This window comes from Brachypodium distachyon, chromosome 2 (genome assembly GCF_000005505.3).
Source record: "Brachypodium distachyon strain Bd21 chromosome 2, Brachypodium_distachyon_v3.0, whole genome shotgun sequence".
Classification (NCBI taxonomy): Eukaryota; Viridiplantae; Streptophyta; class Magnoliopsida; order Poales; family Poaceae; genus Brachypodium; species Brachypodium distachyon.
The window spans coordinates 14,610,541-14,711,483 of record NC_016132.3 but is presented as its reverse complement, the minus strand read 5'-3'; the positions used below and the strand labels follow the sequence as shown (position 1 = coordinate 14,711,483).

The following is a 100,943-nucleotide window of genomic DNA, read 5'->3' as shown; positions in this document are numbered from 1 at the left end:
GATGAAGACGACGGCCGTCGCCGCCTGTTGGCCACCGTTGAGGCCGCGCTTGGCGGGGGCGGCACCATGCTGCCGACAGTCATCGGCGTCCCTTGCGCAGGCGCCCTCCGCCGTTCCTCTTCCTCACACATGAAGCAGCGGCGGATGATGAAGACGATGGCCGCCGCCGCCTGTTGGCCACCGTTGAGGCTGCGCTTGGCGGGGGCAGCACCATGCTGCTGACAGTCATCGGCGTCCCTTGCGCAGGCGATCTCCATCGCCGGATACTCTCCCCTGGCCCTCATGGACCACTCGTTCGGCATCCAGCACCTCAAGGTAACTAACCCTATCCATACCTCTCTCCGTCTTACTCCTCAATGTGCCCCTGTATTGATTGAGATTTCCTTCCATCGATGGGCACTTAGGAGTAGTTTAGACTTTTGCCAAGAGTAGACACTTCTTTCTTACTCATGGTCTTCTGGCAATCTGGCGCGGTATTTTGAAACAAAATAAATTCATGTGGTGATTTATAATTTTGTAGTCCGTAAAATGTGCGGAAATCTTTGGGTCATGACTTGATTACTGCAATATTTTGGTAAAAGAGCGTCAAGTAAAATGCATGATCTTTTAATATAAATGAAGGTTGTTGTAGGAAATTTTTATGTTGATGCTTATCTGAGATAGCATAATTGGACATAATTTCGATAAATCATAGGCGGTTCGTCAATCACTTGCTAACGAATTTGATCGTGATTCCATTTGGCTCATTGGTACCTGGAACTCACTCAGAAGACTCAGAATATAATTCATGTAAGTAGTAAGTAGGAATAAATAAGTTTTGGATGCACATGTTTTGTTGTTTTGCTCATTCTTTGTTTACAAATTTCATATGTTTCATATTCCCTTGTTTCTTATTTTTGAAATGCTTTGTTCTTAACTTCAATTATGTACAACTGTAAGTCTGGCAATATATCTGAATTTTAACCCATTCTCTCTGTCAAATAGATTTTGATAGAGGAGAAAGTCAATTATTTGGGGAACATGTGTGTAACAAGTTTGATCCCCTTTTTTCTTTTAGAATGTTCAAAGAATATATGTCAATTATATGGGGAACACCACTGACGACACAATGTAACAGGGAAGAAAATTATATGTTTTTTTAAGACTAAGGTACTGTATACTTGCTGCTTATGCTATCATGAAGCATGAGAATGAAACCCACCTGAAGTGGGGTTAAAGGTGAACAACAAATAGACTGAAATATGAAGCTGAGTTTGTGAGAACTGAACTTTGATTTCTGCAGAGCTGCTCATAATACCGGTAACACATTGTCACTTAGTACTCTAGAATCTGTGTTTATTTATTTTTCCAAGTGACCAATATTTTCTAAAAGCATTATGGTTTTCTGGTTGCACTAATAAGCTGACATATGAGCAAAGTTTCACTGTCATGCTTTGCATCTGTAGGTTTGTTGTGTTATCCCAAATCTATAAGGGCCATGTTTCGGCCTTCCGGGGAGGATGTTGGTGATATTGTTGCTCCTCTTGGGACTATTCACACTAATCTAGGAATTCCCATAAACATGATATTTCATACGTTTTGTTTGGATGTAATAAGGTAATATCTGCATTTTGAACGTATCCCTTTACTGAGTTTGGTTGCTTAATTTCAGTGGTGTAATTTTGGGGCTTACTAAAATTTGAAAAAGGCAATGCTGCAAATGCGTTGGAAACTCAAACCATCCGGTTACGGTCTTCTGAACCCTGAACAAATTCATTAGCCATAAGTAGCTGAGTCCTTCAACTTCCATTTCTTGTATATCACTAATATAAAAATGTATATGTTACAAGTTGTCTATATTAATCTACCATAACCTCCAGGATACATATAATCTACCTTATGTGATTCTATCCTACTGTACAAAAGAGGTACCAAACTGTGCCAGTTGTTAATATCAACTCAAGTCCTTGTAGGAATGAGAGGCTTGAAAATATCTGGGAGGCTGTAGAGAATGGCGACATCGTTCTTGTATGCTGTTAGTGAAGGTTTGCTCCTACCATTTCATCAGCTAATAGATGTGGTAAGTGTTTTTGTTGTCACTAATCATGATCTTTGTTTCCAATTTGCCTTCCAGGCATATTTTTATTGTAATATACTTGAACAAGCTTGCCCTATTATAGGTTGGTTCCAGTTTACCTTTCTTTGATGTTATTTAATGTGGTACTTTAGATAGATCTGTTTGTACCGCATCCTATGTATGAACCAAGTTCTGTATTCTTGAGTTCTCATATTATTTATCGTCGTTTTTCAATGTTTTGGTATTGTCGAATTTTGTTATCATAGCAATTGGGTATGGCCGATATGTATTCCGTGCAAACGATATGCACCTTCTTTTCAATATTCGTTTCCATTATATGTTGAACATCAGCCGTCACGAAGCACGGACATTCCACTAGTTGGTTTAGTAAAACGGATTGTAACTAGGGGTGGGCGTGGCTCGTACCGGCTCTGAACCGCACCAAACTTCACGTACCTAGGGTGCAAGGGAGTAAAAAGGTTCGATCCATTGGAGCAGCATCCGTGATCCACACGATCCAATGGATCTTTTGGTTCGAACCTAAATTGCCTGCGCATACTGCATACCGAAAAGAACAGCATGCTTCGTCTTGCCAGAGGGCTCTCGTCGGCTGCTCTGCTGCAGGCCGGAAAAGCCGAATAGCTCAAAGCTCGAAGAAGGTTGCCGACAGCAGGGTAATGGAGGAGTTATTTTCGTCGCCTGCTCGGCTGCAGTGCGCGCCTGGGACGGAGGTAGAAAAACTTCAATCTCGCTGAATCGACAGCAGGGTAATGGTGGAGGTTGGCGGGGAGTTGGGGGCGCCGGCGCGATGGAGACGAATCCACCCGGTGGCGGCGTGGGATGCGGAGGCGGCCGCCGATGGTCTTAGCGGCGGAGTCGTCTTGGCTTCGGCTTTGAAGGCGGCGAGCCGCTGAGGGGGTGGGGAGGGAGCGGATTTGCAGGCGGTGCGAACTGTGATCACTTGCACTGAAGGAGACGGCGGCGGCGACCACGGTGGGGCTTAGCGGCGGCGGCGGCAGCAGCAGCAAATCGAGGAATTGGAGAGATCAATCGCTGCCTCGGCCTGAGGAACAGGAAGGTTCGAACCGGTGAATCAATGGTTCAATTGGATAGGATTTAGTTGTTCCGATTTTTTTTGTAAACCGAACATCCGATCCGTAGATACCACGTTTCTCTTGGATCAGCTCGAACCGTACCACGCACAGCACTAATCTTCCATATCTAAGGAGAAGAACATGCTACTGCTACTTGATTTCTCTCAACATGCAAGCATGCCACATCATCACACTATTAATTTGTTCATATCTATTTAGTGAAACACTCATATTTTTTGCACATGCATGCATGCTATTTTTCATCAAGCTATTTTTACTAAGTGAATGATCTATAATTTATCATACAATTCCATTATACATTTCACTGAATACTCTTTTGTTGCTATTTTTCATTCATGTATGTTCTCAACAACGTGGGCTCACGTATGTTAACTAAAAATTTCCACGACAACGTACGGGGCTCGTCTAGTTGTAACAAGCGGACGTGAGCTGTTACCGAGCACGGCTCGAGCCCTGTCGTCTGATCTGAACCTTGATGTCTTGATGATGCATCGGGGGTTGGCACCGTGTAGAATCTAAACTGAACTGTTTCCTTCTTCCTCTGAAGTACTTAACTTCTTATACGGCACAAAAGGCCCCAAAGAAGCGAAGAGGGGGGCTTTTTTACAACGTTGTCACTTAGTACTCCAGTTAACTTGTACTCTAGAAGTAAGTAACACACAAAGACAATCGGAACAATAGGGCCGTTAATTTACAGTACACCAGGCAGCATATAGCGTGCGATTCAAGCTGTTAAACTGCCGGTGACAAAAGGGTGCAGCACACTTGCAGGCTTGCAGCTACGAGCCTACTACTACTACTAGCGGAAGTTACAAATGTTTTCCCAGAAAGGACAAACTGAAACCGGGACGAAGCAGAGCATGCGGGAGAGGCATTTTCGCAGGCGCATGCCAATTTTGGGCTGGGAAAGCAGGCAGGCACACGTACAGCTAGCTTTAGTTACCACATCTGGATTACACATCAAACGACCGACCAACGATCGACAGTAGCCGCCGGCCGGACATCAGCTAGCTTAGCTAGTGCACTTGTGCTACGTGCGGCGGCTGGACGACGACGCAGGCGGCGCTGCTGCTGCTGCTGTTGCTGCAGCAGTGATCGGCGGCTGTGGGTTCCTTGGAGGCGGTGATCAGAGCCGTCGGATTAGTATCTGCGACGTTGCGCAGCTCGTAGGGGCCGAGGCGGTTGTCGCCGAGGCGGGTCTTGTAGGCAGCCGCCTTGTACTCCCCCCAGGTGAAGTCCCTGTAGAGGCTCTGCTCGCCCTCCCTCATCAGCTCCGGCAGCGGCGCGATCCTCTGCGCCGGCGCCGGCCCGCCGAAGTAGATCACCGACAGCCTCGACGCCTGCGCCCCTTCCGGCGCCACCACCCTGTGCTTCACGCTCCTGAACCGCCCGTTCGTCAGCACCTGCAAGCAGTCGCCGACGTTGACGAAGAGGGAATCCGGGTCGGGAGCCACGTTGACCCATGGCGCGTCGGGTCCTTGGAGCTTAATCTGGAGCCCGGCCGTGCGGTTGGACCGGAGCAGGGAGATGATCTGCGGGTCCGTGTGCTCCCCGAACCCCGTCATCCCCGCCACGCAGTCTTCTTCCTTGGTCGGCGGGTAATGGTTCACCCTGACAAGCTCTTCCTCGCTTCCATCCACCATCCTTCTCAGCGCACATCTCTCCTGCATCCCCAGCCCCTCCGCCATTAGCTCCAGCACCTTCCCGCTCGCGTTCCTCACCGCTCCCGTGTACTCCTCCAGCGCCGCCCGGAGCGATGGCGGGAGGGAGGAAGCTCCTGGGATGGAGCTGGAGTTTGAGTTTGAGCCGAGGGAGAGGAGGAGGTACTCGAGCCAGCCGACGTCGCCGTTGGAGCCGATGCTCCTGCTGCCGTACCCGAAGGGCCTCCGGGCGGCCGCGGCAATGGTGGCGTCCACCTTGTCTTCGTGCGGGAGCGCGAAGAAGGCCATGGCGCGGGCCTCGAGCGCTGCGGCGAGCGAGCTGGGGATGCCGTGGTTGGTGGCCCGGAAGAAGCCCACGCCGCGGCAGGCATCCGCCACGGCCCTCGCCGCGCCCGGGGACGACAGGTCCACCGTCGGGATCGCTGCTGCTGCTGCTGCTGCGGCCTTGGGGGACTTGGTCAGCGGGTTCGCGTGGTCGATGGAGCTCGGCGCCTTGATCGCCACCATGGCCGGGTCCCGAGCAAAGCCTCGCGTTCCACTAGGAACTCTCGAGTGAGTCAGTGAGTGAGGGAAACAGAGTAGGAACAGGGGAGAGGAGCTGGCTTCGCGGGCTGAGGCAGAGGATGTTTTGCTCTGTTTTTCACGCTTTGCACAGATGCACTTGTGGTGGTGATCTTGATGCTGTGATGAAGGAGCTACTGGCTCGTATATATAGGCGACAGGAGCATCAATTTAACTTTGAGCTCCTGCAGCAAGCCCGCAACCAGGTGCTCTCGCTATTTTTTTTTTTATTTTTTTAAACTTTGAAGTGTTCGTTAGTCAGTTTAGCGCGAAACTGCAAATGACCGCAGAAGAGACCAGAGACACAACCTGCGTGTGCATGCTTATGCAGTATGTGCTCGACGGACAAGAGATACTCCCTCAGTTTAATAATTTTTGTCGAAATATTACATGAATCTAAACATTTCTTATAAATAAATACATTATTTTGGGGGCAAATTTTGAGATAAAAATTATGAAACGGAAAGAGTATCTTTTTTTTAAGGCAATTATACGACGCGGCGACGGCGCTTCCCTCCAAGATATGTTACTTTAGTGTTACTTAAACCAGTTAAATGGATATGCGTACCGGATTTACAAAAAAAATGCATAAGCTATGTTTTCCTGATATTTCCCTTTTTTGCATTAATTAAAGAACTAGCAAGGTGTCCCGTGCAAAACATCTTTATTAAAGATATTTATTATTGTATTTGTATTATTTTTAAAGCACAAAAAAATGACAAAGGCATGTCACTGGTATGTGCTATTAGACCAGTATGAAAATAGGAAATTAAAAGTTCCTTCACGAACCATGTTCACGATTGATTTTTTCGAAATGCAAAATTAATAAACCTCACTACACATATACACTCAAATAAAATTTGAAGAATAGTAGTAAAATAAACCCTTATATGGGCCGAGCCGTAAATCCTATGTGATGGCGACCAAGTCAACATTCCGCAAGCACGAGTCAAAGACACCTACGTGGCGCGGTCAATCCTACGTGGCAGAGGAAAACTAGTCAACAAGTCAAGCCTCTCATGCCATGGTCAAGGGGTCAAATGAGTTAGAGTGGGGAGCAAGAAAAGTGAGAGGAGGGCCCTTGGTCCATGGTGGACCATGGACCAAACCCTACTTTTCTCTCATGGTGCACACAAAAGCTATGGACCAAAGGACCTACTTTTATCCTTTTGCCTCCACTTTTCTCTCTCCCTCAAGGGTAGCCATGGTCATTTGTCATGGACCCCTAGGCTTTAAATACCCCACATGAGGGCATGTATCATTCACTCTCACTTGAATAAACTCAAGGGAGAGGGCTAGAGTCTCTTGCAAAGAGCTCTAGTTTCGAGATCCGGGAAGACGCGTTCGGCCCGGACTCGAAGGAGAAGGGGTTGGGTTAGAGTTCCGAGGGAATCCTAACCTCGATACTTGGAAATACGCGTTCGGTCCAAGTACGAGCGGCCCCGACGGACCTCTCGCCTAAAGGTGTCTTGGGAAGATCCGCTCGGCCCAAACCCTCGGCTAACAACCCCCTCGAAGCTTTTCCTAACATAGGATTAAGTCGCACCTGCAGGGTCGACCGAACATATTCAAAAAATATTGACGTGTCAACTTGTCCAAGTGTACGACAACCTTCGCTATAAGGCCGGCGTACACGCCCTACATTTACACCCGCACTTGTGCCATCGAGCATTGGCACCCCTTACTCTAATTGTTGTCGAGAACAACAACAATAGCTATAAAGGCAGATCAACTAACAAAACCTACATCTAGGAAAGCACATTTAACTAATCACACTACTCTTAGAAGTATGAAATTATTGTGTTTTGAATATGACGCAACGTTTTATTTTTATGTGGCTTTAGATCGTAATTCACAATTTTAAGTTTACAATGTGAGCCTGATTGGTTGATCAATGTGTGCGTTAAACTAATTGATTGTTGTGAGATGATGGTCGCACCTGAGATGACTGATCATGAGACGACTGATTGTGTATATTATTATTTACAAAAGTTTAAACTTCACAAGCTGGATTAGTCAATCACTTGTTTGCACTGACGTGTTGTGTGTATGCCAAGCTATATAAGTAGATTTTTTTAATAATAAATCCTTATGTGAGGTCTTTTACATGATTATTTTATCTATACTTGATCAAAGTTTAGATCGTGAGCTAGTCATTTGCCTTTTGGCTTTGTAGTGATATTTGATTAGTAATTGTTTTTTATTCGATATCTAGTTAGTCGCTCATATATGATGTTAATTAGTATCCATAGTTAACTTTAGGATCACATGTTAGCATGTAGAGTTGTAATTCTTTAAATGACCGTTAATAACTCACCTTTGCAAAAATATAGACGTAGATTATAATGAATAGAGGTGAGCTTACTACTTTATATTCTCTTATCTGTCGAAAACATTGAAAAAATGGTCATGTCATAACCATTGGTGGAGCTAGCCTAAGTCTATAGCCTATGTGCTCGGGCTTAAGCTTCACAATTCTGCCACGTGACACCATTAGAGTCGTTGCTTCCCTTTTGGATACACAACCCAGAAACCTGGGCACGTGTCCATGGTGCCCCCAAGGTGGATCTGCCCATGGTCGTAACTTTTTTTAATCATTAATGCAATATGTTCTGTTTACGTGTTAGGATGTACAATTATAATTCTTTAAATGCTTGTTAATAAATAATCCTTTCATAAATATTGATTATGACGGATTGAGAGGAGGTTACTACTTCATATTCTCGTAATCCTAAAAAATGTTTTTTTAATTCTTTAAACGCTCGTTGATAATTAATCCTCTTGCATAAATATAGATTATGATGAATGGAGCTAGGTTTACTACCTAATATTCTCATGATTCAGAAGACATATAAGGGAAATAAAGTTGAGAGGTCTTAACATATTGATCGTGCAACGGTCTTTGCATATTGTTTTTGACACCATACAAATCAAGATCTAATAGTTTCAATAATTCAGATTATGTGGATCAACGCTAGTGCCCTATACTGTGCTTTATTATATAACGGTTTAAACAATTCAGATGATGCAAATCAAACTGATTGGTCATTTGTGCGTTTGGAATCATGTAAAGAACTATTTGGCCTATCTAGCATATTGGGCCTATGTTGGTCTCAAATCACTTTGATGTTTAGTCTTTGACCCATCAGATATATCCACCTAATTAAATCGTAGTCATCAAATATGAGATTTAACGGTTAAAATAATTTAGATTATGTGGATCAGCATGGTGCCTCCCCTCATAGCCCTCCTCGTGCTTTCATAATATAGATAAAAGATAATGAATAGTTTACTACTTAATATTCTCGCGATCCATTACAAAAAATAATGAAAAAAAGTTGTGATATCATACATATTTGTCGTAGAACGTAGTATGTTACGTTTGGCACAATACAAATAGACTTTTGGCTTATATGGAATATTAGGCCTATGTGGGCCTTGAATGATGTTTTGTCCAACCCATTAGATATATCCTACTCCCTAAATGTTAACCATCGAATATCAGTTCTAACGGACCAGATAATTAGGATGAGGTGGATGAGTGCGGTGCCTCTCCTCGGTGCTGCTCATATTGCTTTTTATATTTACTTATTCCGATCCATAATAAGTGTTGTTAATTTAGTATTTTGTACAAATTCAGTGACACTCAAATCGAAGGAGTAACGATAGAATAGATAAAACAGAACTAACGCTCGCAGTTCAGCTAGTTTGCCTCCGTGCGCGACGCCGTCTGCATGGTGCTGCACTGGACCTAGAGATGCATGCATCCTCTCTTTTTTTTCTTGCGTAAGACTGCATTGCAAGCACAACAGGAGCTGCTCAGCTGGGCGTCGTGCGCGCATCGTCGTGCCGCGGCATGGTTTCCTAGATAAAAATAGATAACATAATAGATTGACAGATACTGCTGTTGAACGCGCATAGAAAGATATGGACTGGTGGGAACTGGTGTTAGATCTGCCGAGAATTTATCGTACGTGTTAATTTTTTTTTTTGAAAGGAAGTTTTAATTGCTCTGCTGTTAATCGATCTTCTGTACCGTCCGTGCAAAGCGCGTATAAAACCAAGAGTCCGGTTCTTTGTTTTTAATGGAAATCGTGAGGGGCGGGATTTAGTGCGATAACGTGACATGTTTTAATGTGACATATTTTTTTAACGGAAATCGTGTGGGACTCTAGAGGATTTAGCAACGTAACATATGTTTGGACAAACAATTTATGATCCTCGGATCTTCTATCCAACGGTCAAACTAATTGAGGTGACGTGAATCAACGTGAAACCTCTCCTCAATACTCTTCATATTGCTTTTACTATATAACAGAGGACTGGAATTTAACTCCAGATGGATGTCGAGATGTCATGCCGCATCTGTATGGTCCATAGCAACGATTAGACGACGCATCCGTCGATAGCACATAGCAGCATAGGAAACCATTTTATTCTTCCTTACGACCTTTTTTTCATTTTACAAATACATTATTTTAGTTCAGGCTACAAGATCATACTATCAACGATGAGCTTGATTTTTGGCAAAGCCTTGCGTTAATAAGTCTCCGCTGCTCGATCCATGAGAACCAAAATCAATTATCCATATAGCATGGGCTAAAGGCTAAAGCTCATCGTAGGTTCCCAATCCATGTCTTGGTAGGCCGTGCGTGTATCGGCCTTGCTGGAATCACGCATGGCTGGCTGACCCAAGGTTGCAAAAGGCATCCCACAAGAGATACTACACAGGTACCAAGAAAATTAGTGGTCAATGTAAATGAGAGAAGAATGACACAACCAAATAATGGTCGTTTGAAAAATAACATGTACTACACGGATATCAAGACAACAAAGAAGATGACACGTGGGTCTATCAAAAAAAGAAATAAATAAGAAAAAAATTGAAACACATTGAAAAAAGGAGAGAAATTTTTTAGTACTGGTACTAACTAGTACCTTGTTGGAGATGACACGAGTGAATATAGAAATAGGCCCAATTAATTTTTCGCTTGAAAATTATTACTTACTCCGTCCAATGTGAAGTGCCTAAATATTACATGTATCTAGAAGTATTTTAGTATATATGGTGTGGCTATTTCTAAGTCGTTAAAATATTACATGTAACTAAACGTTTTTTAGGAATGGATACATTCATTTTTAGGCAAATTTGAGACAAGAGTTATGAAACGGAGGAAGTATTATATATTGGATTACGATCCGATGGCTCACATGTCAATTGATCGCGACTTATCAATAGCAAAACCGTTTAGTATATAGATACGTTTATTTTTAGACAAATTTAAGTCGTTTGAAGAGAGGTGGCCAGAGCGAGTAGATAAAGTCATAAAGAGATGGAGATGGATGTTGCTGCAGCCCAAAAGCTACATAGACGTGCATGTCTCCTACCTGGGAACGTGACATTCACCTGTGGCGCGCAAGCTACAAATACCGTACAAAAACTGTCCGTACGTATTGCGCCCATACACAACTACTCCCTGGTGTAGGTGTGTCCGTGCCGTGGTCCACCGATGTCGCTGTTGCATCCGTACGTACGGGTGTTGTCTCTTCGCGTTTATTAGAAGGAGAAACATACCAGTGCAGTTGTGCAAAGACAATTAAGTTGTTCGGATAGAATTAAGCGTTGCCGGTTTTGGTATAAGAAACTTGTACATTTTTTAGTCAGCGAACAGTCGATTTGCTTGACGATCACATCTTAATACAACGACAGAACGTGGGAGAGGGAGGATAGGACAACTGCGGATAGACCGTATTTCAATGGATGTGGCTATATCTTAGTTGCCCAATTTTTAAGAAAAATAGTGAAATCTCAGTTGATGTATCACAACCGTTCAATTATTATTTGGAAGCCATCCCACTCTTTTCCTTTCATCGTTCGTTCTGAATGTTAAAGCGTAAAAACATATCCAATGGTTGAGGAATCATCTGATCTCTAGCTAAAAATCAGACAATTCAGATATAGCAAAACCGTATTTCAATGGCTTTGATGTCATGATGTGTCAACTTAGATTTAAGCGTTTTTTGCTTAAACTAAAAATCAAGCGATTGAGTCAGCTGCGACATAGTCACATCTACACTACTACAAAATGGTCTATATGCAACGGCACATCAGTAACGGGTCCGGCGTGACCGTTACTGATGAATAACATCAGTGTCGGTCGCGGCCGCGACCGTTACTGATGAACACAACGGGCTTTGCCCGTCCCCGCCCAGCCGTACATCAGTGGCGGTCGCGCAAGGGGACCGCCACTGATGAACCACGCATCAGTAACGGTCGACCCAACGCGACCGTTACTGATGTGTCCACGATTATCAGTAACGGTCGCCCGTTTCCCGATCGCCACTGATGCGTCGCGATTTAAATTCGTTGGGCAGAGCCGCAGCTCGTCGCGCTGCGCGTCGTAACGGACGAGCTGTGGCTCCTTCACTTCCGGCGACAGCGAGGCGCTGCCCGACGACGCCATGGCCGCCGGCGAGCCCCCCAGGTAGCCCCTCCTCCCTCCCCCTTCCTCCTCTCTCCCCCTCGCGTCGGCGGCGCCGTCTCCATGGCTGGCGGGCGGCCATGGCTGCCGATCTCCATTTTTGGAGCTCCGACGGCCAGCGAGCTCTGATTCTCGACCCCGAAGCTTCCCTCTCTCTCCCGATCTATCTCTCCCTCCCGATCTCTCTCCCGATCTATCTCTCCCTCCCGATCTCTCTCGCCGGCCTCCAATTTCTCTCCGAAGTTCCCCAATTTCAAATTTTTGAGCTCCGCGGCCGCCGGCCAAAATGCAGCCTCCTCGTCGTCGCCCGGAGCTTTCCTGTCGCTTGCGAGCTCTCTCTCCCTCTCGATCTTTCTCGCCGGCCTCCAATTTCTCTCCGAATGTCTCTAATTTCAAATTTTTAGTTAGCTCCGGTTAATTAACACCTTAATTCCCTTGTCAATGATTATGCCAACTATTTTGCTTTGTTTGTTTTCTTGTGTATTGTGTTGTAGATCGAAAGACCGTTTTTGGATGTACGCCAAGGAAAGAATCAATGCTCAATGGATAACCGAATGGACGGTCTTTTTTGGAGTCGCGAAAGGTGATATGGAACAAAAATGACTTTTGATGATGCATTGTCCATGTCGCAAATGTGGAAACACATGCATGATGAAGCCTGAAGATGTTCAGATGCACGTGATGGCATCGGGTTTTGTGGAAGATTATTCTCGCCGGACTTGTCACGGGGAGGATGTGGTTGATGTCGGTAGCGGTAGCGAAGATGATGATGTCCTGCGGTATGATCTGGCGAATGATTCCGAGGAAGAAACAAGGGTCGATGAGGAGGCTAATGTGGAAGGTGAAGGAGCTCCACGAGACAGGATTACCGAAATGCTAGATGACCCGTACCTACGGGAGCAGCTGGAGGACCCCGAAGATGAAGCAGAGTCTGCTCAGTTCAAAAAATTGTTGGAGGGCGCAAATACACCCTTGTATGATGGAGCTGGCAAAAAAAACCACGTGCTCGAAGTGACGCTCGAACTTTTGAGGCTGAAGGCAGCATCATGCTGGCAGACAAGGGCTTCACGAACTTGTTGAGTTACCTTGCTTCGGTTTTTTCACAACCAAACAAGTTGCCCAAGAACACATAGGAGGCGAAGAAGATTACATGCCCGCTTGAATTAGATTGTGTGAAACATCATCATGTCCAAACGACTGCATGGTATACATTGGAGAGTACGAGAACCATGAGAGCTGCCACATATGCGGTGCATCGAGATACAAGAAGAAAAACGCCAGAGCTGGCGAAGACGATGGGGAAGAAGTGATGAAGGGCAGGCCGGCAAAGACTGTCTGGTATCTTACGGCAGGTGGCCAAGTTGAGCGTTGGATGCAGAACGTTAAGGACGCGAGGTATCTCGTCTATCACGATCCGGCGCAGGCTGCATTCGATCCTGACGGGCACTACCGTGTGGAGGAAGCTGGGGTCCTAAGACACCCTGCCGATGGGACTCAGTGGAGGAACTTCGACACGACATTTCCTGATTTTGGGGCAGAGCCCAGAAACCTGAGGCTCGGTCTCAGCACTGACGGGATAAATCTTTTTGGAATTATGAACAACAAGCGCCAGTGATCTTGTTTGTTTACAACCTTCCTCCATGGTTAATCATGAAGAGAAAGTACATCCACATGTGCATGCTCATACAGGGTACAAAGCAGCCGGGAGCTGACCTAAATGTGTATCTGCAGCTAGTGAAGGATGAGCTGAAGCAGTTTTGGAACCCTGGCAGAGTGGTTTGGGACGCAAACAGGAGGGAGTACTTCACGATGAGAGCAGCACTTCTGACCTGCGTGCATGACTACCCCGCGAATGGAAATACTTCATGCCAGGTGACACATGGCTACAAGGCCCGTACAAAGTGCGGGGAAAACACGACATCGGAGAACTTGCCCGCTTCATCCAAAATTGTTTACATGTGCCACCGAAAGTGGTTGGATGCTAAAGACCCTTGGAGGGATGACAAGGAAATGTTCAATGGGAAGATGGAGCACGGGACAGCGCCGAAAGAGAAGTCTGGTATGCAAATCCTCGAAATTGTGAACGATCTTGAAGTTGTCCCCGGAAAGATTTCTGCGAAGAAATATAAGGAACCTGAAGGCGTCGTGTGTAAAAGGAGGTCCGTATTCTGGGACCTGGAGTACTAGGCACATTTGGAATGCCGCCACAGCATAGATGTAATGCACGTGGAGAAAAATGTATGCGACAACGTGCTGGGGTTGTTGATGAACAATCCAGAGAAGACGAAAGATGGACCCAATGCACGGAAGGACCTACAACTCATGTCTATCAGGAAAGAGTTGTGGGGCAAAGATCAAGTGTCGGCAGCCGACAAGAATGGTTTCTTGACGGTGACCACGCGGTGTCGTCTTTCATGTTACAACCTGTACAAAGACGAGTTGAATAAGATGTGCCAGTGTCTGGAGGGCGTTAAAGTCCCATCGAACTACTCGTCGAGCATCAAGCATCTAGTTGACATGAAGAGTCACAAGCTATCTGGCATGAAGTCTCACGACAACCATGTCATACTCACTCAGTTACTTCCAGTCGCAATCAGAGGTATCATGGAGCCGCACGTAAGGGAGACAATCATGAAGCTTTCTGATTTTTTTGACAGCATATCGCAGAAGTCAATCACCATTAGACGATGCCAAATATTGAAGGATATTATGATACAGATTCTGTGCAAGCTCGAGATGTTCTTCCCTCCATCATTCTTCGATACCATGGTCCATCTAGTGATCCACATATGCGATGAGATCTTGTCCCTAGGGCCCTCGTTCCTGCATAACATGTATGGCCCTGAACGATACAACAGGGTTCAGAAGCGGTACGTTCGTAACAGATCGCGTCCGGAAGGTAGCATCGTGAAAAGCTTTAGGGCAGAAGAGTGCATCGAGTTCTGCACGGATTGGTTGGCCGATCAGAAATCAATAGGTGTTCCCGAATCACGGCACAAGGGCAAGCTCGATGGCGAAGGTGGCCTTGGACATACATACCTTAATGTCTATGGAAGAGGAAGGGAAGCTGACTTTGAAAGAGCACATTTGGTTGTGTTGCAAACTGCCGATTGCTGCCGGCCTTATCAGAAAATGCACATGGAACAACTGCAAAATGAAAACCTTAAAAGAGCAGAAGTCTTGATCCATTGGGAGCACAATAAAACATTCGAAAGGTGGCTGAAGAATTATTGGTACGGCAGGGAGATGACCAATGTATCAGAAGAAACGGTTGCATGCTTGACACGGGAACCTACTTATCACGTCTCTACTTGGCAATCATATGCGATCAACGGCTATAACTTCTACACCGTGTCTCAGGACCGTAAAAGCACGTATCAAAATAGTGGTGTAGTCATGACTTCTGAGACCGCGACCGACGACAACAGCAAAACCAAAGCGTTCTTCGGCGTTATCGAGGAGATCTGGGAATTGGAGTACTCGATCACAAAGATCCCAATGTTCCGTGTAAGATGGACCAAAGGTGGCAAAGAAGAAAGTCACAAGTTCACGACGATGGTGCTACCACCTGAGATCCCTCGTGAACAAGTCGACGTGAGAAAAATCCTGGCAAGAGAGGAACCATGGGTCTTTGCTAAACAATTCAAGCAGGTTTTTACATAGATGACCCGGCAAATAAAGGCCGCGTCATAGTAAGAAGAGGGAAAAGAAGCATTGTTGGAGTGGACGGAGTTACTTCACAAGAAGACTACGAAGGTTTCCATGATCCGACGATCGCCGCAGATGATGAAAAAGCGGAACGCACGATATTAACGAGGAAAAGGAGAGGGAAAAGAAGAAGTGATGGGAGCGAGAAAATACCACAAAACCCTACCTCAGAAGCAGTTCTGCGAGGAGTCAAGTTATGACTTACCGAAGGAAGAAGAAGCACTAGTAGTCACATTGTAAAAATGTACTCGTACTGAATATTAATGCAAACTTTGTACTAAGTGAAATTATGTGATGAATTTTTGTGTATGCATGTGATGAATTTTTTGAATTTAATTTAGCAAAAATACTAGAGAAATGCATGAATTTATTCATCAAACTTTAAATACATGAATTCCATGATGTACAAATACTAGAGAAATGGAGTCCATGTCCTATACTCATCAGTAACGGCCAGGCTGCTATGCGTCCGTTACTGATGAGTGCCTATACTCATCAGTAACGGTCAGGCTTCTACGCGCCCGTTACTGATGAGTAGATGGGCATTGCACTTCGGTGAACATCAGTGGCGGGTGCTTTCTAGCGCGACCGTTACTGATGATCGAAGGATCATCAGTAACAGTCGCCTCCCTTATCCGCCCGTTACTCTTGTGCATGGGGTATATAAAGGAACACTTAGTGAAATCTAGGGTTATTCCGCCCGCGCGTCCTCAACACAAGGAGCGACCAACAGTGGGCGATTAACCCTAGAAGAGCGAAGCGCTGCCGGATTTTTTCGCCGCCGCCACCGTCGACCCCGAGCCCGCTGCCCCGCGTCGAGCACCGTCGTCCCCGAGCCCGAGCCTCGTCCTCGCCATCGACCCCTTGCCCGTCGACCCTGACCGTCGCCACCCCGACCGCTGCCACCCCGCGCCGCCTTCTCCCTCCTCCCTGAGCGCCGCCGTCTCCCTCCTCACCGAGCCCGCGCCGTCTCTGTCCTCCCCGAGCGACAGGTGCACGCCTTCTCTACCTCCTCTGCCTCCTTCTCCTCTGCCTCCCTCCCTCTCCTCTGATTTAGCTTCATTTAGGGTTAGGGTTAGGACTTGTTCCAGTTAATTTAGGGTTAGGATTTGTTGCTGTTAATTTAAAGTTAGGATTTAGGAAAAGAAGCATGTTAATTTAGGATTAGCATTGTAGTTTGTAGTAGTGGATAATTGAGTTAGATGGGCACACATATTGTGAATTTGATATAGGGTTAGTATATTGTAGGGTTAATTTAGGGTTAGTACATTTCCATTGTAATTTTTTATATATAGCACACATGAATATATGCATTTGATAATATATAGCACACATGAGTATATGCATTGTAGTTTTTTATATGCTATATACATGATGTTTTATATGCTATTTTGGAGAATTGAGTAATGAATTGTGAGCCCGACCATCGTGTCGGGTCATTGGAGAAGGGGCCGGCCATCGTGCCGAGGGGGTACATATGCGGGTGGGTTTTTTATGCAGGTTTTGAGCTATTAGTAGAGAAAAATTTCTAGTTTTTTAGCATAGATCATGCCGAAATTTTCGGCCGATATATATTTGATGGTTTTGATGGCATAGTTCGAAATGGGCAAGAGTAGCCAGAAACCTGTTCTTGATCGGGAGGAGGTAGATCGTGTCAATGAAGAGTCTTCATCGGGAGAGCAAATTGCCAGCTCTGGCTCAGGTAGCTCTCGTTCAGAAGAGCGCGACAACGAGCGACGGGTGGAAGACAGTTCTGAAACTCCCGGTAAGAAGCAAAGGAAGAAGACGCCGAGGGGGAGCCACAACTGTTGGAGATATGCCCTAGAGGCAATTATGTGATGATGTTATTTCCTATGTATTCATGAGTTATTGTTATTGTCCTTGAACATCATCACTGATATGTATCAATAAATACGTGATTTGTTTGTGAGACTATGTATTCTATGATGTTGTTCTAATGGTCCCTAGTCATTGAGGTTATGCGGATACATAATCTAGACTAGCAATGTGAATCAGTATGATGACTATGTTTCACAAGTCATAGGGCAAGGTGTTGCCGACTGATAGCATGGACTCGAAAATGAGATTGTTGAGTCGGACAGACCCGCACTGAGACACAACGAGATGATTGTCATTTGTTAGTCTCAAGTACGATGTATATGCCAGTCCTAGACCTGAGGTCATCGTATGAGCTTGGGATGTGAATCGGCCTACTTAGGGGTTGCCAAACGCTACTCCGTAACTGGGTGGTTATAAAGGTAGTTTTCGGGTTTGCTGAGAAGCATGCTGCGAGTCATGGTTGATCAAGATGGGATTTGCCCCTCCTGTTCGGAGAGATATCTCTGGGCCCTCTCGAGTGATCAGATTCGGAAAGCATGGCCATGTGACTTGGGTTAAGTGTTAACCCGTTCGGGAATCTGTATCACAGGAACGAGAAGAGACTCGAGCTATCCACAAGGATGACACGCACTCGCCTTGAGCTCGACACACATATCGCGAGGCAAAAGGAATGTTGCATATGACACATTGTATGGTTCGTCAATATACCTTGTGGTTACTCGGGAGTTGGCACGTGCTGCTAGGCGCCGCTACCAACTATCGACTTGAGTCGGTGCCAGTGGACGAGTAAGGTGTTACTCGGGCCCGCGGTCCGAGCTTGTAGTCGTGGCCGACTGACCGCGAACCTGAAGGGTCACACGCTTAAGGGGTAGGAACCGAGTTGGATCGGATCCAACTCGTATCGGGCTTGGACTCCTAATGGGCCTCAAGTGTTGAGCCCACTAGGGACGTCTATATAAGTGGAGGAGACCAACCCGTCTAGGGTGAACCCCAGTTCAGACGCGAGTTAGACTCGGCCGTCGCACCTCCACGCCCAAAGCCTTGCGATCGGATCTAGCAGTCCGCCGCACGGAGTTCCTCCCTGTACGTGTGGATACCTCGGAGGCGCTGCACCTGCGGCGCTTGGACGAACTGTTCGTGGGATCGGCGAGGAGGAGCAGGCTGTTCGACTACTCGGCATCGACGCGCTACATCGACTCTACTTCCGCTACGGGTCTGCGCGTCTAGTGGTAATCTCGTGATCCATTATCTACAGCATTGATCCGGGCGGAAGCGGTAGAAAATTTTATTTTGTGCTAGCGTAGCATACCGCGTTCCCCAACAACAACTTGAAGGAGTTCTGTCACGTGGTCACCCGGCACTCTAAGAGGGGCTGCCCGGAGTCGCCTGAGAGGGCACAAAAGGCCTTCGCAACGACCTGTGGAGCCGTTGCACGTAAGTATTGCAAGATCACCGACGAGTGGAGTGACATCTCCGAAGTCGTTAGAAACACGTGCATCGCGGACGTTGCAAGGAGGTTACAAGTCACTGACGAGTGGCGCGAGCGATTTTTAACGGCCGTCAACATAGCAGTCCGCAATGGACTTGCTAATTGGAAAACCACCGCTAGAAAGTGGATGGACAAACCCTACGAGATCATCAAGAAGAAATGGCCGTCGGTAACTGATGAGGCCGAATGGGAAAAATTCAAGAAGGAATCATATGACCCTGCCTTCATTGCGAAGAGTGAACGCATGAGAGCGTTGCGCGCAAGGAAGCCCTTGAACCACAGGCTAGGGAGTGCTGGGAAAGAGGGGAAGAAGAAGGTCTGGCGCAAACAGTACTGAATTCTCGAGGCGGCAGGCAGGGTGCCTCCAGTGCATGACATGTTGGAGGACCAACGTGCTAGAGAATATGCACGTCCGCACATGACACCCGAGGAGTGGGCGGGCATTGAGCCAATGCAGCCGCCTGTTCAAATTTTTACGGTAAGGGTTCATGTGCATTTAGTTGTTTTCGGCTTTAATTATGACACTCCTGATCCATATAGACTCACGTCCTGTCTTATATGATAACAGGCAAATGCCCACAAATGGGAGGAGAGCAAGATGTCAGAAACCTCCGACAACTCCGTGCAGAGCAAGAGGTGGGAGTCGGCTGTGACTGCCGGCTTGCAAAAGGCGGAGTACACGGGCCGTGTTCTAGGAGAAGGCGAAGGGGCCTGCTGGGATGATTATTTCCCGCCTACTCCGAAGCGAAGCAGGGTCCAGAAAAAGCTCCCCGCTTCTTCTGAGATAATAGAACAAGCTAAGGCGGAGGCGCGAGAGCAGGCATCTATCGTGTCTCAAGAGGTGTCGCGGGAATATGCAGTGCAAGCCGTCCATCATTTGGTGTCGGCATTGGCCAAAGACCACCCCGCCCTTGACGCCATAATCGGGGGAGGAGTGGAAGGTTTGAGGAACCTCCTTCCTCCTCTTCCTCCTCTTCCCCCGCGAAAGAGCACCCCGCTGAAGAGCAGCGCCGCCTCCGACAAACGTATGGAGGACGAAGACACCTACACCCCTGGTTACAGCCCGGCTCGTAGCATGGACAACCCCCCCGCTAGCCAACCTTCCCCAAGCGAGGGCATCCGGGATAACGATCCGGGTCTGAGCGACAACATCCTTGTAAGCAATCTTTTCAAACTCTTTTTCACTCCTAACCTTCATGAATAAAGATCTTACACACATATGCCTTCTTCTTGTTACGCGCAGGCACCGGTGAAGTGTCGTATCCACGTTGACAAGCCTAGGAAGCCTGTAGGCGTCATTGGCCGTCTGATGCCCAGACAATCACCGCCACTGGTGCACGGCATTCTCATGAACGACGCACAAGTGAGTGTGATGGTGGACTCCGTCGTTGAGGAGCATTGGGATTATACTATCCCGCTACCTCCAAAGGAAGGTGTGGATATCCTAGGCGATTGTCCAAACTACCGCATTATGTGGCCTAGGACCTTGGTATCTCTCTACAACCAGCGCCGGCCCTCTATGACTCCATCTCCCTCCGTCCACAAAGGTACTTCTCATTCGCCGCTCGGCCTTTCCCCTAGGATACTTCCTCCCGTCGATGCCGGCGGAGATGAAGAGCGGGCAATGTCGATGCCTGCACAGCTCAAAGATAGCGAGACCACAGGGTCAGCACAGGATGGAAGCGTCCCTACCACCTTCTCTCTCTTGGGTGCCGCTGAGTCCATGGATGGCCGCAAGATCGATGGCAAGTACAAGGCAGAGGAGCAGAAGGCATGGGACAGTAAGAGGAGGCATAAAAAGAGGGGGTGCGGCGGCAAGACCATCAAGGAGTTCTCCAATGTCACTTAAGATGAGATGCACCACGTGCCAGACATAACTGGAGTCTGGGAGGACAATAGGCCTGACATTCTCATCAAGAACCCAAATTAAGGCCAGAGATTCGAAGACGGATCCTATTTCGTGGCTAGGGAGTTCGACCGGGTGCTTCTTTACTATCCTGGAAGACCGATGGTCACCGAAGATTCCCTGCGTGCCGTGTCCAGAGAGATGCAATAGCTTCATCAGTTCTACATGCAAGAATCAGCTGGTTCTCAACGGCATGCCCAACAGATCAATGTTAGAATCCCAAAAGACTATGGCTTCTTTGACCAAGAAACCGGGAAGATTCAGGAACGTCTTATCACCTTTGGTGTGGAGTTCAACGAACTGTTCCACCTCTTACACCGCCAAAAGTTTGATATCAACCTCTTAATTTGGAGTAAGTTCAATTTTATATATGGAACCGTTTGTTTTTTCTAATTCAGTCTTTCTTATACACTCTTAGATGTAAAATTTGTTTCTTTTGAAAACAGAGACCATTGGGTGACACTACTCATTTGTTTGCCTTGGTCCGCGGTGTACTACTTCGATTCACTACTTCCGAAGAAGTGTGTTCGAGGTAGGTTCTGAAAACCCATCAAATCACTCATTAACACTGCCTGGAAAATGGTGACCAAGGAAAAACTAGCTGGTAAAGGTTATAAAGACGAGTCTCACCACAACCACAGGTTCCTTTGCCAGCAACAGCCGCCCGACAGTGTGTTCTATGGCTACTACGGCTGTCACGTCCTTATGAAGAATGCCAGCATGTTCAAGCCAGAGTGGAAGGGGTCAGTCGCGGCGATGTAAGAGTACTGACGGCCCCGAATGACAATGTGACACCGACCTAAATGGGTCGTCTATAACATTCAAAGGGAGTTCGTCCATCTCATAAACAATGAGGTCATCAAGCCTAGTGGAGACTTCTTCGAACGTGTGGAACAAGTCGTGTCTTGGGTTCACCCACGACAAGAGATTCAAGCTTGAAATGAGATACATTTGTATTCTTTATATGCTTTCATGAAATTTTGACACTTTGTAATTATGCTTTTATGAAATTTTGAAACTTTGTAATCAATGTCGTGAAGTGAGATACATTTGTAATCTTTATATGCTTTAAATGATGCGGCTTATATACATTGTATGCTTTAAATGATGTGATGTGATGTGTTGTGATGTGATGCGGCTTTATATGTATTTTTCTGTGATGAGATACATTTTTCTGTGCTGTATATATATTATTCTGTGTATTTTCTGTGGTTTTAATTATTTTTTTAAATACCGAAAATGTATCAGTGTTGGTCGCTCGACCGACACTGTTGTGAAAACGCGACCGTTACTGATGATATATATACATCAGTAACGGTTGGGCAGGAGCGACCGCCACTGATGTATATATACATCAGTAACGGTCGTGGCGACCGTTACTGATGGGTATCATCAGTAACACGAAGTTAGTAACGGCGGCCCCGACCGTTACTGATGATGTTTTTCGACCGTTACTGATAAATCTTTCTGTAGTAGTGCTAGGCTATTGCATGCTAGCTAGACAGAAAAAAAACATCTACTCCTATTGGTTGATGAAAATGCCTTAACTTGTGCAGGGCAAATTAATCTAGCTAGCTAATTGGATACTCACGATATCCTGCATGCATGGGATTAAACGAAGGTCTCAGATGAACCAGAAGACGCGCGCGGATCTTGATTGTGCCGTGTGGTGTCAATGGGACGATGCGCCAACCGATCGAAGGCGGAGGAGGGGCCCGGAAACGAAGCGGTCGACACGTACCCGCATCCGTACGTCGAATATACCGGCGGCCTTCGCATTATTGGCTGGAAACGTGGATCCACGCCAAATACCGGAGTCAAACTCGAACAGAGGTCCGGCGCCCGCTCGCTGTCGACCCCCCGGGCATGCAACCATGCATGCATGTATGTCGCACACCCCACTGCACGTACGGCCGGCTCGCGTGTATATATACGTACGTACCATGTGTATATGCCGGCGCATGCATGCAAAATGTTTTGAAAATTATTCCTTTGTTTGTTCGAGACAGAATGCACGTAATCCATGCACCCCATGCACGCACGGGCACGGGGATGGGGTTGATCACGTAACGTACGTACGTACGCGAGCCAAGTGTGGGGTTGCATGCATGATGGGTTTAAACGGTCAGACGTGCACTCACGCACACGCCTCTCGGTCGAGCAGAGAGAGTTACGTTGGCTCCTCCGTGACCGTGCATGCCATGTGTTGTCGATGTGACGATGTGCCAAAGCGATCGAGATCTATAGCTAGCTAGCCAGTACGTAGCCAGCACCAGCTAGCTTCATTGTGGGGGTTACGTACACGAACACAACGTAGTCGATCTCTGCATGCATGGGCTCGATCGATCGGGTCGACACCAAGGCGGTCCGCGCGCGGCGCCGGCCGGATCCACCAAATACCGGAGTCTAGCTCGAACAAAGGTCCAGCCTTCACGCGCGCGCTGGCACCCCAGCTGGCCTGGTTGGCAGGCACACCACGTATGCATGCATGCAGGCATGGCGGCCAGCGGCCGGTGCATGCCGCACGTGTGTCTGGCGTGGTTGATCTGGCCGCCATGCCGCACGTGTGTCTGGCGTGGTTGATTTGTATAGACGTGGGTCGGTGCATGAATGCAATTAACGCACGAGGCTATACGTTCCTACGGCCGGCCAGGTGTACGTACGCAGGGCCGGCGCCATGCATGCATTGCATTTGGTTGGTATGTACTCCGTACTTTTCGCACTGCTCATGAGGCTACGTCCGTACGGCCGGCGACGGGGCGGCGCTGCGACACCTCTGGATCCCGGGGCCAAGGCGGGTGGCAGCGGCGTCGGGATGTGAGAGGAGCAGCGGGAGGACGCATGGGGAGAGGCGGCGGGATGGGCCGCCGACGGGTAGACGGGAGGGGAGCGAGTGTCAGCAAGAGGGCGATGGGATGAGGAAAAAGCCTCGCGCGTGCGGAAGGAACTGAAAAAAACGGAGTAGGCACTCCCCCGCGAAGTATAGGAGGCCAACAGGCCGTGCTTTGTGGCAAGGCCCGAAAGCCCAGAGGGCTTAGCCTGACTGCGCCTGGCCCGTCACGGAATTAATCACAGCCTGTGCCGAGCCTGGGCCTCAACCTCAGGCACCTGGGCCGGCCCGATTTTTTTTTCTTTTTTTCTTTTCCAATATTTGTGTCACTAAATCCCAAAAATCTGGTCTAGCCCAACAGTTTGGCCCATTGTCTTTCCAATTTTGGCGTTTTCACCTCTTTTTTAATTTTTTTCCCTAGTTGGGCCTTATGCTACATGGCCTTTTCTCAGTTCCAGCCGAGCCTTAACGAGCCCAGGCCGGCCCGTTGGCACCTATGCGTGCGGAGCCGTGGGATTGAGGGCTTTGGCGGCTCTCCGAGGGACCTCCATCCCGAAAAAAAAAAAAAGAACCAGAATCTCGCCCCTGACCCCGAGTCCCGACCTCAGCCAACCCCGATCCCCTCCCTCCCCCTTGCATTCGCTCGCTCCCAGCGTTAGGTCAGCGCCGGCGCCGCCCCTCCCTCATCTCTCCGGTGGCTGCCGGCTGCCGCCTGCCGCCCCCTCCTTTTCCATCCCTTCGCTGGCCACCAGCCTCCCCACCCATACCGAACGCCGCAGCGAAGCGCGGTACGTCTCTGCTCGCCGCTCTTCCGAACCCTAGCCATATTTCCCCACTCGCGCCGCTCTCTCCTCCCGACCCCGAACCCTAGCCGCCCGCTCTCTCCTCTCGTCTGTCGAAGGCCACCGGCGGCGGCGGTGACCCAAGGCGGCCGGCGACGACGCAAGGCGACCTCACGACGCGGGGTAAGCTCCTCATCTCCATTCTTGGTCCGTTTCTGTTCTTGATCTGTTTTCTTGGCCTTTCTTGATCTGTTTTTTTGGTCCGTTATGTATCTGCTATGCAGAGGAAGGGACGGATCTGCTTATTTCTTGGCTATCTACGGCATCCTCCACTGTCTCTTCAGTTCGACTTCTTGCAAGGTAAGCATTTCGATCCGGTTTTATTCTTCCTCCCTTCTCTGTTTCTTGATGTTCTTGGCTGGAAATGCTATATGCTCCCCACTGCTATGCTTAGTTAGAATATACCTTCTTTTGTACATGCAGTCACTGTATGCTCACGGTAGCAGTAACATCTTGGTGATAACTAGTGTTGATATTTGTAGTAGTGCCAAACTTATAATCGATGTGCCGATTTTGGATTGTCTTGTTTTGGACAGTGCAGAAGTTTATTTGTGTTGTACCATGGGTTTCATTCAGTTTAGCTTCGATGATGTGTTATGGTGTGCGCAGTTGTTCTCCTTCTGTTTACAGGACATGAATCTTGTATTGGTTGGATCTATTGAGAAATTTGCTTTGTAAGAACTGTTGTGCTATCTGTCTTATTCTGAAATTAGCAGCATTGCTAGAAATTATGTCTAGTGATTTTATTCTGAAACTTGGTGATGATTTGCTCTGCCGTATCTCAAGTAAGACAGTAGTGGCTTGTTTGCGGCTAATTTATTCCTTCATCTTAGAGTATTAATTTGTTACTATTTCATCTTCCGTGTAGCAAGTTAAAATTATGTGCCACTGTCACCTGTATACTAATTTGTTACTGATTTTATCTTAGAGTATCAGCAAGTTGTGGTAGCAACAACAGCAAGATCTTCTGCCTCTTCTAGCTGAGTGCAGTACTGCTACTACTTAATTTGGGTCCTGGATGCATGCATGTATTTGTCTAATTTTTTGCATGATCATCTTGATTTTGTCTTCTTGGTCTGAGTTTTTTGTTTCTTTGTTTGTTCATGTACTGTTTTGACCAATTGGATAGCTTTGTTTGTTCTTAGATAAGTAATTACTCTTATGTACTGTTTAATAATTAATTAGCTAATTAATCAACGCCACTGAAAACCAGGTACAAAACTGCCAGGGGGGAGGGGTCGGGATGAATGGTTTTCAAAAGTTCAGTGGGGGCATCTTGCCCGGTTTTAAAGTCCAGGGTGTTTTTGGACTTCTTGATAAGTTCAGGGGTGTAAAATGGGCTTACTTCTTTCATGTTTGACAGTGCCTTTTCTTTCTGCCATCATTGTAAAGGGTTATCGTTGGGGAATGGAGGATGAGTATGAAGACGAATACTATGATGAAGATGAGTATGAGGAAGGTTCAGGAGCGGTCGAGGAGGAGGAAGGGCCACCAGAGGGTCAGCAGGAGTTCCTTCAGGTTAGGGAACGATTAAAGGAGCAGATTAGGCGACGGGCACAGGGAGCTGGTGCCAGCACAGCTGGCCGCTCATCTTTCTCGCATGATAGAAGACCTCCAGCCAAGTAAGTGTCTTGAATTTCAATGCGCCTCTTCTACACTTTGTTGAGCATTTTGTTTGATTGTGCTCCAGGAACTTGTACAGTCGTGAGAATAAGGTAGTCTTAGAATGATTCCTTACATTCTATCAGAATCTTTAGCGTGTTAAAGTGAGATTTTTAAGTGTGTACGGAGGAAATATATTAAGTTTTTTTGGCAATTTTGCTTTGAAACTGGGAACGTTATCATAGTCAACACATTGGCATGATATCCTTTCTTGAAATATTGTTGTCCACTTGCAATACTGATTTTAGTGTCGTTATGGGGAATAGATTTTACTGTGGTTGCAGGAAAATAGGGAACGGTTTTCCGTATGTTCCATGTGCACAAATCTTCCAACACTATAAGGGTGTTTTCTTCTAATGCACTAGTGTTCGTTTTTACACTCCATGCTGCTTTCTTTCGTCCTACTTTTTTTTCTCTACTACCCATTCATTTCTTTTACTTTATTTGGTGCTGCTGTGGTATTTACTGAGATGGGTGTGCTCTCCTTCATTATGTATGTCACTTGTCTAGTTTTGGCTCCTTCTTTGGGCCATCCAAGCCAGTGATATCAAAGCGAGTGATTGAAGAAAGGAAGTCAATGAAAGAGCTACAGAACACAGTGCCCAGAGAGCGAAGACCTCCCGGAGTATGTGGCACTACACCGATCCTGATTATTCTTGGTCTGATCCAATACTTACTGATTCTAGTCAATACATGTATGTAGAAGGACATCCCATCATCATCTTCAAAAGTGCAAGCTAAAACAAATGGATTTCACCAGAAACAGAATTTTATTAATGAGGTACAAAGGATATATCTTTGCTGCATTTTTCATTTGTTTTCTATAGTAAATTTTGGTCACTGTAGTCACAAAATAGCAGCTACAATTCACAGGCAAAAAAGAAGGCCGAGGCACTTAAGGATAATCGGGACTATTCGTTTCTACTCTCAGATGATGCTGACATTCCATCTCCAAAGGCAACACCTGCCGCTAGGTCTGCCTTGACTCAAAAGTCTGGTGAGTTTGAATTTCTATTTCATGGAACTTTGTCTTTTCTGTTTAGTGGAGAGTGCTGATTGTTAGTTTTTCATTGCTGAAGATCGCCAGTTGATGCATTCAGCTGTGAAGGGCAGAGCACCAACAAGTCATCCTGCCAGATTACCAAACAGAAACGGGTTGAACAGCACATCCTCCGCTCTAAGACATGCTGAAAGCAAGAGAAAGGAAGCTTTTCCAAATAGAGAAAGGGCTTCATCACTTGACAATGGAAGGATGCATGGTGCTGTTAGAAATGGGTCCAGCTTGTCGACAAGCAAAGCTGCAGGTCAGAAGTTTCTGAGCAAGGGTCCTACTACAAGTAAGCCTGCTTTGAAGGATGTAAACGAACAATCTCTGAGGAAGAATCACTTAGCTTCAAAACACCTTTTATCACCAAATGAGCGACCACAACCGTCACAAAGTCAGAGGCTCCAGTTAGGCTCTTATGGCCAGAGACCACAGCAGTCGTCACAGAGCCAGAGACCACAGCAGTCATCACAAAGCCAGAGGCCACAACAGTCATCCCATAGCCAGAGGCCACTGCAGTCATCGCGGCCTGACAGACCACAACAGTTGCCACAGAGTCAGAGGCCGCAGCAATCGTTGCAGAGACAGAGACCACAACAATCTTCACAATTGCAATCCTCACAGAGCCAAAGACCACAGTCACAAAGCTACAGACCAGAGCTTCTGCAACGGCAAAGGCCTCTTTCCTCTCAAGGTCATTATCCTGAGCAAAGAAGAGTTCAAGCAAATGATAGAGTAAAGCAAGTAGAAAGGCAGGCGAGGCCTTCGTCAAAACCCATGGTAATATTTCTGTGAAGCCTTTAGTTGTAAAATGAAGCTCTGATGCGATAATCTGTCATTTATTTACTTTCGTGTTATGCCATTCGGTGCGATAATTTGGGATAATATTATTCCGCTAAGTTTGTTTCTTCATCGTGTTTGTGTTTGTGCCTGTAGCCATCTCGACAAGCATCTGCCAATGGAATACGTGATGATCGCGCAAAGAAAAAACAATTGGCGAAAAGAAGATTTGATGATGATTTTGAAGATGAGGAAGACCCAATGGCAATGATCAGGAGCATGTTCAGGTATTATTTGTTATCTTTTTTTGTTTATGTTTTTGGTTTTGAGGAAGCACTGTCATCGTTTTCTGGGCATCTTGCCAGTTATCGTGGTTTAGTAGTACATTTCATTCGTGCATTGTTTTGCTGTACAAGCTGGGTTAGTGTCTACTAGAGTTTGGATAATTTACTGATCATGGATCTTGAGATGACTATGCCATGAATTGTGTGTGTCGACGACAATACCTGTTGAAATATTTACTTGTGCTTGTAGTTATGAATTTTAGGTTAGTGTTTTTTTTATAAGATCATTTGATTTGAAATTTTATGATACAAATTAAGTTTATGCATCATATCTTTCAAAGAAAACTATTATAATTCTGGGCTTCCTGCACAGGTATGATCCTAGGAAATATGCAGGCAGAGATGACGATGACAGTGACATGGAAGCAGATTTTGCCACTATAGAAATGGAAGAAAAAAGAAGGTATCTATGTTCTTCACATAATGCACGCTTCTCTTCAAGATTTGTGTTCTGTTCTGTTGCAAGACATAGAGGTCATTTGGGTGATAGGAATAATTTTCTGGATACTTTACTGACAGATGGGGTGTAATGCACATGCCAGTGAGAAAAATCTGCAGTATTATATTTCACAAATTATTATTGGGAAAAAGTGTATGTCCCTGATCAGTACGGTTATTTTTAGTCTACCGTCTCTAGTATAAATATTTATGCCCTATATACAAGTGTCGGATTGATTTTGGCATCATGGTTCGGAACCCATTTTCAGAAAGTGGAACTGAAGGACTGATGTTCAGTCACAGTTTGCAGTTTATTAGACTTACTTTGTTGTTGCTTTTCTTGGTCAGCGCCAAGATCGCAAGGCAGGAAGACGAAGAGCAGCTTCGCCTGATCGAGGAAGAAGAGAGACGCGAGCAGGAGAGGAAGAGGAGAAGGGTGGGAAATGGCCGATAGCAGCTGGTTAGTTAGCTCCAGCAATGTGTTCATTTCTCCGGATGTTGGTACTGCGAAAACCTGAACGGACGACACCGCCGAATGACTGTCGTGCAATGCAGACAACATCGAGGCTTGCCAAAGCTTGTGCCCTCAATTGAGCGCCGTGGGATTTTTCAAGAACATATCAAGGGAAAGAAATGGCATGGCAGCAGGTAATTCTTGCAGATGTGGCATGGCTTTTGTAGTTCTGGGCTTCTCTCGGGCTTGTGTTGATAGTCTCCAAGGTGTTCTTTTTTCCTGTGTACAACTCGTCATATTGCTGGGCTGTACTAGTACATGATATCTCGTCGTGTAAACTGATTTGTTCTCGTGACGTGGTCATAAACATGCCATAGCCAATTGGCATCTTTGTTGAATTATTTGGATGTAAATGTACTATCCTAATAAACAGTGCATTTTTTTGAAATAAGGTTTTCACTTCTCTGGGTATCGTTAGGGTTAGACAGGGCATTTCAAACAGTTTATTCGTCATTTTTTTGGGAATGGTTAAAACAAGCATCAGTTATGTGTTTGCAAATGTTGGAAACACAAATTTTTTTGGGGAATATCAATGCTTTTTTTTGCACAAGGTTTGATCCGTGACCATGTTTTGAAATACGCAATCGCGCATGCTTTGTGAAACAAGATATTTTCATCACGCAAAATCTGCCAAAACCATAAAACTAACACATGCTTCAAAGGTTGTGCTTTCCAACATGTTGAAGGTTTGTGCTTTGCAACATGTTTGATCCAAAACTGGATTAGTAAATGCTTTGTGCTTTGTAATGAATTGGAGTATGTGTTTTGCATTACGCTTACTAATTTTAGTGTGACGCACAACACAATGTATCTTCTCAGCTCATTGATTAGAGCATATGTAGCAGATACCGTATGTGGGTAATCCGCAAAACTATTATGTGGGTTAACTAAAAACGTTTTTACAGGGTCATTTCACATCGGGGAAAAACAAATGCTGCAATTTCAAACCGTGAATTCGGGTGTCGAATCGCATCCTCAGAAACAGCAAAGAACACCATCAAGAATACAAACGCGTCATCACATTCTCAAGTTCATACAGTTCATCACAGGACATAGAAAATAAACGTTAACCTCCTCGCAAAATAAATAAACGTTGACCTAATATTAAGAGGAGCGTTTTTAACCTAAGCAAAATGCAGCCGTCTTCTCGTAGGTGCAGCTCACTCCTCGTCGTCATAGCCTCATAGGTGTAGGATTCAACATTTTATGACGTTCAAATCCTACGCTTTTTTATGTTATTGTATTTTTTATACAATGCGAATCAAAGGCTGAAAGTTGCTGTTTCAGCTGCTCCTTACAAGTGTATTTCCCATCCGTTTGTAACTTGTGACCCCGTGAGAATGAAGCCTCAATAATTGTAATTTACTCTTAATTTTTAGGCGGGGAGAGCAGTAATAAGCACTGTAACTTGTTCCGATCTGTATATATCCTCTGACGATGAGTAATTTCATGGCCTAACACGGCTCACGCATGCCTACCGCATATATATACCATCAAAATCACAACAAGTGCAGCTAGCCGCGAAACATAAAGAAAAGCAGTGAACCTCCTGCCCTGTCTCAGCTAGCCCGGTTTCACTGTTTCCCCCCAAGCTCGATCGTCGCGACAAAAACACAAGGAAAGGCCAAAGTTCCGTTCCGTTCAATTCAATTCAATGGCGGCGATCACGATGACGGCGTTGCCGAGCTCCGTGGATCACCAGGTCGTGATCCCGCTGCTGAAGTGCCCCATAGCAGCAGCAGCAGCAGCAGCCATGATCCCGACCGTGGACCTGTCGTCCCCGGGCGCGGCGAGGGCCGTGGCGGAGGCCTGCCGCGGCGTGGGCTTCTTCCGGGCCACAAACCACGGCGTGCCCAGCTCGCTCGCCGCCACGCTAGAAGCCGACGCCATGGCCTTCTTCGCGCTTCCCGACAAAGACAAGCAATCCACAACGACGACGACGACCCCGGCCCCCGGCCCAGGCAGCGCGCGCCCTTCGCTGGGGTACGGCAGCCGGCGCATCGGCTCCAACGGCGACGTCGGCTGGCTCGAGTACCTCATCCTCTCCCTCGGCTCAAACTCCGTGCTCCCGGCGTCGCTCCGGCTCGCGCTGCACGAGTACACGCGTGCCGTCAGGGAACTGAGCGGCCGGGTGCTTGAGCTCATGGCGGAAGGGCTCGGGATCGTCGGGGAAACGGAGCGAGGCGTGCTGAGGAGGATGGTGGCTGGCAGCGAAGAGGAGCTGGTACGGGTGAACCATTACCCGCCGCCGACGACAGAGCGGGACGAAGACGACGACGGCTGCGTGGGAATAACGGGGTTCGGGGAGCACACGGACCCGCAGCTCATCTCCTTGCTGAGGTCCAACCGCACGGCGGGGTACCAGATCTTGCTCCAGGAAGCCGACGAGGCGCGATGGGTCAACGTGGCTCCTGACCCGGATTCCTTCTTCGTCAACGTCGGAGACACCCTGCAGGTGCTGACCAACGGGCGGTTCAGGAGCGTGAAGCACAGGGTACTGGTGGCACCGGAGCGCGGGGGGAAGGCGTCGAGGCTGTCGGTGATCTACTTCGGCGGGCCGGCGCCGGCGCAGCGGATCGCGCCGCTGCCGGAGCTGATGCGGGAAGGGGAGCGGAGCCTCTACAGGGACTTCACCTGGGGAGAGTACAAGGCTGCCGCATACAAGACCCGCCTCGGCGACCACCGCCTCGGACCCTTCCAGGTGCAGCTGCTCCCCCCTGCCGCCGCCAAAGCGTGAAAGGAACGTACGTGGAGTTTTGTTGTGCAGTCCATATATGTGGAAACTGGAAAAAAGCACTTGTCTTTTGCCTTCTTTTGCAAACCCAAAACTGGCACGGCCTATGATAGCCTAGCGCGATCCTTAAGGATTGCTAGAGCATGATTCCTATATATGGTGCCGACGCCCACATTGTTGAAGCCATTTCCCGAACGATGGGCATGTACCTTCTTTCCTTAGTAATAGGGCTTAACCACCTTGTCTGGAACTCGACCGGACAGTGCAAATGGGTGGATCGTCATAAACGATTTAGGATATGATTGTTGTCATTTGGATGATTCCTTTTAGGCACTGCCCGAAAATTCTGTAGCTCATGTATTAGTCTCGTCAGCGGTGCCACCTATAGCAAGCTAACAAACTGTCATGAAAAAGTAGTCGCTGATGTGGTGATTGGTCAACATTGACGGGTTGCTGACCTGTCCGTACTGACGACATGTTACTCTTTAATCTCAAAACCAGTCAGTGTTTTCTTCTCCGTTAATCTGAAAAGATTTTATCTCTTTAGGTTTCTCTTTGGTAGCGATGATCAATAAAAAGCTTTCTTTAAAAAAAAAACTAAGCCTAGCTAAAGTCATTGCTGGCTAGTGGCACGGGTCGAGAGCGGCCTGCCGCGTGCAGGAATCGGGAAAAGACGTGCGGGCGGTCCACGTGCTCCATCGATCTGGTTTGAGAAACAACCTTCTCTACGTATGCAGGAATTCTGCGGCTGGGTTTTCTTTGTGAGATCTTTGATTGTTCTCGACACTGACGAAAGAGAAGATAAAATTGCACGACTTTAGAGACCGTTGTAGGAATATTGCATACATACAAGCAGGCCCAAGTGCATACAGGGGCTCGAAACACAGATTTGTCATATGCATATATGTATCCCTGGCAAGCTTGCGAGGTGAGAGAGTGCTCCAGTTTGGAGCTAGCCAGTGGCACAAAACTATAGCTTCGGAGACACTCAGACCGAGACCCAAACCAGCCGAGTATACATGTAGCTTTCATCGAGCACGGCCAGCACTCTAGCTAATTCCATGCGCTCCACTAGCTATCTTTCAGCCCCTGCTGCAATTGTCTGGCCTTATATATTTTCTCCTGGTTTAATTTTCAATCAGTTCTTAAGCATGTGTACTTTTTTTTATCTTATTTACGGTACCCTAGTATTCCAAAAAAGGGTGAGGGAGTGCCTATTAAATCTAACCGTCCATGTGTTGGGGCATGTATGGACCTTTTCGGATTTCACCTAGGGCGAGTACAAGGCCGCTGCATACAAGACCCGACTCGGCGCCTTCGAGCTCCTCGACGCCGCCAAATCGTGAAAGGAACCAGCAGCGTCACGAGTGCGCTTGGTATCCGTCAGCGCCGTGATCGTGATCGCCGCCATTGAATTGATTGAACGGAAGGAACTTCGCCTTTTGTTGTGTTTTTGGCGCGACTCACTTGGGAGGGAAACAGAGCACCGGCAAACAGTGAAACCGGGCGGTAGGGTAGCTGGGACAGGGGAGACAAAGGTGGTTCACTGCTTTTCTTTATGTTTCACAGCTGCACTTGTGGTGATTTTGATGGTATATATAGGCCACATGTACCTCAACAGGTGGATGGACTAATCGCTTACTCGGACGATGAAAATCGTTGAGAGACGAAAAAAGAAGATTCCTCCAGAGGCTAGAGTTTTAGGGTGAACGGTACCGGCGTTCTTTCCCGTTTCAGTTTCACCTCGTCAAGTTAAGTGGATGCACAATCAGTCCGTAGAAGTACTACCAGCTTCATCGGTTTGGCACGTTGTCCTAGGAACCCAATCACCGGGTTAACTGGGCCGGGATCGTGGTCCGTATACATCCCTGTCTCGACCCTAGCTGCCAACCCCCTCGCCATGAAACCCTCTCTTGATCGTCCCTCTCCCTTTAGAGCGCTGCGGCGCCCACCGTCGCAACCGAGGGTCATGATATTTGAAAAAACGGCCGAAAAGATAAAAAAAACTTAGCCTATAAACCGTGAAAATGACCATAACGGTGGTATTTCATGACCGTCCAAAAACAATTAGAAGACGTGTGCCGAGGTTACAACGTCAAGAAATCAACCAAAGAAAGCAAAAATGTGGGATAACCCATGATAACACCGAGAGCTGAAGTTTTTCATGATTGAGTAAAAAAACTCGAAAACGTGTACTGGGGATCAAGATGTTGCAAAATCAGCCGAAACACAAAAAAAACCCGTAGACTATAGGCTACAAAACGTTCAGAATGGTGATTTTTCCTCACACTCCAGAAATAATCGCTGAAAAAACTGTGTTAGGGGTCCACATATCGAAAAAATATGGCTATTACCCCCAAAAATGGCTGCCACGGAGATTCTCCATGAACGGCCAAAAACAACCCTATAATGTGTACAGGGGGTCACGCTATTGGAAAATTAGTCGAAAGCCTTCAAAAGCCCACGAAAACGTCTAGAATTGTGAGTTTTGATGTGCCAAAAAGTTCAAAAAAAACGTGTACCGAGAGTCACGGTATCGAAAAATTGTCCAAAAAATAAAAAAACAAGGACCATAATCCACGAAAACGGATAGAATATTTTTATCCACCAGCCAAAAATGGCCCGAAATTGTGCACTGGAGTCACGATATTGGAAAATGCACCGAAAAGCAAAAAAACGTGGGCTATAACCCTCGTATACAACTAGAACCGTGAATTTTCATGACCAACCAAAAACAGTCCGAAAACATGCGGTCAGGGGTATAGCCCTCATAAACGGCTACAACAGCTGAAAATGGCCTTAAACCCTGCACTGGAGTCACATATTGGAAAATGGGCCGGAAAGCAAGTAAACGTACCCTAGCTGCTCGAGATGGACCTCTTCTGTTCTGTTCTGCATCTGAGTTTTTCTTCGTACGAGTGAGATTTGTGTTGCTCTCGACATGGACGAAAGAGCAGATAAAATTGCACGACTTTAGAGGCCGTTATAGGAAGAATGCATTCAGGCACGGCTCTAGGAGGACTCGAAACGCAGATTTGTCATATTCATATATGTATCCCTGGCAAGCATGCGAGGGAGTGCTCCAGTTTGGAGCTAGTGGGACAATCGACACAAACGGAAAGACCTAAAGGGCCTGAGACCGTGACCAGAGCCATAGTACGTAGCTTTCCTCCAACATGGACAGGGCTAGCTAGCTCTAATTCCATGCACTCCGCTAGCTGTCTTTCAATCCCCGCTCCAACTGTCTGCCCTTGTATATTTTCCATTGAATTTTACGTATTTTTGTCTGTATTATCATTGGCCGGGTTTCATTATCAACCAAAGAATTCTATACTTGCTTGCCGCACGTTTCTAGCAAGAACACAAGTCTAATTAAATACCACGTCTGAAATTCAACACACATCCACACGAGCTTATTACCCTTGTTTGCCAAGGGCCTAAATCATCCATGGATATCGATCAATGCAGCGCAGGAGATATTGTCTTTTGTTAACCGGTTTGTGAGCCTCCAATTCCGAGCCTGCAACGGCAATTTTCTTTTTTTCTGAAAGGAAGCTGCAACTAGTATATATGTTTCCGAGTCTGCAACTGCAAGTCTGCGAGTAGCGATCGTTTTCCAAATTTTGGTGTAGCGAGAAGCAACTTGCCTGAGTAGCTTAGAATGAAGCAACTAGCAATGGGATCTCACATGGGGGAATTCAACCGTTCTCCTTCCAAGTATCAAGCTCCATTCTAAGGTCGATGGACAAAGGCAGGCAGGCAGGCGGCGAGCAATAGCAAGAGGCACCCACCTGGAGGGATCCACTTGACCATAAGAAAGGGCTCGAATCGGGGACGCGGCCCAATTAATTTGTCGTACGTCCCCGTGCCTTTGGTGCCATGTGGCTGAAAGGGATTTTGGAACCTTCACGATCGTCGATGGTTGTGGGATTATTAAGCTCGTGTGTTCTCTGAGGCTCTGAGCCATGCAAGGGGATTCTGTGTTTGTAAAGTTGATCGACGTACGCCACGGCCGTGTCCTTTTCAGGCAGGAGCTCTAGCTTTTCCTAGTGAAATCAAGGGCCGGGAAATAGGTGAAGTCTTGCATGGTTGGACGGCACGTTTATTTGGCTGTCCACGGACGTCTCTTTGCGAGGTCTGATGTTTTCTTCTGTGACTAGCTAGGCGACTAGTGAGATGCTTTACAATATAACTACCAAAGACATGCGTCGAAAACAAGCATCCAATTGAGAAATGTTGGACATGTCATTTTTCTATGGGAAATGAAGGGCCCATCTTTTTCTAAGGGAAAAAGAAGAAGACGAAGGGCCAATACAGGCAATGGGCTTCATTTATCCCAAATAATTAGAATCGACATGTTCACGTGTTGTGTTCGGCCTAGGCTGTACAGAGTAAGCAGGTCGTCCGGTCCGTTTTAAAGCAGCCCAGTACGGCCCATTTACTTTGAAGCAGTTTTTTTTTTCTCTGTAGTCAATAGTACTACTACTAGTTCGTTGAAAACGCTTGTTTTGCTCGTGATACTATTACATTGACATTTTAAATTTGAAGACGATATGCCAGGGTGGATTTTGCTTTTTCACGAAGACCTACACCACTATCCTGTGCAACATAGAGTCGTGCATTTCTACAAGATGACACTTTACACGTAGTACGCTATAGTCGTGCATCCGCTTGATCCAGTTGAAATTGAAGCCATACAAAAGTAAAACCACTTTACATGCCAGAAATTAAGCACAAACCGTCGCACGAGTTATATACTCATATGGTGCCGATCGATCTGAAAATCAAATGCATGAATCGCGCCCTCAACCAGTAAAACGATCCTCTTTCAATCCAAAAAAGAAAAAAGGAAAACGACCCGCTTATAATTAATAAGTATACGTGGGCGAGTCAACCCGGCCGACCGGGGACGCGCACCGAATCCATCCATCTCGACAAATTATTTTTTAGAGAAAAAGCTTTTCTTCTCGTCTCGACAAATTACAATCCACCGTTTATCTCGTCGTCAGCTTCAAGGACGAGATCAAGGGCTTGTAATTAACTTTCCGTCGAAACAAGGGCGGACCACAGGAGATCGAGCACGTACGTACGGCCGGGGATCGATCAAGAGGTCGGCAGCGGTGCGCGCCAAGCATGTACACCCCACGTTTAAACACCCCCCCCCCCCCCACCCCACCCCCACCACTAACCCGGCTAATCTTGTCCCCTTTTTCTTTTTCTTAATCGTTCAGCACCGGCCAAGACAGCCAACCGGCCGCCACTTCCGCGTGAGAGACCGACCGGCGCCGGCCGGGCGGCTTGGAGTGGAAATCCATGCAAGTTATAGTGCACGGAACAAATTAAGGCACCACCAACAACTAATACTGGGGCAAAAATATACGTATTATGGAGTAGTATAACAAAGAAAGGCGCGCACTGCAACTACCAACCGATCTGACCCTCTTTCTTCATATATTCCCTGCACGTCGCTCTCTAGAGCTACACTAGTACTCTCCCTCAAAAAAGAGCTACACTAGTTCTCATTCCATCCAATCCGGCCGAAAATATTTACAAAGAAAGGCAGCCACTACCCCGCGCCTATATAAACCACCCGCGCGCTGCTCGCAATGGCATCATCCGCAGTACATTGATCCACCAATCCAGCATTCCAGCATCGATCCATATATAATTCTACTCACTCGATCGCAGATCATTTGGGTTGGCATTTGCATCTCGCGCAGGCTGTACGTACTTACTGCAGGCTAGCAAGCAGCTTAATTTGTACGTGGTGTGACCAGTTCCCATGGGGAGGAAGGCTTGCGTGCTGGCCATGTGCTTGGTCCTCCTGCTTGTTCTCTCGTCGTCTGTGGCGTCCGCCGACGGGCAATGGGATCACGGGAGAGAGGGCATGGCGGCGCCGGCGGGAGGCTGGCGTTCGATCAGGAAGGCGTTGCGGGAAGAGACGACGGGCCACGTCGACGATGCCGGCGGCGACGTCGGCGGCATTGGCGAGTCCAAGAGGAAGAGCCCTGGTGGCCCGGATCCACAGCATCACTGATATCAATCTCCGTACGTGTTGGAGTGGTACACGGAGACAGGGGGGCGCCGGACGGGACTCGATCACTCGAATTAAGTCCGCCAATGCATGCATCGAGCTTAGATTTGCTTGCGTTTCTTGTCTTTATATATATATACCAATAAAAAATAGAAAGAGGGAAGAATCATGTTTTCCATGCATATATATACTAGTACAGTGCCCGTGCGTTGTCACGGCCTCTTAAACATGTGCACACGAAAATTCATGTTTATACAAAACATAACAATATAATTGGACATTCATCAAAATGATCTCGGGGCTGATGCTAGCAGCCGCGGCCACGGACATGGCACCCAGTCCACACCGCCTGCCGGCCGTGGCTGGCGTCAGAGCACGCGGTGGTGCAGTGCATGAGGAACGGTGGATAGCGCCGATCAGCCCTGAATCCCTTTGCTCGTCTCTTGCACGATAATCTAATCCGACGCCGACGCGTATCGAGTGAGGGGCAACTGAGTCGGCGGCGGCGGCCCGGGAAGGCAGCGCTGTGGGAATAGAAACAAGAAGGTTCGATGGAGTGTAAGGAGACACGAAAAATCAGAACATGCACGAAAATTGATGCACGACGGACGATGACGAAGGAAACCTTCCTACTTTTATTATTAGGGATTAGGGATTAGAGATAGATATACAAGGTCGTCGTCATTGTCGATATACCTACGCGACATGCTGTATACGATATAGCGCCATGTTGTACACGAGTACGATCGAGTCCACGCAAAAGGAATAAATTTTGACTTTTAATTACTCCGTCGTGCCGATCAGGTTTCAGGTTACATGATTTCTGTATCTGAGCTGCTCTAGTCCAACTGACAAGAAGTACGGTCCATGGATCATCGATCAGCATTTTACTCCATCGATCGAACTACTCCTGAGCTCATATGATCTTTTCAAACTGCTCCGTGCAGTAGTAACTTTCGGAGCATTTTAATTACCCTCTATCCAGCTTAGAACAATGGATTTGATCGATGGCGTGGACACTGATTTTGACCATGTGGCATCCACGTCACTAATGTTGTGCCCACGCGGACCAGCTGGTCATACCTTGTACAAACTGCTAGCCAGATCGTGGTTTAATTCAAGGACGAAAATATATATTCCTCGATTAACGTCATGAACGATGCACAAGGCATAATTAATCCAGAAACCTTTCAGCGTAACCCATGTTATCTGCCGTACCTTTCTTTTCTGCCGACGAAGCAGATAATTAAAAGGATATGCAGCACGAACACGTTAAATTAACTGGTGCTAAAAGAGGAAAAATGACTCTGCCTTTCACCCCCTTTCTTTTTGACCGCTTGCAGACAAGAGAGAAGACGATCGACGACCAAAATGTAGTCTAGAGTACTCCTTATCTGTAGAACGCCCACAATCAAAATGGTCTGCCATGCATGCCATCATCAACCACTTTCCACGGTTCCACCAATCTCAATGTGCGCCGCCACGACAAGAAACCGTATGACGGCAAAGCACTCGATTGGATCGTGTATGTGCTGATATATAAACACATCAGATCACGGTGGCCATTATAGCCAAGTGGACAGTTTGGTTGGACTTGGACTTAGCTTAACAACTGTCGTCCAGCAAAAGCGCCCTAGGGGCCAAGCATGCACATCATGCTCGAAGCATCGAACGCGATTTGACTTTGAAGTGACATATGGACTGGCCATGATACTCCTATTTTGACAGAAAAAACAGAAAGGAGCTAGCCAATTAGCTAGTGTAGCTAGTTAGAGGCAGCCCTGTTTGCTTTGTCGGCAAAAGGGAAAAAGGTGATGGGGCTGACCGGATTTAAGATGCCTGCAGGAAGTTTGGATTAAGTTGGAGATTAAGATAGAGTACCTTTGCAAGCATGTACCTAAGCATTTCTATTCAGGGTATTGGATCAAAGCATTAAGCATGCATTGATGCATGTACGCTAGTTCTCCGCTAGGAGAGGCTGGCTATAAGGTTTTCATTTCAGGTAGTGCTACATTTTTATTGGTCACATCTCCAGTGTACCTGTAGGGTGATAAAGTGGCTGTTCTTTTGCTTTTGCATTCAGCAAATCTGCAGTGCAGTATTGGGGAGGTCATATGTAAATCCATATGAAAAAGTAGAGTGTTTTTGCCGTTTGCTCATGGGCATCGTGGTCCAAGTATGCATGTATGACGACCGATCGAGCCTCTAGCCAAACGACTAGCTGATCCCAGGTCACGTTACTACGACAAATCAAGACGGAAGTTTGTCGTTCACGCACACATACTCATCTGTCGGATATGGTATGGCATGCCGTTGCCATCAATCACAGTCACACTGAGTGACTCACTCAGTCAGTGTGACTCGGCAGCAAGCAAGAGAGGTCATTTCACCAATCACCACCTAATTCACTAGGGGCTTCCAATGGTTCCACATGCATGCACCCGTCGCCGGCAGTGCCCGAGTTTGCCAGAGCACGGGCTCGGGCTTCCAAAGGTTCCACATGAATATGTTTTGAAGTTCATCTCTGTCTATATCAACGGCAGGGAGGGGCAAGAAAGGAGTCTCCGGCGGCTCTTCGCCGACGGTCCGCAGCACCGTGGAATTTACACCAGCGAGGTACTGGCAAAAAAGGTTTGACTCGTGTCTGTACTGGCCACACAGATGCACCAAAGGTTCGTTGCTCTGGAAGCCCTAAAAGCTTCAAAACACAGTGATATGTTACAAGTTACAAGGACTTCACAAAACAAACTGGGAAAAGAAAATGAAGCACAACAGCTCCCAGTCTACAAACTCGAACTGGCATTTTCAGTCCTCAGAATTACCATCAACTCCGAGCTCAGGTAACCACGTGAGATGCGAAATGAGCTTCTCGTGACATTTATATAACTACTGAATGTTCCTTGCTCGCATCAACGCTTCTATTTTCTCAACATCTTCAGGTGCATCCACACCATGGGCGTCATGGTCCACTTTGATAACCTGCAATCATGAAAGGAAATGAGGGACTCAGTTCATCAGAACAAGCAGGCCCGAGCCCACGGGAGTGCGGCCTGTTCGGCCGAACAGGGCCCCAAAATTTGGGGCCCCCCGAAATCTATACAGTCTATTAGGTATACAGCGCATTAGGCATTAGGCGGCCCGTTTAGGCCGATCGCTAGGCCTGCGGATCGCTTGCTCGCTCGCTCGCGTGACTGCCCCGACGCCGCCGCGTCTTCCCTCGTTCGCGTTCCGTGCCTCCAGAGTTCAGGCCAAAAAGAAATTTGGGGCTTCTCGACTTCTTCCGTGTGCGATCGTGCTCGCTGACGGCCGATCGTTCTAGTTTTCTCCTGACCGGCCAGCCGGGCTGATCTCGTCTCGCCACTCGCAAGGACAGACAGCAATTCTAGTCTTCGTCTTCGATCAGTAGCTCCAACGCAGGCGTGTTTGCATCCTAATCCCTAAACACAATAGTCAATAGATTGTTGATGCAATCCATATCTCTTTAACTATGTTTTATTTTGTATCTGGTGTTTCAAGATCTGAGAGTAATCAGCCTAATCAAGTAATCAGCCATGTCATTTAGAAAGTATGAATCTGGTGCCTAAAAGCGTAAGAAAAAAATAAAGTTTACAAGATTTGATTCAATCTCAGAAAGGGACTAGGATAGGTTTATTATGGTTCATTATTCTACTTTTCTAGTGAGATAGAAGGTCCCCAGCTACAATTTCGCACAGGGCCTCTAATTTTGCCGGCCCGGCCCTGAGAACAAGGCATAGGCTGCAGATATGTGACAGCCAATACACCACAGAAAGGCCTGCGATATTGAGCAAATATCAGCACAATTCTTATATTGCCACTATAGCAATACAGGTCCATGACGCCATGTACTGACATTCCAATGGGCTGTCAAGGCATGGTTTCTAGATGGTAGGTAGTATTTTCAAGCATGCAACAGTATGCGAATCAATAACCTAACATTTCAGGAGCTATAGTGAACTGACATGTGAAGAAGATTGATGGATACAAACTTTTCTTTTATACATGAAAATACTGAAGCACAAACCAAATTACCTTCATCCTGTAGCCATTTTCAAGAACTTTAAGTTGCTCCAGGTCCTCTTCTAGTTGCAATGGAGTTGGTGCAAGCTGTGGATAGATCTTCAGAAACTTCGAATCAAAGCACTACACTTGAAAGGTCCCAGTATTAATTTTGGGGAGCTTCAGCATGAAGGTATATTTAGGATTTAATGAGGTAAAACCCATCAATTATCAGAAGGAAGGGTTGATAATATACCGAGATTCCAAGGTGGAGATGATACGGAAACTGAGGATTGGCTTTCCCTGATCTGAAATGTTCAAATTTCATAATTGTAGGTGAAAATGAGGTGAATGGAAGAGTTTAATGTCCAAACAAATGTTATTATCTCACTTGTTAAATGGGATCAGCCCTCTTGAGAAGTATATTGCATAACCCTGGTTGTCCACAACACATTTCACCCGGTTTGTGTCGAAAGCATCTTCAGGTTTTAGTGCCGTGACAGCTGTGCTGAAGACTGCATCAGGAGCTCGCTGAAATAAAAGGGAACCACATCATGAATGTAAAGAAAAGAAGTTGATTAAGAAGAATAGGTGCAAAATGAAAGGAATAAATATAATTACAAGGCCAAAGGCAAAGCAGAGTCTGGAATACCAATGCATTTAGTACGGTAAAGATACAATGTTAAGCTCAGCAAAATCCACTAAGGGAGAAAACGCAAAAAGCTCTGTCTTAAAGCATTGATAGAAGAATAAGTTATATAAAGAAGGATCAACCCAAATTATTTTAAACTAAAATAATTTTAAACTAAAACGATTTTGTTTAGTAGAATATCAAGAAACAGCAGGATTAGAGTTTACAACCACAGTAGGAGAGGGCTCCTACTGTTTTCGTCAATAAAAGGTTAGAGTTTCATAAGTAGCCACCTGCAGTGCCATAACAACACCATCTATTATCTCTGGTTCAATAAGAGGCTCGTCTCCTTGAATATTGACAACAATGTCATAACATTTCTCGAGCTTTTGAAGTGCCTCACAGCAGCGTTCAGATCCTAAATTTGAAAGCACATGCCAAAAGTACATAAGGATATTTACCAGGCAATTATGAAAATTGACTTGATGACATGACCATGAAAGCATTACCATTTTGGCATGATACCGATGTCATTATAACATCAGCTCCAAATCCTCTACAGCACTCAGCAATTTTTTCATCATCCGTTGCCACGACTTAGGAAAACAAAGAAATACCAACAATGTTACTCAAGCATGTAACTGCAGATAGAAGCATCTCTACAGTCTCGCATAAAAGAAACTTTAGATCTGCATACTACAGGGAAGTTTTGCACAAAGATATTAAAAATAAAATAAAATAGAAAGCTTACCAACATGGTCCAAAGAAGAGGCTAGCATAACTCTTTCCCAAGTTCTCTGTAATGATCCAAGGTGCTAACAGTGAGTTTAAGGATGATCTAGTCAAGACTGCGAAGTAAGTACAGCGTGATTTATGGACTATACTGACTGTTCAGCTAAGAAAGTGCCCGGATAGTAAGTAACAATGAACACCATTTCAGTATTTACCGCTTGCAGTCCCATTCCCCCAATTCAAACTCACGTTGATCTGCCACAAATGTTACTCGATGCTTTAGCCAGTATTGATGATCAATTGATCACTAGACTCACTATCGGTTAAAGTTAAGTACTTAAGTCCATTCCAGTGAGAGGTGTCCTGTCGTCATAAAATGCACCACGTTGATGAAATTTTGCCCACTTAAGAAATTATCTGAAGTCTGAACAACCCAGGAAGGATTCTTTAGGGAAATCATAGGCTTATCGGTTTAAGCTCAGTACAATAAGCAACCATGACCATATTTTTCTGGTTACTAATTGGACAGAAAAACACACAAGAATACATGAATAAACGAGATATGCAGTAGACTGTCCAATCGAAGCACATCTCCTAAAAGCTTCACTGACAACTTGCACCTACAGGACGAGACACCACACCAGCAAAGATAATAGACCTGACAACTAGGCCAAATCCACAGCAAACGAACTACTGTTATTACTCGACCTCATCCCACAAGGCCACAGCTGCAGACGAAAGGCTCCGCACGAACATACATCCACTTCACAGTTCACATTGGTGTGAGTGCGTACGGACCTGTATCATGGGCTTGCCGAGGATGAGCGCCAGCGGCTTGCCCTCGAAGCGGGAGGAGGCATACCGCGCCGGTATGATACCCACCGCCAGGGTGCGGAACCCGCGCGGCCGCCGGTACAGGTAGGCGGCCGCCGCCGCGGCGCCGAGGGCTAGTCCATGTAGGACCCACGCGCGGCTCCCCGAGCCCGAGGACTCCGACGCGGGCGCGCAGATCGTCATCGCGTCGGCGAGATTGACGACGATGGCGCCCTGGATCCGGCGCGGGGATGGAGACAGAGACACGCTTCTGAACTTTACTGTTCGAGTTCTTTGATTCAAGCGAATTCTCAGCTGTAGGAGGAGTTATTTTTTTAGGGGAACTGTAGTAGGAGTGGGAGGTGTTTATCCGATGGACCCACGAGGCCACGAGCACGCTGTGTCGGTGAAGCGGTGAAGCCCGGCAGGGTTAGGTTAGCCCATTGGGCCTAGACTACCGGGCTTAGTTGCGACCAAGGACGAGGATATTGTTGCCCACCTCGCAGTTTCCCTCTTTCCTCTCGACGAAGCCCACACTCATCTCCTCTTCTTTTGTAGTAAATAAAAAAAAAACACCACGTTAGATGTAGGGTTTCACATAAATACCAATTTCGTTTTAGTTGCAAAAAATCACCGGATTAGCGTAACTCCTCGCTCGCTAGTGTTTAAACCTCTAACGAGTCTGGTCCATCAATCAGGCCAATGTGGGTCCATCGTGGCAATATCTCTTCTTCCTCCCTGCATGCTCTCTCTGTTCCCGATCTAAAGGCCGATGGGCTCATGGGACATGGCCACCGAAGAGCCCGCGGCAAGCGGCGGAGGCGCGGCGGAGCAGCGGCGGGCAGGGAGCAGCCGCACGAGCGGAGGTGTCAGACCTCGCGAGCGGCGCGCATGGGAAGCAGCAGCCTGCTGCTCGCGCGGCGAGCTGCGGGGAGCAGCGGCACGAGCGGGGGCGCGAGGCACTCTCCCTCCTCCGCAAGGCGAGGCTGTGTAGTGGGAACGGGGAAGCTCGAAGGCAGCCTCGCGGGAGAAGGAGCACGGACGGCGAGGACAAGGGAAGTAGAAGGGGCGGCATGATGAGAACCAAAGGAGAGAATAGAGAATAGAAGGAGAGCACGCTGGCAAGCTGAGCTAGCAAGACACGCTGGCCAGATAGCGGGCCATACCTGTCAGAAACAGGCTTAGACGCTAGCGAGCGAGGGGTTACGCTAATCCGGTGGCTTTTTGCAACTAAAACGAAAATTGGTACCTATATGAAACCCTAGACTCTAATGTGGTGGGTTTTTGTAATTTACTCCTTTTTGACTGAGAAACTGAAGTCAGAATCCTTTGTTTGGAAGAACTGGAACTGGAACCCAGATCGATCGACAAGCTGACTACTTCCTCCGTTCCATATTAACTTGACAAATATATTTAGATTCCTTTTGGATATAAATACATCCATATTTGATCAAACTTGAGTCACTTAATATGGGACGGAGTGAGTATTATTTGTGGTATGAGAAAGAGTGACATGCGGACTATTATGTGCATTCCCTGCAAAAAAAATACTATTATGTGCATTAACGTGTACGGAAATGAATATGAACCTGTCGGTGCAGTTTACCCGGCCGAGCCACTACTGAAAAATCTGGCTTTGCCTAAGGCCTAGGGCTTCCGGCAAAGGCATTGCCGGAGGCTTTTTTTCAGGGCCGCTGGGAAAAGGGTTCGATATGGAGCCCAACCGGTGAAGGCTTTTTTGTCGACGATATTTTCTCGTCACAAGGCTTTGCGGGAGGCAAAAAGAATGCCCATAAGTAGGCGGACAGAACGCCACATGGCAGGCCATTTGCCGAAGGCCAACCTCCGGCAAAGTAATTATTGGACTTTAAAAAAATATGCAAATGGCTGCTGCTCCGCTGCGCTCGCCACTGCTCCACCGTGTGCGCCGCCATGGCTGCTGCTCCGCCGCCGCCGCTCGCACCCGCCATGGCTGCTGTTCTTCCGCCGCCGCTCGCCCCGCCATGGCCGCTGCAGCTGCTTGTGCCTCCTGCTTCTGCTCCGTCGCCGCTGCTCCGCCGCCATGGCCGCTGCCTGCAGGGAGAGAGCTGGGGGAGGAGGAGCCGCTGGGGAGGAGGAAGAGCGGCTGCTAAATCCCGTCGCTGGGGAGGAGGCACAGCTCCCGTTCGTCGCCCTGGCCGCTGCCTGCAGGAGAGAGAGGAGCTCGCGGAATAGAGGAGCGGGAGACTCACAGGAGAGAGAGGAAGCTGCGGGAGAGAGAGAGACTCGCAGGACCTGCGGGAGAGAGAGGAGCTCGCGGGCAGCACGCGCCGCGCTCGCTGCTGCCTCCTCCCTGCAGGCCGCCGCCGCTGCCTCCTCCCTGCAGGCCGCCGCCGCTGCTGCTGTCCGCGCGGCCCCGTCGACGCCGCCGCTCTGATCCAGGGGAAGGGAGCAGAGAGGAGGGAGGCCAACGGACCGGGAGAGATGAGAGAGGAAGAGCACGGGGACAGATGAGAGACAGGGGAAGGAAGCACAGAGGAGAAACACAAAGGACACAGCGATGTGCGGCTCAGATATAGCCACTTCATCGATCCGCAGGGCAGTCACCCGGATTGGTGACCTGGCAAACCTCTTTGCCGGTGGCTTGGCCTCCGGCAAAGATGTTTTGTCTTGTTTTTGTTTCTTTTTGTTTTGTGTATACATTTGCAAGGTTTGATATATTTTAGTTTTGTGTAGTAACTTGAAATTTTAATCCCAAGTTTATATGCCCATAATACGACTTCATGACAAAAATTGCTATTTTTGGACAAAGTTTTAGTATTGTTTCATTTTTCATATTAAATGGCTCTAAAAAATGATAAATAAATATGTTACATAAAATGTGGTGATTTAAATTCATATTGCTCGTCATCAATGCTAAATGAAATTACAGTAAAAAGTTCAACTCAAAAAGTGGTGGTTTACATCATAATTTGAAATTAGAGAGAAAAGGATATAAAAGAAAAAAGAATTGAAAACCTCTTTGCCTGAGGCCGGCCTCCGGCAAAGAATCTAGTCCGATTTCTCGCCGTTACCGCAGCGGCAAGTACACGTGTTCACCTTCTTTCCCGACGGCTTTTCTTTGCCGGATGCCGTTTTTATTCTTTGCCCGAGGTTTTTCTTCGCCGGAAACTTTTTGTATTCTTTGCTGCCGGAGGCCCGAAAAAAGGCTGCCGCAAAGACCAAGGCCTCCGGCAAAGACAGATTTTCCCATAGCGAGTCTCCACGACACAGTGTCATGTGAGGAATTTCGGCATGTTTGACGAACTGATGTTGCCACATGGTCCCGATAAAAAAAAAAGATGTTGCCACATGGGAGAAGCGGAGAATGCCCCCCTTTGCCGGTCGATTTCTTTCTTCAGCTAGAGCGACTCCTGGGGCCTGGGGCTCTAGTGCTTAACTTTACAAGAAAGAGCTCACTCTGGAAATTTGCGATGCATTTTGTCCAAGTAGCGTGTCATATGTAACTTCTAGTCTAATACAAACATGAACTTGATAGTTTTATCAACATGGAATGAACGTTCAAACTGTATTTTATAGGAGACAATGGGTAGAATTCAGCCAACTACTACTCCCCCTGTCCCAAACAACATATACTACTGGATGGACTCGGCGGGATGGTCCAAAATGCGAACCCCACCATTAGTCAAGGGCCTCTCCGCTGGTAGCGGTTCAACCGCGTATCCACAATGCCGGCGTGCGTCAACAAGGCCCAGAGATGCGTGATGAGCTCGCCGCCGGTCGCCAGCTTCCGGACGTGCCCGGTCACGTTTTCGGACGGCGCCACCGACAGCAGCATCTCCACCCATACCTCGTCGAGCACCTTCCACCGCACCTCCGGCGTCTTCCGCAGCAGTTGAATCCCGAGTTTAGCACCCTCGACCAATGTATCTCCAGAAACGGGATCTCCCTGTCCACTGTACAAACTCTCCAGCCAGTCGTACATGTCGTCTATACGCCGGCATCCTCTGAATATCTGCTGCGCGTTGCTCTGCACCTTCTGGAAGAGCAGCTGCGCGTCGAAGCTGTGGCCCGGCAGCAGCTCCGGCGCGGACGACACCAGGTAGCAGCAGTAGTCGGAGAGCACCGTGGCCACCTGGTGGCTCTTGATGAGACGGCCGCCCGACGGCGTCGTCCCGAACTGCATGTGGCACATCGTGGTGGCGACGTGCCAGATGAGGATGCTGTGGACAGTGCTCTCCTGGTCGATCGCCCAGGAGAGTTCGGCCAGCATCTCATTGCGCTCCAGCGCGCACTCGCCATGACGGAGCCGCCCCCGCCCGGACTTGAGGGACCGATATATTGCGAGCTTCACCGGAGCAGGCAAGCTCTGCTGGTGCGTCGTCTTGAACCGGAGAAGGAAGTTCTTGGCCGATTCAGGGAGCGGCGCTCGCAAGATGCACGAGTTCTCCGTCTGGAAGCACGCGTGCAGGAGCGAGTGCTGCCCCAGAGAGTTGTTCCAGTACCGCGTCAGTCTGACACGGCACATGAGCCGCAGGAGCGGCTCCCAGAAGGGGTGGCCGTGCCAGCACGGTTCGAGCACGTACCGACACAGCATTTTCACCTTGAACCAATCCGAGAACAGCAGAGCGAAGTACTGAAATGATTCCAGGATCAGGAACAGGATTATGACCATCCTTGTCAACCAAATGTCGAAGCCGGTGGTGGCAATTTTGATCGCGCAGCTCGCCGTGCTCTGCTCAGGTGGTTGGTAGCGGAGCAGCGTCGAGGATAGCAGGACGGACAGGCTCGTCGCGACGACGGCGGCAAACACGGCCGTGTCTGGGATGAGAGTCTCTTTGGGTGATGGGTGCCTTGTGTAGTAGAAATCGAAGAGGAAGCCCAGCTCGACCTCGACGACGCGGAACATGCGCTCGTGGTCGTGGCCCTCGCCGAGGAGACCCTTCCAGACGAAGTCACGCGTCTTGTTGAGGCGCGCCTCGTGGATAGGGTACCCGCCGAGGCGGCGCCGGAGCAGCTTGAACAGCGCGAAGGAGAGGCACAGATCCCTGCGCTTGCCGGCTGCCTCGTCGCCGCCGCCCAGGAGCTCACCATCGCACCGCCACACCAGGTCAACCGTGACCAGGTCGTTGGTTCGTCGGATGCCGTGCTCGCCGAGACCTTCCTGGTTCGTCTCGCCGGCGACCACGTACTTGTAGCCCGTCATCTTGACGGCGTCGTATTCTGCTCCGCAGAATCCGTGCTCCTTGAGCATGAAGTCCGCCATCAGCTTGTTGTCGAAGGTGAGGACGCGGTCGCGGCCGGAAAGCAGGAAGCTCCTCAAGCGCATCCCGAGCTTGGCGGCGCTCAAGAACCAGAGCACGAAGAGGGGAATCGCGAGCTGCTTCGGCAACGAGCTGGCGTAGGAGATCAGGAGGGTGAGCACGTAGATGACCTGGAGGGCCTGGTTGAGCATGGTGCGGGCTTGCTGGTCGAAGTCCTCGAGGCTGTAGGCAGCGATGCCGTCGGCGCAGCCTAGGATGAGCAACAGAAAGCACCCCCAGATGACAACGAGCTCGTTGCGGAAGTAGGCAGACTGCATGAGCCCGATGGTGTAGGAAACGGCGGGGTAGCTGAGCATGAGCGCCGCCCAGACGATGAAGCGAAAGGAGCCACTAGCGCTAGCGCGGCGGCCAGAGCCGAGGAAAACCAGCAAGGCGAGCAAGCCGCAGCTGAGGGTCACCAGGACCTCGACGCGAGCCAGGCGTCCTACTGGGCTGGCCGCCCATCCCAGTGCTGTTCGGGTGACATTCCGAACGGATAAGTGAGACAACATGTCGTCGCCGGTCGGCGTGTTTACTCGAAGATGGAGATGAAGACTATTTCGACTTCGGGAACGTGGTAGGATGCTCCGCGCACGGAGTTTTGGCTTACAAAGCGAGGAGAAGCTCCGGCTACACCCCTAGCATCGTTCTTGTGCGACTCAGATTTTTTTTTTTTGAATAACAAAACCAACTTTTGCATTTTAAGATTAAGATAAGATGCACAAATCTAAACTATCCATCTATTTATCTATCTACCTACTGTACTATATTAATTATAAACTTTCTTTAGCTCTCATATTAATGCACTGTTTTCGGATGCAGAACTTCTTGTCACAAGGGTATACTACCGCACAAATCCCTTTTGCCGCAGGCCGGAAGCCTTTGCCGAAGGCTTTTTTTCAGAGCCCTTCGGCATAGGGCTTCCTCGGGGCCTTTTATGGCAAAGATTTATGTGCCGAAGGCCTTATTTTGGGCCTTCGGCAAAGCCTTTGCGGAAGGCCCAAAAGCGGGACGTCGGCAAAGAAAAGCCATTGATGATCCACTGGCGTTAACGGCAAGGACGCGAGGCGTGGCTCGCTCCGGCCAGCCCTTTGCGTCCTCCCGCGCGCCAGACAAGGGCCCACTTGTCGGGCCTTTGCTGAACGCTACCTTCGGCAAAAACGAGCCCACAATCGCCCACAAAACGACCTGCGCGCGTCATACCAGGGCTTACATGTCGGTTCTTTGCTAATGGCCCGGCCTACGGCAAAGAATGGCGCAAATGGTGCATTGGTCGCAGAAATAAGGTATTTGGCTCACAAATGCCACCATGGTACTATTTTAGAGACAAGAAATTTATTTGGCTTCAAAATGATGCCTTCATCGCATAAATGAGCCATTTGGTTCATTCGTGCTATCACTCAACCATTGTGGAGCCAAGAATGAGGCATTTGGCTCCAAAGTGTTGACTTGGTAGCAAGAACGAGTTTTTTGGCTCAGAAATTATTCTATGTCGCTATGTGATGCTATGTTGTGCAATTTTAGGGTGGGGACAAGTAGTGGGACCACAAGATGATAGAAGTTTGAGGCAAAATTATCGGAGTTAGGCGCGGGCGGAGGAGGGGATCGTCCAAGAGGGTTCCCTCCAGCCGGGCTTGCGTGTGAGGAAGTAGGCTCCAGCCGGGCTTGCGTGTGAGGAAGTAGGCTCGTTAGAGCCACGACTAGATCGATACTCCACAGATGATTAGACATTTACCCCAACTCTCAATTAAAGCAAGAAAAGTTTCTGAGCGAAGTCACATGAATGTGTGGAAAACCTTCAAGCTGAAGAAGTGACATGTTGAACAGCGGTGGTGTCCCCCCTGTTTGGTACTAGCAACGTACACCTGCATATTATTTTTGAAGTGACAAATAGTTGCAGTTGAGAAACTAATACCACGCTATCTTAGCTGTTATGTGTGTGAAACATACCGAAAGCCGGTCATACTGAGCATTCACTGCGGCCTACATCGTAGCCTGCATACGCCCCACGATACGCTCCTCCAAGGCTTGCTCTGAAGCTGCAAGCTCCTACAGTGTCATAATAAAGTCATCACCGTTCCAATTAATGCAATCATGTAAAGACCTGAGATGGTGAATGAAAACAACAAACCTGCTCCGACATCTGTCGTGCATGTTAGTGCGTATACTTGGACTTGAGCTCGTGCTTCGAGCCCTGATATGAGCGAGGCTTGGAGCGGTGGCCGGATCGATGGATCCGTCCCCATTAAAAAACCTACCGTGCTTCATGTCTCCTCCCTCCCTCATGACCACTTCCAGATCCAGGTCGTGGATCGTCTCAGGCTCGTGCGCCTCCTGAGCCATTGACACATAGTTGGTGTATTTACTGTAGGCCTCCTGGCAGCTGCCGTAGGCTTCGGCCCCAGCAGTTGAAATGTAAGCCATCATGAAATCGCTAATAATCTTATTGCCTTTATGCTATGTTCGTGGCACCAAAGTTATGAGAAAGTAGACAAGTGAACCCATGTACTATGTTCCTATTTTAACCACTATGGTGATTGTTGGGGGCACAAGGCAAACACTTGTGCATTGCAGGTTGATTGACAGGAACTTTGGACTTAAATATTGTTTCAAAACATCTCGCCAAGAGTTCGATATTGAACCCCGAGTTACTCTTGTGTGTGGAAAACACGTTTGCTATATCATTCCGCGCTTGGAGTACCAACAAATCGGCACACACATGGATTGGTGCCATCACTGTCCAGAAACATTAAGATGATTAGTTACGCCAAGAGCTTGGAGAAGCTTGGCTTTGAACTGAGTTCAGAGTTGACGACAGACTTGATCCTACAATCATTTCCTAAAGTCAAACACTCTTAAGTTTGACCAGTTTTATAAGAAAAAATAATTATAATTACGACTTCAAATTAATATCACTACATGCATAATGAAATATGTCATATAATATATTTACTTGATGTTGTAGATGTTGATGCAATTCTCTAACAGCTCGTTTGGCATCCATCCATTCATTTAATTTGGTAGAAATGAAATGAAATCCAATTTTTGATAGGATTTCATTTGGTTGAATTTGAATTCCGGGTTCAAAAATCATGTTTGTCTACCACATGGATTTGTAGAGTGAGAGACAATTTCAGAGAAATGATGGCTTTTAGAGAAGAATTAGAGTTAATTATAGTGTGATTCCATTTTATTCGAGATTCAATTTCAGTGACAAATTCCGTGCCAACCAAACAAGTTGGTTTTTGGAATTCAAAATGAATCCAGAATTCTAGGCCCAAATGATGTGTGTCAAACGAGCTGTAAAAGATAGGTCAAACTTAAGGTAGATTGAGTTAAGCCAAACCCATAACTGGACTTATTGTGGAACGGAGGAAGTAAACTAAGATCGTCAACGAAAGACAAATGTACGTGGACATGTGCCATCGGTATTTGGCTCACACCAAAATGCTAATGTTAAAAAATTACAAATGTGGCATAACAAATACTGAAAAGAATTCTTTTAACCTGGATAACAAATACTGAAACTTCACTCATGTAATTTTGCTATAAGTGTTATGGGTGATTACTACAAGCACAAAATTAGAGAGAAAAGTATTTTTTTTGTAATGAATAAAAGTATACCAAATAAAAGAAATCTAGCCGCACAAATGTGCTGGTCACTCCGCTATCCTGGACATGAGAGGAGGCTGGCCCGGCATATATAAATCACGAAACATACATATATTAAATCATTCCCCAATCAAAAGTGCAAAATTTGAACCTGGTATAACCCATGTAGTTTCAATTTTCAACTATCCTAGTGAACTGATCCCAGCTCAGGAGGTCTGGTTTCTTATGGTGATACCAGGCAACCCAAGTTCAAGTCCTAAACCTGATATGTGTGTCACATTTTACTCGATTATTTTAAGATTTAACCAACGCTATTCTTTCAGTGGTAGGACTCAGTCTTTCGGAGTTGCTCATAGGGTTGAGCGTGCGTGCGTTCGTAGAGATGAGCGTACGTGCGTGTTCTGAGTGACTGCGTTTTTACTGTGTTCTAAAAAAAGTTTTCAACTACCCTACGATGATTCTTTGTCTCGTGTGGGCGCACATTAGCTGTCGTTCTCAAAAAAAAAAACTTTCAACTACCACATAGATGATTCTCTTGTCTCGTGTGGGCGCACATTAGCTGTCGAGTACCGCTACATCTGTTTCTTAATACAAGAAATTTTAACGAGTGTCAATCAGCGGTTGTTTGTTTCTTTTAAAGGAAGGACCGGTTCATAGGAATATCAAGAAGCAAGGCAGTAGGTGAGTGTATACAGAGAGCCAGCAGGCTTGTTCGTTCTGGTGGTTGATATGTATGGACCAACAAGCAAAACAGTCGGTCAACATCGATCGTTCGATCGATCGAGAGCCAATAAACTTGTTTGTTTTAAAAAAGACTAGCACAGGCCCGTGCGTTAAATTCATGTTTATACAAAACATAACAATATAATTAGACATTCAATCAAAATGATCTCGGAGCCGATGCTAGCAGCCGCGGCCACGGACGTGGCTGGCGTCAGAGCACGCGGTGGTGCAGTGCACGAGAAACGGTGGATAGTGCCGATCAGCCCTGAACCCCTTTGCTCGTCTCTTGCACGATAATCTAATCCGACGCCGACGCATATCGAGAGCGGTCACCGCAGGGAGGTTCTGCACGGACAGTTGAGTCGGCGGCGGCGGCCCGAAAAAGAAGTGCTGTGGAAATAGGAAAAAGAAGGTTCGATGGAGTGTAAGAAGACACGAAAAATCAGAACATGCATGAAAATTGATGCACGGCGAATGAATACGAATGAAACCTTCGTGCTTATTATTAGGGATAGACAGTGGTTGATAGCAACATGCAAAACAGCAGATCAACGTCAAAAGAACCGACAAAAGCGCGTCGGAAACATGTGACACATTAGGCTATGATAGCACAGGACAAAAGCGTGCCCCATAGCTTGTCGCCATGGCCAGCCCTAATCCCATCCCGTACGAAGGCCAGGCAGCGCGCACGAACAGCTAGCGGGTTGCCCAGAACTAAAGGTAGGAGGTCTCGAATGCTCAAAGCACTCAGTAGCCCTGAAGCTGGTGGCAGGACTTGATTCGGAAGTCTGAAAGACGGCGGAGAGAATACTGAATAGCTCGGGGCATGGCGACGGCCTGGTCTCTCTGGAGGAGTCTTTACTAGTACTCTAGTAGACCACGACAAACAATAGGTAAGTATTATACAGCTTACTGGCTCATATTTGTGCTCGTTGGTTTAATTTTCTCTGGCCAACTTCTCATACTTAGGTTTAGGTTTCGAAACTTGTGCGGAATCCGATACTCCAAAATGATTTCACTCGTACTTTGGACCTAAAGTTTTCAGATTTAAACTACATTGACAACATCTAATTCGACACTAGGAACATAAGCGCTGTAACATACGGAGTCTGCTTCAATACACCCCTAAAAAGTTATTAAAAAGGTATTTTTCGTACTCCTCTGTTCCTATGCACTAAAACCACGACAAGTATCTAGGAACGAAGGGGTACTTAACACTGATTATATAGATAATTGGACGGCTCCCCTTGGGATCAAGTCGTTTGATCTCTTCTCGTTCCTCTTGGAGGTTTGCTCGTCCAAACGGGGGACTAGTGTGCGCACTGATCAGTTTAAATTGGGAAATTGTCTTGCCCCGGTCTTGTAGAGGACTTGCAATTATTCATTTGCCATCGCATTATCTTTTTGACCAGTGCCATCTGCATTATCTCAGGATTGTGGCTGGCCGGATTAAAACATTAGAAGACAGGTAGTACAAGTGAATGAGATATACTCTCTCCGTCCAACAAAAAATGTCTCAAGTTTGTCAAAATTTGAATGTATCTAGACATAACTTAGTGTATACATGCATTCAAATTTGGTCAAAGTTGAGACATCCTTTGTTGGACGGAGGGAGTAAGATAATCGCAGGAGATCTAATCCATTTAGTTGCGCGTTTACAATTTGATGACCAGACAAATAGTTTTACTTCCTGCTCGCTTAGGGGCTGCCAGCCATTCTAAAGATATGTTTTCGATGGAATTGAGCTGTTCATAAGAAGACCTGTATCATCTGCTTAAAGCATTCGAAAGCTATGATGCTGTGATGGTCCAGGAAATTAAGAGAATAATTGATGTGTGCAATACGAACGGAGGCAAACTAGTCACAATTCTGATGAGATGCGGGGATGTTCTTCCGGTTGAGATAAAATTAAGCTCAAAGATCTGACGCAAGGATTAATTTTCCATTTATTAATAGAATTGGCAATATTAGCCTTTCTAATTAAAAGGTCAGTTTTAATCTTATCAATTGATCTGCTCCGGGATCCGTAAACCCGTAATATAGGGGTCTTTCAACATCATGGCGTGTTGCCTCCAAATAGATCGCATTGAAAAAGGTTGTGCACCTGAACATGAAAGGGGACATAAACGAATTAAGTAAACCTAGCCCACCTTGAACTCTTTGTTCCAAAACAATTACTAGAACTACTATTATGCCGGCTCAATTAAATTGACATTGAGCATCGTTGGTCCGTTGCTTTCTTGTTAGATGCTTCGGCATGGATGTTCAGTGGTAGGTTTTTAGTAGACTTGTTGGTAGTAATTGCTGAGGTAATGAGTAGTGAGGTTCTTACCACCTTGCAAAATAGAGAGAGTTATTTGCTTCAACTACCTCAATGAAAAGTGGGAGAATTCTTTCCCTTTTTAGAAACAACAAAAAAAGATGTGACATGACACGTACTAATCATAAGGGGAAGCTAAATAATCAATGGAAATTCCAAAAAGGCAAGAGAAATCAAAGAGAGGCTACTCATTTATGAAGCATAAATGGGTTAATAAACCCACCATACTAGGGGCATTTGGTCCTTCCTATTTCATATTCACTCTTTGGATAGAGCAAGGGCATGTCTTTGTCATTTCCGAGCTGCCTAACTCATGGTGGTGTACTGTCAGATCGGAGGACAAGTAAACCCTTGGTCACCGCCTTAGGCCCGGTTCGGTTACTCCCTTCCCGGGGGGATTGGGAGGGATTGATGAGATTGGTTTGTTTGTTCAAATGCTGAAAAAACGATTGGTCTCAAGCTGCCGTATAAATGATCAGGGCAAGAAGAGTTGTCAGTGAAATGAATTAATTGGGAGGTCTCTGGAGGAAGAACAGAAAAGGCCAAACCAGCACAAAATCAAAGTAAATTTAACCTAGGACATCAATTACAGAATAACAAGGCTAAATTCTGGGACGGATTCAATCGGGCTTTTACTCTGGTTTTAATTCAATCCTAAACGAAGGGGTGCTCGATTATCATGGGTTAATGGACTATAGAGCCCTTTGAGGTAATTAAATATGTGTGTTTTAATCCCCACCGTTGATGTATATATCAGAATTTGTAGGTTTTACAAAAAGGTGCGCTAACCTAAAAGTACTAACTTCGAATACATTGTCTGCCAAACTGACACCAATTCAAGGAGCAATACCAATAGGGATATGGGTATTTATTTTAAACATATTCCCTCCATGCCACATATCAACCATTTCTAGTTTTATTCTAAGTCAAACCCTTCTAAAGTTTAGCAAATTTCTGAAACAAGTATTTACTTATGACATCAAACTACTCCCTCCGTCCCACACTACGTCTAATTCTAACTTTGTCTTAAGTCAAACAATCTTACGTTTGACTGAATTTTTAGGAAAAAAATACTACTCCCTCCGATTCTAACTTTGTGCTAAATCCAAGACACTTATTATGGATCGGAGGGAGTAATATTTATGACTTTAAATTAGTATCGCTAGATGCATAATGAAATATATTTTCATAATATGTTTATTAGATGTTGTAGATGTTGACACAACTCTCTAGAAGATTGGTCAAACTTAAGATGGATTAACTTTAGACAAACCCAGAATTGGACTTATAATAAAATATATTTTCATAACATATTTATTTAACATTATAAATGTTCATAGAATTTTCTAAAAGATTGATCAAACTTTAGATCAATTGACTTAAGACAAAATTAGAAATGGTTGCTTTGTGGAACTGAGTAGTACTTGGATTAGAACTACCTCTTATATGTTTGTTGTTCTAGTTAGCTGAAATTACCTGGTTGTGTACATATTGCCGAGCATATTTTGATCCGTATGTTTCGAATTTCTCTATTAAAGATGCTCAGCAGTTTAACTATGTAATAAAATTATCCAACAAAATACTTGTGCGTCATGGTTTTGTCTAATGTTACAAATCGAATCCAGGCTGTGTTGTCTCTGATGTACAAGAAGAGTGAATAGGGTCCTTAACCTCAGTGAATTTGAAATGGCAAGCCATAAGTTGGTGGCAGTGGTTGTCCGCGCAGAAGGTTTGTCGGCAGCAAGTGGAACTGTTGTCTTCGTCGGGCTGCGCTTCAACGGTGACACGCAGTACACAACCAGGAAAACCCACACGGTGAGTCCAAGTTGGAAGGAGTGCTTCTCATTTGACGTATCAGATCCGGAGAGGCTTGACGATCTTTCCCTCGATGCCAATGTATACAGCATTGATGAAAGAAGCAGCAGGTCCAGAAAGGTCAACCTTGGCAAGGTCCGGCTCCAAGGCACACGCTTCGTTCCATTAGATGAGGCGGCATCTGAGGCCTACACCTTGAAGAAACGGAGGAAGCTGTCCTGGGGTGGTAAAGGGAAGCTGGTCCTTAAAGTTTCCCTTGAGAATGTCAACCGCAGCAGTGATTCCACCACAGGGGATGCTGCTGCCGACGATTCTACTGTGAATAATGTGCGGGCTCAGGTCTTAACGGACGGTCAAAACAATGAGCTCCGCCGTTTGGCGCAGGTGTCCAGACGACCAGACTTCGCAGTGAGTTCTATTAGTCCATCCCTTGGTGCTGGACAAATGGTGGATGGCCGGCTTTCGCCTGTTGGGCACAGGGATCCAGTACCTGCTAACGATCTTGTGGAGGTGATGTGGTACATATTTGTCTCTGTCGTCAAAGGTAGAAACTTGCCGGCCATGAGCTCCCAGGGGTCTCTTGATCCTTATGTTGAGGTGGAGTTCGGCAGTTACAAGGTGGAGACGGAGAACCGTACCGGAGATCAGAACCCGGAGTGGGGGGTTGTTTTTGCCTTTTCCGACGAACACATCCAGTCATCAAAAGTACAGGTTATTCTCAAGAGTAGAGATGAAGTCAGACCTGATGTTTTGGGGAAGTTATCCATCGATCTCAGAGACATCCCCATGCATCAGCCACCAGAGAGTGCATTGACCGCCCAGTGGTACAAGTTGATGAATGAAAGAATGGAGACAACAGATGGCGAACTGATGCTTTCTATCTGGAAAGGCACCCAAGCCGACGAGGCTTTCCGTGATGCTTGGCACTCGGACTCTGCAACTCATGTCCATCCCAGTCCAATAACCTCCGAGCTCAGGTCAACAGTATACTCTGCTCCAGTAATGTGGCATGTAAGGCTGGACATAATACGAGGTGTGGTCCCTGCTTCTGCCGGCAATACACGTCTTTCAACTCTACGTGTGAAGTCACAGATAGGACGCCAAATTCACAGGACGAGGCCAGCTGACATAATCAATCGTTCTTGGAGTGATGAGCAAACATTCTTCTTCATGGTTGCCGAACCATTCGAGGATGACCTAATTTTGTCCATTGAGAGCTTTCAAGTAAACGAAGATATCAGCTTTGTGGTACCTTTAGCTTCGATACAGAAGCAAACCGACGGCCGAGAAATCAATACCCAGTGTATTGAATTTCAGAAGTTAGATGGCTCAAATGGTAATAAGACGGTCGCCAAGGTTGATATTCGTCTCTGTTTGGAGGGACGGTATTGGGTACCTGTCGATTCCATTTGCTACAGTGGCGACTTAAGGTCGACGTTGGATCAGCACTCGAGCAGTAAAAAGATCGGTTTGGTTGAGCTGGGCATCATCAGAGCGGAGGCGCTTGCGCCCATGAGGACCATCGGTGGGAGAGGGACATACTGTGTGATCAAGTATGGTCGGAAATGGGTGCGAACTCGTACCATTAAGGATAGCCAAAGTCCGAGGTTTAACGAGCAATACTCATGGGATGTCTATGACCCATGTACTGTTGTTACCATTGGCATTTTCGACAATGGCCACATCATTGAAGGCAGCAGTACTGATGTTCCCAGTTCCAAGCACACCATGATCGGCAAGGTCCGCATTCGCCTCTCCACTCTTATGCGTGGCCGGCTGTATGCGCTCTCGTATCCGCTCACCGTCGTCAGTCCAGTTGGCGTCAGGAGAATGGGTGAGCTCCATGTAACCATCAGATTCTCCTATAAGACATTTCCCAGCATGTGCCGCGCGTACTTAAGGCCACTGTTACCGGCGCTGCATTACACCATCCCGATAGACGCCATGACGACTGGTCTTCTTCACACTGAAGCCATATACACCGTGGCAACTTGTCTAACCCGGCAGGAGCCACCACTACGGAAGGAGGTCGTCCAGTCCATCTGTGAGGGGGATTGCGACATATTTAGGATGCAGAAGACCAAGACCGATTCAACGCTCTCCAGGTTTGTTGCATTCTGCCGAGATATAGCTATGTGGAAGGACACCGCCACTACAGTGCTCTGCCATGCTATTTTCCTTATGGCTTTGAGTAATCTGGAATTTCTTATCGCAACGGTTGCGGTCTCTCTCTTTATGCCTATGAGCTCGAACATTGGGCTGAGACATACGCTCCCAGAGCACCTGGATCCATCCATTTCTGGCGTAGGAGATGCGCACCTCGGTGACCTTGACGAAGAGTTTGACCAGTTTCCTGGCATCAAGACACAGGAAACTGTTACAATGTGGTATGAGTACGAACGATTGAGGACCCTGACAGAAAGGTTACGGAAGGATGCCAGATCTATAATGGTTCATTTGGAGAGAGTGGAAGCATTATTTAGCTGGAGGGATCCCACAGCCACGAGCATTTTCTTCTTTTTCTGCATGGCAATGTCAGCTGCATTGGTAATTTCCCCGACTGCGGTCATGTGCATGGGTGGACTTTATGTTATGAGGCATCCAAGGTTCCGGGGAGACACCCCGTCGGCGCTTCTCAACTTGTACAGTCGGTTGCCGTGCAAGCACAAATGCATGATGTAAACCAAGATGAACACTACTGTTCCAGTGTTGCAGTTTGCAGTAATGTGCCTCCGTGTTCTCCCTAGCAAGCAAGCATTGCGCAGCCCATAAGATTGAAGGTGTTGTAGTACACTACAATGTTATCTTCCTTCAGATCTGTTCAGTTTACAGTATTCATCATCAGTGATTCAGTTTTCTGGTACCTATTTCTGTTCTTGGACTCTCGGTCTCCACGTTTGAGTGGAAGTTTGTTGGTGATCATGTAAGGCCCGGTTGTGCTTGTGGCTGTTGTCCTGTTTTGAACTAAGTATGTTTAGTTACCAGTGCGGTGATCTTGTGTGCGTAACTACTGTGTATTGTTAGACTCGGGTGTTTTGATGATCTTGTGTCTGTATTATTAAACTATTGAGTGTTTTGATCTAGTACAGACTACAAACTCTTATTCGGCTTCCTAAGCAATGTCTGTCATTGTCTTGCTAAAGTAACCTGTTCTCTGATGTTACGAAATCGTAAGATAAGGTCAGCTGGATAGGTGAGAAAATTACAGTCCTGGTATACGAACTGTAGTTAAGTTGCAGACCTTTTAGCAGCAAAATTTGTTCTAGTTCATACAGCACCTAATACGGAAACACATGAATCTGAATAAAGATAAAACAGCTGCAGTTTGCAGAGGAAGAATACGAGCGGGCAAAGAGGCGTGCAAATGAAGACGACGAGCATCCCCATTTGGGCGTCAGCCGCCGTTCGCGCTGTCGGATCCGGCGTCAGCACGAGAAGAAGCAACCGCAAGCGAGAGAGGAAAAGGCACAAAGAATGCAGCGGAGGGGCAGGCGCGAGTGCGTATGGAACCTGTATCATGGGCTTGCCGAGGATGAGGCGAGCGGCTTGCCCTCGAAGCGGGAGGAGGCGTGCCGCGCCTGTATGATGCACGCCGGCCACCGCCAGGGTGCGGAACCTGCGCGGCCTCCGGTACAGGTAGGCGGCCGCCGCCGCCGAGACCCAGGGCCAGCCCGTGTAGCACCTACGCGCGGCTCCCCCAGCCCGAAGACTCCGACGCCGGCGGGCATACCTGCATCGCGTCGGCGAGAGAGACGACGGCGGCGTGGATCCGGCGCGGGGAAGGAGAGACACTCCTCTACTGTACGAGTTCTGTTCCTCGAGCGAGTCGCGCTGTGTCGGTGCAGCCCAGCCCGGTTAGGTTAGACCATTGAGCCTCGACTACTGGGCTTAGTGGAGACCAGGAACGATGACATTTTCGGCCCATCTCGTAGTTCCCCTTTCCAATTTCTTCTTCTTTTTTGACTGAAAACCCCAGACTATTTTTAGATCGATTGACAAGCTGAATATTATTTGCTGTCGAAGAGAAAGAAGAAACCCTTTCGAAAAAAAGAAAGAGAAAGAAGGACATGCTGACTATTGTGTGCATTGACGTGTACGGAATGACAAAAATGCTGTCGGTGCAGTTTACCCGGCCGAGTCTCCACGACACAGTGTCATGCCAGGAATTCCTTGTCAACAAAGCCACGCTTGATTGATTCGGCATGGAGATCGATCATGGGTTAACACTTCGCAGCACACGGAGTTGACCAATTGCACACGGGTACGCGTCGTACGCGTGCACGAACGCTTGATAAGACCACAATTGTAGAACCCCGCAAGGTTACAACATCATCAAAAGTAGTTAGTACCACCGTCTGGTCCACGCGAGCCTGCCATCTGTTGAGACAGCCAAACAAATATCATGATTCACGTGTAAATAATTTCCTCTCATAAATTATCCATTATCCCAACAGCTCTCGATCGTAACGTACTACTCCTGTCACGTTTATGCACAATCTTTTTCACCTACATGTCTACAATGCTCAATTGTCTAGGTCGCCGTGTTCATCTTCTCGTGATGCTCACGCCAGATTTGACACTCTGACCATTGTACGGATATCAACTAACGTGCAGTGCGGGGCATTGAACCAATGAAAGTTGTCTACCGATGCAGTTTACTTTTGCCGAGTCAGATGACAATGTGAAGGCTTCTATTTCTTGCTAACAAAGCCATGGAGATCATGGGTTAACACACAAGACACGGCGTTGAGTTGTTGACCTATAAATTGCACACGTACGCGGTACGCGTCGTGCGCACCGTATGCACGCATCACGAACGTTAACTGCTCCCATAAGACCGCAATGACGTTTGCCGTACCTTACAAAAAATCATTAATTAGCACCGCCGGGCGTCTGGTCCATTTGCGCCAACCAGATCTCCCTCGCATCCGTCGGGATAGCGAAGTAAACATGATTCACGTGTAGACCCGTTATTCTCAATCCTCGCACTACAAGCCATGGACGAACTACGTGAACGTGTAAACTAGTTTGGACTAAACTACGTTGGAAGTCAAGCTAAATTTGTGATGTGGCTTCTCCAGGGAGCTAGGTGAAGACAGTTTTTAGGAGCAGGGACGGAGGCAGGGACCAGGCCAACCCTGGTCTACTTTGCTCTCTGCATAATTTTGTGATTTAATCATATGAGCTTCATATTTTATGTTTTGGTCCCTCTCATAAATAATTTTTTCTATTCTGATTTTTCTTATAATTTTTTTCTGCTCCCGCCACTGTCTAGGAGAAGCCCGAAAAGATCGCAGCCGTCCGTGCATACATAGGAGCCAACAACCGCCTGGGTGTATCGGACAATCTTCGTGGCTTGTGTCACCCACGGACCGATCACCGGCCGGCCGGAGAGCAAGCAGGAATATGCATCGCCATCGGGCACAGGATCACACACATGGCTGTGCTACTGCGTTGCTCCATATTTCCATGACACGATCTCAGATTCCAAACCGGTCGCATCGATTCTCTGCCGCTGCCTTGCGCACGAGACGGCGACAGGGCAGCGTGGGACGTGCTCCCACATAACACATGAAAGGGATGGACGGGGCGTCGCCAGCCACGTAATAAAAACAACAAAAACAGACCCCTCTCTCGCCTCCGTGTCAGCCAAGCCCCTAAACAACGGCCGCCACAAGCCCTCTCCGCCACCAGGAATTTTTCGTGTGGCAGAGACGAGCAAGTGACCCGTCAGCACCGCACTCAGCATTTCAGCCATATACTCTTTCAGTCACCAACCCCATTCCAGCTTTCACAGGACAAGGCTCGCAGCGTGGCACCTCAGCTCGATTGTTGCCTGCTTTCACTTTCCCTCGTGGCGTGCCTATCCACAACGCCTCCGTGGCGTCTCCGTTCGAGCATTTTGGCTTGTTGGCGCCCCACACGAGAATTTGGAACCGTGTCCACGAGAATTCTGGAGAACTTGGGGGCCATTTTCGTGGTGGAGGCGTGCGTGGAGCAAGGCAGAGGATTATATTCGCATTCCAGTCCAGCCGCGGGAAATGACGTTTCAGAGCGAGAAAGATCTGATAACAGTAGTGCAGCAGTATCCAGATTAGTACAGGACAGTATCTTAATCCGTGGGTGGACGCAACTTGAGATTGGATAATAAGCGACGACGAGATGTGGGAGGGGCTACTACGACTTTGACAACTGGGGTTTACTTTAAAGCGGAATTGTCGGCTTGGATTCCTCGATCAGCCCGTTCATTTTGAACAGGCAACTGGCGTCCTGAAAATGCTCTCGTCTGGATCCATCCAGTGAAGTCTGCGCCTCTACAGGAGCCATGCAAGATGTATCTGGATCGAGCGGCCAAACTGGCCTTCAAAAAGTACTGTAAAGCATATCAGGGAGAGACGACAGTACGAGACACGATCTGCCAATCAGCCGTTCCAAACGCACACGCTAACTCTGGAAATGAAAAATATCGCAGGGGCCGGGGGGCGGGGAAAGCGCGGGTCACGAGCCGGGGCCGGGGCACCCAAAACCCGGCACACGCACCGGGAGAGAGTACTACGAGAGAGATCTTTTTACTTTGTTTTTCTATATTTTACTCCGCGCACCGTCCTGCATTCTATTTCCGCGATGCAACGGACGGACTCGCCGCCGCCCGCTTTATTACTCCTCCTCACCCGCTTTTAAAACTTCCGTTTTACACGACGACTACTAGTAGTAGTACTCTCTCCTCTGCCCTTTCAGCAGCTCCTCGCTTCCATTCCTCCCCGCCCACGCCTCCCCTCCTCCTTTGCTTCCGTTTCCGGTCCTCGCGGCGCAGCTAGCTCCTCACGACTCCCGGAGCGGAAAAACAAACCCTAGCGCGATCTCCCGCGCGGAGAACCGATCGATTGCCATGGCGTCCCCGGCGCGGCCGGCCTCCGTCTCCGGACCCTTCGGCCTCTCCCCAGACCTCGCCCGCTGCTCCTTCGACCAGGCGCTCCGCCGAGAGGTCAGCTCGATCTGCCCGAGATCTCTGTGCCTGTTGCTGCTTGTTTTGTCTTCTCCTCTGGAGTAGGTGTCTTCGTGCGTCGTGCGCGCTCGGTGGGTTAGTGGGAACGGGTCGGTCTGCCAGTCTGGGGGTGGTGCAGTTTGCGCCCTGCCCTCTTTCCGATTTGCTGTAACGACGGGGGGAAATCGGAGCGCATCGTATGTTGTTTGTGTGTGGTGGTAGGTTTGGGGGTTCGCTTGCTAGTTTCTAATCTTAGGATTTTGGATATGCTAGGTTGCGCTTTCTGTTGGTTGTGTTGATTCTGACCGATCTGGGTGGACGAAAACATTTTGATGCGGAGATTTCTGGTTCATTTTGGGTGGATAACGCGATTCGCGGGTGCTTTCGTATGATTAGGGTTCCATGGTTGCTGGCCTGGATTGGTAGCAGCAAAACTTGGGAGATTTATCCTAGTTTCCTGGTTCCATCCATGTCTGTAGTCAAAATTATATACAATGCTTGAAAAATGAGGATTGTGGCTTCATTACTGTTTTATTCGTAATATAGCTGCCTTGCTTTTTAGATCCACACAAATAGCTGAAGTGGCTTGTCAGGGTTGTTAACATGACATCTCTAATGTTCTTCAGCTGATATTGATATAGCAGCTCAAAATCAGAAATCGTGCTATTCGTTAGATGTGCAGCTATGAGGGTAGCGTGAATGATGCTTACACTGGCTGTAGGGTTGTGAAATCTTTTATGTTCTTACCTCACCTGTACGTTTAGGCTAGAAATTCCTGTGGTCCTTACTAGCTATGTTTTCGATTCTTTGATGGAGCAGGATTTTCAGGACAGCAGAATACTGAGATCATTTGTTAGCTTCCATGAACAAGAAAACCATTCCAAAAAAGTTATAACGGAAGCTATAGAGGATTGCATGAAGAAACAAGCTGAAAATTTGGTGAATTCACTGGATGTCATTAGTGGAAGGCTGTCGCAGTTGGAGTTATATTGCTATAAGCTGGAAAGGTCCATTGGAGAATTACGAAGTGATGTGATGGATTACCACAGTGAAGCAAATCTTAATTTCAATTGCCTTGAAAAGAATATGAAAGAGGTGCGTCTTGTTTTACATTGACATTCAGTCTACTTTACAGATGCACATACTGTCCCCATTAGCTCCTGTTTTCTTTAGTGCTTTACTTGCTACTGAATCTACTTTTGTTGGCCAGGTTCAGACATCTGTACAAGTTTTGCAGGATAAGCAAGAGCTTGCTGAAACTCAAAACAAGCTAGCCAGGCTTCAAATGGTATATGAGGAGCCTGCACAAAAGAGTGAAGGTACTGCCCCATCAGTTTTTATGGCGAACGAAAATGATAGTAGTTTTCCAGTTGCAAAACATGAGCTTGCCCTTGTACCAGTGCACCAAGTAAATGCTATACAATCCCCTGGTATGCGATTCCAAAGTTGCAATGGGCTTATTCTACAGCAACTTGTGCCTGTCTCTTTGGGGGCTCAACAAGATCAGCAGCACTTGAACCAATCTACTGTTTACTGTATGCAAAATCAAAGCCATCCTGAGCACAGGCAGGCCCAACCATTTCAACCTGCGCCACAATCTGTGCAGCCACAGACCCAAAACCCTCAGCCACAGACTGTTGTTGAGTTACCTCCAATTAGTCAGGCACCAGAGTACTACCTCCAAGCTCAGCAGCAATGGCCACATCAAACTGGCCAGGATGTTCACTCACAGGCAAGGCAACAACAACCACACGTGGTACAGCAGCAGCAGTACACCAACATTCAGCAGGTTCCAGCTCAGGTAGTTCAACTGCAAACATCTTCTCCACAGTCCCAAAGCGCACCTCACGTTACGATGTTCTATCCTCCATATGGAACTCAGCAACCCGCCTGTGGTAACACTGAGACTCATCCTAGAAGCACGGTTGTGCAGCCTTCCTACTCTACAATTTCCTCATCCCAGCGAAAGCATCATGAAGTTGCTCCTATTTATGTGCAAAGCAGCGCAATTTCGGCTCCAATGCCAGAGCATAACCTCCAGCACCAGCAGCCGCAACAATTTCATTTGCCTGGCAATGGCTCATTTGCACCTCAACCAAACAAGGTTGGTCTTCGTGGTGTTTCACCATATGCAGTACAAGGTGGTGCCCAGGTCTACAACACTGTTTATGGTAGCCCTTCCAGCAATCCTCCTACTGTTGTTGCTGTCCTTCCTCAACAAAGACAGGTTAGTGCTCCGATGATGCTTCATCATTTAGGACCCCAGGTTGTGCAGAATCACCCAGTAGACATGGCTGACAAGGCTGCTCGAATGGGTTACCTGAATGATCAAGTTGAGAGCATGGCGCCACGGATGGTCACTGCAGGCCAGCCTGTGGAGTTCAACACCTTCCATGACGGGCTGAGCTCTTGTGGCAATGGGTTGATTCCACAGGCATGGTCTGGTTAGTCGATGATGGAGAAGTCAACATGGGATCACTCCATCCGCTATTCGTGACATGTGAATTATTATATGATGATGATGATCCTATTATCATCGGAAGCTTTTCAGCTTCACCACGGTATTTGCTCTGGCATCTTTTTATAGCCAGCAGATTGGCACATATCCTCCAGCTTACTTTTTTCAGCTGGATGATCGTGATGAAATAAGGCCGTTAGATTAGTCAAATGATGATTGTTGGCATGTGTCCTACCTTTTAATGGACATTTTATGCTTGTAACCTGTTGTGGACTTGCATTTGCATGTTTGCGATATGAAAATATGAGAAATTTGTTGTTCTTCACATTCTTGTAGCGTGTAAACTCTTGACAGTGGTATTGCTAATTTATCCATAGTCTTTCCAGACCTCTGAGTTATACTATTGATTTTGAATTCTGCATTTTCACATCCTGCTTGTTCACTACCACTAAAACCTGGGGAAGGGTTGGAAGCGTGAGTCCGTTGGCTTCAGATGGGAACTGACTGCACTGCCGTGCAAGGACTTCAACCGCAAATCACAAGTGATACACGGCAAAGCACTCTGCCGTTGCACAAGATATTATTATTACGTGGGTACAAACAAACCAATACTTCTAAAACATACAGAAGGTAACCGCGATCTGCAGAGTCATGATATGCTGATTGCGAACTGTGATGGAAATGGAGACAACAGACCGGCTACAATAACTTAGGACACTCATGCCCACATCAACTCTGCACTTCCCTACTAGAGGCAAAGCCAGAGGCTAAGACACTCCAGGAGTACGCCTGTCTGCCTGCCATGGATGATACTACAGCCAGCAACTTGAAGATCTTTGCGAGTCCGCATCAGGAGGCCCCCGTCTAGGGATAACATTGCCTCGCCTCGAGTTAATAGTCCCTGAAAAGTGTAGACAGCAGTAGGCCTTGCACAAATGTTGCTCTGCCACTGGCCTGTTCCCGCTTTTGCTCCCTTTCTTCGCTGGTGAGGGATGAGTCAATACTGCCAAGGGAAACAAGAGGATGAGATAAATGAATTCTGAAGTTCCCCTGAAGAATTCAATGTGGTAGCAGAGAAAATAAAAGCCATCCATAACTTCAGTGATACACTTCCCTATTGTCCTAATTTCCTAAAGATGCGCCAAGTGGAACAAAACAAAAGTTTGTTGCTACATTTTCCTTCTCAAGTCAAACCAACATGTCACTGGACTAGACATAATTATTTACTGCAAGGCTATTATCACCGGCAAACATTAATTTGTCTATCTAGAAGAATTGAGTTCAATTCTCCATGGTCGAAACAGATTTCCATGTGATCTGAATGGACTATGGTAAAAATGCAACGGAACTAAAAGATCTGTGGTGACTAGATCAATGGATAATTAGTCCACAGAAGTAAATCTTTGGTGTTCTGCGGAAGTGTACGGGGAAAGCCGAAGAAGGTGTTCATTAAAACTGCAAGTCTACGATGTTGACTGTATACAACAGTGCTTTTATCTAGCATGAGTTAGTATATACCTTGACTGCCACGGCTGAACATGCGTCTCTTTTAGCACGGATGCATCACTGGGAGCAGAAATAGGCAATATCGATGTTTCCTCAGCATCTGGTGTTGGGATGCTAAGGCCAAATGATGACAGGAGAGGATCGGCTGAAATATTTGTGGCGTTGTTGTTGCTTGACCTATGTCCACCACCTCCTAGAAGCAACTGCAAATGGGCTTCTCGCAGATCCCGGCTCAGCAAAGAGAGGGACTGGCTGCCTGGAACGGTGAATCTGCGCAACCTGCGGCGATTCTGCACATGGTCCAAAGTTAAAGAAGTCCATTGGGAAGAGGAGGAGAGTGTCGGTGGGGATTGATGTTTACCTTGAACAAGTAGCCATGTTGCATGGTGATATGATTAAGCATATCTCTTGTAATCTTATGAGAGCAGATGGGACAAGGCTGAAACGACGGAGGAAACCATAAGAACAACAAACCAACCCGTAATTTAGATTACTATACTACAACATAAGCAAAATCACAAAAGTTTCTAAATTTTGATCTCTACTTTCAGAGATATACAAAGCTCGTAGTAAACTGATATGTCAATTTAGTCAAGGACCTGCATAGAGTCACATTGCCATTTACTCGACACTGCTAAATCAGAGGACAAGTTGAATTCTCTTTAATTATTTTGTGCTCCCAATAAACAAGAATGTTCTGCATGTCTGCTACTAATAGATAGAACGGCCTCTACAGCATGCAACGATGAAGACTTGCATACTTGGAAAGTGACTGCAGTGGACAGGAAGGAAGGTCATTGTTCCTCTTTACTCTAGCTTACATGATAACCGCTCAGGCTTTGTTTCGTGTTAGTGTATTTTTTTAGTCACTAGTGTTGGTATTTGAGGGGTTTGGGTGTTCACCCAAAACACTCAAAAACCAAAAAAGTGTTTTAATTTGGTACAAAAATGGAGTGTTTTGTGGGGGAAAACTACGGATAATCCCCTCTAAACCTTTCCTACCAAACAACCATTTGAGGTTTCTAGTGTTTTTCAATTTGGAGTGGATAATAGCCTAGAAAACACCCCAAAAACTCTAGTACCAAACAGGGCCTCAAGTGTTTCAACTAAAAAGAGTTGTCTCCTCTGCGAAGCTGCTATGTGGCACTTGCCTCCGTTGGTAGATGCTCACAGCTAGAATCTGTTCCGATCAAACTAGGAATATTTCCCCTCCTAATTCCTATTCCCAGCGACCACCTAGCAACAGTTTATGACAAATTGTTTACCAGCCCGAACTTGCGTTCTTTGAGCGAGCAATCAAGCTAACATTCCCCTTTTCTCCATCTCCATGATTTATGATCGACCTTTCTGCTCCTAGAACACTGACCAAGACCAAACATCCCACCCTTCTGCAAGTCTAGAATCATTTGGCAGACCAGAGATTATGCAAACCATGACATTCTAGCCAAGAGGCAGGAGATCAACACAGAAGGAGCAGGTTAAGAGAGCTGGCGTTTCTACTTCAGGTCATATTCTAGCTGAACGAGAATTTTTTTGCTTCTGAAAAAGAAGAAGAAAATGGCCAAAAAGGACTAGTTCTTCAGGTCAACCACCTTCAACACGAGTTCAACCACTGAAGCTAGAGACTCCATCTCCCCTAATCAGTAATCAGCCAAGCAGCAGACCATAAGCAAAAGTCACAGGCGAGATGAAATCAAAGCGCTCACCGCGGCGTGGGGCTCGAAGGGGTGCTCCTCCTCGAGGTGCGCGCAGAGGGAGGCGACGTCGTGGTCCTCGTAGCAGTAAGGGCAGGCGAACTCCGCCGCCCTGCCCCCTTCCTCCTCCTCGTTGTCCATGTCCAGCTCCTCCATCCCCCGATCTGCAGCCAAGAAATTAATTTAAGAGCAGGAAACCGTAGAAATCCTGGCAGAAGAAGAAGAGCGAGCCAGTCAATCCCGGGCCGGGAGGCGAGGTCGCAAGCAACGCACGTACCGCCGTGGCCTAGCTGCGCGGCGTAGAAGCGCTTGGCGGCGGCGAGGCGCGAGATCCAGTGGTCCGAGTCCATGTCGGCCGGTAGATTGACAGATACTGTTGATAGGCAAGGCAGAGGCCCCTCTGTAGTTTGTTCTTCTCCTCCTCCTCCTCCTCGATCCCCCCTGCTCCGGTGGCTCGAGCAGCTTGTTGGCGGAGTGTTCGATCTCCCGGCCGAGAGTCGAGAGCGGAGGTAGGGAGGAGCGGAGGAGGAAGGGAAGCTGGGCTTGTCTCTCTGTCGCTGTCTTATCGGGAGGCGAGAGATGTGGACGGAGGGAGAGAACTAGAGAAGCATGTTATTGTGTATACCCGCCTTGCTTTGCTTTTTTTTATTTATTCGCCACCGGGTCTCCGTCGTCCCGCGTCATCGTCGTTTACGGTTTACTACCCTTCTTCGTCTCACACCAGCCGTTACTTAAATTATGGCGCGGACGGAGACAATGCAAGGTGAGGCCGCTCTCAGCTGCCCATGGCGTGCTGTGTCAGGGTGGGGCTGGATTCTCTGGGAACCGCCCGCTGCGAGCGATCCGCCCTGTGTGTTACTCCAGAGAGTAAAAAGGAACAAAAAAAAGGATCCGCAGCACGTGTAGCAGGCGAACGTGTCACGCAGGCGAGACCGAGGGCCGGGCGAAGGAATGGGTTTTGGGACCTGGCGCGAGACCACGGGCGGTGGATTCGCTACATGCGGTGAATGGCGGAATGGAGGTCGGCCGTGTGTGTTTCAGTCGGCAAGCAGCAGGGGAGGATGCAAGATGCACAGAACCGGGCTTGGGGTGGTGGCTGTGGCCTTGTCTCTCCGGTGATGCGTTCTTCGTTCGTCTTGGGCTCTTTTGGTCGTTGCCACGGCACGAAACTGATGCTCATGCAAGGAGCGGTGGCGGCTCTCGGGAAACAGATACGACCGGGTCGTGCCATTGCTGTACTGGATCCAATCGCGAATTTTGTTGGATTCGATGGCAGCTCTCCATCCCATCCCATGTTTGATGACTAGCATTGGGTCCTTTAAAAGGACGTACAAAGACTTTAACACCTCGTTTGGCCCGTATCATTGGACCTCAAATTTTTGAATTCCGGAAATCAAATTGTTTGGTTGGCATGGAATTGGTCACAAGAATTCAATCTCAAATTACATGAAATCACGATGTAATTAATCTCAATTCGTCTCCAAAAGTCATTATTTTTCTGGAATTGTCTCTCACTCTATAAATCCATGTGCTAGGCACACACGATTTATGAATCCGAATTCAGATTCAACCAAATGAAATTCTATCAAAAAATTGAATTTCATTTCATCTCTACCAAACAAATAAATGAAATGAAACAATGGATAGCTGTTAGTTTTGTCCTGGGTACTAAAAGGGGGTAAAAGAAAAACAAATGATCTCTGTCGTCAGATGGACGCTTTTTCCCTCAGTCCTGCGGCAACAAACTCTCGGAACGTCGCTCCCACCGCCGTGACCCGCCGCCACAGCCACGGGAAGTGGCCATCGTTGGAGGAGGTGGAAGGAAAGAAGAGCGCGCCGGGCACGCCGCACGCCTTGCAAGCGTTGTCTGAAGGTTGGCGAGTGATGGTGTTCCTGGCCCTCGTCGACGGTGATGGAGCCCTGGCTCGAATGAATGGAATTGTTGTTGTTGCCGTCGCTATTCCCGTCACCTGCCTCTGCTCTGCTGCTCATCGGAGAAGCTGCAAAACCGGAGGTAGCTTCATCGCCGAGCTCCCAATGGAAATTAGTACACATCTTTTGTTTTCTGAATGTTGCAAACGGCAGTTCTGCATGCTATAAGCATGCATTTTGTTTTCCTGCGGGATATTTATGTTGCCATGTATTTGTGGAGCAATATCGCAAACAAAAAAGAGTATATATATATGCGACGCGATCAATCCATTTCAGCATCTACTATTATTCATGACACTAGGCACAAAAGTAACGCTTAGTTATTTGTCGTGTTTTAACAGCTCTTCAAGCAACACGAGTCGCTGAATGAAAGATTCCAACCCTCAAGATTTTACAAATGAATACCCAGCTCCCAAAGTGTAAAACCGTATAACAATCTACTACACTTCCCACACACCGGAGGGCCTCTTCATCAGCATCATCTAATCCAGGATCCCGGAATTTGTTCGCCACAGATGCTGCAAAAGGCACACCTCCGATCGCCGCCGGGCATCATCACACACACAACCCCAAGAAGCGTTCCTCTGCACTCGCCCTACTGCCCTAGGAGCCTCTTCACGCCGGTCTTCTGGTCGGCCGTGAGCCTGGCCGGGAACTTGATGTCAAACTTCACCCTCAAGTTGCCCTTCTTGGACGGGTCCTTGGGCAGCGGCATGCCCTCGCCACGGACCACCTCCTCGTACCCCGGGTGGATCACGGAGCTGATCGGCACGGTGATGCTGCGGCCGTCCAGCGTCGTCAGGTGCACGGTGTGGCCGGTGAGGGCCTCGGCGAGGGGGATCTTCTGCGTCGCGACGAGGTCGTTGCCGTCCCGGGTGTACACCGGGTGCGGCTTCTCGTCGATGATGAACACGAGGTCCGCCGGGATCATGTTGGGCTGCTCGTTGCCTTTCTCCGGGAAGGTGATCTTGGTGCCCTTCTTCCACCCGGGCTTCACGGTTATCGTCAGGATCTCCTCCACTGGGATCGTTTTCCTGCACGGTCACCATGAGTGGCATTTAGTATTTTGTTTAGCACACAAAATAAAATCATTGTTCTTCTTTTTAACACATCATGCATCCAACACTAAATTCAGAATGTTTGAGAATGATAAATTTAGAGATGGACAATCCCAAGAACAGTCCAAACAAATCGCACATGGCTGGGTTGCTAGATGAAACCAAAAAAAAGATCATTTGACTGCTAAACATGTAGCTCTGCTAGTCTATCCATTGTGGCAGTGAACCAAACATATTTTAGGGGCCACCTGCTAATTTGTTTTTCTGTTTGTTTGGCTGCAACCGATGCATGATGCATGTATCCTCCTGACACTACAAAATTCTAGTACTAAACAAATCAGACAGAGATAAGTGGTAAATTGCACATTCAGGTTTAATTTCAACGAACTACGGCAATCTCTGGAAAAGTATCCTTCTGAGCACTAATTTCCTTTTCGTACTAAAACAACCCAAGAAGATAATTGCACATTCAGGTTTAAATTTATACTCCGTAGCAACTAGAGACGATCTACAATATGCAAGCAGGATCTACGGGCGCCTGGAGTCTTCTTAATCAGCAATACCAAATGACCAGTACGACAGAGACGTGAAGCAGAGAGGGAAGGAGATACTACTCACCCACTGGCGTCAGCAATCTCCCTGGAGATCTTCATCTTCTTGGTAGTCCCCTTGTAGAGCTCCTCCAGCGTGCACGGAAGCTTCCTCTCGATCGGCGCCGTCTTCATCGCCCTCCCGCCGCCGGCGTGCATCCCCATCATCCCCGGGTGCCCGTCAGCGCCGCCGCCGAACGCCGAGCTGAAGACATCGTCGCCCCCGAACATGGACGACGAGAACCTCATGCCGCCCGTCCGCATGCCGGGATGCCCTCCTCCCATGCCGCCGAACGGGCTGGACGAGCCGAAGAACTCGGCGAAGATGTCCTCGGCGTTGCGCGGGTTGAACCGGAAGGTGGTCGGCCCGTCGCCGCCGGTGGAGAAGAACGTGGCGCCTCCGGGCCCGGCCCCGCCCGCGCCCGGCGGCGGCACCTGCCCCTTGAGCCCTTCCTCGCCGTACTGGTCGTACACCGCGCGCTTCTGCGGGTCGCTCAGCACCTGCTCCAATCACAAACACCGGTCGAGAAACGCGTCAGGCGACATTGCGGACAACGAGACGAGATGAATCGAATTAATCTGATCTCTCGTCTGGGGTGATTGATTAGTCAAAATTGGCTGTTTGGTCACGTACCTCGTAGGCCTCGGAGATCTGCTTGAACTTGTTCTCGGCCTCCTTCTTGTTGTTGGGGTTCTTGTCCGGGTGCCACTTCATGGCCAGCTTGCGGTAGGCCTTCTTGAGGTCGTCGTCGCCGGCCGCCTTCTCCACTCCCAGGATCTTGTAGTAGTCCATCCCCATGGTTGTTTCTTTCTCCTCCCCTGCCTTCTTTCCTTGTTCGAGCTCTGCCGCTTTCGATCGATTGTGCTCGTGCTCGCGTTTGTTGTGTTGTTTGGGGGCACGGGGCGGCGGGAGGAGGGAGAGAAAAGGGGGAGGGGAGAAGCGTCTGGAGAGGGATGGGAGTTGTGGAATTGGAAAGAGAAGACGACTGTAGAAGGTTCCAGAAGCTGCGCGAGTGTGCGCGGGCTATCTCGGCCGTCACGGAACTCTCTCGTGCGATGGGCCGTGGGAGTTTAGCATGGGCTGACGATAATGAGCCTGGACGCGCATCAGATTTTTGGGAGTTTAATATGGGCTGCTGATATGGTGGGCCTCTCACCGCCAATTAGATTGCGATGATTTCCCGGAGCACATGCAGTGGATGATTATTTTACGTGCGTTTCTAGTTTCTACGTCGAGTTAATTGCCTGCGTTTATCTTTTCCTTGATATATATGGTGCACTGAGTTGATGTCAGTTCGGAAGGCGTCTAAAATAACTCATCTATCTCTTGTCAAACCACCTGCTAAGTCACAGGATGGATAGGAAGGTAAGATCGACTGCAAGGGTGAGCCCAACTGTTGAAGAAAGTTCAGAAGAATCGGTACCATCAAAACATTTCTACTGGCCCAGAGCCCCAGATGAAACACATCTCACCATATCTACAAAGGGCAGGCCTAAGCTGCAAAAGTAGCATATGTATATACAAAGCTGATCTTCTAATTCAACGGGAAGCAAGCTAATTTGTTGCCCCACAATCAAATGTAACCACTTCCATCACCCGGCTACCTCTTCAATAGTTCCTTCGCTCAGCATTTGGCCTCTTGACTTGAGACGAATTTGTAGATAATAGAAATTACTCATGGCCTCGAACCGGTTCTTCCTGACATCTCTTATTCACTGAACTCTGAAGAATAGGATGTTCCATCTTCATTGTCATCAGTGTTCCCCATTCCGTCCTGACCCCCACCAGCATCGTCGTCGTCGTCGTCATCCTCATCATTGCCGAGTCCATCATTGCCACTCATCTCAGCATCATTGTTGTCTTCATCAATAGGGTGTTCAGCATCATAGTCAACCCCGTCGTCCTCAACCTCTTCATCACCTTCTTCGTCATCTTCGGACCCATCATCCATCATCTGAAGGGGGCTGGACCCAGAATTGTCCTTTGAATAATCAGGAAGCTGCTCATTATAGTCCTCATTCATGGGCTCACCATTCTCTTCTTCTGATTCATCCGATTGAGATACTGAATTGTTTTCATCATCCTCAATGTATGCTCGTCTCTCCAAGCCCCACTCTTCTGCGCCAGAACTTTGTGGAGAAGGCACGGTTGTAGGCTTTGCATTTCCTAGCATGCCAAAGGACCCCAATAAGTTTGCCTTTGGAACTGATCTGGATCCATGCTCAGTTGGCTGCCTAGGCCTAACAGTTCGAAGTCCGCGACCGCAACCGCGGCCACGGCCACGGCCACGGCTGCGGCCACGACCTCTACCTCGGGGAGCTTGCTTGTATGGGACTTTCAACGACACATTGTTGTCATCCCTTAACTCACTCTTGGGAGAGCTGCCAATACCTCTTGGGACCCTGCCACCACGACTACGGGATCTACCTCCCCTGCCACGCCCTCGACCTCCCCGTCCACGGCCTCTATGGCCAGTGCTGGGAGTCAGCCATGCTTCATCACGTTGAACAAAACCAGTAGCTCCCACTGATTCCATTTCTTGTTTGTTCTTTACAGCAGTACATCTTGGTGGAAACTTCTGTTGCATGCAAAAATTGAGGTGTGATGAATAAAGAAATGTAAAATATCCAAATAAATCATCATATAGTATCAATACTTAATATAATTTATCCAAGAGATGGAAGAAGACACCTATTACCAGCAAGACATGCAAATACCACGAAGAGGTGATGCAGTAACTATAAGCTAAGAGACTCACCATGAAATCCCCAGCTTCTTGCTCCTTTTTTTTTTTTGAGGAATCACCGGGGGGGAAGTCTCCCCACTCTTGCTCCTTATTTAATCCTGCCTTTTGATCAAGTGTACATGAGAGGGCAGAATCCAGGTCTAACAATCGTAAAGTAACTGCAGCAGTAGTGTTGGGCACCCATGGAAGTACATCAGCAGATCCAGAACGTGCAACAGAGTTCTGATTAGAATTATCTTGTGCCATGGAATTTAGCAACTCAGCTGTTGTTTTGAAGTTAGATGACAAGTAATTCCTTCTTATTGCACCTTCCAGCACAGTTAACATCTGCAGAGCCATGACGCAGCATATTTCAGGTAGGCATAAATAAACACCCGTACAAGTTCTAATTAAATTACTCAGGTCTATCAAAAGTCTGCTAGTGGGGACTGCTAGAACACTTGGGCTAGCAAACTGAAGCAACTCAGCAGTGATCCATCGTGGTTGAAAGTAGTATTGGTCTGACTCGATATTACAGTTAACACCATTCACATCTCTCCTGTCTAGACTATACATCACGAGAACAAAAGAACCCCATGTACAGTTCATTTCGTGAAATAATTTCTATGCATGAATTCTAAACATGTTCTTTGTTAAAAGGTGGATCCAAGTGACGTCACAAAGCCAAGCCTTTATGTTCAGCTGTAGATTGGTCCTTTTCCTAATTAGTAATACAGTAAAACTGATGGCCGTAGATGTCTACCAAACAAATAAAAACTACTAGGTGTATTGAGTATATAGAAAGGGAAAGGATGTGCAACCTGGAAAACTTCTTTGGTAGATGATGTAGAATACAACTTTAGACCCCATGATTTTCTATATCCATCCGTCCAAAATGGTTGGAGAGCTTCGGCTGGAATTGAGACCTGAAATACACAAACAAAATTACAGAGCAGAACTACTTACAATAAACAAAATAGGAACTTAATGCCAGTGACCAAACATGTTACTCGACCTCAATGGAAGCTAACAGAAGCTTCAGCAATCTCAGTCTTATGGGAATAGAATCATCTGAAATTTGCATCTTCCAATCAGGATCTGTTCTCCATTTTTCGTCACATTGTGATGCGTGTTCCGAGAGACTGTGAACGGATTTGAATGTCTTGTGGCAAGAAGAACAGTGCATTTCTTCAGTTGAGTAAATCTGGTAGCAAGAATCACACTGTTGTATCAACTCAGAGCACCGTTTCTTTCCATATTTCATGGCGCATGTGGATTGGTGATTGTTGCACTCCCTCCACATCCACTTCAGAAACATGCTAGCCCTTTTCAAAATAGCAACCTTCTCCAGATCATCGCACCCAAGCTCTATCTTGAAAGAATCCGAATATACCTTAGTGTTATCAGACACAACACCTGAAAGGGTGCTGCATGGGCTTCCAAATTCATTACTATGATTTGGGCTTATGATTTCACTACTTCCATTTCTCAAAATACTTCCGGCTGGGTGTTCTACAGTAGCACACTTCCTCCTCCCTATAGCATCCTTAAAGGCTGACTCAATGCTTTGTAACATTGAATGCAGATGTGATTCCCGGATGCCACGAGTATCAAGAGAAGCTACTAAAGCATCAAATGCCTGCATTTTAGTGAGTCATGTTAAAAAGAAGAGTCTGCAGATACCTTGCAAACCAGATAATGCAGTTGGTTCTAAGCGAAACATAATAAAAGAAGACACAATCTCTAGAACAAAGTGGTACTTGCTGACACATGCTATATCTGATGAAGAAGATCTATAATGCTAATTACTCTATTACATAAAGAAAATCATAGATCGTTGTCGTTGGCAGTTCAGAGCTGCTTACTGGCCCAAACACAAAGAACAATAGCTTTGAAAGTTACAAATTCCCATTTCTATCTGGCCCCAGCTAAACTCAATGTAACAACAAGTAATACGCCAACTACAGCGATTTTTCGTAACTGGACCATTGCTCCCTGCTGGCCACTAACCCAAGGTTGTGTTCAACAACATGATATTCCCAAACATGCAAAACAATCTTCAGAAGTGATGCATTTTAAGATATCAAGAGCTAAAATTAGAATGGAAGAATCAGAAGTTGAGAACTACTCCCTCTGTTCCATAATTCTTGTCGAAATATTACATGTATCTAGACACTTTTTAGGAATAAATACATCCATTTTTGGGCAAATTTGAGACAAGAATTATGAAACAGAGGGAGTACTCTCTAAGCAATTCAACTAAGTATGGATGGTTTAAGACTTTAAGTCATCGACCGGAAATTGCCTACTTTTCAAGTTTCAACAAGATCCATTGAATAATTCCATTTTACTCTTATCACTTATGCGTTCCCACACCCCACCCCCTCCAGTGATATGGACATAATCCATCTTACTTTGAGGTAAGAAATAACTTTCTCCTTTTGAACACCATTTCCTACTCAACACACTCCCACAAAATTAAATTACATAGGGAGAATGAATAACACACTAAAAGGACAAATGCACCAGCTGAATTGAATCATGTGTAAGCTTTGAGAATATTAGGTAGCATGATTGCATTTATGAGTTAAGAATAAAATAATCACCTCAGCTGAGTCAATGAGCCTCCAGTATCCATCTCTAGATTCAAAAAATATTCTTCCAGACCCAGGGTCATTAGGTGATGCAGAAGTAGAAAACTGCCAATACCGATTCAGTCTTCGATCTTGTCCCAGCGGTAGTGATCTGTAGACATAAAGTTGTTCTGCTTTGTGACCTATGAATGACTTCAACTGTGATCGTGTTTTGTCAGACGAAGCATATTGCTGAACGGACAGGCTCTCTGGATTAGATTCCCGGCTTACACCATTCACCTCATGAACCATATTACCAGCATTAAGCTGACTATGCTGGCCGACAAGCAAATCATTGTTTACTGAGCTGGCCTTTCCATCATTCTCTTTAATGAGGTTCTGTACCGGAGGAAGATTGCATTCACCAACACTATTTTCCTGATCAGCAATGGCCTTCAAACCCATGCAAGAGTCATGTTCAATTTTGCCTGCAAAGTCTTCCCTTGAACGCCTTTTATCAAGTTGTGACTCTGCCCACATTTGCTTTTTCAAAGCATTTGCAGCCTCAAGCCGTTCCTGCGAAGTCACTTGTTCAGATGCTGTTCAACGGGAAAAAAAAAGACAGAGATATTAAGCAAGATAAATACCTCAAGAATTGCACGCATCGAATTTCCTTCAGTGGCAACATTAACCAGTGCAACCAATGCATTGAGGCGTTCCTCGACACTAAGATCACAGTAGTCACCATCAGCTAGCCCCTCAACCCAGGATTCCCCTTGGTTACTTTCATCAATCTCTGTGTCTTGTGCAGAGTCCGTTGCTACCTCATGATAAGCAGATGAAGCTCCAATAGGTGGATCACTTGAAGTACTTGCTGCAGTTGCTTTATCTAACATACCCGACGAGTTACTTTGAGATCTACTGTGAGGGCTTGATGGCATTGATGTGTTGCCCAAAGTATTTAGTTCATCATTTATGTCACAAGGTACAGTTGGTATGCCACCATCGTGTGCTCTAATTACCGAAGCCTTGACATTCTTTTCCTCAACATTCACTTCATCGCCATCAGGATCATCATCAGCATCATCACATTCAGAATCGTCATCCCCCCTATCAGCATCATCAACGTCCTTTTCAACTTCTTCACACTCTGAAAGTGCATTCTGAAACAACTTTATCTTTTCCCGTGCTGCTGACAATACAGCCTCAGAATCAGCTGGGTCTTTTCTGTAAGGAGCTTTAACACAATATGTTGAGGGTGCAGTTCTTTCAAAAAGCTTTGTGTCCCTTGACAATGCAGCAGATATAGATGCCTCAGGTGTCTTGCTTGTCGTAAGGTCTCTCAGTCCAGATTTCTGAAGGAAACAGTAATCAAACCAGTAAGGTTACCTAAGAAAGCAATGGAAGGTAAAGGCTAGTTTGGAAGAAATGTAGGGTCGCAAATGTACCTGAATTTTTTCTGCAACCTCCAGTATGGAGAGTCCTTTGTCTCCTTCAAGTGATAATACATGGAAAGCAGCAAATTTCACCGTTCCAGGTGTCAGACGGTGCCTAGACCTGCGGTTGGTATACCCCCTTTCTTTCATCAAAGCAGCAGATTTCAGAGCTGCTGAACCATTTCGTAGAGTGGAAATAACATCCTGGCTAGTACGGCCCTGTTAACAAATTTTGCATTGAATTGGTCCGAGTTCTTGACTATATGCATTATTTTCTTGTCATGGACAACAAAAGAGCACAATACAGAAAAGCTAAAGCACTGCAAATATGTACTCTCATTTTCAATTGTCATTCAGCAGAAATACTGCTGCATGGGAGGTTTCGTATTCAAGTTTAGTGTATCAACTACTTGTCATATGCCATGCTGCTATTCAAAATTTAATCAAGGGCAAAGAATCCTTACCAATACCACATCAAGTCATCCCCTGGTGTATCCTGAACAGTTAGGTGTTTTACTGTAAACAATAGTCAGATGGTCACGTGCAACCTGACAGGTTTTGCCAGTGACTATATATGGTCTCATAACTTACCCTCAAGGCTCATTTAGTATTTTTCTGACTCTTAAGTTTGAAAATGGCAAATCAAAATTTGCATTTGGACAAAACAAGCGCTTGCATGGATTTTTGGTCCATGTCAACAAACTAAGCCAGCCTCCACACACTATTTTCCACATGCTCTAGAGATATAAAGTACATATGCCATGAAAAGAATGCAGGACTATTAGCAAATCGATGAAAACAAATCAGAATTGGTAAGTCGTTTAAATTCCATGAAGTTGACAATATATCAGTGGGTTTTACTACCAGCCTAACTAACAAGGGAGCATGTAGATAGAAACACTTCTTCTACACATTATACTTCTGAAATTGTCACTGTTGAGCTTGGTACTAACAAGCAGTATACCTAATCTCAAGTCAGTCTGGGTCAGCAGATAAAGGGGTGCCAAAGGCCTCTTCAAGCCAAACAAAAAATTAGTTCTAATGGTTTAACAAAAAGTGAGATTATCCAACAGAGACGTCATAAACAAGAACACCAATATAATGGAAGAGGGTAAGAGCAATGAAAGATAAGCCACCATATATATTTGACGTCTCAAAAAAGAATGGCAACTGTCTAAAATACAACCTCCTGAAATATGATAGTCTCAGGAGTGTCTACTACCACCCATTGAACTAAAACAACTTTAGGACCTGCTTGGATTGAATGTGTGTGCGTGCGCGGTGGTGGTTGGGCGGAGGGAACAGGGCCTTAGGGGGTTAAGGGCATCCACAATAGTAGACTAAGTATTAACTCTCCATGCCATCTAGAGTCAGCAGTAAAATAACACATACAATGGGTTGTGTCTTTAAACTGACTCTAAATGATTTTTTAGCATTAAATGAGATGGTTTACAATAGTAAAAAGGTTAACTCTTAGTAGACTCTTGGCTAAGAGTCTTGACTCCACGAAGAGTCAGTTCTCTTCTCTCTTATATTTCTCTTTCCTCCACATCAGAGATTTCAAATAAGAGTATCTTTGAAGATGCCCTAAATAGCCACTTTTGATAAGTTCTAGGGGTTTGGTTAGACGGTTTTTAGTTTGCAGTGTGGAGTACAGTAGTAGAACAGCCCTATAGTTCATGGGGTCATAGACATGCAGACTTTCTCCTAAATATAACTGTCAAAGCTCAAATTATCTTACAGCTCGTTTGGCATCCATCATTTGGGCCTAGAATTCTGGAATTCCTTTTGAATTCCAGAAACCAAATGAAATTCCAGGAATTCAATCAACTTGTTTGGTTGGCATGGAACTGGCCACAGGAATTCAATCTCAAATTCCATGGAATCACACTATAATTAACCCCAATTCCTCTCTAAAAGCCATCATTTCTCTGGAATTGTCTCTCACTCTACAAATCCATGTGGTAGACAAACATGATTTTTGAACCCGGAATTCAAATTCAACCAAATGAAATTCTATCAAATGAAATGAAAAGATGGATGCCAAATAAGCTGTTATATATTTCAAATCTTCAAAAGTCAATACCTCATTATCATCATGGCAATATACATCTTCAACGCTCCTTTTCTTTAACTGGGGACCAAAACCAGCAGATAAACCAAATTGGCGCAATATTTCAGGCCATGTATGATAAGTCAAGTGGCGCTGCCAGGTAAGTATGTTGAATCCCCAAGCATATGCCTAACAATAAGAAATCAGATATCAACAAATTATACCTAACACTGGTTTCCAACAGAACAAAACCTATGTTTTAGAAAACCAGGAGATAGACACACACACCCCTTCAACAATTTGTGGATGTCCACCTCCAGGATTAGCAGAACTGCTCTGATTCACACCGAAAGCATCTGAAGAAGTCCGGGCAACATTCTCGATATCTTTTATGATGGATTTTAGAAGAGCAACATGCAATTCCGCCAACAACCTCGAGTCCTGTCAAATGAATACCAGTAAACGCCTACAGTCAGCAATGCTATAGTATGAGCTGTTAAATTTTCTTAAGGACAGAAGTAAAAGCTCTGAAAACTTGTCATGATCCAACAGTCAAATGCTAGTTCAGTCTTTACGCTTTAGCATACTTCAGCATACATGAATTGGATATAAAAGCTGAGGAAGCAGAGACAGTCATGCACACAATCTAAAGTACAGGTTAGTGGTTATCACACCATAATTTGACAATAACAACAAAGGAACAAACAGATGCCATGACTGGAAAAGCCTAGGATCTCTCAGTATTGATTAGAGTAAACAATACAAAGATTCAAAATTAACATTATGCATTGAGCAAATCACTTACATAATCATGAAGAGACTGCATGAACTCATCGAGTGTAAATGATGGAAGCCCAAGAATATCGGCGAAGGTAAAAAAGAACTTCCACACCTGAATTTCATTAAAAAGCGGCTTTGGTTAAAAAATGAGCAGTATAGAATAAAAAATGAAAAATAATGACATAAGTGGTTATTTTTTATACACTTCAGCTTCATAATGTGTTCTTTGTCTACAAAGGGTAGCAAAACTCTTTTTAAGTGCAAGTTTAAAGCTTCCAATTACCAGTCTTTAATTCTTTATACACTTCAGCTTCATAAACGTGTTCTTTGTCTACACAGGGTAGCAAAATTCTTTTAAGTGCAAGTTTAAAGCTTCCATTTACCACTCTTTACGTGTGTCTGCTACACAGGGTAGCAAAACTCTTTTTAAGTGCAAGTTTAAAGCTTCCATTTACCACTATTTATGTGTGTGTGAGAAGCTTAGGTGGAAAAGAGAAGTTAACGAATCAGATCGGGAAGTACCATCAAAAGACTTCCAATGTTATTCTCAGAACTTATCCACGGTTTTACTGAAAATGGTATCTTCAGTCTCACAACTTCAGCAGGAAATTGTGTCAGCATTCCTGTAAAAGGGCAAACCCCAATGTAGATGTTATATCATGCGACAACACGTGAAACTTAAACAGAACTAGCGGAAAAATAAACTAGTCATTTTTGTGATATTTAGCTCGAGCAAACAAAGTATTTTATATAATCCAGGCTAAGCACTAAACAGTAATGAAAAAACTTTATCCAACTTTTTTAACCCTGATAATAGAAATAACTATTTAGTTAGCCAAGTTTTCATACGGAAAGGACATACTGATTTGTTAATAAGCAGTAATGATATTTATTCTTAGAAAGGGGGTATTTTAATGGATAGATTCCTTCTTAAAAAAGGGGGAACAGCAAAGGGGGCTCAAATTTATAAACATATGAAAATAAAATAATAAATACTCCCTCCATCCGGTATTAAGTGTCGCAAATTTTTCTATAGGTACGCATATATCTACACACTAAAACGCGTCTAGATACATGCTTATCTAGACAAAGTTGTGACACTTGATACCGGACGGAGGGAGTATATGTTTGGAGGTTTCCATTCTTATATTAGATATGATAATCCAAGTATCATCAGAACTTCAGGCTTAAATGTACTAATGTACTAGGAACTAGCCAGATCATATATTTAAGATGATGATTTTTTTGACACAGACCTTGACTTATGACATAAAATAGGTAATTATCCCAGTTGAGAAAAACAAAGTTCAGTATTGAATCGACAGATGCTTCCTTTTTCTTCTTATCGAATGAAAACAAAGGAAGCAAAGACAGTATATGCAGTCTAGAAGCTTAGATCCAGGAATCATGGGCACACCTCTAAATGAATCAAGTTGCTGCAATGTATCACTATCAAGAGAAAGCATTGAGGGCAATCCTTTGCTCCGTGAAACCAGTTCCATTAGCTCTAAGCGCTCATCTTCCATGAGTTCCAGGTATTCCCGTGCAATTCTACGTGCTGTAGCCTTTTCATTAGCAGCCTTTTGCCTTGCAGCTTCTTTCTCCTTCCGGAGCTCCTCTTTTTGTCTTAGTTTTTCAGCCTGTGCATAAAAAAGATTATAAACTGAACAGTGCCAATGGTCTAAACTCTATTCTTGTTGCATTGATATAGTGTAGGAGCTAGTGAACTAACTCTCAAGGACTGTTTCAACAAAAACTTCTCCTTGCGCTTGTGTTCCCGCCATTGCTCCTTTTGGAGTCTCTCTTCTTCCCTCTGCTTTTCACGCATCAACCTTTCCTCCTCTTTCTTTTTTTCACGACCATGTCTCTCCATTTCCCTCCTCATTTGTTCTTCTCTCTGCAAATAAACTAAAACGCTAAGTGTCTTACCATGAAAGACATAATTGATCTTCTATAACAAAAACAAGGAATACCTTTCTATTCAATACATCTTGCTTTTCGAGCTCCTTTCTTATTCGTTTTTCATGCACATCAACTTCCTTTGCAATCTTTGCTTCCTCGCTATGCTGAAATAAATATGATATGAGAAAAAGATCGTATATCAACTAATCTGAACAGAAGAAGAAATATAGGTGTATCCATGAAGTCAATGAAAATCATACTTTGCGCTTTTTATCCAATCGATACACATCTTCACACCGATAATCCACTCCTTCGGAACATGCAAGGGGTGTTTTAAATCCAGCGACTTGTGGAATGCCAAACTGGCCTTCGATTGGAGCAGCGCTAACATTAATATAAGATGAAGCTGCCTCATAGTCTGTGGATCCGGATGGGAAGATCAATGGTTTTCCATGTTGACTTAAATGGCTAGGACCAGATATTTGACCATGAAATGCGTAGCTAGGTTCATGCTCAGCACCATGGAGAAAGCGTGATCCTGTAGACACAGAAGATATCCTCAAATTTGAAGCTTCCGTTGGAGCATCATGAAAGCGCTGCTGGCTTGGCCTCTCATACACGCTTGGCTGCTCCGGAAGAAACTGGTACTGACGTACTGCTCGTGAACCAAGATGAGGAGAATTTCCATCCATGGACTTCCGCTTCCGAGTAACTGTACTTGGAACAGAAGGGTCTATGGTAGGCAAGAATTCTGATGCCTGCAAAGGGGAAAACAGAACACAAAAACACTGTCAAACTAAAAGCGGTAAGGCAAGAAGACAAATACAACAGGAGAACAAAAACAATTGTAGAATTGAGTATAAAGTACAATTAAGTATTTAAGCGTGATGTGATCAATCATGAGAGAGGGACACAAATGTTGTAATCAAGCTAAAAAGAAGAATTAACCATACATATATTGTTCCATAAACAAAGTAGGTGATATGATGTCTCTTTGGGTTATTCCCTTAAAAGCAACAATACACATACAAGGAATAAAGAAGTCATAATCATGAGGCATCCATCAAATTCATCCATTTAATAGAGCTGATGGTGGCAAGGCACAAGTTACTGCAAAAAGCCCTGTTTTGTACTAAGTGAAATGAGCAATCTACATCACTAACAAACATATTTACATGACCATAGTAATATAACTTCAAATGGTGTACTCGAACAGGATCATATACAATATCAGGAGACAATATCAACACATCAACACACTTGAACTCAGGGCAAATAATTATCCAAAATGATTAGATCCTAAATTTACTTCATAGGTCCGTGGTTCCAATACAAAGACTTACTAGTTTATAATCTAAATTCCTTGCGATCATTTTACGAAGATGACACACATATTAGCAGTTCTGTATAAACCATATGATTTCCTTTGTTAGCCTGCTCACAAGATTGGTTGATTTTGTTCCTGAACAGCTGATCGGACCAACCGTGCCAGGAAACCATTATAAACATAACATACATTATAACGTAAATCTTTTGGCCAAGTCTAGTAAGCTCATCTTGGCTCTAAACACCAGTTGGGACAAATACACCGGGATGTCTCTCTTTTTTGCTCTCTACTTTCATACCAGAACTACAACAATATTGGCATCAGTAGTTTAACACTTTAAGTATTACATCTCTTATCTGTCTAAACCTAATTCATGCAACCAATTTTATCTATGAACCCTGCTTGTGTTCAAATATTTGCAGAATTAACTGATGCATCAAATATGCAAGCAGTGAGCTGTGCCTCTGCATGAAACAGAGTTTGCTCTTTGCAGTCATTGGAGCACCATGATAATTCGTAATGTATGTGAGGCAGATTAATGAAGGTGCAAACTGTGATAAATGAATAGTCCTTCTGCTCAAACCATCTACAACAGGGGTGCATACAGCTCTGTGGCTAGCAAAACACAACATGTGTCTGCAAATGTAATGAAGCATACGTTCATGAGCTTGGGATCATGCCCAGAGTACCTTGGTCTCATAAGATCGAAAAGGCTGCTTCCGCTGCTCTTGAACTGCTCCAGCACATGAAAAATGAACAGCAGAAATCATGTCAAAATATTGGAAGTATAACATGAGGAATTGGCATCAATACACTGTCTTAACACTTTCCAAACACAACAAAAACTCAAGTTTACATTCACAATTTCCTCAGGTATGTCATTAAGCATACAAACATATTAGGGCACTACAAAATTACAAAATGGAAGCAGCATGGGCATTGCTCATACCAATAGGTGTCCCAAATGCACCAGGAGGAAGCGGATCGAAGTGCACACCAAGCACTGGCCCATCCTCCCTCAGTTGCTCCCCTATCAGCTCTTGGACATAATCAATCATCTGGTGTGCTCCTTGCATGGGTTGCACTGCTGCCAGCGGAGGCAGCATAACTTGATGTGGCTCATAGTATCTCCTCGCAATCTCTGTAGCAGAAATCCTTGGGACAGCCGACGAGCGGTCACGGCCACGGCCTCTCTGCGAGCAAGGCAGCAGCTGCTGACTGTAGGTGCTACCGGAGCCCCGCGCTAGTTTGCTGTTTGGCACCGACGGCTGCAGCACAGACGGCGACGGTATGACTGGCACAGAAACCTCCTCTTCCCGCTTCACCGGTTGCTTCCGGTCCTTGAGCCGCCGGTGGCAGAACCACATCTGGAGCTGCCTGTCCGTCAGTTCCAACTTCGCAGCCAGTTCCACCCGTGTCGTCTCGTTCGGATACGGATCATCTGCACCATCACAAACCGAACTAAATCCTCAGAAAAAAAAACTCACAGTTCCGATCAAAAAATCCTGTAAAACAAGCACTGTCGAAACCCCAAAATTTCAGAATCATCGGGAAACCGTCCACCAACCTGCATAGGTCTTCTCAAGAACCTGCAACTGGTAGGGCGTCTTCATCACGCGCTTCGCCGTCGGCCTGCTCCTGAATCCAGAGGCACCGGCTCCACCACCAGCAGCAGCGGCGGCGGCGGGTGGCGACGACGGCGCAGGGGCAGGGCTCCCCGGCGCCTCCCCGGCTCCCTCATCCCCGGAGGAATCCATCCCCTCCGAGTCCGATCGATCCAGACCCAGACTCGGCGACTCGCCAACCCCCGACGACGCGAAACCAAACACCGCAGAACAGAAGAAAACCAAACCAAACAAACAAACAAAACCTAACCCTCCTCCGCACTCCTCCTCGCCAAATCCCGCGATAAATAGCCCGGCGGAAGGAGGGGAAGAAAAGTCGAACCGGACCGGCGATCCGGGGCAGTAATTCCACAAACACAACAAGGAAGAGCAGGCGCAGGAGCGGAACAACGGGGCGGCCTCGCGTGATGCGAAAGCGGAAAAGGACGGAGACGCTGCGGCGATTGGAAATTAGCAGCAGCAGCAGGATGAGGAGGATTAGGAGCAACACGGGAGGCCACTCGATCCGAGTTGGCCAGGATCTGGATCGCTGGCTGCTGTTGTTCCATGCTAATAAAAACCCTTTTTCCTCCTCTCCTCCTCCTGCTGCTTCCTTCCGACTTTATTATTTCGCTCCTTACTTCTTTCTGATTTCCGATGCTGCTGCTGCTGCTGTTGTTGTTGACGAGAATAATGAGCGGGCGGATTCGCGATTGGTGTGTTGTGGTGGCCTTTTTTTTTGGTGTCTGTGTTTGGTGTAATTTTTCTTGGGGAGTTTGGATGGGGATGCGCTCGTGCGTGTTCATAGATGTTCCTGGGCTGGGCGGGCGACGGAGAACTGGTCGGGGATCTTCTGTGGTGGATGGAGACGTCGCAGATGCTGTTCGTGACTTTTTCCTTTTGTGCAGGATGGGGATGCCTGGACCCACGTGGCAGTGCGTCAGAAGGGAGTACAGAGTACGTGACGGGTCTTTGCCGTCGTGATGGGATGGATGGTCCCGATGTAGCCCCGAATGAACCAGTGACACGTGCTGTTCAGGTCAACTTTAATACGAATAAATAAAAATTATGATACTAGCAGCATGTAAATGTGGAATCACATAAAACTTTTGAGAAAACGATTGACGTTTTCAATAGCACAAATACCTTGATCACCGTATTAATCAAGGTGTACCGAATTACGTTTCGCATATCTTCGATAGTTTGTGCCGGAGCAGTTTGTAAGAAAAATTGTCCATGTAACCACCAACGATGCATCTATATCGAATAGTTTGTCAATTTGCTCACATGTCCCTGCAAAAAAAAATTGCACGCGTGCAATGCCCCCTTGAAAAACTCAAACTCAATCAGATACAGTTTTTATGATTCATGAAGTTAACGCATGACTTGTAAACTTTTTTTGGAATACAACCGAGCGGATGTATCATACATTGAAGAAAAATACCGCGAAGCAGTACAACGCCATGGGTGGAAATACTACTCACTCAAACCTCCTCTCACTTCCACTCGACTATACCTTCCAAAGGATGAACGCTTGAATAAGCCCACACTATGCCGCAGAGACCCCTCCGTCACAATCCTCTGAAGAGTGATCGTAGCATCCACCTGTGCACCATTGAAGACCTCATCGATTCGTTAGGAATGATCTCACCTAATAACGATTAGCATTAATTAGCCAGTCGCTAATCACGCCAATAATTACGAAATTAGCCATAAAACATGCCTTAGCCTGTCGTTGATCATGCCGCTAATTAAGCAATTAGCCATCAACGTGCGATGATCGGAAGCAGAATCTCGGCGATTCGAGATCGGCCTTGAACCCACAACACCAATATAAAGGGAACACCCACGGGTTCATTCCCAACGTTCCACTGAAATACTACCCAATCACTTAGCGGCGCTGGAGGGCAACCCAAGGACCGATCCCCGTCCAGGTCAGTGTCGGTGGCGCCCCGAGGGTCACCGCTACCCTGCACGAACACCTACGTCAACAACAACATCTCCCACGACGACATCAGAGGCGTTCGTGGCTGTTCCAACCAATGGTTAGTTTATTTCCGCGTCTGTGATCGTGTTTTAGACTAATGTTATAAGATCATGTCATTAGTTTCAATCTAAGCATGTTCAGTTTAGTCTAACACGTTCTGGTGCTTCCAGATCGATCATCAAACCAAGATAATACCAGTTGACAAATCGTATCTATCATTTTGCACCACAGGACGGCTAGTCCACCACTCAGCATGAGCACTCGACACCAATGGATCTGGAAAGTGCCAAACCGAAAGCACCGAAGCCCAAACCTGACGAGCCACCACGCAATTGAGCAGGAGGTGGTTGATCGTCTCCGGAATCTGATCGCATAGAGGGCACCTCGTAGGATGCAGCAAGCCCCCTCTTAGCCAAACGATCTGCCGTCCAACAACGCTTCTAGAGGACTAACCAAGCTTGCATAGCTTACAATCTGAGGTCTATGGGTCAGTTAAAAGCACATGAACAATGCTGTTTGGAAAAGCCAACTCTACCGATATTCACACGCCCATAGGCCATAGCGTATGGTGTACTTTTTTAGCCACGAGGAATTGAAGCAAAATTACGGGGTACAAAATTCAGGCCCTTCATCGCGTCAGAAGCTCAATAGTACCACCTTCCATCCGGCTACACATTTATCTGAAAATAAGTCAACAGTACGGTGCGCACAAGCAGATACAAGAACAGACCTTATCAAAGTTCGCCATTCGGCACCGGAATTAGATTACACAACTTGTCCGACCACTGTATCATTTACAAGAAACGGAACAAGGAAAACCGAACAACCGAACCCAATTTCGCAATCAATCAATCAATCAATCAAACAAATCAGTGCTGCGAGAGCGGGAAGCCGATGCCATGGCGGGTGGTCGGGAACGCGACGAACAACATGCTGCCCACGACCCCGATCGCTATGGGCAGCACGGTGAGCACCTGCCGGGCGTCCTGGGACGGCACGGGGCAGAAGCAGCCCACCACGTTCTGATCGAACAGCGCCACGGCCGCGAACACCATGACGGACACCACGGCGTGCACCAGGTCCAGGAACCTGACCCTGTACTTGGCCGCCTGGGATGCCTCGAGCGGCGCTCCGCCGTCGATCACCCAGAGGCCCCTGAGAGTCGCGAACCCGTACCGCACGGCGCCGTTGTTCCCCGTTTGCTTGTCGTCGCGGAAGCTGTCGGTGAAGCTGAGCACGAAGCAGGACAGCGCGCAGAGGGAGACCAGGGCGCCGGCCATGGCGCGGTTGGAGGGGAGGCAGTCGCCCTGGTTGGTTACTAACGGGGAGAGGAGCTGGAAGGCGAGCACGGTGCCCGTTGGGAGGAGCGTTGCCAGGTGCGCCGTGCTTTGGTATGTTTGGCTGATCGCTTTCTGCATCGGGCTCATCCCGGTCCCGCCGTCGTCCGCCGATCGCTTCACCAGGAGAGGCTGGCGCTCCTCTTCCTCGACGTGCACCCCGTGCTCTTGCGGTTGCGGCTGCGGCTGCTCCTCCACCACCTCGCTCCGTGGCGTCGCCATTGCCGCAGCCGGGTCTTGCGTTACGCTTCGCCGAAGAAGAATGTTGCCTCTGGAAGAATCGGGATGAAAAAAGCTGGTGGAATCTTAATGATGTGTGGTGCATGCAATGCGGATTTGCAGAACGGGAAGGGGATTTTAAAGGGAGTTCTTACGGGGAGAGCACGGCGCGTCGTGACGACATGGATCGGGCGTGCCGTGGCGGTTTTTGGTCGGCGAGCAAGCACGTACGTAGGACGCACCTGCACTTGGCTTGCAAGAAACAAGAACCTTAAAACCGAAACAAAGCCAGCCACCCCGGGGGGGGATGGAGTCTTTCCCGTTGCTTGCAAGACAGACGGACCGAAACGCGGGACGGGAGCCTTGCCGATTCAAGGCTTTGGGTTGCTTCGCGGCCTACTCCAGCCACGTACGTACGCCTCGACACGGCCAGAGCTAATTAAGCTGAGGCACTACTGGTCGTGTTAAAAAAGGAAAAGAGATTAGGCACTGTTGTTGAGTAACGCAAGGGGCAATTAATGGCGCCTGTTATTGAGTTTGGAGTCCGGTCTTTTGTTATTGTGTTCTTGTGTGCGTGAAAGAAAGGATTTGGCACGATGCGTATTAGGCAACGAGACCTTTTTTGGGGATGGATGATTAAGACGTGGGTACGTGTCGTCGTGTGCAAGAGAGTGCGCCCTTATCTACGTGCGCGCGACTACGGCGCTGCCCAGTGGGGCCGGCCAGCAACGACTCGACGATGTGCTAGGGAAACAGTTCGGCGTCTCGACCGGCACGGCACGGCACGGCGAGCAAATTAATCAAGCATTCACGTATTCTGGGTCCGGTCATGCTGCTCATCGATCGTCTTGGCAAACACAATGTTGAACACTACAAATTAGATGGCACATCTTGTACGTGGCAGCCACAAATTAGATGGCACAGAATCTTGCAAACACAATGTTGAACGCTACAGGAAAATCTATGGTGTGCAGAGTTAATACTATTACATAATGCTATGGAGGACACAGCTAGTTGGCCACAACATGCTTCTCATACAAGGCGACGATGTCCTTCTTGTTGGGATTCTTCAACTGTAGCAGCTGGGCACCAAACCCATGCTTCGTGAGCTCCTGCTTCAGTTTCAGCACAGTGAACTTGGTGTAGTCTTCAGTCTCCGTCTCCTCGACCTGCTGGCTCCCGTTGTTAGTATCTTCTCCGATAAATACAGACCCGCCATCCTCCGTGTGATGCTTAAACGGGCTTGTAGTGCTTTTTGTTCTTTTTCTCCGCCTCCCATTGTTGTCATCGTCGATATCCATATCATGGACAGACTCGGTACCTTCACCCCTTAAGCGCCGTGAATATGAGGCCTTAACCTTGCTGTCAAGTGCGGTTTCATTGAGCCGAACTGATGTCAGCTCCTGCTGGAGCATATCAAGCTTGCCTTGAGTTGCTTGCAGCTGCAATGACAGGGCCTCAGCCCTCTTATTGGCTTCAGCGCAAGCTTCACGTTCCGTTTCCAGTAGATGCTCAAGCACTTGAACTGTGCTGGATCTTTGCTGATTATTCTGTTCTAACATCTCCCCGATCTGTTTTTCCCTCTCATCAACCCTTTCATCAAGCATCGTGACCTTGGACAATGCATCCAACTCAGACTGATGAAGTCGCTCCATTTCTTCCACCATCTTATTCTTCTCCCTCTCTAGACTCTCAACCTGTCTCTCCATTCTTTCTATTAACGCAAGTCTCTCCATTGCTAGTCGCTGTGCTTCGCCCTTATCTCTCTGGGCAGCAGCAGCTTCTACACGAGCTAAGTCGGCTAATTCTACTGCACGTTTAGCCTCCCTTTCAGCTTCTTTGCACCTCCTGTCTGTCTCATCGAACCTTTTGCACTCTGATAAAAACTTTTCTTGAAGATGGTTTTTTTCTTGTTCCAGAATCTTCACTTCCTTCTCACGTGACTGAGCTTCAGTTTTGATAGACTCCAAGTTCTCAGTCAATAATCTAATCTGTTCCTTCAGAGTCACCGAATCTGACTCATAATTCTTCACCTTTGCTTCAGCAACCTGAATTTAGTTCATTGCAGACATGAGAGGTTAGATCACATCACCTACAAGAAATTTGTATTGTACTGAAATGGAGAGAAGGAGGGAAATGGTTACCTCAAGCCTTGAGATCAGGCTTGTAGCATGGACTTCAGTTTGGTTAATTTTTGTGCTGAGTCTGGCTATTTCTTCATCCTGTTGAAGAAACAGAAACAGCAAATGTAAGCAAACCAGGCACCTGTAAGACTTGAGGTAAACAACTGTAAACAGCTACAATTGGACAAGAGAAAGCATTACCTTCTCAGACAGTTGGCTAGCAAGTTCTGCCCTTAAAGCATCTTCCCTTTCTTGCACCTTCTTATTTGTGCGTTCCTGTGCTACAGCAGCTCTCTGAAGAGCTGTTTTGGCCTCACTGGAAGCATATTCGCATTTACGTTTCCACTCGGATGCTTCCTCTTGAGCAGACTCAGCCTGCTCACGCACAGCAGATAATCTCCCCTCACTGATATTCGCCCTAGACTCCAACGAAGCAATTTGGGATCTTAACTTGCTTTCCTCTTCTTTCTGCTGTAAAATGCTATTATCGTATTTACTCTTCCAATCAACAGATTCTCGTTTTGCATGTTCAAGAGCAGAAGACAAGCTCAAACAGCGTTCTTCCAACTTACTACCCTTGTTCTGAAGTTCAGCCAGTCGAGCAGAGTAATCCTTTGAAATTTTCTGCTTATCATTAATAGACTCCTCGTATCGCTTTAAATACTCTGCTCTGTGCCCCTCACTTGCCTCGAGTTGCTTCCTAAGCAATGCTAACTTATCGTCGCTTGAATTGCATTTCAATCTCAGGGATTTCCTTTCAGCATCTATATGCTCCAACTGTTTTCTGAAAAGTTCCAGCACGGGACCCGCTAAACTGCAGTGATTGACAGAAAATGAAATTTAGTTCCAAGTCACAGATATAAGGAAAATGGAGGGAAATGGTTAAGATGTTCAAATATTTCCTAACAGTGTCAGTACAAGATTTAATATCATGCCGACAAAATGAACAGCATAAATTCATAAGTTCCATGTCACCAAATTGATCAAGTTCACTGCACACATTTTATGGTATGTTACTGTCATCGTGTCACAAAGACACAGACAAACACTAAGAGGGAAGAGGTGTTTACCACTGCTGCAGAAACGTAGCTAGCTTTGTCCATTTCTTCGGCCCATAAGAAGTTGACTCGTACTCCGTGGCGAGGCCATCAAGGAGCTGCATTATATAAAACATGGAATATGTTTGTGCATCATTAAATTTTGAGCTAAAATGGAAAGAGCATTCCAATGATTTGCATGATTACATCCGTGGAAATGTTTAAAATAGTCTCACCCTGACTACATCATCCAATTTTGAATCAGGACGGCTACATGCTGCCCGTACTTTTGACTCCATGTTCTGTATTCTATTTGTACATTGCAAATCAGCCTCCAGATAAGTATTCCTTTTGTAATCCTGCATTCATATTAGTACGGTTAAGCTTTCTGGCAAACTTCTGCACTGATGTATTTTAACAATTAGCAGGCATTGGAAGATGGAACATCAAAGAGAAAGACAAACAATAGCAGACATGTTCAATTAAAGTAGAAGAGGAGCAGCAAAGTCACCTCAAAAATCTTTCTCAGAGAAGTTTGTAGAAGCTTTTCAAATTTCGAACGAGCTGAACCAGCACCAACAGCAGAGGCATTAAAAACATTAATAGCCTTATTCACTGCAGCTTCATGTGCTTCTCTCAAAGCATCCTGACAAAATGAAAGGATCAGAACCTTCCAGTAAAGCGGAAGAACACAATGCATCTTGTTTATTAGAAATACCTACCTCTTCTACTGACTTTTTCTGGTTGAATGAAGACCTGTAAGTATCCAGAGCAGAATCATATGCCCTACGACATTCTGTTTCCTCCACACTCTGCACAACATAAATTATCAGTTAACTTCCTCCCTAACAAAACCAGATACCTAAACTGCAATTGAATAGTAAAAAGCGACACAACAACTACAAAACTAAGCTAATGGTTGTAGTTGCTCACCGAACCACTCATGTCACTTAATATCCTCATGTGTGTGTCTCTGTTGTTTAAATTAATAGTTTAGTTATTTGTCAAACTGTTTCAGAAATTCATTCTCTCATATTTTATCTTGCTTCCTTACAGTAAGCATACTTAAGGTGCGCAATTAACTGACAATACTGCACCTAGAACATCATAGCCACCTAAGAATATTAAGTATAACAAAACCTAGGGCATATAAATCAACCATCATTTGCTCCAAAGATTACCTGCTACAAAGGAGCACTGCAAATGGTTAAACTAAAATGGACACAAAAACTTGAGAGTGCAATTCAAATGATCATACTGCAGATTAGGTCAGTTTCTCGATAGCATTATAGGAATTAATCTACAAGAAACACTAAGACTTGGATGCGCAATACATATAAAAAGATCAAAACAATATGTATATTGTGATTTTGTAATGATATTATCAATCCAGACATACCTGCCATGAGGAAGATATTGTCGGGACTGCACCAGTATTAATGGCATCAAGAAATGATTGTGTCAATCCAGCAAGGATGGGGCCAGTCATGGTACTAGCTCCAAGTTGTTTGGGTCTTGTTCGATCAAACACAAATTTTGTGAAAGCATCCAAACCAGATTTGAACTCTGGACGAAAGGTATTCAGCTGCAAACAGGGAGACAAACTAAGCATGCACAAAGAAATCAAAATAAATAGTAAAGAAATGAGAACCTTTATCAACGTCAACCATTTAAACTAATGGACCATAGTGAACATGCAATATGATTCTAACGTGTAGAAAACTAAAAGAGAACATGTAGAACATTCATTTACTATTTAGTTCATGCTAGTTAATGTTGTGAGATCTTCAAAGGACTTTCCAACATTAATTTTTTACTCTAAAGCCACAATAAGCACTCAATAATCTGCATGGGTATTTGTGCACACACGGCTTGACAAAAATGTGATTCTATCTCAACAGTATGATATAAATAAATTCAACTTCTTGTGCACATGCCAATAGTAGCAGGTTCTCCATTGCAGTTGAACAGAACAATACTTACATCAAGTTGGTCAAGGCGCTGGAGATCTTTCTCATTGTTCACCGGTCGCACAAGTGTAAAGCATTCCCTGTCTGGAAAAAGAGCACGGATTGACTCCCGTATCTCCAGAGATGTTAAAAAGAAGATAAATCAGTATCTTTAAGATATGTTACAAGAAGATACAGCGCAATAACATGTGTGCTAGTTACTTCAGCAGAATTGCATTTGAAAAAAACTTTGAACCCATACCGCGTTCTTAGCTGATACATCTCTTCCTCCACCTTGAACAGACCTGAGCGCAAGTTCAAGATAATCTCGTGGTGTAATTTTTCTGTTGTCTTCTGCCAGGTCCAGGTAGAAGTCCTGCAGGTAGCAAACAAGGATGTCAGTGATTATAAAAGAGGTACAACATGAATTGCAGGTCATGGTTAAACATCAGAGATCTTTGATAGTGAACGATTAAATTAAAATACAATTGAAGCAGAATGCAAACAGCTTTTTTAGGACAAAATAAACCCAATATCTTACCCTCAACAACCAAACAAAGACTGGTGAGAAGTGACCAAGTTCAGACGCAGTGGACCTTCCACCTGAGGCCCTAACGCGTATATGCTTTGTCATTTCTGTGACCAGTGAAAGACGATCGATTGAGGCTTCATCTATCCCTCCCATCTGGAGGAAGCAACAAGGTTTCAACACATCAGAGTATGCATGGAAAAAGACCAAACCAGTTTATTGATCGACATCATCAATATTACTCAGGATATGAAAAGCTCTTCAACATAGCGGAACAATGCTCGGTCATTCATAAAGAAATATACCTGGTTGTATATGAACATGCTTGATAATAGAACAGCTAGTGAAAATATCTGGATACTATAGGTGCCCTGTCAAAAAGGAAATAGTGAACATGAGACAACAGAACAGAAAGCAGAAGGAAATATATATGGTAGTGCACAAAAGCAAGCAAGCAGCCATGAAAAAATCATCAGGAAAAAATTGAGTATTAAAGTCCATGCTTTCTAATTGTAGTTTGGAGTAATATTTGTTTATACTAGCACCGAACTGTATTAACATCTAATTGTATTAAATCGCAAGAATATTTTTTCCTGGATGGTTTCTCATTGGAGTTCCATCAGAGTAGGTTAAATAGAATACAGAAAACTTACTATTGATGCAAAAAAAACGCACACTGTGTGTACACTTTTGCTATATACTAGTATTAACATGGAATAACTTAGAATAGATAGAATTGGCATGAGAAATTTGCATATCCCTCAAGTCATTGTCATGATCTTGTCAATAAAGGAAATACTGGAAGTAGAAAATCTTTTGACCATCTCATCATCACAATTTAACTACTGATGCAAATAAACAATGAAAAATATCAAGTACTATCATTTAGCAGACGATGAGATTGTCCTTATCGGAAATATGGATCAAGTTTAAGGAAAAGCTACACAACATACCGTTTGGTCGTAAGCATCAATTCCTTCAGTGTCCAACAAGACAAGATTGTATTCAGTTCCATCAAGACCAGTTCTCTTCAAAGGTGCACTCCACATCCAAAGTCCCTTGGTGCAAGGTCGATGTGTTGATGCAACTTGAAAACCACTGCTTCGGCCTAGAAGCTACATACAGAGGTCATAATTTATTGTTTGGTGACAAAATGGAGAACAGGGTAGAAAAGCATGAAGCAAACAAATATCATTTCGCCAAAAAGAAACAAAGGTACAATAGCAAAATGAAGTTACAACTCAAGCTCCAATGACCCAAGCATCCAAGAAAAAATAATATTCTAGCGTTATCTCATTATCTGATGGATTAGCAGGATAATGATTTTGATATGCGGCTCATCTGACAGAACTGATTGAATTAGTGTGAAGACTTTTGATTCAGTACACGGTACACATGATCAGATGTATACCAGTGTCACATAATCTTGAGATTTAATAATCAAACATGTCAGGCTGTTCTCTGCAGTAGAGGTATAGAAGTATTCTACCACTCAAAATCATGTGGCTATGGGCTTATGGCCAGATGCACCTAGCAGCAAGTGCCAATGCATTAGAAAGATGACATGAACACTGTGTCTAAATTTCACGACATTATTTTGATTAACTTTTGCAGTGTTCTTATCCAGTGAGCAGCAACTGTGCTTGTTTTACCAGTTTCATAGTTCCATTATCCCAACAGATATGTGAGGCTCCTTGACATCCTATTCAGATAGTTATCAGAAGATCACAACCTTGCATCCAAAGCTTATCCCTAAATGATGGTAGCTAAACTGAGAACTGCATAACCTAGCTTAGCACTCAGCTAAACATCACCATGTATTTACCAGTTTCATAGTTCCATTATCCCAACAGATAGGTGAGGCTCCTTGACATCCTATTCAGATAGTTATCAGAAGATCACAACCTTGCATCCAAAGCTTATCCCTAAATGATGGTAGCTAAACTGAGAACTGCATAACCTAGCTTAGCACTCAGCTAAACATCACCATGTATTCTCCAATCCATATCAATGCAGTACACACGAAACTTCTCAAAATTGAAGGCACTGTTTCTAAGGCCAGGCGGTGGTTGCGAATTTTATATGCGCACCTGAAGCAACCAACGGTTGGACCTAAGCACAGTACGCAATTTATGCGTCTTTTTACTATGGAATCCTCGCAATGAACACAAATCCTCTAAACGTATGGACGCGAGTAGTATTCAGCCTTAGACACCCATGTCGGTAAATCCGATAAAAAAAAAAACCTGACGAGCGCATGCTCCAATTCAGCAGTAACTAAACCCTAGAATCTTAAATCCAACCAAACCGCGAGTTGCTAAATCCATCCCATGATCTTCCAAACATTCTCACGCTAGGGCCAAACACACCGATCTACCAACCAGCATAAGCAGCGCCTAAACCTTAGGCGCACATTTGGTGCGCCCAGCCTAAACGCTCCTCCACCACCACCAACAACAACAAAAGGGCAAGCGCGCGTTTCGTACCTGGTTGAGCACGAAGCTCTTCCCCTGGCGCGCGCGGCCGCAGACGGAGACGACCCCGACGGGGCCCTTGACGAGCTGCAGCGCCGCGACCGCCTCCGGGTCCATCACGAACTTGCCCTTCTCGTCGCAGTAGGCCAGCCGCAGCGGCCGCCCCAGGCCAGCGCCGCCGTTCCCGGAGGGCGCTACGGCGGGGGGCGCGGACACGGAGGCGCCATCCTCGGCGGGGGCGCTGGGGCTCCCGCGCAGGCCCAGCCTCTGGAGCATCGCGTGGTTCGGCCGCCGACGGCAGGGGCTTTTTTCTCTCGCCTCGCGCGACTCCTTTTCAAAAAGGAAGAGAATGCGAGAGATGCAACCGTGCGACAAGGAAGGTTTCAGGGTTAAGCGACGAGGAGGCCACGCGGTTGGGTTCGAGTCGACTCTGCGTTGGAAGCGACGTGGCGGTTGGCTTTTGGGGTTTGGATGCCTTGCTTTGCCCGCTGTCGTGCTGGACTTGGGTTGGGTATTTCTGACGAAGATGCAGGTTCTGATGAGAAAGTACATGGTCAAGGTATGAGTTGACATTCATGAAGAGGCAGGTATATCTTTTATATTTGGTATTTCCGAAACCTGTACTTTTCATTTTTGGTATTCAGAAACAGAAGTTGCTCACGATCGAGTATCGAAATTC

The 100,943-nt window shown here is 46.4% G+C and overlaps 12 protein-coding genes and 2 long non-coding RNA genes across 22 annotated transcripts; 4 read left to right on the top strand and 10 right to left on the bottom strand.

Annotated features, from left to right (window-relative positions):
- Positions 1-3,789: 3,789 nt before the first annotated feature.
- Positions 3,790-5,498, bottom strand: LOC100836239 (gibberellin 2-beta-dioxygenase). The gene has a single exon (XM_003565876.4). The coding sequence runs from the start codon at positions 5,337-5,339 to the stop codon at positions 4,188-4,190; it is 1,152 nt and encodes a 383-aa protein (XP_003565924.1). The 5' UTR covers positions 5,340-5,498; the 3' UTR covers positions 3,790-4,187.
- Positions 5,499-24,232: 18,734 nt separating this feature from the next.
- Positions 24,233-29,663, top strand: LOC100835931 (protein SPT2 homolog). 3 transcript variants are annotated; one of them, XM_014899614.2, is made up of 11 exons: positions 24,233-24,612; positions 24,714-24,789; positions 25,882-26,111; positions 26,662-26,776; positions 26,855-26,932; positions 27,025-27,148; positions 27,231-27,976; positions 28,133-28,263; positions 28,634-28,723; positions 29,107-29,218; positions 29,314-29,660. In XM_014899614.2, the coding sequence occupies exons 3-10, from the start codon at positions 25,897-25,899 to the stop codon at positions 29,210-29,212; spliced, it is 1,605 nt and encodes a 534-aa protein (XP_014755100.1). In that variant the 5' UTR covers positions 24,233-24,612; positions 24,714-24,789; positions 25,882-25,896; the 3' UTR covers positions 29,213-29,218; positions 29,314-29,660. The 3 variants fall into 3 exon arrangements, with proteins under 3 accessions (XP_014755100.1, XP_014755101.1, XP_010233124.2); XM_014899615.2 differs by having other exon boundaries at positions 25,853-26,111; positions 29,107-29,663; XM_010234822.3 differs by having other exon boundaries at positions 24,234-24,612; positions 29,107-29,663.
- Positions 29,664-29,789: 126 nt separating this feature from the next.
- Positions 29,790-32,339, top strand: LOC100835624 (gibberellin 2-beta-dioxygenase). The gene has a single exon (XM_003565874.3). It carries the CDS (start codon positions 30,927-30,929, stop codon positions 32,007-32,009), a length of 1,083 nt encoding a protein of 360 aa, XP_003565922.1. The 5' UTR covers positions 29,790-30,926; the 3' UTR covers positions 32,010-32,339.
- An 8,333-nt stretch (positions 32,340-40,672) lies between these two features.
- LOC100825597 (3-deoxy-manno-octulosonate cytidylyltransferase) lies at positions 40,673-46,835 on the bottom strand. Of its 6 annotated transcripts, none has more exons than XM_014899690.2 (8): positions 46,465-46,835; positions 43,440-43,485; positions 43,198-43,284; positions 42,982-43,106; positions 42,449-42,588; positions 42,314-42,365; positions 42,091-42,201; positions 40,673-41,019 (listed from the first exon to the last, which is right to left on the bottom strand). In XM_014899690.2, exons 1-8 carry the CDS (start codon positions 46,798-46,800, stop codon positions 40,927-40,929), a joined length of 990 nt encoding a protein of 329 aa, XP_014755176.1. In that variant the 5' UTR covers positions 46,801-46,835; the 3' UTR covers positions 40,673-40,926. The 6 variants fall into 6 exon arrangements, with proteins under 6 accessions (XP_014755176.1, XP_003567908.1, XP_014755175.1 ...); XM_003567860.4 differs by lacking the exon at positions 46,465-46,835 and adding an exon at positions 44,219-44,674; XM_014899689.2 differs by lacking the exon at positions 40,673-41,019 and adding an exon at positions 41,040-41,477.
- Positions 46,836-47,734: 899 nt separating this feature from the next.
- LOC104583095 lies at positions 47,735-50,298 on the bottom strand. Its single transcript, XM_014899688.2, has one exon. The coding sequence runs from the start codon at positions 50,025-50,027 to the stop codon at positions 47,898-47,900; it is 2,130 nt and encodes a 709-aa protein (XP_014755174.1). The 5' UTR covers positions 50,028-50,298; the 3' UTR covers positions 47,735-47,897.
- Positions 50,299-50,911: 613 nt separating this feature from the next.
- On the bottom strand, positions 50,912-52,320 carry LOC112271075. Its single transcript, XR_002963875.1, has 3 exons — positions 51,647-52,320; positions 51,466-51,564; positions 50,912-51,380 (listed from the first exon to the last, which is right to left on the bottom strand). It is a non-coding gene; the product is annotated as an uncharacterized LOC112271075 (long non-coding RNA).
- A 1,469-nt stretch (positions 52,321-53,789) lies between these two features.
- LOC106866267 lies at positions 53,790-61,942 on the bottom strand. The gene is made up of 2 exons (XR_001406440.2): positions 61,496-61,942; positions 53,790-54,240 (listed from the first exon to the last, which is right to left on the bottom strand). It is a non-coding gene; the product is annotated as an uncharacterized LOC106866267 (long non-coding RNA).
- On the top strand, positions 54,370-61,096 carry LOC100835318 (FT-interacting protein 1). The gene is made up of 2 exons (XM_003565873.4): positions 54,370-54,743; positions 57,796-61,096. The coding sequence occupies exon 2, from the start codon at positions 57,857-57,859 to the stop codon at positions 60,665-60,667; it is 2,811 nt and encodes a 936-aa protein (XP_003565921.1). The 5' UTR covers positions 54,370-54,743; positions 57,796-57,856; the 3' UTR covers positions 60,668-61,096.
- Positions 61,943-64,605: 2,663 nt separating the features above from the next.
- Positions 64,606-67,813, top strand: LOC100825291 (transcriptional regulator DEF1). The gene is made up of 3 exons (XM_003567859.4): positions 64,606-64,970; positions 65,790-66,065; positions 66,181-67,813. The coding sequence occupies exons 1-3, from the start codon at positions 64,875-64,877 to the stop codon at positions 67,417-67,419; spliced, it is 1,611 nt and encodes a 536-aa protein (XP_003567907.1). The 5' UTR covers positions 64,606-64,874; the 3' UTR covers positions 67,420-67,813.
- Positions 67,814-67,964: 151 nt separating this feature from the next.
- Positions 67,965-71,264, bottom strand: LOC100824984 (protein DEHYDRATION-INDUCED 19). The gene is made up of 5 exons (XM_010232730.3): positions 70,906-71,264; positions 70,641-70,792; positions 69,296-69,373; positions 68,947-69,224; positions 67,965-68,431 (listed from the first exon to the last, which is right to left on the bottom strand). Exons 1-5 carry the CDS (start codon positions 70,976-70,978, stop codon positions 68,320-68,322), a joined length of 693 nt encoding a protein of 230 aa, XP_010231032.1. The 5' UTR covers positions 70,979-71,264; the 3' UTR covers positions 67,965-68,319.
- A 1,560-nt stretch (positions 71,265-72,824) lies between these two features.
- LOC100824379 (dnaJ homolog subfamily B member 4) lies at positions 72,825-75,202 on the bottom strand. The gene is made up of 3 exons (XM_003567856.4): positions 74,843-75,202; positions 74,237-74,709; positions 72,825-73,594 (listed from the first exon to the last, which is right to left on the bottom strand). Exons 1-3 carry the CDS (start codon positions 75,005-75,007, stop codon positions 73,156-73,158), a joined length of 1,077 nt encoding a protein of 358 aa, XP_003567904.1. The 5' UTR covers positions 75,008-75,202; the 3' UTR covers positions 72,825-73,155.
- A 361-nt stretch (positions 75,203-75,563) lies between these two features.
- Positions 75,564-89,461, bottom strand: LOC100835009 (homeobox-DDT domain protein RLT2). Of its 2 annotated transcripts, none has more exons than XM_024458301.1 (18): positions 88,573-89,461; positions 87,955-88,446; positions 87,695-87,750; positions 85,939-86,436; positions 85,750-85,842; positions 85,509-85,673; positions 85,194-85,416; positions 84,299-84,399; positions 83,802-83,888; positions 83,285-83,437; positions 83,030-83,185; positions 80,956-81,162; positions 80,155-80,862; positions 79,541-80,083; positions 77,950-78,573; positions 77,756-77,860; positions 76,968-77,282; positions 75,564-76,787 (listed from the first exon to the last, which is right to left on the bottom strand). In XM_024458301.1, the coding sequence occupies exons 1-18, from the start codon at positions 88,760-88,762 to the stop codon at positions 75,918-75,920; spliced, it is 5,586 nt and encodes a 1,861-aa protein (XP_024314069.1). In that variant the 5' UTR covers positions 88,763-89,461; the 3' UTR covers positions 75,564-75,917. The 2 variants fall into 2 exon arrangements, with proteins under 2 accessions (XP_024314069.1, XP_003565920.1); XM_003565872.4 differs by having other exon boundaries at positions 87,695-87,738; positions 88,573-89,460.
- Positions 89,462-91,235: 1,774 nt separating this feature from the next.
- LOC100824681 (protein DMP6) lies at positions 91,236-92,396 on the bottom strand. Its single transcript, XM_003567857.4, has one exon. It carries the CDS (start codon positions 92,153-92,155, stop codon positions 91,466-91,468), a length of 690 nt encoding a protein of 229 aa, XP_003567905.1. The 5' UTR covers positions 92,156-92,396; the 3' UTR covers positions 91,236-91,465.
- A 574-nt stretch (positions 92,397-92,970) lies between these two features.
- LOC100834701 (guanylate-binding protein 2) lies at positions 92,971-100,599 on the bottom strand. The gene is made up of 14 exons (XM_003565871.4): positions 100,277-100,599; positions 98,744-98,905; positions 98,096-98,161; positions 97,803-97,946; positions 97,524-97,637; positions 97,296-97,397; positions 96,712-96,897; positions 96,035-96,124; positions 95,824-95,958; positions 95,549-95,671; positions 95,346-95,431; positions 94,477-95,089; positions 94,297-94,374; positions 92,971-94,200 (listed from the first exon to the last, which is right to left on the bottom strand). Exons 1-14 carry the CDS (start codon positions 100,538-100,540, stop codon positions 93,163-93,165), a joined length of 3,201 nt encoding a protein of 1,066 aa, XP_003565919.1. The 5' UTR covers positions 100,541-100,599; the 3' UTR covers positions 92,971-93,162.
- Positions 100,600-100,943: the final 344 nt, after the last annotated feature.

Coding starts and splice junctions, on each gene's coding strand:
- LOC100824984 (XM_010232730.3), bottom strand. CDS start 70,978: ATGGACTCGGACCACTGGATCTCGCGCCTCGCCGCCGCCAAGCGCTTC. Junction 69,225..69,295: donor AACATGGCTACTTGTTCAAG/GTAAACATCAAT, acceptor GACCATGTGCAG/AATCGCCGCAGGTTGCGCAG. Junction 68,432..68,946: donor GTTCAGCCGTGGCAGTCAAG/GTATATACTAAC, acceptor TTCCCTTGGCAG/TATTGACTCATCCCTCACCA.
- LOC100825597 (XM_014899689.2), bottom strand. CDS start 46,800: ATGAAGTGGCTATATCTGAGCCGCACATCGCTGTGTCCTTTGTGTTTC. Junction 42,589..42,981: donor GTGTTGTTATGGCACTGCAG/GTGGCTACTTAT, acceptor CTTTTATTTCAG/CGAGCTCCTGATGCAGTCTT. Junction 42,202..42,313: donor ATCTCCACCTTGGAATCTCG/GTATATTATCAA, acceptor TTTCAAGTGTAG/TGCTTTGATTCGAAGTTTCT.
- LOC100824379 (XM_003567856.4), bottom strand. CDS start 75,007: ATGGGGATGGACTACTACAAGATCCTGGGAGTGGAGAAGGCGGCCGGC. Junction 74,710..74,842: donor AGATCTCCGAGGCCTACGAG/GTACGTGACCAA, acceptor TGATTGGAGCAG/GTGCTGAGCGACCCGCAGAA. Junction 73,595..74,236: donor GAGATTGCTGACGCCAGTGG/GTGAGTAGTATC, acceptor GTGACCGTGCAG/GAAAACGATCCCAGTGGAGG.
- LOC100836239 (XM_003565876.4), bottom strand. CDS start 5,339: ATGGTGGCGATCAAGGCGCCGAGCTCCATCGACCACGCGAACCCGCTG.
- LOC100834701 (XM_003565871.4), bottom strand. CDS start 100,540: ATGCTCCAGAGGCTGGGCCTGCGCGGGAGCCCCAGCGCCCCCGCCGAG. Junction 95,959..96,034: donor AGAAAAAGTCAGTAGAAGAG/GTAGGTATTTCT, acceptor TCATTTTGTCAG/GATGCTTTGAGAGAAGCACA. Junction 95,432..95,548: donor AATTGGATGATGTAGTCAGG/GTGAGACTATTT, acceptor TATATAATGCAG/CTCCTTGATGGCCTCGCCAC.
- LOC100824681 (XM_003567857.4), bottom strand. CDS start 92,155: ATGGCGACGCCACGGAGCGAGGTGGTGGAGGAGCAGCCGCAGCCGCAA.
- LOC100825291 (XM_003567859.4), top strand. CDS start 64,875: ATGGCGTCCCCGGCGCGGCCGGCCTCCGTCTCCGGACCCTTCGGCCTC. Junction 64,971..65,789: donor ACCAGGCGCTCCGCCGAGAG/GTCAGCTCGATC, acceptor TTGATGGAGCAG/GATTTTCAGGACAGCAGAAT. Junction 66,066..66,180: donor TTGAAAAGAATATGAAAGAG/GTGCGTCTTGTT, acceptor TTTGTTGGCCAG/GTTCAGACATCTGTACAAGT.
- LOC100835009 (XM_024458301.1), bottom strand. CDS start 88,762: ATGGATTCCTCCGGGGATGAGGGAGCCGGGGAGGCGCCGGGGAGCCCT. Junction 80,863..80,955: donor AGGTTGCAGAAAAAATTCAG/GTACATTTGCGA, acceptor TGTTTCCTTCAG/AAATCTGGACTGAGAGACCT. Junction 76,788..76,967: donor AAGAAGCTGGGGATTTCATG/GTGAGTCTCTTA, acceptor TGCATGCAACAG/AAGTTTCCACCAAGATGTAC.
- LOC100835318 (XM_003565873.4), top strand. CDS start 57,857: ATGGCAAGCCATAAGTTGGTGGCAGTGGTTGTCCGCGCAGAAGGTTTG.
- LOC100835624 (XM_003565874.3), top strand. CDS start 30,927: ATGGCGGCGATCACGATGACGGCGTTGCCGAGCTCCGTGGATCACCAG.
- LOC104583095 (XM_014899688.2), bottom strand. CDS start 50,027: ATGTTGTCTCACTTATCCGTTCGGAATGTCACCCGAACAGCACTGGGA.
- LOC100835931 (XM_014899615.2), top strand. CDS start 25,897: ATGGAGGATGAGTATGAAGACGAATACTATGATGAAGATGAGTATGAG. Junction 27,149..27,230: donor TGCCTTGACTCAAAAGTCTG/GTGAGTTTGAAT, acceptor TCATTGCTGAAG/ATCGCCAGTTGATGCATTCA. Junction 28,264..28,633: donor ATGATCAGGAGCATGTTCAG/GTATTATTTGTT, acceptor CTTCCTGCACAG/GTATGATCCTAGGAAATATG.